The sequence below is a fragment of the Ochotona curzoniae genome, unplaced genomic scaffold, assembly GCF_017591425.1.
Source record: "Ochotona curzoniae isolate NIBS_2020 unplaced genomic scaffold, NIBS_Ocur_1.0 contig_1274, whole genome shotgun sequence".
Taxonomy (NCBI): Eukaryota; Metazoa; Chordata; class Mammalia; order Lagomorpha; family Ochotonidae; genus Ochotona; species Ochotona curzoniae.
The window spans coordinates 30,724,873-30,835,242 of NW_024465023.1; the positions used below are offsets into that span (position 1 = coordinate 30,724,873).

The following is a 110,370-nucleotide window of genomic DNA, read 5'->3' on the forward strand; positions in this document are numbered from 1 at the left end:
GACTGGTGTTGCATTAAGAGACCAAGGTTGTGAAAGCTATTGTGTGGATCCTGGGACATACTAAATAGTTTGTGCCAAGCAAATTTATAGCTGATACTTGATCTTATCGCTCCCTCTCTTTTGATGTAATATGGTTACATGGGCTCAGGAGATGTGGGCTACGCAGTGGGTACCCGTGCCAGCTCCAGTGGTTCTGCCTCCTGCTTCCTACACCGTGAAGCAGCTATGGTTCCAGGCCCAGGATGGCGGGAAAACAAGATGGAGGAAAATATTTCTCTGAAGACCACAGGGGAGACTCTTAGCTCTGAGGAAAGCCTGGTAGTGAATCACACAGTAATTAAGAAGTCATTGTCTTGTCCTATAAAATCAGAACTTTATTTTTACAGTATAGCCAGACTAGCACTCTGTCATAACTGAGGGAGTCCTGGGTGCAGGATCAGGAAACCATGGAATGGGTGCTTGGTTTATCTTGCGGCAGCCCCCAGATAAGAAGGAAACAAACCATCTTTCCTCTTAGCTAAGCTTCCAAGTCTCAACTTCGACTCTGGTGGGAGCACCAAAGTTCAGGGTACAGGAGAGCAATGGCTTTCATCCTGACACCTGATGGTTGACTGCAGTGAGTCCAAGTACTCCCCAGACTGCTTAAAATAAGCAGGGGTGATAGATCAGCTTCCTCTGTTAACTAGACCTCCCCAATCCTCCTCTGTCCCTTTGATTCTGTTCCCCATACTTTCCCTGGGCACTTGGGAAGGGGCTGTAGTTGCCCTGCCTCGATTCATTGGGTAGTGTCTGGCTTGGTTGGGCTCCTCTCCCATCGTTAAACTCCTCTCATTTCCCTAAATTCTTCTTCCCCTATGGTTCTACTTGGGTTCCCCTAAGACTTTGGGAATTTGCTAACAGGGACCTCGACTGCAGTTAAATGATTGTCAGCTCCTGGGTTTCAGGGAAGCCATATTCAACTTTGTGTTGGTCAAACAGCTTGTGCAGAGCACTGATGTAGAGCTTGTGGTACTTGTCTACCGTCTCCTTGTTGGGTCTGTTAATCCTGGGGATAGGCAGGGGTTCACCAACTATGGAAAAAGACAAGAGGCAAACATCAAGTTTCAGTATATGACTTTAACCAATTCCAACTATCCATTCCCCCTGGAGGCCACATACTGACACTCAGTGTTCTGGGTTTCCTCCCCCTTCTTTATTGTTTTTAAACACCTTCTTGTTTTAGTCCCACTCTGGCTTGCATTCTTGGATCCTATACATGCTCAAAAGAGTGCCCACAAGCTTAGGGCAGCTCTTGCGGCAGCTATAAAAATTTTTCCCATCGATGAATGGCCACAGCTATTTATTTAGTTTCCTACCACATCCTGATGTCAGCCACACTAAGATTCCCATGACCCATCCCAGCTGTGACCTGGTTGTCTGATGCCTTGGGTTGGGGAGACACTAAGATCATGAACAGATATGGTCTGGGGATACTGGAAAGCTCACCAACAGTGGTAACGGGCCGGTTGAAAGGCAGGAAGCCCCAGGATCCACGGGTGAGGCCTCGGCCATGGAAAGTACAGAAATTTATTCCCAGGATTCTTTTGCCTATGTTCTGGAAGTGTTTTTGAAAGAACCTTATCCACGTGCCCTCAGGGAAGGTCGTCTGATTGTGAAGTTCATTCTCACCGAAGGTATAGGAAGGGACAAGATAGGCCCTGCAGAGAAAGGGGCAGGAGAGGCTGTGAGCTCTCCAGGAAAGTAGATCCATCTACAGCGCACTGCCCGTGCCACCCCAATCCCGCCCAACCACCACCATCATAGGTCTCAAACTCCAGCATCCAAACATCTGCAGCCTAATGACCCATCTATATGCCCCATCCTCCCAACTGAACTTTCTGAGGGCACCTGCTGTGCTTTGTCCTGAGATGGGAATAAAGGAATTTCAGGAGCGCTAACCACCTTTACTACATGCAACCATGGAGTGACCCACTCTGCTAAGCCTCCTAGCTGGCCACATCATTCCTGACTTGGAAACGCTTCCCAAGCTCCTCATTTTACACCACATGGCTGAGCAGGGCTTTTATATACTACCCCTTCCTACTGGGCCTGCTTCCTCTCCCCTCACTCTTCTCTCCCTGACTGTTTAGCCATTTGGAGTATGTCAAGTTTCTCTTTGTGTCTTCACACCCTCCGCTCACTGTACCTGAGGTGCCTTCCTTCTGTCTTTAAGTAGCCAATTCAGTTGTGTCTTTGAACACACTGATGTTAAAGTTTTGGTGTCATCCCCTTGAACAAACTGCATTTGATTCCCTCTGGTGTCCCCACTGTGGACTAGGTGCCCCTCATTCAGGGCCCATCTTTGTCCCTTGTGAACACTACCCCAGCCCTGTGTGACAGCATTCCCTCCCTTGATTCCCTCAGTGCACAGCTTGGATTCATCATTGAATCTCTAGGGCCTGGCATAGCACCTGCCATGTTGTAGGTCTTCATTGGATGCCTGGCCTCTTTCTCCCTTTTGGTCTGGCAGGCAACACCTCCTAATACTTCAAATCATAACTCAGATGCACCCACCTAAGAAACTTGTGCTCTAGGTCAGTGTCTTTACAGAAATTAGTGCTTCAGTAGTACTTTGTACATATATCTGTACAACACTTTATTCATTCAACAAGTATCTATTAAGTTCTAAGTATCTGGGCCCGGTGGTGTGGCCTAGCTGCTAAAGTCCTCACCTTGAACGCCCCAGGATCCCATATGGGCGCCGGTTCTAATCCCGGCAGTTCCACTTCCCATCCAGCTCCCTGCTTGTGGCCTGGGAAAGCAGTCGAGGATGGCCCAAAACTTTGGGATCCTGCACCCATGTGGGATATCCGGAAGAAGTTCCTGGATCCTGGCTTTGGATTGGCATAGCACTGGCTGTTGCGCTCAATTGGGGAGTGAATCATTGGACGGAAGATCTTCCTCTCTGTCTCTCCTCCTCTCTGTATATCTGACTTTCCAATAAATAAATAAATCTTAAAAAAAAAAAAGCTCTAAGTATCTGCATTATTTCAGGTCCAGGAAACATAATGTTTTAAATGAACAAAATTGTCCTCAAATCTGGCATTGTGATACATCAGGCTAAGCAGCCATCTGTGACATCTATGGCATCCCATATTGAAGCCAGGTCTAGATCAGGCCAAAATCAGCAACCAGAAACTTCATCCAAGTCTCCTATATGGGTGGCAGGGCACCAAACACCTGAAGCATCCTTTGCTGCCTTCCCAGGTGCATCACTAGGGAGCTGGATCAGAAGTACTTGAACCAGTGCTCTGATATGCGTTGCTGATACCGTAAGTGTTATTTTAACCTGCTGAGCCACAATGCCAGCTCCTATATTTTGTAAGTGTATATGCAATATATGTATTCTACATGGGACCTAAAATCCACAAGGACCAGATCTTATTTATGTTCATATCTTCAATGCCTAGCTCTGTGCCTGAGACACAACAGGGATTCAATAAACTCTGAGTAAATGCACTCTGTTATCAAATCAAGGTGTATGGTCCTTGCAGTTCTCAGGGCATCCAGACCAGTGCCTTCCTCTCTGGGCAGATTCTCAGCAGGTTGATACTGAGGGAAATCCCACTGTCTCAGCCTATTAGGCTAATGGGCAGAACATAAAAGGTCTTTTGCTGTCCTTCTTCAATTTCAAATGAGAAAAGTATCCATGGCAGTAAGTGTGCAGGCTCAGACACGGCAAGGCACAGTGTGGAGGGATAGAGAGAAGCCATCAGAGTGAAGGGGGGACCCCTCAACCTATGACACACAGACAACAGAGCTCCAGAACCTAGGGACACTCACCCAGTCTTCAGTGCCAACTTCACAAAACCTTTCCGCTCTTTGAGGAAGATGATGGGGGTTCTGGGTTGGCTCAAGAGGGCTTCTGTAGCTCCACCCACCACAATAATCACGGCATTACCTGAACCTTTTTGGGTCAACAGGTAATTCAAGGCTGACTTGCTTACTGGGCACAAACCTGTAAAACAAAAAAGTTAAGTGGCAGCAGATACTTGGCCCCTGAGCATGAGATGAAGGGTCCCCCCAGCTCTTTCTATTTGAGAAAACTTTTGTTTCTTGACTTTTGCTGTTTCTATCTTCTCTTCGTCTTCCATGTACTGGATTAACCCCTGCCTAGCTGCTTGCACTGGGGATTTAGGAATTTCATTTACTCCAAGGAGATGGAGATGATGCTGTACTGCAGCTTCTCTGCTTGCATCCACACCCACCATACTAACTTCTAGATCAATAGCATTGAAGGCCACACCTTCCCTCTCTACAATTAACCGGTTGTCTTTTACCCAGCCAAGGCTGACAGCATTGGATGCTCTCCAGAATCTTCCCTCCAGGACTCATCAGGGCTAACTGATCAGCCCACTTCCTCCTCAGAACAAGCTGCCAAGCAGGAGCCATTGGTTGGAATTTCTTCTGAGAAAGCCAACAAAGGAATCTACCCAAGCCGAATTGAAATGTAGATGAATGATCGCATATAGATGACAACTTGATGTTCAACAGTAGTCACAGTGTTTTTCATCACCCCTCTCTCTCATCTTTGCCCTGTACTCACTTTCTCTTTTCTATAGGGGTGGCAGAAATTGCTTCCAGGCTCTAGCCATTGAAAGAGACCTGTGCTCCAGAGAGGTTAACATAAACATCCTGTGGTACTCCAGTGGTCCCACTTGCCCTTGACCCCAGACAAATGTATCTTACATTTGTGTTGAGCTTCAGATGGTTTTTTGTTCTGCAGAAGAATGAATACATATCTAAATGGGAGGACATTTGTCACAATACCATAATTGAGAACTTGGCAGGGGAAAGTTATCTTGGATTCTGATGTATGCATATCTTTTATCCCTTGGTATCCAATGTAAGAATGCAAGTTTTTCTTAAGGAGTGGAGAACATGGGCTAGGAATGTACTAGCTAGTATGAGAGATGTTAATATGTCTTTGATGGGCTTAGTGCAATGGTTCAATTGGTTAATCCTCTCCTGTAAGCACCAGGGTCCCATATGGGCATCAGTTCATGTCCTGGCTGTTCTACTTCTCATCCAGTTCCATGTTTGTAGCCTGTCTACTTGTTCACCCTTCCCAAGCACCCTCAATGGCCAGAGCTGAACGAATCTGAAGCCAGGAGCTTCTCCTGGGCCTCCCATGTGGGTACAGGATCCTAAGCCTTTGGGCCATCCTTCACTGCTTTCTCAGGCTTCAGGCAGGGAGCTGAAAGGGAATTGGAGCAGCAAGGACAAGAACTGGCACCCATATGGGATCCAGGTGCATGCAAGGTGAGGATTCAGCCACTGAGTAATTGCACCGAACCCTAAAAATAAATAAGCCTTAAAAAAAACAATAAAATGTCTTTGACACCCTAGGATGAAAGTTGCTGTACAAATAACTTGCCAAAAGAATCCAACTGGTACTCCAGCAAGGATTCTGGTGAAGTTCATCTGAGCTGCCCCATTCATGATTGATTCTCCCTGCATTTGTGTTTAATACTTGTTCTTCATCCTCTGTGGATCCTGAACTCCAGCCTTCTGGTTCGCCCTCGGAAAGGAATTCTGGCAAGTCATGCATTTTGCATACTCCCAGCCAAGGAACTTGGACAGAATCTGATGCTTGGCCACCCTACTTGTTATTGGTGGAGTGTATTCCAGACTCATTTTCTGCCAAATCCTCTTCCAGCATAGGCCAGGCACTGTCAGAGCTTTTTAGGGTTGGAGCCCTGAGGTAGGCTAGGAAAGTGGAATGATTCTGTATACTCACCCATTGACATCACATAATCTCGCACAATAGGAATCCAGAAAATCCCTTCCAATGTTGCTAGAGAGGGATTGATGGATGGGAACATCTTAGCAAAGCCAGTGGCCTCAGTGGCAAAGTTGATGAAGGCACCATAAGAGACAATCCCATGGGGGTGGTTGGCAATGATGTAGTTGTGTCTGGGAGAAAGGTCATGAGTCTTCACAAGCTGTTAGAGGGAGATTGAGTGAGAATATTGACTAACAAGAAGGAAGAGAAGTCATGGAGACTGAGTATCCTATTGGCAGCCCCAAATCCCAGTTTAGTTGGATTTCATCACTACCATCAGATTGGCAAAGAAGTCATGCTAATAGGGAGGTTGACATACGTTTGCTACTGCAGGAATGGCCGCTATTCACCTGCCTCCCCTCCTGCCCATCCTGCTGTGTATTATTCCTCAGGATGTTGACCTTTATTGCTGCCCACCAAAGTCTTTGAAAACAAGGAGCTGAGAAAGGAGTGAGAGTCTGGATAACAGCGTCTGAGGGCACCCAGAGAAGGGCAGTCACCTTTACAGGGAAGTAATTTCGGAAGTACTTCCAGAGGGTCCAGTTCCGTACCCAAGCTGAACGTCTACCACCTGTGGGTGGAGAAAGGAAGGAAAGAGCAGGTGGGGTATTTAGCTCCTCTGGGTCTCCCAGAGATGGAGAGTGTTACCTGCCATTCTCACATCACTGGAGGGGCCTCTCACACCTATAAGCAGTAGGGACTTTCATCAGGTCCAGCCTCAAAATGCTACCTCCTTGGGAGCCAACGAGTGCTAGGGTGCTAGGGAAATAAACCTGAAGCCGAGAGCACTTAGCTGAAACCTCACCCTCTTAATTGTTCCTGCGCAGCGTGGCAAAGACCTGTGTTCCTGTTATTTGCTCTTTCCTCTCCGTTCCACCCCTCCCCTCTTGGCTCCTCCTCCTTTCCCTCTTTCTCTCCTTTTTTCTCTCTCTCCACCTCTTTCTTCCTATGAGACTATCCTCAGCTGACCATGCTGCTCCATCTCTTACCTTGACTGTGGGTGTTCCAATCATAGATGAGCCAGGCCAATGAGAACACAGCCACGGACCAGAACTTAGAGAACATCAGAAAGTAGGGGATGAACAGAATGGGAATAGCCCCTGAGGAGACACAAAGGGATGATGCCTTCAGTTCCTTCTGTGCTTTAGCACAGCTCCCATCACCCCTCCCTCAGGCCTAAACTTGCCCTCTTACTCTCACTCTGACCTAGCTCTGCTGGATTCCAGGCTGACCTCTGGGTCCTTGGATGTGGGTTCCCTGAGAGAGTGAGATCTTAACGGAGGGAACAGCACAACCCTGAGGCTTTCAGAGCAGATCCTCAGCCAAGGTCAAAGGATGGCCAAAGGTTGGAAAATTGTTTCTAAAAGCTTGACTCTCTGTTATCAAGCTGTTAAATCTGTGCGTTCCCACAGAGAGTGGCTCCCTGCAGTGTGCAGGCTGTTTGATGATGGGAAGAAAACACAGGTTAGAAAGCTGCTTTCCTGTGTTCTCCTTTGTTCCATTCCAAATGTCACAGTATTTCGCCTTTTTTCAGAAGGCAGCAGAGAGAGACATATCAAGCTGTGAAATGCAAACGTGGTAGATCTTAACAGCAGTGGGAATTGAATTTCATTAAAAAAAAATCTGTATTCATGTGAATGATGGGCTGAATACACATATTGTGAAGAAGGGAGAATCTAGCCAAGGGCAGGACTTCTTTGACCAGGTGTCACATCATAGTAGCTGAACGTTACAGAGAAAGGGAAGAAACTCAAAAGTTTACCTGTTAGCAGGTTTGTTTGGAGATATGAAAACAGCAGAAGAGAAGAATGAATGGGCACTGCCAGTGCAGACTCTGGAAGGCAGCATATGATGGCTCAAGTGTTTGGGTCCCTGCCACCAAGGCAGGAAGCCTGGGTTGAGTTTCTGATTCTCAGCCTTGCTTAGCTCATTTCTAGCCAATGTGGGCATTTCAGGAGTGAATCAATTAGCTGAAGCGCACTCTCTCTTTCTCCTCTCTCTTCCACCGCCCCCCTCAAAAAAATAATTTTAAGTATCTCCATGTTAGGAAGCAGAAGAAACCTTTGGCTGACTTTCTGGCCAAAAAACTGGCCTGGGTTGGGGAGGTGCAGTGGGGGTTAGCACAATGGCTCAACTGGCAAATCCTCTGCCTGCAATACCAGCATCCCATATGGGTGCCAGTTCGTATCCTAGCTGCTCTACTTCCCAAATAACTCCAATGAATGACCGTAACAGCCCGAGCTGAGACGACCAGAAGCTAGGAGCCTGAAGCTTCTTCAGGGTCTCCCACATGGTCTGTAGGGTCCCTCAGCTGTTTCTCCAGGCCACAAGTAAGGAGTTGGATGGGAAGTGGGGCAGCCAGGACACAATTCCATGACATATGGGATGCCAGTGCTTGCAAATGAAGGATTAGCAGACCGAGCCATTCTGAGTCTCCCACAGAGGTACAATGTCCCAAGGCTTTGGGCCATCCTCTACCACTTTCCCAGACCACAGGCAGGGAGCTGGATGAGAAGTGGAGCAACCTGGACATAAACTGGTGCCCATGTGGGATCCTGGCGCATGTAAGGCAAGGACTTTAACCACTAGGCTTCTGTGCCAGCCCCTTGTTAGTATTATTTTAAGCTAGTTTTTGAATATGATGTGAAGTTTTGTTACATATGGATATCTAGTTGTTCTAATAATGTTATTGAAAATAATTGTCTTCCTTCACTGAATTGATTTCGTGTATTTGTCAAAAATCAATGGCCTTATTTGTGTGAGTCTGTTTCTTTATTTTGTTCCAGGATTCTGTGTCTACTCCTTTATCAATATAACACTCTTTTGATTATAGCAGTCTTTATTAAGTACTAAAATCAGATATTGTGATCTTACCAACTTTATTTTTTGTCAAAATTATTTCAGTTACTGTGGAGCTTTTGTTTTTCTATATATTTTTAATTGGTTTGTCTAAGCCATCAGGAGTTTTTGAAATTAAACTTTTTTTTTGTTTTGAAAAAGAGCAGAAAGTTTGCAGGAATATTTTAATAGAATCCCATATAACCTTCACCTAGACCTATTAATTGTTCACATTTTCCATTTGATTGTCTCTAAATATAAAAATATAAGTATATACATACGTGGTTGTACTTTGGAGTACATTGCAGTGAGTGTAATCATTTAGTGCTAAACACCTTAGTGTGTAGTTTCCATAAATAAAAATATTCTCTTGCTTTAAAACAACTACAGGGCTACTATCAAATTTAAGAATTTTTAAAAGTTTTATTTTATTGGAAAGATAGATTTACAGACACAAATTTCTTCCTTTTGTTGCTTCACTCCTCAAGTCCACAACAGCCAGAGATGAACCAATCAGAAGTAGGGAGCCAGGAGCTTCTTCTGGATCTCCCACATGAGTGCAGGGTCCCAAGGCTTTGGGCATCCTTTCCTGCTCTCCCAGGCCACAAGCAGAGAGTTGGATGGGAAGTGGAGCAGCCAGGATATGAACTGGAGCCGATATGAAATCCTGGCATGTGCAAGGCCAGGATTTAGCCACTGCAGCACTGCACCACTGCACCACCGCACTGGGCCCATCAAATTTAAAAAATGTAATACTGATGCATAACTCTTATCTAAAATGCCCTGCTGGGAGTTTTATTTGAATTGAATTACATTTATGGTTCTATTTGGGGAGAACTGACATCTTTACTATATTGGATTTTCTAATCTGTGAATACAATATATCTAATTATTTAGATAGTTTATTTCATTCATTAGTGCTTTGTTTGTCCTTCAGTATCTTTGGTGAATTGGTTCCAGGACTTCCTGTAGACACACAAATCTGTTCCTTGTGTAAAATGAAGTAGTATTCGTATGTAGTATTTGTAGTATTTGACCAATGCACATCTTCCTGTGTCTCTTAAATAATCTCTAGACAACGTATAATATCTGATACAATGAAAATGCTTCATAAATAGTTGTTGTATTGTACTGTTGAGGGCACAGTGACAAGAAGGAAAACATCTGTGTGTTTAAAATAGCTACAGATGTGTGTTGTGACCATTGGAAAGTGAACCAGTGGGCGCGAGATTCCCTTTCCTCCTCTCTCTGTAACTTTGCCTTTCAAATAAATAAATAAGCAAATAAAGTAAACTGACATTCATTAAAGTTCTTATCAAAGAGCTTTTGCAAGTAGCAGGCAGAAGAAAAAGTGTTTCAGTGCTTACAGTGCTTAAAATGTTAGTTCTTCCCATTTTGCATTGTGCTCAGCCACCCCTCTCAACCCACAATTTTGTTCTCAATACTTAGTGTCCTCCAAATATTAAATATCTAATGTCACAGAATTCAGAGATAGAAAACATCTTTTAAGGCATGCTTATTCCTAACACATTTTAAACCACTGAGAATCATTCAGTTTTTCTTAAATCAGGAATATGGTTGGGGAAAAAAGCACTTTATATTTTTAAATCCTAAAGTAACTAAGAAAACATCTATTGGTTAGTGTTTTTTTAAGTGTGTAAATCATGTAAACATAGCTAAGTTTAAGGATCTAGGTGAGTAAATGGCACAAACAGGGATTTAAAGCTAATTGTTCAGACAGAAACCATCTTTGAAAAAAAATTGCACATGTGCTACACTGAGATCATGTGTTATAATGAAAATGAGAAAACAAACTGCTTTCTCCGGAGAATGTAGTGAGATGATTGGGTAGTGGGAGGAAGAAGACAAAGAATTCCCAACATAGCTGTTCCATAGGGAAAGTACAAATCTCCATAGAAACTCTTTTAAAGAGCTACAGTTCTACAGAATGTTGTTTAGTGAAGCAGCAAAGCCACCTAAACAGAGCATGAGATGCAGCTGAGATGTGGTTGAACTCGGGGAATGTTTTGGATATTCAAGTTGGTCAAATCTGTGATGGCATTGCCTCTGTAAAATGGCTGGGTTGTGGTGAATCAGGTTAAGCTGCTACTTGCAATGTGACATCCGTTTTTGGAGGTCTGGTTCAATTTCTGGTTGCTCTGCCTCAGATCCAAATCCCTTGCTAATGCGCTTAGGAAAGCAATGGAAGATGACCGAAGCAATTGGGGCCCTGCCAGCATGTGGAAGACCCAGATGGAGGTTCAGAGTCTTGGCCTTGGCCTGGCCCAACCCTGGCCATTGTGGCCATTTGTAGAGTGAACCTGCAAATATAAGATCTCTCTTTCTCTGTGTCACTCTGCCTTTCAAATAAGTAAAATCAATCTTTAGCAACAAGAAAAACAACAAAAGAATCTATGGAAATGGAGGACCCTCTGCATATTTTATTTTTGTTTATATTGATCTTTCAAAAGTCTTTTTTTTTTTTTGCATTTAAAAATATTTTTTGGTTTTACGGTATGGTTCTATAGGCTCTAGGGTTGCCCGTGCCCTTCCCCTGGTCCCTCCCTTCGTCCCCCTTAATTTCTCCTCTAGTTTTACAATGGATGTCCTTCATGAACACTCACAAGTCCATTATGCTGTTATTGAAGTGTTTCCCGACAACGTAGGCATGGACATTGTCAGAGAGTCCATCATCTTACTGTTAGGATGTTTTTAATTCTTTCATTGGGAGTCCATCTTTGATCCATATGCATAAAAACATACAGCACTTTGTCTGCGTATCTGAACATATCAGTCCTGCTACACTTTCATTATATGTTCCCTAACTTACAAAACCAGTGAGCACAGTTCACAACAGGGTGAAAATAATAAATTTTCATCAACATGAAGTTAACAAACATGCTACAAAAATTAAAATGCATCACAAGAGTGGTGAAAACAGGAGTTAAAAACCTTCTTGTAGAAATACATGCTAGTGCATGACCCTTGTGGCGCTGAAGGAATTACAGTTAAAAACTAGACCTTCATTACTCAGGAGATGTAACAGAACAGTGTTGAACTGGACGATTACAATCTCAGGTGTTTACAAGCAATCTATCTCTTACGGATGATCAATTAACGAATCACAAGAACTTTTTGGGAATGATAAAAATAACTAGGAAGTGCCAAAAAATAAGATTTATAGCAAAAACAATTAGATTTGACACTACAAAACTGCAAATTGAAATAAGAAAGAGCCATTCCGTAAGAAGATGAGCAAAATAGCTCCTAGTCATATTAACATTGAGATTTTTTATGGAAGTTATATTAGTGCAAATGTGGTGTCTGATGTTTTGGGATTGGCTCATTTCCCTTGGTATAATTATCTCCAATTTGGCCCACTTGGTTGCAAATGATTGTATTTGATTCTTTTTAATAGTTGAGTAGTATGCCATAGAATAGATGAATCACCGTTTCTTTATCCAGTCCTCTGTCAGTGGGCTTCTAGATTGTTTCCAAGTTTTTGCAATTGTTGATTGTGCTGCAATGAATACAGGGGTGCACATTGCTTTCTCATATCCTTTGGATATATTCCCAGGAGTGCAATTGCTGGGTCATATGGTAGATGAATTTCCAGTTGCCTGAGTAGCATTGTCCTTTAAAATACTCTTTTTTTTTTTTTTTTATTGTTGCTTACATTGTATTATGTAGTACAGTTTTATAGGCGCTGGGGATTCCCCCCACCCCTCCCATACCCCTCTCCCCAAGGTGGATTCCTCCACCTTGTTGCATAACCATAGTTCAAGTTCAGTTGAGATTCATTGCTTGCAAACACATGCCTAGCATAAAGTTCAGCGTCTTGTTGTCCAGATAAGTTCAGTGGCCTCTTGGGGAGACCTTCTATGGTCTGAAGATAGGTCTAACAGAGTAAAGATCCGGTCAGTTAAAAGCCCCAACAAGGCCTCAGTATCATTTTTGAACCTGTCATTGATACTGTCTCAACCCAGATGTTTCGAAGAATGGAACTTGCATTATTTTTAACATATTGTTTACCCAATACTATGTCAATTAAAATACTCTTTTTAATTGTTTTCTGCTAGTGTATACAAACATGATGAGGGGTTCTTGTTTGTCTCTTTTTTTAATGTGTGATCTGTATCCTGTAACTTGGGTAATCTCATTCGTTAGTTCTTGGAAAGTTTGGGTTTTTAAAAAATGCATTCATTGGAATTTTCCACTTTAACTCTTGTGTAATTGTCAAGCAAAGCCAATTTTCACTCTCATTTTCTTATCTACATGCCTTTGTCTTTTTTCTGTCTTGTTTTGTTTTTGCCTTATTGCACTTGCTAGGACTTTTAGCACCATTGGATATGATGTGTGAATGTAGACATCGTTGCTGTGTCTATAAAGGTTTGGATCATAGTTTGGGTATCACCTGTATTCGTCTGTTAATGAATTAAGGGTGAAAGTTAATGTAATTATGATGCCAGCCCTGAAAAATGATTGGATTGAACTCTGGCTGTTTGGGGGGAGCTCCTCGATTGAATCGTGATGATATTTATAAGGAAAGCCCACTTAAGGGTGGAAGACAACTGTGCTCACTGGCGTGCCGTGTGATCCTGTCTCTGCATGTGTTCTATCATCCACTGTCCTCATCAAATGCCAGACAAATGGGGTCACCTGATCTTGGACACTGAACCTCCAAAACCATGAGTCAAAATAAGCCTTCCTTCTCGCTAAGTAACTTGCAGATATTTTCATTATAGCAACAAAAAGCTAACAAATACAGTTCTCAATGTTTGAGAGAAAGCATTTGTTTTTTCACCATTATTGTGGCATTAGCTTAGGTATTTTTGTAGATGTTCTTAATAAAGCTGAGTAAGTACCCTTTATCCCTAGTCGGATAGAAGCTTCCTTTTTTGGAACTGATTGCATATTGAAGTTTGTCAAATGCTTTTTTCTACATCAATTCATATAATCATGTGCTTTTTTTTTCCCCTCAGTTGGTTGATATGGTAGTCTGCTTTCACTGATTTTTCAAATGTTTGCACTTGCTTTCCTGGGTGAATTTCACTTGATACATAATCCTTTGTAAGATTTGCAGGTACTGGGCCCACGCAATGGCGCAGTAGTTAAGGGCCTCTCCTTGCACGCACGGGATCCCATATGGGTGCCGGTTCTAATCCCAGTGGCCCTGCTTCCCATCCAGCTCCCTGCCTGTGGCCCAGGAAAGCAGCAGAGGACGGCCCAAGGCTTTGGGATCCTGCACCTGCATGGGAGACCCGGAAGAGGCTCCTGGCTTCGGATTGGCATAGCATTGGCCGTTGCGCTCACTTGGGGAGTGAATCATTGGACGGAAGATTTTCCTCTCTGTCTCTCCTCTCTGTATATCCGCCTTTTCCAATAAAAATAAAATAAATCTTTAAAAAAAAAAAAAGATTCGCAGGTACATCCAAAAGTTCACGGAGAAATTGAATTAACATATAAACTTACTTTGTTGGGAAAATTTTCAGAATCCATGCGTATAGCTGGTCTTCAAAAAGTTCATGCAAATGTGTATTATGAAAAAACACTGCAAGGATTTCAAAATTTTTGCACCAAAATAAATGTATCTTTTGTACTTTTTCCTGTCAACTTTTTGAAGTTTGCTCGTATTGCCAATTCAATTGAGGACCTCTGCATTTACATTCACGGGGGATATTGTGGTTTTCTTCTTTTGTATTTTCTCTGTCTTACCTGACCTTTGTATTAGAATCTGGCCTCTCATTGAATTGGGAGAGGTCCTTTCCTCTTCAGCTTTCTGGAAGAGATTGTGTAAAATTGGTGCTATTTCTTTTGAAACCATTTGGATCTGTAGATGGCATTTTAAAAATTAGGGTTTATATCCATTTCATCTTGGATGAGTTTTATTTACTTATGGTTTAGGGGTAAATTCTCCAAATATGATCATTCGCCTAACTTAAAGATGGTACCAATATGAATGATTCTCTCTTTAAACCATCTGTGATTCCACTTACTCTATCACTTTTCCCACATAGTAATAGCCAAATGTATTGTACACTCATCATATAAACTGCTTCATGTGGGATATTTTATTTATTGCTCATACTGACCCCATAAACACAATAATCATTCTCATCTTGTGAATGAAGAACAGATTAGGGGCAGTTATACAAGTCCAAGTTCACACGGCTAGCTGGTTGAGAAGGGTGGATTTACAAACCCAGATTGTCTTACTCCAGTATCTTTAGCCACTAAGCTCTAATCAGCGTTTCCCTTTAGCCAGTAACCATTTCCTATCAATACTCCCAAGCTATGCTATTCCCCACTTCCAAATTACCACTGGGTCCTAGCTCCAGTATCTTCTAAAGAGGCTTCCTGCTTCCTCTTGAGCCATGGCACAGCCTGTGAACTAACTGTAAGCTTACCTCCCACTCTATAGCATATAACCGAGAATGTGGATTAATTTGCCAAAGACACAGATCTGTGGCTTTTTTTTTAAATCTAAATAGGCTGTGAGAGTAATTATAATTCCTATGATTTCCCATAACCTTTAGGGTCAAGTTCATACTCCTACTCCTGGTTTAGAATGCACGGGTGACTTCAGCTCCTGGCCACCAACCTTGGGCTCTGTGGTTCATGCTACTGCTCCTTTTTCAGGTCCTTTAGTTAATTCTCTCTGGCTTCAGGACTCCCTCACACACTGTACCCTTCAAGACTCCTACTTTATCCCTTTGCTTGGCTAGCTCCTATTCATCTTTCAGGATCCAGGGTGTCAAAAGTTCAGCGTTTAAGGCCATTTTTGACTTCTGTTTCTTTGTAAAACAAAACAAAAACAAACAAACAAAACCAAGAAAAACTATCCCTCCATTTGGACCCCTACCCCAATTGTTACTGCTGTCTCCCAGGCCTTCTGCCCTCTGGCCTGGACTGCAGCCAATTGCTTGCTCTTCAATTGTTGGTCTCTTCCCCTTCAGGCTGTTTCCTATACCAGACAGTAGCCAGAACATCTTTGGAGAAAGTAGTAAAGATTTCTACTGTCAAAACAAAAGATTGTAATCAAAGACATGAATAGATTAATTGCCATGATTATTTCAGATTGCAAGTTCTCTCTAATGGGAAGATCAGCTCTGTATGTAAACAAGAGAGTTCTCAGAACAACAACAACAACAAAAATCAGGAAACTGCACAGTGTTCAAGACACTAACTGAATGAATATACACACATACAGGAGAAAAACAGAGGTGATTTCTGCATCCCTTTCTAAGGTACATGTTACATAATGGTGAACATGCTTTTGTGTAGAAAAAAAAATTGAATTCCTTCATCCCTCCCCCAAATATTTAAAGCTCCTAGCCATACATCTTTTTAAAGCACAATCATGTAACATTGTTTGCCTCCTCTGGAACCTTCAATATTTTTTCATGGCTGACAGAATAAAAGTTTGGAAAACAGTCTGATATTCAAAGTATCCCCTGAACTAGAGTCAAATATCTTTATAACCTCATCATTGTCACCCCTCATGCCATTGCTACTTCAGTGTGGTTCATTTATTGTTGCAGGGACAGAGATGATCTGAGGAGGAGTGTGTATGCAACTATTGCAGTCTTCAGTGAATAACATGAAGTCTTGATTATGAGAGAAAATTTCTTGTTAAAAGGTATCCCTTTGGAGTGGTGCTGTGGCACAGTAAGCCAGCACCCCATGGAGCTTCTGCTAATGTGCCTGGAAAGCAGCAGTTGTCCTAAGTGCTTGGGCCCCTGTCACCCACCTGGGAGAACCAACAAAATTCTTGACTCCTGGCTTTGGCTTGATACAGTCCCAGCCATTGCATCCACTTGGGGAATGAAGCAGTAGTTAGAATTACAACAAGCGGGGCAGACACACACACACACACACACACACACACACACACACACACACACACACAGAAAGAGAGAGAGAGAGAGATCTTTCATCTGATGATTCACTCCCCACATGGCCCAGTGGCCAGCCCCAGGCCAGGCTGGAGCCAGGGGCTAGGAGAGCTTCATTTGGGTCTCACACATTGCAGGGACCCAGGGACTTGGGCCATCCTCTATTGCTTTTCCCAGATGCATTAACAGGGAGCTGAATGGGTAGTGGAGCAGCTGGGACATGAACCGGCATCCGTATGGGATGTTAGCATCACAAGTGGTGGATTTACTTTCTATGCTGCAACATCAGCTCCAATAAATAAATCTTTTTAAAAACTCCTTTCAATTTTAATGGGTTCAGCTCAAAGGATACCTCACTGATAGTATCTTTGCGGGTTCCCTCACCATCACATCCCTTCCAACACATTCCCCATGCTTCTATGACCAGCCTTTCACACAGTGGCAAGCATGGGAAGATGGCTCTTGGTAGATATTTGTTTAGACTGAGCGCAGGAAGATGCCCGATCTCCAAATTCACCAAGTGGCAGGTGAAAGTTGGTAAGTAGAGAATCCACCAATGCCTCAGTTCCGGATAGAGGCCTTGGGTTACAGGATGTTCATGCGCGTGTGGTGATGGGTAAGCAGCCATTTCCAGTGGTGAGGTGAAAGACCTGTCACTTCTAATACACGGAAGCATTATGTTTCAAGGCATTGACTGAGGTCTGAGTGCAAGCAACACCTGCCAAACCTAGCCAGCTGGCCCAGTGCCCCTTCAGAAGTCCCTGAGCATGGTTCATCTAGCAAAGAGGAATTTTGTATTGGATCTAAATGAACTATATGCAAAAGAAATTTGTAGGAGTGAGAAAGAAAGAATTCAACAAACATTGACTGATGCAGCCTGATATGAAGCCATAGGGGTAGATTTGGAGCCTGGAAGGAAGAAGATGAAAAATGGTACAAATGGAAATGTAGAAATCACTGTAAGGATAGGTCTCCACGCTATGTATCGAGTATTCAGTACAAAACAGCCCTGTATTGGGCACTTCATGTGTTTTATCTCAATTAGTCATCTAATAGCAGGATTGACTCTGACATGGAAATTCTTCTATCATAGCCAATTCGCAGATGAAGAAACTGAGACTCAGAGAGGACACTCCCCTTCAAGGTCTTTTTTTTTTTTTTTTCCAGGGGGAAAACGTGGGTAGAGTTTGCTGAGACTATTTTATATGCCAAGAGTTATTTGAAGGACTTTGTGTGTGCTAACTTGTACTAATACACATACTGAATGAAGTATCTGTCTGCTAGGAACACTTGGTTTCTTGCGGAAGTTAGGACTGCAGGCTGAATTTTGAAAGAATGGTAGGCTCTTGCCAGATGGTAGGGCGGAGGAAGGGCCATCCACGCACAAAGAAGAATTTGAACAAAGACCTGGTGATAGCAGAGTCCAAGGTCTGGCTGTATCACCATACCCTCAAAAGCCACACAGAAAAAAGATAAAGCTAGGAAGGGAGCTGGGGAGATTGGGCCAGGTGCTGGGGGAAATGAGGAGCCGGTATGCTCTATTAAGCAGATGTGTAGTGGGATCAGATCTGTGTGTCAGGAAGATAATTTGGTATAACTGTGGGAGCAGGAAGGACTGTAGGCAGAAAGATCAACGAAGAGTTTCAGTAATTCAGCCAAGAGGCACTAGGAACCTGAAATAGGCTACTGTTTCTCAAGCAGATTTAAAATACATGGCATGGAGGTAAAAGTTTCAAGCTATTGCAGCCAACTGGGTGTAGGGCCATGGGGCTGTTGTGGTGAGAAACACTTTGATGGACCCTTTACTTTGTCACCTAGAATCTGATTATCGTTTATTCCCTTGGGAGGTGCCATGAACTTGGCATCTAGGGGGCCTGTCTCTGAAGTGGTGGTCGCTTATCTATTGACCAAGTAGCCAGGTTGATTGTGTCATGGTACTACAGTCTGAGGGCATCCACTAAGGGCATTGTGTTTGCAATTTAATGTCTAATTCATTGGTGTTGACAGGTGGGACCTGATGAGGTTAGAAGGGCTTCTGATAAAAATGACTTCAGCTCTTGCTTGCCCTTCTGTTTGGTTGTGTTCTGTTGTCCTTCTTTCCCCCACCAGGGGATGGCATGGCTAGGAAACCTTTCCCAGAGGCTTGTATCTTGACAGTGGACTTTTCAAGCATCAGATCTGGGAAGCCAACAACCTTGCATTGCTTCCACATTCCCACCTCCATGGTATTATGTTAGAGCAAGAAAAAATGGACTAAGATAAGTGGGAGTGGGTGGACTCCCAGTAATGCAATTTCTATAATAGAAAGAAAGAAAATGAACATCTGTTGAGGGTTTTTATTTTTTTTTAATCATCTCATTCATCTTTAGAACATTGCCAAGAGGGAGGTTAGGCTCTGTTTCTGCTATGGTAGAGGCAGGTGTCTTACTTGCTCAAGGTCACATAGAAAAATAATACTTGTACAGGATCTCAAAACAAGTAGTTGGCAGAAGATAGCTAACCCGTCCCCCAAGACTGTGTCCTGTGTTTTTGTAGTATCAGAAGTTAGAAAAAGAGGGCAGGCCCCCCACACAAAGTAGAGGTAGCTAAGAGAAAGAGAAAAAGAGAGAGAGAGAGAGATAACAAAGGGTAACCTTGAAGGTTTCTGAGGAAGCAAAAATCTGAAATCTGCAAAGATCATCAGTGCAGTGACAGGCCTGGGCAAGTGAGAAGTATAATCATGTGCAACACAGCAACACAGACATTATTGGGGAGTTTATTGGGTAGAACAGGCAGAAGATGGAAGTGTCGCTGCCCAGCCTTCCCACACGGAGCACTCTAGACTTTCACAGGTAGGTAGGTGGTCTCACGTTGGCTGGAAAGCATTGCAGAGTAGCTCTGGCTTGAGTAATATCTCAAACAAGGGGTTGCCCGTAGGTAGCCCAGAGCTCTCCTGGCATCTTCCCACTGGAGGGAATGATCAGAGCAGAGGTGAGGGTGTGGGAATGATAGGGCACCTGTTTCTTTTGTGATTAGATAGCCTGAAACACAACCTTCCTGGAGGGGATGAGCTGGTGAGGGATTGGAGCCAGCGAGTGGAGGAGGGACTTGAACACTCAAGCAAACACATTTGTACAGCCCCAACTAGGCCATGGGAAACCACTGACTATACCGGGCAGGAGAGAGATGTAATCAAAGACACTTTTGAAAGACACCCCTGGAAGCGGAGAGCGGACCAGAAAAGAGGACATTGCAACAGTTTGGGGAGATAGTGGCACAGTGCAGAAGAGATAGGTGCAGAGCCAGCCTTGGAAGGCAGGCTCGCCCACAGAAGGGCTTTTTAGTGCCACTGCCAGATGGGGAGGTTCAGGGATAACAGGCTGTTGCAGAACATTTGCAGTAAATGGAATGAAGTTGATTTGGGTACAAAAATATTTTGGAATTTGTGAAACTGAGTGTCTTCAAAAAGTTCATGGAAATGCACATTGCAAAGAAACTGTGTGTGGATTTAAAGTTTATTTAACCGAAGTAAATATCTTTTTTAGATTTATGTGTTCATATGAAGGAGCTATGGGCAGGGGCAGGGAAAGACAGAGAACTTTCCTCTGCAGATTCAGTTACCTGATGGCCACAATGGCTGGGATTGGCCCAAGCTGAAGCCAGGAGCTTCATCTGGATTTTCCACATGGGAGTCAAGAGCCCAAGTACCTGTGCCATGTTCTGCTACTTTTCCTGGAAGCTGTAGCAGAAGTGCAGCAGCTGGGACACAAATCAGCACCCATACAGCCTTTACATCATATATTATACCATACAGTGGCTTTACCATAGCAGTGGCTTTACATCACATCAGCCCCAATAAACACATCTTTGAAAAAAAGAATTTAAAAGGCACAGCAACAGTCGGGGGATGGGTCGTAGGGATATATCTTCCATCCTTTGGTCTACTCAAATATTCACAACAGCCAAAGCTGGGCCAGGCTGAAGCCAGAAGCCTGGAACTTCATCTGGGCCTTCCACGTGGGTGACAGGTGCCCAAGCACGTGGCCCTTCCTCTGCTGTCTTCTCAGGCATATTAGCAAGGAGTTGGATTGAATATGGAGTGGCTGGGGCTCAAACTGGCACACTGATATGGGAGTGGTGGTAAAATCAGAAGCCCATCACACTGTTTTGGGGGAATGTAAAATGGTGTAGCCACTGTGGACAGCAGCATGGCACTTCAGAACATCAAGAAACACAATGACCTTGTGATGTGCCAAGTCCACAGCTGGGCATACCAAAGTTCTCACAAAAGTCTGTGGAGAAAAGCTTATTTGGGTGCCAAAGTTTTTTGAAATCCATAATCTACGGAGGAAGGTCTTTGAAAGTGCCTGGAAAGTGTGTAACATGAATAACAATCTCTTGGGCATCAAAGTAAATTGATCTTTTCATCCATTTCCCATGAGCTTTCTGAAATAATGTTCGGTTTCCAAGAGTTGAAATCAGGGTTGCGGAGAGGTCTGTGTGCCCACCCGTGCACATAGCAGCATCATTCACCGTGCCAAGAGGTAGAAACCCATCAACAGACAAATGGATTAGCAATACAGAGTGTGTCCCCTAAGGTCATGTAAAGGAAAAATGCAGGTCTAGGCTACCACAAGGATGAAGCCCAAGAACATGCTGAGTCAAATAAGCCAGTCAAGAAGACATAAATGATGCATGGCTCTGTTAGGGAAGGCACCTAGAACTGGCAAGTCCACAGAGACAGAGGTTCACCTGGTGACTGCCAGGGGCTAGAAGAAAAGTGAATTAGAGAGCTGCAAAGTTTTAATATGGGAAAACGAGAGATTCTGGAGATGGATGGCAGTGATGGTCTCATAGAAGAAAGAATGTGCCCTTGAAGTGCACATTAACGGGGAAAAGGATGAATTTCATGTTGTTTCTTTTGCCACAATAAGACTTTTTCTTTTCAATGAAAACAAAAGAAAGTATTCACATTTGTTATTTGTGTTGACCCTGCAGACACATTAGTGCAGGGGCCTCTTGCAATCCAGCCTTTCAGCTCTTCCAGGAAGACTTATGCTGGTGAGGTTAAACGGCAGGAGGCACTCCTGGGAGGTGACCACCTTTCCTTCTAGAGCCCTTACACATCCGGCTCTTAGATACACCATCTGCCCTGTTGCCGTCTTTGAGAGAGCAAAAGGGACAGAGAAAAAAATAAACAATGATTTTGGGAGGGGGGGGGGAGAAAAATGAGGACAATTTGAAGCAAAAAGCAGTCCCAGAAGAGCCAGAATGGTTTGGGCATTAGTGTTCCAATACCGTACCAAGACCTTCTGGGCTGGAGGGCACCGCTAGAGGGCCACACTGACTCCCACACACTTGCTCTCTGTGCATGCTCCCTCTGGGACCCAGACTAGAAGTAGTTGGCTGCCTCCAAAATGCCAAGTCTCCCAGAACATCCCTGTCCCTCCCTCTCCAACTACCCTAGCTGAACCTTCTCAAAGGAGCTTTTTCCAGGAAGTAAAATTAGGTACCAAGGCAGACAAAAAAAAAAAAACTAATAAACAGAATAAATAAATTTACTCCTTTTTCCCCCACCATCACTTTTTCCCCACAAAATATTGCATTCTCTCAACTTTTTTGCTTACAAAAATTCAACAGATACATGACAATTGTGTCTATTTACAGGGTACTATGTGATGGGTTTTATATGTATGCACTGTGTAATGAACAATTAGGGTAAACATATATTCTTTCAAGCATTTAGCATTTCTTTATAGTGAAGGTATCCCAAATCCTATCTTCTAGGTGTTTTTAATACAAAAATACATAAGATATTAACACTGTCTATAGTCTCCCAGCTGGACAATAGAACTCTCTAGCTATAACTTAGCAGCCATCAGTCAGTCTTTCTCCAGTCTTCCCTTCACATCCTTTCCTTGACACAGCTGAAGTCCAGTCGCTGATGGGCTTAGCATGATTCGGTGTTCAAAGGCTCAGGCATCCTTTGGCAGTCTCTCGAAGCCTGCGAACTCTTTCTCATTTCCCTTTCTGAATAACATTTCTACATGCAAAACATAAAATGCCCAAACTTCCAAAGGAAACCCATTATGTTAAAAATATAGTCATCCGACTATTGCCTAAAATATGATAGCTATTCCTGACAGAGTTATAGGAGTTGCTACTGCTTCCGTGGTTTATAGCACACACTCATCATTGAATGGACTGCCACATTTCAGCTGGATATTAGCACAAAATAAGGAGGTCATTTTTCTATTCGAGTCCAAAATTCCTTGCCCTCCCCACTCCTCCTCTTTTCCAGCTCTCTCCTGGAATTCTGGACCTAGAAGGGCCCTAGTTAACCTCTGTTCTGCTGGGTCCTACCTGGCTCATCCGTCAGAATGACTTGAGTTCCCCTCATCCAGTTTCCAAGCTTGCCCGTGTGGCCGACCACCCAGAAAGTCCTGGTTCCCCAGGGGAATACCTTGGAGTCGTCAGTGCATTTGCCCAGTGCTGACAGCTGCCCTGCCCTGTGCCCACTGAACAACACTGGCCCTTTGATTATAACTCTAATGAGTCATGCAGGCAGCTCCCAGATTTTCCAGAATTCTCTGAGCCTGATCTTAAAGTTGAAAATCCCCTTTATGCCTGCTTAGCAACACCAACACTGCTCTGACCCCAAAAAAGACTCTATCAGCTAGCTCTTAGGGGACAGCCCCTGAACAGGCAGAGACAGTCTTTAAATCACAACAGTCACAGCCTCACTCTGGGCCCGTTCTTCCCAGGGAGTGGGGGCCAACCAGATGACCTCACCGGAACCTCCTTGCTGGTGGATGTTTGGTCTCTGGTAATATTCCCATGTGTATTCCAACCCTCAGCATTCACTCACCTAAAATGATGTAACCAGGGATCCACTGCAAAACAGAGAGGGTCTGGAGGCACTCCTGGAGATCTAGTCGGGAGAAGAAGGTCATGATCATGGTGCTGGTTTTTTTGTGTGTGATCAGAAGCCCAACCAGAAGCTGAAAGCCACTTAAGCTGAGTAGATTGGAAATGCTTTGCTATAATCTCTTATCCTTGATTCTGTCGAGCTGCTAGGGTTTTGTCAGGTTTCACCAAACCTTTCTTCCACTTTCCCCTGCTCACTGCCCCGCCCCAACTTCCTACACACACATCACCTTGCACATCAGATGAGCTGATCTCCCCATTTAGTATTATTTCTCCATGTGTCCCCAGTTGCAATGAAGCAGAAATAGTTTGAGGTTTACTCTAGTTGTTTTCCTACATGAATACTTAGACTTTTTTTTTTTTTAAGATTTATTGGATGGGCCCTGCACAAGGGCTCACTGGCTAAATCCATGCCTGGCAAGTGCCAATATCCCATATGGGTGTTGGTTTGTGTCCCGGCTGTTCCACTTTACATCCAACTCCCTGATTATGGCCTGAGAAAGCAGTTGAGGACAGCCCAAAGCCTTGCGACTCTGCACCATGTGGGAGACCCAAAGAAGTTTTTGGCTCCTGGATCCAGATCAGCTCAGTTGTGGCTGCTGTGGTCATTTGGGGAGTGAGTAAAGATCTTTCTCTCTGTCTCTCCTTATCTCTGTAGATCTGCCTTTCTAATGAAAATAAGTTGTTTAAAAAGTTATTTATTTTCATTGGAAAGGCAAATCAAATTTACAAAGAGGAGAAATAGAAAGATCCCTCCGTCTGCTGGTTCATTCCCCAAGTGGCTGCAATGGCTGAAGCTGAGTTGATTCAAAACCAGGAGCCAGGAGCCTCCTCTGGGTCTCCAACATGGGTGCAGGGTCCCAGGGCTTTGGGCCATCCTCCACTGCTCCCCCGGGCCACAAGCTGGGAGCTGAATGGAAAGTGGAGCAGCCAGAACATGAGCTGGCATTCATATGGGATCCTGTTGCATGCAAGGCAAATAAATCTTTTTCTAAAAGATTGATTTATCTTAAAGGCAGAGTTACAGAGAGGGAGAAACACACACACACACACACACACACACACACACACACACACACACACACACTTTCCATCTTCTGGTTCATTTTCCAGATGGTCGCAAAGGGTAGGGCTGGTTCAGGCCTAAGAAAGGAGCCAAGAACTTCATCAGGTCTCCCACGAAAGTTCAGGGATCCAAGAACGTGGGTCATCTTCTACTGCTTTCCCAGACACATTAACAGGGAGCTGAATCAGAAGTGAAGCAGTTGGACTTGAATGACTCCAATATGGCATGCTGGCGTCGCAGGCAGAGGCTTTGCTGTTGCACCACAGGGCCAGTGTCTCAGATCCTTCTTTATGCCTCCCTTCCAGTGGGTCTGTAGCCGGTCACAGAGCAGAAGAGGCACAGGCACAGAGCACAGAGCTGGCTTTCAACCTTCACTCTTTCTGGAGGAATTGCCTTTGGCAATGGCTCTGTATGCCTGCAGCTCAGTTGGAGCATTTATGGTTGGAAAACGGTGTAGGATTAGGGAGTTGGAGCCAGTAGGTTTGAGTTCCATTTCCAGCTCTGTCATTTACAAGTCGTTGAGTCTTCAGGCCTCAGTTTTCTTATCTATAAAATGGAGACAATGCTAATACTTCATAGATTGGTTCTGAGGATTAAATGAGTGGATGAACATAAAGTGCTTGGCACCAGAGCTGGCACACAGTAGGTGCTAAATAAGTGTTTCTGGTCATCATGGTTCATTTAGTTTAGTTCATGTCTGTTGAGCAGCTACTAGTTTCAGACTAAGCAATTGCCTTCTGCACACCATCCTTTACAAAATCAAAGGTAGTCAGTGGGCTATGAAGTTTTCAATTTGTTTGTTTTGTATTGCTGTATTTTGAGTGGCTACAATTCAGTAGGTGTTGTTGCTACCTGCAGAGGATTTGGTGCGGGAGAAGACAGACATTATTCTTGCTTTCATTGAGCTTGTACTCTAAGGAAGGAAAAAGATGGTAAAACAAGGAAATTGGGGCTGGTGTTGTGGCATAGTAGATGAAACCATCTTCTGTGGTTCCTATAAAAGTCTTGTTCCAACTGCTCTACTTTCTATCCAGCTCCCTGCTATTGGACACGGGAAATCAGTGGAGGATGGCCCCAGTGTGTGAACTCCTGTACCCACATAGGAAACCTGGTAGAAGCTACTGACCCCTGGGTTCCTGCTTTGGCCAGCTCTGGCCATTGCAACCATTTGGGCAGTGAAACATTGGGTAGAAGATCTCTCTTTCTCTCTAGCTCTGCATTTCAAATGCATAAACAAATCTTAAAATAAATACATAATAAAAAATAAATACAGATAAAAAGGTCTATCCACTTAGACATTTCCTAGAGAAAAGGCTAATCATTGTAGCTTCAGGCTTTAACTACACAGGGTACTCAACTGTTGAATGGAAGTGAAAGGACTGTTGGGAAAATCAAATGCTCAAATGAGGTTCTACAAGTGTAAGGGAACATTGAACCCATCATTGCTTTCCAGGTAGAACTCTGCCTTCCTCCTACTTTCCACTCCAGTTTGACCTTCCTGCTTGGCCTGAGGAACACGACTTTGGAGATGAGCTCAGTGCTCATCAATTTTGCTTGGTTGTCTGCTTTCATTCTTCTCTGATCTTGGATGACCCCTTAGCATGGTATCTCCTTGTCCTCTTCTTGCTTTCTTCTGTCCTGGGGCTATCTGGAGTTCCCAGACTGCAGATGGCATAAGACACACTGGAGGACAGCTGCACAGAATTTGCAGAGGAGCAAGAAAGGAGGCAGCTGAAGCACTGCAGACTTGCAAAGCAGATAACTCCAAGGGCCATTAGAGAGCAAGTTCCCACTCCCCTCCACTCGCATTTGGGTCAATGGGCAAGCACTCAAGACTTATAGAACTGAAGAGAGAGGCTGAGTTTACCGGTGCTTTGAGCAAGATGAATGGGTAAGGCTGAGCCAAGACTCTGGTGGGTGCCAATGTGCTGCCCAATTGGACAAGTGTAACATAAACATCAGGAAACATAGAAAGAACAAGAAGGCGAGTAGGCTAGCACAGAGATGAAGTCACAGTTCAACCAACCAGCAAACAACACCTTGGCTGCCTCAGAGCCAGCAATAATGAGGGAAAGGTGAGCAGGCAGCACTAAGGGTCTGCCCCTGGATCAGTGGACATTTAAGGGTGGAACGATTCTCCAGTTTAAGAAAGAGAGGGAGAGAGAGAGAGAGACAGAGAGAGAGAGAGAGAGAGAGAGAGAGAGAGAAGCACAGGGTAGTGCAATGTGCACAGAAGAGAGAAGTACTCAGAAGCCCTGGGAACTGAGGATGCATGGAAGGATTTCCAGATAAGAGGATGCTGCCATGAGATGAGAGAATCCTCTAGATAAGAGGACTGGATGAGGTGGAAAAAGGCCTGGAAGGGTGGTCCAAGAAACACTGCAGTGAATTCGCAAGAGCAGAAAGAATGGGGATCTGTGATAAGCTCGGCCACTGTGAGACTTTGAAAGAGCAACAGAAAAACCCAGAAAAAAGAAAAGCAGATGGAGAGGAGGACTAATGGGACCAGAGAGTTCAGAAAGACTGGGGAAAGCAAGAGAAACTCTCAGAAAGAATTGGGTTCTCTGCTTTCTGGATTTAAATCTTCACTGTTTCATCTCCAGGATGACTCATTTCTAGGAAGCTTTGGATATTTGAGGTTTTACCATGATTTGTTGTCTTCTACTCTTTTCCTTCTGCTGTACCTTTATTCAATTAGGTTTTTGGGATTTCAGTTCAATTAAAAAAATGGACAACTTAATACCAGGGATGAGGCTAAGTACTATATCTAAGGGGACCCTACAGAGTTTGTGGAAAATGAAATTAAAAGATAAGTTTGGGGTCAGGTATTTGGGGCAGTGGTAAACCACATGCAGGGGCCTGATTTGAGTCCTGGCTACTCCACTTTCCATCCAGCTTCTTGCTAATAATGCATATTCTTGGAAGTCAACAGGTGAGGGGTCAAATACTTGGGTCCCTGTTATCCACTTGAAAGAGTTCTGGGCTCCCAGTTTGAGGCAGGCATTTGGGGAGTGAACCGACCCATGGAAGATCTCTCCTGTCTCTGTCCTCTATCTTTCTACCTTTCAATTAAAAGGAAATTAAGTACACACCAAACTAAGTTTGGGTTGGGTCTCTAGCCTAGTGGTTAAGATGTCATTTAGGATGCCTGCCTTCCTTATGGGAGTGCCTGGGTTAGAGTCCTGGTTCTGGTCCCTATTCCAGCTTCCTGTGGATGCATGCATCGGGAGGCAGCAGATGATGGTGCAAGTACTTGGAGCACTGCCTCTAACATGGGAGGCCTGGATGGAGTTCCAGTTTTTTGGGGGTAGCTTGGTTTATCCTCAGCTGTTGCAGGCATTTGGGAAGTGAATCAATGGACACAATGGCCAGGTTTGGGCCAGATAAAGACCAAGAATCAGGAGCTTCATCCTGGTCTCTCATTTGGGTGGTAGTGGATTAAGCATTAAGACTGTCTTACATAACTTTCCCAGGCACATTAGCGGAGACCTGAATGCTAGTGTTCAGTTGCTATCTACTCCATTACTTTGGACTTCCTCCTGTGGTTAGAGAGATGGATGGCTGGAGGAAGCATCTCTCAGCATCTCTGCACCCAAGGTTTCATTGCCTTGGATTCAAGTTCAAACTCTGGAGTCTGTCTCCAGAGCTCTTGCTATACTGGTTTCTGTGCTGCTTAAAAGAAGTCTCATTTTTCATCATTCTCAACCCACAACACAGCCAACCTCATTCTCCAAATAGCACATGTCCATTCCTATTATAGACCTTTCCCTGTGGGGACTTCTTATCAGCTGGACTGACTCCTACCTTGCTCCAGTTTTAGTGAAGACTTCATTGTCTGACATGCTCTCCTGCTACCCCTCCTGGGTTCCCAAGGTACACTGTACAAGGGATTTTGGAAAAAATGCACACATTTGCAAAACTTCTGCACCCAAAAATTATCTTCCAATTCCATTTTCATGAACTTTTAAAAGTCCCCTTATTATACATTTCAGAACGCACGTATCAGGGAGTTAGACTGGGAGTACAGACAACACCTCTTCTAGCACAGTGCTTGGTGTACAATAAGCTTTCAGTATATTGGTTTTGAAGAGCTAGTATAGTGATGCAATTCAGAATTGAAAGGGCAACTTAGAGCAGTCAGTGCAACTCTTCTCAAAACTGTCACCAAGTGAAGAGGCAGCTGACAAATTGGTAGAAAATATTTGCAAAATTATGCAACCCAGAGAGGACTAATACTCAGTACACATAAAGAACTTAAGTCACCCAATAATAACAAAACAAACAGTTCAGTTAAGAAACGGGCAAAGGACATGAACAGGCATTTCCCAAAGGCTGAAATGGAATCAGTCAACACACACATGAAAAAATATTCAGGTTCACTCGCCATCAGGGAAATGCAAATATACCCAAAGTGAGGTTTCACTGCACCCCAGTTATAATGTCTGCCATGCAAAAGTCAAAAAAGTAATAAATGTGACCCTAATCCACGGTTGGTAGGACTATAAACTAGTGCAACCATTATGGAAGACATAATGGGAGTTCCTCAGAGATGTGAAAAGAGATCTGTCATATGACCCAGCCGTCTTACTCCTGGAATTTACCCCCAAAAATGAAACCAGCATATGAGAGCTATTGGTACATCTATGTTTATTGCAGCTCAATTCACAATATTTAATATATGAAATTAACCCATGCCTATCAATTGATGAATAGATAAAAATGTGGTAAATACATAATGTGGGATAATATTTGACCATATAAGAATAAAATCCTGCCATTTGCAACAAAACTGATGCAACTAAATGGATGTGAAATAATCCTATCTCAAAGACAAAGATGGGGCCCAGCGCAGTAGCCTAACAGCTAAAGTCCTCACCTTGCAAGCATGGGGATCCCATATGGGCACCGGTTCTAATCCCAGTGGCCCCGCTTCCCATCCAGCTCCCTACTTGTGGCCTGGGAAAGCAGTCAAGGATAGCCCAAAGCTTTGGGGCCCTGTATCTGCTTGGGAGACCCAGAAGAGGCTCTGGGCTCCTGATTTCGGATCGGCTCAGCTCTGGGGAATGAATCAGCGGATGGAAGATCCCTGTCTCTCCTCCTCTGTATATATCTGACTTTCCAATAAAAATAAAATAGAAAGACAAATATGTTTTCTATGGCATGTAATAGCCAATATAGAACATACCAAAAAGTATAGGAATGAAATGATCACTTTGAGATATTACTGTCATTTTTAGCTTATGTTTATATTCCAGTGGGAATGTGGCGCTGTGATCTTTTTATTTGTTGAATATTATGATTAGTGGCAATCAAGTCTAAGAATGCAGAATGGATTAAAATTATGTTTGCGCAAATATTGCTGCTGAGAGGGCAGGGAGGGAGGAGTACGGAGGGGTAGCAGGGAAGCAAGGGACGTGTGATAGTTTTCTTCAGTTGTACCTAGGGATGCATAGTCTGCTTTCTTTATATTAATAATAAAGGATAATAAAAAATAAAGTTATAAACCAAATGTCAAAGAAAATCTAGACCGCAAATGACACAGTACTTCTCCCAGGAACGTTTTCGTGTATACAAGCAAATAAAGTCATTTACTTTGCCCAGCGAATAAAAGAAAGAGCAGTACGTTTCCCAAGAACAATCCTGATGCTCCAACTCTAGGGCTAAGTAAGTGATTACATAGCAACACTCTTGACTAATCTGCAGCCATTAGAGGTCATTCAAATGGTGGCAGCAGTCCCTAGCATGATACACTGAGTATTAAAAAAAGAACACAAAGCAGACCTCCACGGGGAATGTCTGCTCTCTCTAGTTACAGGGTGGAATGATCCATTAGTCTGAGAGCAAATTGGTTGGTGCTTTTTAAGGTGAATACATTCTTAGTGTTCTGTTATGCAGAGTTGTTCGGATGTGAAGAGAAAGAGGTTGGATTATTGTGAATCTGCCTGATTAAGTAGTGTGATTCATGATGGGACTCATTCATCCCGCAATGCATTCTGGCAAACATGTGAATGCTTGCTTTGTCACGAGGAAGCCAGAAATAATGGCAGGCTTCTCAGGATGCTTCTCAGGACAAATGCTGAGGAGGTGATGGGGACATCCAAAGCTCTGGTGGAGCAAGAAGGCTGGGGAGTGGGATGAGTTTATTTTTAGACAATTGAATCTGAGCCTCTTAAGTTTGTTAGGAGGGGCTGGGCCTCAGATGATAGAATCTGGGTTTGGGAACTGAGCTGAAAGGTCAGGGCTGCTGAGAGCCATCAGTGGATGTGTGGCAGGTGGGGTGGAATTGGCCTACGGAAAAGATAGACAAGAGGAAGACGAGTGAAACAAGGCTGGCAAACAATCCTGTCTCCAGGCCTTTGAGCCAGCGCCAAGGGCAGCACTGTTGAAAGGCATTGGAGTTCAGGTCAGAACGCATCCCCAGGCCTGACCCCTACAAGCTCCAGGCACTCCTGCTCTGAATCTGATCTTAGTTGTCCTAGGAGGCCTGGTGGATAATGGTGGGTGGTGGGGGCAGGGAGACGGATGGGAAGCCCCAGGTGGGATGTTGGGGTAAGCTAAAGAAGGGTCTGTGGGCTTGGCATTGGGGACAGCAATGTTCCCCTGGAGGCTGAGAGATATGAGACCCCAGGAGGGTTAGGCTTTGGAGTGGGGGCTTCATCCTAAGTGAGCATCTTGGCTGTGTTCCTATAGGCCTCAGCAGGCAAAGATGGGAGAGTTGTTGCTCAAAACAATGCCAGAGAAAGGGGAGGGGTTGCCCCCAGAGCAGGTACTCCAAGGGTGTCTGCTCTGTCTCACACTCAGCTCTTCCCTGTGGTTTGCATTTTTTAGAGACACAGTGCCACCAGCTGAAAAGGGCTTTTGGGGTCAGATCACCCTGGAATCCAGGCCCAGTTCAACAACCCATTTAGAGCTGAGCAATCTTTGAAAAACCACTTCTCTTTCTTTTTTAATTTATGCTATTTGAAAGGCAGAATAATAGACAAACAGAAGCAGAGACAGGTCTTCCATCCATTGGCTCATTCCCCAAATGGCTGTGATGGCCAGGGCTGGGCCAGGCTGAAGCAGGAACTTCTTCTGGGTTTCCCATAGGCTTCAAGGGCCCAATGCCTTGAAGGGGTCTCCCTCTGATGTGTTCTGTGGCACACTGGAGCTGTACCAGAGGTGGAGCAGCTGGAACTCAAACTAGTGTCCATATCAGATGCTGGTATTGCAGGCATCTGCTTAACCCATTGTAACATAATGCCTGACCTAAAAAAATCATTTCTCAAAGTCTGTACTTCCTTCAGTACAAATTGGAGCTGTATGCAAATCTTCCTGGGGGTGTTGGAAGCATTAGGAATATTGTATAGTAAGATGCTAGTATATAGTAGGATCTGTTATTGTACTTCCATGACCACATTGGACTAACCTTGCCTAAGACACTGCTTAGTTATAATCTGGGAGATTTGTTGGCCAATTAGGACAAGAAAGTGAAATCTAAGACTTTGGTCATCATCCTTTCACATCCTTTTGTTCAAGACAGCCTGGCAGAGAGGCAACACGTTCTCAACTTCCTCTGTACAGCATTCTCTCCTTTGTGGGTCATTTCAGTACACTAAGAATATTTTGCCACAAACCCTTTGGTTGCTGTTGATGTGTAGAAGGTAGATTGAGAAAGCACTGGAATCATGAAATACTGGTCTTTTTTTTTTTTTTTTTAAGCATTCCCTCCTCTTTCCTCTTAGCTTCCCAATGGCCTCTTCTTCCTCACTCTTTCTTTAAAGATGTATTTGAAAGGAGTAAGAGTGAGAGAAATATCCATCTGCTAGGACACTCCCCAAAGAGACCACAGCTGCTGGGGTTGAGTTAGGCTGAAGTCAGGAGCCAAGAGCTTCTTCTGGGTTTCCCACATGGAGACAAAGGCCCAAGAACTTGGGCCAACCTTCAGTACTTTGCCAGGAACATCAGCAGGGAGCTGGATCGAAAGTAGAGCAGAGGGGACTTGAACTTGTGCACATATGAAATGCTGACATCACAGTCAGCAGCTTTACGCATTACACCACAGCACCAGCTCATCTTCCTCACTCTTACTTGTGTTTAGTAGCTGTCTGAAGAGCTTTCATATATTGGATTTCTTTGGCTCCTCATTCTGGTCCATGAACCACCTCGGGTGGTGTGGCACCGTGGCTGAGAGGGATGAAAGGAATCTGTGGGAAAATGCTGTGGCAGGCCTTGGGGAGAGTTGCTACACCAAGAGACAGTAGCAACAATATGTGATTGCTGCAGGGTGTCCCACAGGCGGGTGGCAATGCTCCTGAGCAACGCTGTGTTCCTGAGCAACCTGCGGCCCAGAGAAAGGGGAAGAGGATTGGCTGGAGATCAGAGGCCACAGAGAGGAGAGAGGAGGCTTTAGTGTCCAAAGGTCCTCCTTTGCTAAGTTGCTTTCAGTGACAGATGGAAGTGCTTGCCTAGGGCCATCTAAATTGGAAGCAGCAGAGCCTCCAAATTCATACACTTTAAGCTAAGATTTATTTATTTATTTATTTATTTTTAAAAGGTAAGGTGACAGAGATTGGGGAAGAGGGACAGGAAGAGAGAGACCATCCATCTGCTGGTTCACTCCTCAAAGGAATACAACAGACAGGTCTGGGGCAGGCTGAAGCCAGGAGCCTGGAGCACTTCTGCATCTCCCAAGTGGTTGCAGGTGCCTAGGCCTTCTAAGGCAGATTAGCAGGGAACTGGATTGGAAGCAGAACAGCTGGGACACAAACTGGGACACATAGGTTGCTGATAATGCAGTAGCTGGGCTCATCTACTGTTCCACAATGCTGGCTCCAAGATTTTAAGTAAGATTTCCAGCTCTAGCTTCTGGTATTTGAAAACAGCTCTCTGCCCTGGCTTTCTCACAACATGTTGGGAGGGATGGGAATGGAAAGGTCTTATCAATGTGTAATGCTATATAAGGAAAGAGTGTTGAATGTTCACCTTCCCCAAATCTAATTGACTTTTCTGTGAGTGACCAAGGGCAAGCACTTTGGCTTAAGAGATGTGTTTACATACTTGACTTTAGGCAAAAGGCCTGGGTCACTCACCCCATCTCAGAGCATTTCCACCATCATAGCATTAAGTTATTATTTCTTGTTTGATAGGTTGTGAGAAGTCAAGCAGCAGTGTATATATAAGCATAAATGATTTTGCACATAGTTCACTGTGGATAAGAAGCAGTACAGGGGCTGCCATGGTGGCACAGTGAGATAAATTGCCACCTGTGGTGCCAGCATCCCATATGAGTGATGGTTGGAGACCTGGCTGCTTCGTTTCCCATCCAATTCCATGCTAGTGTGCCTGAGAAAACAGTGGAGGAAGATGGCTGAAACATTTGGGCCCTGTACCCACATGTGAGAGCTGGATGCCAATCCAGGCTTTGGCCTAGAATAGCCATGACTTACTGTGGCTGTTTGGGGTGTGACCCGACAGATGGAAGACACCGCTCTCCATCTCTCTTTAACATTACCTTTCAAATATATCTTTTTTTTTTTTTTTAAAGAAGCAGTACAGAAAGTGTTTTGCACACTACAGACAGTGTTATCACGTGCTGAAAACTTTAAGGCATCTTGGCTACTGGGAGTCAACCAAACACAGCTCCCTCTAGGACCCTGAGACGCCTGGCTCTGGTAGGAGTACAAGTGGCAGTGAGTTTTGGTTCTGTGGGCGGGGCAGGGCCAGCGGGCAGAAGGGGCGGAAAATGGAGGAAGGTGGGCTTGCTCTTACATCAGCAGAGGGAGCAGTGACAAAGAGAACTGGCCTAGCTGTTTGATGAGTCAGCTGAGAAAGGACTTTCTGGAGCTCCAGTGGGGTGGAAGTGGTGTGTTTAGATTTGTTTTTTTTTAAGAGGTTCGTTCCTCTTTTTTTTTTTTTTTTTTTTTTTTTTTACTCTAGAGAAAATGACAGGGGGCGGAGCATGCTGCAAACGGAAAAAGCCTCCCGGTTTCCTGGGACAGGCGTTCGTCTGTAACCTGGGACAACCCCTGCTTCTTTGGCAAGGTCATTGTTGAGTCTTGAGAGTGTGGCCAGGTGCCTGGCACATAGTGGACACCTGTCTTTTCCTTCCGCTTCGGCGGTCCCGAGCAGACAGCTCACAACAGCACAAAGCGTGTCGTTTTTAGCTGCTGGCATTTATACTAATGGTTGCCTTCCCGTTGCTCATCCAATTCTCACCATGCCCGGAAACGGCTCATCTCTGCATACAGAGGGAAAAGGCAGCTCTCAGAACTTTTTTTTTTTTTTTTTTTTGCCTGAGGTCTCCCCTGCTTCTGGTTTTTAAAACCAGGATTCAAAACCAAGGTGGATGGTTTCTTCCATAAGAAAGCCAAATGAGGGGCTTGCACAATAGCTCCGTCGGCTATTCCTCCGCCTTGCAGCACTGGCATGCCATATGGGTGGTGGTGCGTGTGCCAGCTGTTCCACTTTCCCATCCAGCTCCCTGCTTGTGGCCTGGGAAAGCTGTGAAGGAAGGCCCAAAGCCTTGGGACCCTGCACCCATGTGGGAGACCAGGAAGAAGCTCCTGGCTTTGGATCAGCTCAGCTGTAGTTGTTGTAGCCATTTAGGGAGCAAACCAGCAAATGGAAGATCTTTGCCTCTGCTTCTCTCTGCCTCCTAATATAAAATCAACCAAATCAATCAAACTTAAGAAAAAAAAAAAACGAAGAGTCAAACACATGCAGGTGCTTCACTAAGCTGGAGCCAGTGGCAGGCCCTGTTTCATACGCCCCAGGATCCAGGGAGGAACCCTAGGGTGGTCAGTTCGGGGAATGAACTCTCAGGGTATGTGGTTTCAAGGATGGAAATAGTCTGGCACTAACGGGAGCAGAACTGTTGGCTTCCCAGGCCCTTCGGGCATCAGTGCCCCATTCGTCCCAACAGCCGCTGTTGGGAGGGCGAGGCGGAGCCTGTGTTCAACAGTATACAAATAGATCGTGGGCTCCTTGCTGTCCTTGCCCCCCAAGAACTCCCTCTTTCTCATCACCTGAAAGGTCCCCCTTCCATCCTCTGCACTCAGAGTCTCCTTCATCTTTCCCCAGCTCCAAATGGGAGGGCCGAGTCATCTTCCTCTTAGTAGAAAACCACGGTACATCGAGGCCACAGAAGCAAAGTTTGCCCATGCAGACCGTTCGTTTTCATACTTGCCAAAAACACTGCCTTCTGTCTGCTCCAGAAAGTAGGTACTTCTCAGTGTCACCTGGGCCGTCCCCGTCTCCACACCCTATTGCTGGCATGCCAGCAGGTGCCTCAATCGAGAGCTGAACCACTAGCTTGGCACACGGATCCTGGCCACCGGTTCAGATCATGCTAGTATGTCACAGCATAGGCTAGGAGGGCCATGCTGGACTGTGGCTGTCAGCTGAGGAGCTAGGCTGCAACTAAAGCTGCTCCTCACTTCTAAGGTTATGACAAATCTCTCCCAGAGAGTGAGGGCCTTCTTGCAGCATCTCCTCTGGATCGCCCGTGTCTCCCAGCCAAGGTGAGGAAGACAGACTGGATCTGAAAAGACTCTGATACTCTCGGGTCCTTCAGCCACAGTTTCTGTTCTGGAGAACAGCGCCCTTAAGTGTCACGTGGTGGTGGTGGTGGGGAAGCCTAGGTGCTTTTCCGTGTGTGCACCTTTGTTCCCAGGTGTCACGTCATGTGTCCAGTAGGAAGAAGGAAGTGTGGGCAGCTTTGATGCTGGCCAATTCCCTGGCCAGATCCAAGGGTGATGACCAAGATCCCTGCAAACCCCAACACCCCCAAACAGCCAAGCCCTCTGTCTCCCCTCCTCCACAAAGCAATGGAAACACATAATTAGAGAGTACGATGCTTCTTTTTACTGTTACGTTCAGAGAAATCACATAGATTATACAGAGCCATTTCTCAATGCTCATTTCCTTCTACTTAGGAAATGTAACACATCATGATAATGCTAAAGACAAAATTGCTGGTTTGTCATCTAAGGTACAACTATACACGTAGCCATCATTCAACACTTTATTAAGCGCAAAGCAAGATCTACCATCTTTGCTTTCATTGTACACACACAGCTAAAGCAGGAACCTAGGGGAGGGGAAGGTTTGTGTGATTTTTTCTTATGGGGAAGGTGTGTGTTCTGCAGGCCGATCCGGTCTGGAGAGGTCTAGCCCATGTTCTGTCGGTTGCCATAGCCCCTCGGATGAGTGTCCTTCCAGTCATCCCACTCCCTTGCTCTGCGAAGTGTGTTCTCGTCGTCCTCCTCCTCCTCCTTTTGTTCTTTGTCTTCTTGTTGTTGGGCTGCTCTTTTGAAGTCAGCTAAAGTGGAAAAATGCAAACGGGGAGAAAGGGGAGGAAAGAGAGAGCTTGTTAATCAGTAATGTCAGGGGTCCCAGATCCACTGTGACTACCGCTGGGTACAGTGAGGACCGCGGCACCACTGGCTGCCTGTCTGGGCCCAGCAGAGTGAGGAGTACTCCTACCACCTCCCGTGTGTGCGACGCGCTAGAGAACACTAAGAACAGGATATTCTTGGTAGTTTCCACAGGAATCTTACACCATAAAAGGTGCCGCTCAGAATGAATTCTGTTCTGTGGGAAGATGTTTTGTTAAAATGGCCAACATTCATTGCCCCCCAAACAGAAACACCACTCTGCCCCAAACCCCAGCAATCTAAGAAAGGTAAAGTTAAAAAAAAAAAGTTTATGATGCTATGATTTGCAAATTGACAGGGAGATAAGATTACAAGTGACCCTTCCTTCTCTAACCATTTCTTTCATCATACTCAAACTGTGCGTGCGTGCGCGCGTGTGTGTGTGTGTGTGTGTGTGTGTGTGTGTGTGTAACTACAGGCAATAAAATACCTGTGTTGATTTTGCATGTGCTTGGAACAGTTTCTGAGACCCAAATGGCAGTCATCATACAGTGTATACTCAAAATAAACGAAATTAATATCTCTATATCTCTCTTTGGCATGAACTATTTTGTTCTTTTTTTTTTTTTAAAGATTTATTTTTATTATTTTTTTATTGGAAAGGCGGATATACAGAGAGGAGAGACAGAGAGGAAGATCTTCCGTCCAATGATTCACTCCCCAAGTGAGCGCAACGGGCCGATACTATGCCGATCCGAAGCCAGGAGCCTCTTCCGGGTCTCCCACACGGGTGCAGGGTCCCAAAGCCTTGGGCCGTCCTCGACTGCTTTCCCGGGCCACAGGCAGGGAGCTGGAAGGGAAGCGGGGCTGCCGGGATTAGAACCGGTGCCCATATGGGATCCCGGGCGTGCAAGGCGAGGACTTAACCACTTGCGCCACCGCGCCGGGCCCTATTTTGTTCTTTTAAAATAAGACGCTGAACTTTATGCTAGGCATGTGTTTGCAAGGAATGAATCTCAACTGAACTTGAACTATGGTTATGCAACAAGGTGGAGGAATCCACCATGGGGGGAGGGGTATGGGAGGGGTGGGGGGAATCCCCAGTGCCTATAAAACTGTATCACATAATACAATGTTAACAACAATAAAATTAATAAAAAAAAAGAAAAAAGAAAAAAAAAAGTCTAGAATGCTAGACTCAAAAGTGTTAAAAAAAATACTATTATTACTTGTTTTTTAAATGAAAGATTTATTTGGAAGGCAGAGTAACACACACACACACACACACACACACACACAAAGAGAGAGAGAGCGAGCAAGCAAGAGAGAGAGCAAGAAAGTGAGATCTTCCATCTGCCGGTTCACTTCCTATATGGCCTCAGTGGCTGGACTAGGCCACAGCCAGAAGCTGCGAATTCCATCCAAGTCTCCCATTTGAATGGCAGAGGTCCAAGTACTTAAAAGACACCTTTCCCTGCTTCCCCAGGAGCAATAACAAGGAACTGGATTGGAAGCACAGCAGCTGGGATGCTGGGACCTGAACTGGCACTTAGCTCACTATGCCACAATGCCAGTCCCTCAAACACTCAAATTATTCTATTAAATAATCAAATACATGAGGATCTGATCTTTTCCAACAGCCTAGGAATCTGGTGTTCTTTTCTTATTTCATTTTCTCAATACTTACGGAAATTTTTAATAGTTTAGATTCTTTTTCACAAAAAAACTTCCACTTTTTGCAGTTGTTTTTGGCATATACTTTAGAGCACAAATATTATCTCAGTTATAAAATCTGCCACATATCTAACACCTACATATGGGTTTTGGTTGACTGTGATGGTATGAAACTCATAGCATAGTTCTTTTTTTTTTAATTTTTAGATTTTAATTTTTAATTGGTTTTTAAGAGATTCAATGTGATTTGAAGATACAATTCTAAGAATATAACGATATTCCTTCCCTCACTACCACCCCCTCTTTTCTTATTTTAAAATCCTTTTACTAATAAAAGAGTGAAAACTACATAGAGTTAGGTAAATATGCATGTATAAGACACGTTTTTATAAGTAGACATTACAGCTTCCACATGGGTCAAAAAGCAGATCTTCTGGACCCATCCCCAAAGCCTCTCCATGGGTATCATACAAATCACAATACTTTAAAAAAATTATTTGTTTTTATTACAAAGTCAGATATACAGAGAGGAGGAGAAACAGAGAGGAAGATCTTCAGTTTGATGATTCACTCCCCAAGTGACCGCAATGGCCAGAGCTTAGCGAATCCAAAGCTAGGAGCCAGGAGCCTTTTCCAGGTCTCTCATGTGAGTGCAGGGTCCCAAGACTTTGGGCTGTCTTTGACTGCTTTCCCAGGCCACAAACAGGGAGCTGGGTGGGAAGTGGAGCAGCCAGGATTAAAACTGGTGCCCATATGGGATCCCAGTGTGTTCAAGGTGAGGACTTTAGCTGCTAGGCCACTACACTGGGCCTAATCGCAATACTTTTTATAGTAACTTCCTAGAGTTTGCCACCCAAGAGTCTGTATCCCTAAACACCATAGATGCCTACCTGTATATTCATTTACATGTTATTTAAGAGGTACTTGCATGTGCCCCCCGACACACACACACACACACAGATTGCTTGATCTGCTATCCATTGGTTCATATCCTAAATGGCTACATTCCTAGTTGGGCCAGGCTGGGATCCAGGAACTCAATCCAAGTGGCAGGAACTTAGCTACTTGAGCCATCATCTGCCACCATTCAGGGTGCAAATTAACAGGAAGCTGCAATTGGGAGTGGAGTTGGGTCTTGAACTCTAGTACTCTTTGAGATGGGATTTGGGAATCTTAACTACTTGACCAAATGCTCATCCCATATAGTCATTTAAAAAAATCAACAAATTTAATTCAGAATTGTGCAACCATCCCCACTTACAGCTAAAAACTTCTATTACTCCCTAAAGACTCCCACTGCATATTTATGATTGATTCTCATTCCTTTCCTTCCCACAGCCCCTGGAAGCATTAATGTACTGTTCACAGATTTGACTGTTCTGAACACTTCATACAAATGGCATGTAATCTTTTGTAGATGACTTCTTTTACTTAGCATAATGTATTTTGTATGTTTTAAAAAAGATTTATTTTTATTTGAAAGGCATAATTACAGAATGAGAAAGAGACATTCTTTTTGCCATGACTGTCATATGTATTACATCCAGAACATTATAAACTTCATAAGACAATACTACAACTTTTGCTTTAAGAAGCCATATCAACTTTTTAAATTACATGAGGGGATGAGATAGTCTTTAATAGTTATCCATATAATCACAATTTTCTGCTGCACTTAATGCCTAAGTTCTATGTTAGCGTGTGGGTGTCTGTCTTGGCTACTCTGCTTCCAGTCCAGCTTTCTACTAATACACCTGGGAAGGCAGTGGATGATGTGGCCCAAGCGCTTGGGTCTCTGCCACCCATTTGAGAAACCTAGATGGAGTTTGAGCTCCTGACTTCAATCTTGACCCAGCTCTGGCAAGTTGTGGTCACTGGGCAAGTGAATCAGTAGATGGGAGCTCTCTATCTTTCTGGTACTCAATTAAGTACTCCGAAAAAATAAGTACAGTGATGGATTGACAGCCTTTTTTTGCCCTTTAAAGAAGTCCCACTGTCTCAGGCTCCCAGCATCCTTAAGTGGAAGTGAGAAATAATTCATGTCATTGTTCTACTAGATATAATGTGTGCTTTACCTCTGTCTGCTTTCCAAACTTTTCCTTTTTGTTTTACAAAAGTTTGACTGTGATGTTCTCCTGTGTGGTTTTCTTTGTCCTTAACAAGCAAATCTGTATGCACGTGTTTCACAAATCTGAGGAAAATCTCAGCCATCATTTATTTATTTCAATGTTATTTTTTTTTTCCTGCACATCCTCTCTTTCTCATCTCCTGGTAGTTCATCTGTATACAAATTAGACTTCTTGACATTGTCCCACAAGTCAGTGAAGACTTGTTTACAAAGTAAAGATTTGTTACAAAGTAATTCTCTTTACTGATTTCCAACATACTTTGTTTTTTTTTCTAATTGAGTAATTTATCTTCAATAAATATTTGAAAAATGTTTTTCAGTAAATATGAGAAAATTGAAATATTTATCTTTACTATAGCTACTTTGTTCTGTCATTGACATCTTATTAAAAGCTCAGTGATTTGAACCTTTCAGATGTTGTATTTTTACTTCCAGTTTTTAAAAAGATTTATTTATTTGTCTTGGAAAGTCAGATAAACAGAGAGAAGGAGAGACAGAAAGATCTTCCATCCGCTGGCTCGCTCCCCAAATGGCAGCCACAGCTGGAGCTGAGCTGATCCAAAGCTAGGAGCCAGGAACTTTATCTTGGTTTCCCATATGGGTACAGGATCCCAAGGATTTGGGACATCCTCCAGTGTATTCCCAGGCCACAAGTAGGGAACTAGATGGGAACTGGAGCAGCTGGAACATGAACCAGCGCTTATATAGGATGTCAGCGTTTGCAGCAGAGGATTAGTCAATTGAGCTGGCCTCAGTTCCAGAATTTTTGTTTTTCTACTTCCCTGAGATTTTGTATCTATTCATTCATTACTAGCTTGTTTTTTTCTCTAGTTTTCAGCACAGAAAACAACAGATGTTATAAAGTCCTTCTCTGATAAACCTAACATTTTGAGTTATTGTGGGATTAATCTTTACTAATTTCCTTTCCTCTTGAGTGTCACATATACCTATTTGTTTTCCTTCGTGTCTAGTGCCTTAGGATTGAATCATAGGCATTCTGAATGGCATATACATGCTTCCTAATTTACAATAGTTTGACTTTATGCTGATATGAAAATGGGATGTATTCAGTACAATCTGGAGTTTGTGGAGTTTTGGAGTTTAACTTTTTCCAAGTTAGCAATAAGTGGTGCAATAATACTCTCTCAGAATGCTGAACAGTGAAAGTGAGCCAGCTCCCAATCAGCTATGCGATCACAAGGGGAACCAACCAGCACCCCTACAGTGTTGCTAAGCTGGGAAGTTCAGTAGGCTGTGTGTATTGAATGCATTCCTTGACTTACGATATTTTCAATTTATAATGCTTATAATGGGTTTATCAGGATGTAACCTCTGTAAGTTGAGGAGCATCTGTATTATGGGTTCAGAATTTTGTTTCATTCCATTAAGAGCACAGTCAGCTCTCCATATCCATGGACTCTACATCATGGCTTCAATCAACCACAGATGGAAAACAGTAGAAAAAGTGGGTCTGTATTAAATATGCACAGACGTGTCCCTATGCAAAAATACATTCTACTAGAAAAACTACTTATGTAGCACTTATATTGTATTAAGTAGCAGAAGTAACTTAGAGTTGATTTACAGCCTATGGGAGGATACGCATAGGTTATATGCAAATATGATACCATTTTATATAAAGGGCTTGAGCACTGGCAGATTTGGGCGTGTGTAGCAGGGGATGGATGTCCTGCAAGCACCCCCCACCATGGATACTCAGGAGTGACTATACTGATTTTTCATTTCAGAAGGCAAATAACAGTCTCAATTCCAAATTCTATCTTCCTTACATTGGGTAACAGCTGAATTGCCCATGTAGTTGTTTTAGATGCTAGTAGGGTTTATATACAGAATCAGGGGTCTTGCTTTCAGTGTCTCTCCTTGGGCGAGACCTTACTTTTCAGTTGCTATGGTCACTCTGAATTTCTCATTCCTGCACCACTTACACTACAAGCTTCCAATCAGGTTATAAAAGCCCCATATCATAAGCAACTGCAGCCTACCCACATGTTATAAAACAAACAAAAATCATAAAAAACCAGGAAATCCAAATCCATGCCAATCACCACTCTTCTTTCTTGTAAGTCAGTGTCTCTGTTCCCAAGGAACTTTAAGTACCATTTTCTCCTTCTAAGCGTTGCCTGCCCTCCAGTTTATGCCTGCTTCTGATCATTCTCCAGTGCTGTCAGGAAGTTGGTTTCTAAAATATTCTGTTCAGTTTCAAATGCAGATTTTTAGGAGGGGTCAGCCTGATCTGATCTGCTTAGCTTATACCAGAAACAAAACATACCCACAGAGCTTTGGTTTTGCTATCTGGCTGCCATTTTTGACATGATATTTGAAAAGACTAAAAAATATTTTATAATTATGGTCCCTATTCTAGAATCACCCACTGTATCTGTTTTCAATAGAAAAAGCATACTATTGCCTAGAATCTTCTGTAAGATCTTTGTGCAGACTATTTCTCCTCCTAAGGACAATACTTGCTGAGACTTTAACTGCCAGGGAGAGTAAGGGGCCTGTAGCACAGCCATCTTACTCCCAGCCCTTCATACCTGGGGTCTTCGCTATTCCTTGATCTGGTAATTCTCCATGTTTCTGATGCTGTTCGTACCAGTCATTCACGGTCATGGTTGCCAGACTTGGGTAACCAGCTCCAAACACCCTGCAAAGAGCACACTGCATTTAGAACATCAAACAAAAATAGCACTATCTAAGAAGCCTCTTCTCTTTAATGGCAAAGCCCAGGTCTATTTCTGCCTCATTCCCTACCCAGCTTTTTGCTGAGAAGCTGTTGCAAAATCCTGTGAGGATACATAAAAAGAGGCACCCAGAAACGAACACTCAAAATAACTAGCCCAGGATCATCTGCCGAACCAGGCATCACCGGGGTCAGTGTCCTACAGGGCAACGATAATGCTGTACATGTGAGAGGTCCACGGTTGACGGCTCTGCAGGGTAACAAAATAAGGGGACTCTCCTGGTACCCTAGGGAAAAGCATCTCAGCAACCCAGAATGACAGGCTGGCTTTATGGAATGCCAGCTTAAGCCATTGCCTCCAATCCTTTGTGGGAGCCAGTTCCAAAAGAGGCTATTCTACTTCTTTTTTTGTTTAAAATTTGTTTATTTTTATTGGAATGGCAGATATACAGAGAGGAGGAGAGACAGAGGAAGATCTGTCCATTGATTCACTCCTCAAGTGGCTGCAATGGCCAGAGCTTAGCCGATCCAAAGCTGGGAGCCAGGAGCGTCCTCTGGGTCTCTTGTGTGGATACAGGGTCCCAAGGTTTTGGGCCATTCTCTATTGCTTTCCCAGGCCACAAGCAGGGAGCTGGATGGGAAGCAGGGCTGCCGGGATTAGGACTAGCGCCCATATGGGATCCTGGCACATGCAAGGCAAGGACTTTAGCTACTAGGCTATTGTGCTGGGCCCACTACACTTCTGCTCCAGCTCTCTGCAAATGTGCCTGGGAAAGCAGTATAATATGGTACCAACTACTTGGACTCCTGCCACCTACATAAGAGACCCAGAAGGAATTACAGGGTCTTGCCTTCAACCCAGCCCGACCTGGCTGTTTTGGCCATTTGGGGGAATGAACCAGTAAGGGAAGATCTCTGTCCCCACTTCTCAGTAATTTTACATTACATTTCTATTCAAAATATAACTCAAAATTAACTCAAAGACAAATATGTCCTGTGCGAATCGCAATAGTGGGAAAAAGAGTAGCAATAGAGGGGAAAAATGTTAAAGTATACACTTTGTTGTCGATGTTGTTGGTGTTGTTGTTGATGTGGTTGTTATGAATTGATGTCAATCTGAAACAGTAATATTATTTCAACCCCAAACAACCTGTATCTCATGCAATAAGATATTGTAAAGTAATCAAGGAATCAATAATCGATATGAGTAGACTGCTTCTGATCTACATCAAAGAATTGTAAAATTGTAAGGCTCTAAACGGGATGGAAGAATCCACCATGGGGGGGGGGAGCGGGTTTTGGGGAGGGGAGGGGGGAATCCCAGTGCCTGTAGGACTGTGTCTCATGATGCAATGTAATAAAATAATAATAATAATAAAAAAAAGAAAAAAAAGAAAAAAAAATAAAATAAAATAATATCTCTAATATAAAAAAAAGTATACACTTCTCTACTATTTTTTGTTTGTTTGTTTAATTACCTGCTTATGTCTCTTTTTGAGCTCGTTTTTGAGCTTGAGTTGGGGATGGACATGTCAGGAGAGAGAATATATCCCTTTGATAAAGACAAAGCTCCATGCATGAAGCCATGATTTTCTAATGCCACCCATTCTGCATTACTGGTACATTGTATTAAAACACAAAAGTAGGGACGCTGCAGGGCACACCACTTTCTGCTACCACTTACTTGGCTTGGGTTACATTCCGAGTGAGAACGAAGGGTTTCATTGGAGGTCTCTCCCGAAGAGATGCATTAGATGTCGATGCCTAAAAAGGAACACATCGGAGGTGCAATGGTCATTTTGCCCACCCTCCTGTGTGGGCCAGTAACACCTTCAGGTACTTGAACAGCTCTGTGGATCCAAGATTCGCTCATTTTCTATGTATCCGTCTCTAAGCTCTCACAGCATCACACTAACAGTTGCATTGTTTAGTCCTTCTGAGGGGCGGGGCTGGGGGAGAGCACCATCCAAAACAGGGAAAACGTTCTCCTAGGAATCTTCTTAATCACAAGTGAAAAACTACTTGGTTCTAAGACACCCCTTCCAAAAGGAGGAAACTCCTAAACCCTCTTCTACGTCCCCTCTGAATCTCTTGATGAGAATTGGAAGCCCCTGTCCTCAGTCTGGCGTTTGGTAAAATTAAAAGCATCTTCCTATTGTGGGTAAAGTGTTGTCCAACAGCACCACGCATCACATGTTACAGAGAAATCTTTCAGGAAAGAAGAGTCGATTCATGTGGCAGACATTATGTTGTCCCATTTTAAGAAGTCACACAGATGGGAGTTCCAGACTCCTGCAGTTGGCCTGGTTCAGCAGCCCTGCCTATGTGGCCATCAGGAGAACGAACCAATGGATGGGAAGAAAGCTCGACTGATCTCTCTCCCTGTCTTACTTTGCCTTTTGAATAAATAAATCTTTAAAAAAAAAAAAAAAAAAAGAATCACCATAGCCACTCCTACCTTCAGCACCCACCATTTTGATCAGTCTGCTGCCCCTGGCACTGAGGCCAGACCTTCCACAATCAAAGAGAAGAAAACTCAAGGCACTGTTGTCATTTTTAAAAACAATCACATACATTTTTTTTAAACCTTCTGAAACTCTGTCCAATGTAAGCATGCTGTTAATGATCCAGAATCTCTAGGCTGTTTCAGAGGATGATGCTCCAAAATGAGAGGAGGCATAGACAAGTTTTAAGGAAGTCGGGCCCAAGAAAAAGCGCTCACTTTGTTCTAGCTCTGCTACTTGTGGAGCTAATAACTATACCACAGGAAAGAGTATTAAAAAAAAAATAGTAACAAATAACAAACCAATGAAACAGGGCAGGACTCAGAAGAGTCCAGCCTCAGAATGCTTGCAAGTCATTCCTCTCAACTTGCTCAAGGGGACTTATGGCCTTAGAATGCTAATTACTCATTCCCAGATCCTTGCACATGAAGCAGTAGGCTGATGCAAGCTGGAGGGAACAGCTCCTGGACTCATTAGTACAAATCAAATGAAGAAGTTTGAGCACTTCAGGAAATGCCTGTGACTGATAAATTCAACTCGATTCATGTTTTATCTGGAACCCCAGAACAAGTGGCAGTGCAGCCAATTTTGAAGGTACAGCAGTTCTGTTAACAGGGATTATGATTTTCAAAGGAAGCCAGAGATGTGGTACACTGGGACGTTTTTTAACAGTTCAGTAGGCATTCTGGGCATGGAGATGTTTTTGCTGTATCTTCCTTGAGTGATGCACAAGGTATGAGACTGCAGCATCTTATAGGGTTATTATTCCGCCCCCCCCAGCCAAAATGTATATCCTGATCTTTGCTTTTATCTTCTTCTACCTGCACTCTTCCAGTCTCTTCCAGTTCCATCCCCCCTCCCAATTATTCTTCTTGTTTTTTGTTTTGTTTTGTTTTTGTTTATTATGGCCAAATAATAAACGGCTCTCCTTCAGTAGCTCTGAGTTCTCAGAGCTGGGAGACAAAACCAATTTACATTCCTCTTTCCCCCATGCTCTGTCACAAAGTTAAAAATAATTAGAAGCATGCTGCAGATTAGCAAGCAGAAAGCTACCGTCGTGAAGCTTCAGCCTTTTCCACATTCATCTCAAGGGCAGTGATCTCGTGGAGACTTGAAAGGAGTTTAATTTGCTTCCTCTCGTGGGGAATGTGCAACTCTCTTGCCAGCAGCTTCCTGAGCTGGTGCGGGGCAGCAACCACTTACCTGTTTTGAAGAGTCTTTTTCGCTCAGGATTTTTATCTCCTGGTCAATGCTCTCAATTTCTTCCAAGCTGATACCGATCCACCTCCGAAGGGCAAGGAGATAATATTCACGAACACAAACTTCATCTGCTTGACCACTTTCCACAGCAGATTTCAGGGCCGACAACCTATTCTCCATCTCCTTCTTCTGCCTGTATCTGTTCCACAGAAAAGCATTACCCGTAAACTTAAAAATTAAAAAAAAAAAAGTAGTTCCTCCAAAGAGGGTCACAGTTAAGATTTCACCTTTTGCAAAGAACTATGCAATAGGTATATTGGTAATCACCTTGGCAGGAACAAGTATTCTATAAGTATAATGCCCCAGAGCTGAGCCCCCAGGCAGGAAGGGCCCACTAGGGGTTGAGAAAATAACATTTTGAACACCCCAGAAGGTCTTGTCCTCTCAGCCATTTGCATCAACTCTTACTAGGCTGAATGCTCACTATCACCCAGGGCTCCGGACAATGCTTCCCTTTCAAAGTTACACCTTCAAAGCATCATACCATCTCCGGGGCCACTGATCTGCCATTGATCCAATGATTCTTCGTGCAATAGCCTAAAAATGGTCATTGCTTTTCTTTGGTGGTAAAACATTGCCAGCCTTTCTGACTCCTCCTTATCTACTTTAAAGACTCATAATCACCTTGGCTACCTATTTCAGGGTACATTCTACTAATGTTACCCATCACCCATCTGACCAGCATCTACTGAGTACTGATTGTGTGAGCACCCACTGCCTCAGTGACTGAGACACAGCAGTACATAAAAGTCCTTGCTCTCAAGCAACTTTCATTCTAGAGGGATACACACAAACAAACAGATGATGAGTTCTTAAGTGTTATCAAGCAGAAAACCAAAGATAAATACACCGTAGGGGTATAAAAGTATTTGATGTTATCACACACAAGATGGTCAGGAGACACTTCTCTGAAGAGCTGTCCTTTGAGCAAAGACTTTAAGGAAATAGGGAAGCAATGCATGCTGATATCTGGAAGTATGTTCTAAAAGACAAAAGCAAACAACAGCCCCTGGCAAGCACCTGAGCTTTTCAACAGGTTGGAGATAACTGTAGCTACAATGGAGTGAAGAAGAGTGATATGAAATGAGGTCAGATAGGGCCCTAATGCACAGAATCCTGCAAACCGCAATACCAAAAACATCAAAATCCACGGTATTTTGAGATGGGAAAGCCACTGGAGGCTTTTGAATAGAATGCATGTGATGAATGGAATTATATATATTACTTTTTTTTAACATATGAAGCACTCTGGGTGTTATACAGGAGTGTGGGTTGTTAGGGTTGGGAGGCAAACATAGAAGCAGGGAAAGCAATTAAGACACTGCTGTTACAATTCAGGTGAGAGAGGCCCAGCATAGTAGCCTAGAGGCTTAAGTCCTCGCCTTGCATGCACCAGGATCCTATATAGGCCCCAGTTTGAGTCCCAGCAGCCCCACTTCCTATCCAGCTCCCTGCTTTGTGGCTTGGGAAAGCAGCTGAGGACGGCCCAAAGCCTTGGGACCCTGCATCCACACAAGAGACCCAGAGGAAGCTCCTGGCTCCTGGCTTCAGATCAGCCCAGCTTTGGCCGTTGTGGCCATTTGGGGAGTAAATCACGAGAGGGAACATCTTCCTGTCTCTCCTCCTCTCTGTAGATCTGCTTTTCCAGTAAAAATAAAATAAACCTTAAAAAAATCTATTTAACCTTAAAAAAAAAACTGATTTATTTATTTTTATTGGAAAGTCAGATCTGCAGAGAAGAGGAGAGACAGAGAGGAAGATCTTCCATCTGATGGTTCACTCCCCAAGCAGCCACAATGGCTGGAGCTATGCCGATCTGAAGCCAGGAGCCAGGAGCTCTTCTGGGTCTCCCACTCAGGTGCAGGGTCCCAAGGCATGGGGCCATCCTCAGCTGCTTCCCCAGGCCACAAGCAGGGAGCTGGATGGGAAGTGGGGCTGCCAGGATTAGAACTGTTGCCCATATGGGAGCCTGGTGCCTGCAAGGCGAGGACTTAAGCCACTATGCTATCACATTGGGCCCAAAAATAAATAAATCTTTAAAAAAGAAACAATTCAGGTGAGAGATGGTAATCTGAAACAGAGAGGTGGTGACGGAGGTGTCAAGTTGTGAATGTATTTAAAATACAAGCCTGTCAGAGTGGCTCATTCATTGGGTGTGAGGGTTTGAGGATAAGAGAAGGGTCAAGGAAATAACCTTGAAATTTTTGCCAGAAATCACCCCCCCGCCCCCCTGCATTTAGACTTCCAGAATCAGGTGTTCTTTTGCAGGTGTTCACTCAAAACAGAAGTTCTTAACCTGCAGTCTTTGGTGTGAAGTCCAGCATAACAAGGGTGGCTCTTGAACTCAGAAATTTTATAGAGAACTCACAGAGGTTTTATAGATTTTACCAAATTACCAAGGGAGTCTGTGACCCAGAAAAAGTCAAGCACCACTCCTCTGGTAGCATTCTTTATTATAAAAAAAACTGAGGTTTATCTGTTTCCCCAACAAGTGGGCATTTTCTATAATGTCACGAACAACTGTGACATCAGCATCATAGATCGCATTGAGAATAAAACATCACAAAGGTCAATTTCTAAATCATGATGCTGTTAGGAGTTAATACTGGGGAATGCTTAACCTGGATCTAAGACACAGGAGAAAACAATAAGAAATCCAAACAAACAAGAAAAAAATAACTCAAGCAAATAAAAAAAAATGCCTGGGGGCTTTAGAAAGCACGTAATCCAGGGTAAATTCTGGGTTAGTGTCATGGTTCTCTGAAAAAAGTTCTTTTGCTTTTTTCCCCATTCTCTGCACACATTTGACCCATACTCTGCTTTCCTCTTTTTCCTTCTTTTCGACTTTGCTTCTATGACATCGTTCTTAAGCATCTTTTTAGACTTTTAGCTCCTCCACCTGTTTAGGTCAGTGTTTTTCAAAACTAGTTTGTCTTAGAATCTCTTCTTCTAATGAAAGCTTCTGTGGACTCCAGTAAGTCATAAACACATAAAGTATGCTTTGGTGAAATCAAGGGAGGGTTCACAATGTCCTTCCTACCCAGGAAGTGCAGCGAAAGGCCTCTCAGGGCTCCAAGGAAGAGATGGAAACTCATTGTTCTGGACCTCCACGGCTCTTCCACATTCCTGAAGGCAGGTCAGTAAATGGAAATCCTCCCCATCACCCCAGGATTCCACATTTCTGTGACCCCTCTAAGTCTGGGAAATGTACACTATCTCCATCTCTGTTTCCAAGCTGCTGAACTTAAAACAGCAACAACAACAACCAAAACCGACCAAACAAACAAACTTAAAAACCTGTACTATGACAATTGGAGCAGTCACTCTGGCTCTGTTATCCTTTGATGCAAACGCCATTCTACCATCATGTTCATCTTGCTTCGCCTTAAAAATCTGTGCACTTCTGCTTTCCTCCCTTTTGCTTGTCTTTAAGAGACTAACACTATCTTTCCGGAGGAATTTTCAGGGCAGTACTTTTGCCATTCCTCTTATCTTCTGCCAGATCCCTATCCGTAAGTCCCCAGGCATTGTAGACTCTATTACTCTCCCTACCATACTCTGCTGGTGCCTTTCTCCAGTCTTAGAAGCACCTTCACTTTAACTAATTTTGTACCATTTCCAATGACCATTCTTCTCTATGCTGTACTGGGAACCAAGCAAGAATGTTGACTTGAGTTTAAATCCTAGCTTGGCCTCTTCCTAGCCTTGTAACTTTGTGGGAATCAATTTTCAGAATCTGCTTCGTTTTCTCTAAAATGGGCTTAAGAGGGGGAGTGTTTGATGTAGTGTTTTGGATGCAGCTTGGGCTGCCCACACCACATATCAGAGTGCCCATGCTGGAACCCAGGGCCCACTTCTAATTCCAGCTTCCCTCAATGTGCACCTCAGAAGGCAGCTGCTGATGGCTCATGTCCTTGGGTCTCTGCCACCCATATGGGAGATTTGTGTCCCAGGCTTCAGCTCGGCCTAGTCCTGCATGTTGTGGGTATCTGGGCAGTAAACAGTAGAGAGAAGAGCTCTCTTTCAAGTACATACATACATACAAGCATAAAATGGGGAATGAGTATTCATTATCAAATGAATAAATATTCATGAAAGTGCCTTCTTTGTAAGTAGTAAGACAAATATTATTAGCTGAGGAGGCTACAGCGGGCTAGGAACGCACCATTTAGCCTTAAAAGCAATTGGACTGGTCACCCCAGGTCTGTCTGACTCTTAAATTCAAGACCTCTTCTGTGCCATTGGCTTCCTTTCATATTTCTAATGACCACTCTGTCCTGCCCAGAGATACTCCCAAGCACTTACTAAGATCTAGCTACTGAAAAGAGCAGCACAGGATACAATGATACAACTAGGAAACTCAGATACAATGCAGTCTCTGATCTTGCGGAGTTCAGCAGTTCTGCTGCGCCTTATGAGACCTCTAGATACTATGATGAGACTAGGAACAGGAACCAAGTGCTAGTTTCCTTCAAAAGACTAAACATTTTTTCTTCCTCCCTCTCCCCGCTTCTTTTGCCACTGATTGTTTTCTTCTTCTTCCTTCATCCTAAACGTTCCCAAAGTTCTGTCTATGTTTGTCTCTAACATGCTTTTCCTTGACAAACTCACCCGTACCCATCTAAGCACAGAGGGGCTCCTAAATTTTTTCCCACCACCCACAAAATTATCTCCTAAGTTTTAGTTGCATCTGTCTATGAAAATGGCTATTTGTCACTTTAGGACCTTAATTCAATATAGTAAAAATTAGACTCATTATTTATCCATTTTCCACTTCTCTGTTAAAAGAACGGACTGTTAATCAGACTCACTCCTCAAAGATGGGAATTCGAGAATACGCATGAAGGAACAGGCTTTGAGAGAGAGAGAGAGGGAGAGAGAGAAAAGACATACTGCTTATTTAGAATGATGTCAGTACCTAAAGTCAAGGGTGAGAGACCTACAGAACTAAAGGACCTAAACAACTTGTTTTCTAATCATATATCTATTTGTACAGTATCTATTTGTGCAGTATCTCTGAGAGCTGTAGCATAATTTTCAGCACTTCACCCTAGTTGAAATACTAACAACTTGCATTTTCACTTCTCTCTTCCATTCCAATGGCTTCGTGCATATCATGGGCCATTGGACCATATTACCCTTAGCTTCTGCCAAACTACAATAATCTAGTCCCTGTACCTTCTTCCATCTACCCTGCCTCTGGGCTACCACTGACAATGTCTTTTCTGTTTGCTAACAGCATGTACTGTCTGAGCACCTTCGATATACTACAGCTTGTGCCAGGCGTAACCACAGGGGACACAAGAAATGGCCTTCATGCAGCATACATTCTGTGGGGGAGCCAGACAAAGTCCAGCAGACAGATACATGAAATATCTGCATGCTGAAATAGGTGTCATGAATAAGAAAGAAAGAAAAAAGAAACTGACAGAATGACAGATGTTTCAGACGGGTCTGGAAAGATCTCTCGAACAATGAAATTTCAACTGAGATCTACTGGATGAAGAATTAGCCATACAAAGAGTATTCCATGCAAACAGAACAGTACATACAGAGATTCTTTAGAGGGAAATAGCTGGGTCTGTTCACAGAACTTAAAAAAAAAAAGAAAGAAAGAAAAAAGAAAGGAAGACCTCCCGTCCTCGGCTGTGTCTCATGATCAAGGGGAGACTGCGGCGTGTGCCACATTATGCAGGGCCTCTAAGGTAGCAGCTTTGCTATCTGAAGTGACTGAGAGAGGCTGCTGGCCTAGACTGAGGCATGGTAGTGGAGGTGCAGCAAAACAAAAGGACAGGAGATTTTTTTTTTTTTTTTTGTAGCCAGAATTGACAGGCATTACTGATGCAGCGGATGTTGAGATTCTGAAAAAAAAAATAAATAAATAAAACAACAGCAGTAACAGCAAAAATTCCACAAAAACAAGAAAAAAAAAAAAAACCAAAGCCAAACAAAACAAAACAAAAAAACAGTTGTTAAAGCCGGCTCCTTTTTTTTTTTTTTTTTTTTCTGGTTTAAATTTCTGGATGAATGGCAGGGTTGAGATGGTGAAGACTTGGGGGAAGCACACGTGAAGGATAAAAAAAAAAAAGCAAGAGTTCAATTTCTGGCCCATTAAGTTTGTGATATCTTGTTGCTCACCCATAAGGTGTTTGAAGTATGGATCCTAAGGTCAGGAGCTGGGCTGGTGATACCCCTGTGTGAGCCACGGGCATGATGATAATGTTGATGTCTGTTAGAAATCAAAAAAAAAAATGCAGCAAGCTAGCAGGCCAAAGAAAAATGAAACTCAGAACAAGGAGAGACTATTTTTGCGATGCCCAACTGTATTTTCTAAGGGTTCATAGGAGGAGGAGCGCACTGTGATACACTCTGCAACTTTGTTAACTGCTGAAGGCAATGTTGTTACCGTTTATCAAGAGCATGGAAACCTTCAAATCTGTTGACCCGGTTACTTCTAGAAGTCTATCCTAAGGGAAACAGTGACAGATGCAAGTTAAAGATATTTGTTCAGAGCTTGACTCGGAACAGCCAAAACCACGGTCTCAATTTTTGACAATAACACATGAGTATAAATAAGTATGGTACAACTACAGGATGGAATAGTACATAACCATCAGACAGCATGGTTTCAAGAGACATGAGGATACGCTCACAATACAGTATTGGATTAAGAAAAAAGATAAAAAGTTAAATTCACAGCATTAATTGTAATTAGCTAAAATAACTATATTCAAAATAAAATACAGCAGACATGTAACAATAATCATCTATGAGTTTAGTATTTAGGCTTCACTTTAATTCAAATAGTCTTTTCTTGGTAAACTTTCTACAATGAACTTTCAGGAAAATAGGTCATTTTTCTTTTGAACCCTCCGCTGAGAATCACCTCGAATGTCATTTCATTCTGAAACCTTTTCCTCAAACCCTCCAATTAGATGTGCTCACTCCCTCCGTAGACTAGCTCCACAACTTGTACAGCACATGCTTTAATATGCATCATTTGTATACTGAACTCTTTGTTTAAACCCCATTAAATGCCAATGGGCTGCCCTCAGCTTCTTTCAAAGGGCAGGATGTGGAGTTTCACTTGAATTAAGTCTATCCTATACCTTCAAAACCTACTGTGACTCAATACCCCTCCCCTCCCCTGATGCTTCATAGCCCTTACTGGGGGGAACTTCCATGACTCCTTCCTAGCTGTCTGTCTGCCTTCTCCACCAGCACTGAAACTTCACAGCAGCGCTTTGGTCCTCTAACACCCAAACTGTTCCTGGCACATAGGAAGAGTGCATTAGGCGCTTATTGGATCATTGTTCAGCTTTCTAAATCAAGCCTCCCCTCTGAGCTTCACGTTACCAGCTACCTCTGTTTGGATGTCTCCTAGGCACTTTAAACTCAGCCCCATACACGCTGAGTTAACAATGTACATTGGAACATGCTTCTCTTCGAAAACTCTTCAGTTGATCCCACTCACTAACCAAAGCGAGCTCTTTGAGCAAGGCCTCCCTAACAGCAGCGATTTACAGAATACTTCCTATGTGCAAGATATTGAGCTATTGTATGTACCCCATGAACACACCCTAACCATATGAGACCAGTACAATGTTTAGATTTCACATATAAGGAAAGCATGTGGGTTAAATAAATTACCCAAAGTCCAATGGCTTGTAAGCAAAGCTGCGACTCAAATCCAGGTCTGATTCTGCAATCCATCCTCTTAGGCACATAAACATAATAAGCTGAACAGCTTAGACTTGTGCTTTAAATCCTCCTAATCTCTTTCTCAGGGAGGAACTATTATTATCTGATTTTTGCAGCTGGGGAAATTAAGGTACCAAGAGGTTAAATAAGTCGTCCCAAATCAGAGTGACTAAATGCTGGAGTCTGGATTCAAACACCTTCCTAAGTCCTTTGCAACAAAGCCTTGCTCCTTCACTTTCCTCACCTCTCAAGTTCTCCTGGGTCTTGACCCTATGGCACTGTTAGAAGTATTTCTTCCTCGTCTGGATCACCTTTTTATGTTCTAGCTTGACTTCCTTGCTTGTGGTCACTGTTCTCCTACCATACATTCACACCCCAACATGGTTCTTTTAATGCCCTTCCAACTTTAGATGGGTAACTTCCTAGTTGCCCATCAACAACTCAGTACACGAGTGCCTTCTTCAAAGCAGCTTTTTCCTTTCACCTCCACCCTCTTTGGTCAGGTGCCTATCCTTTTTGTTCTCATAGGACCTCACGCATCTTCCTAAGACATCATTTTATGTTGCTGTTCTGTCTGTGCCCCGTTTCCTCTCTAGACTGAATGCTCTTCCAAGGCAGGTACCACCCACACACAAACATCCATACTCACACATACACCTGTTAGGTTTGGCTTGTCTCCTCAGTGCCTAATGCTGACACTTTCTTAACAACAACAACAAAAAGAATGAGAATAAGCACCTTTCTCAAGTTTGCATGCAGAAGCTGTTTGCAGGGCTACAATGAGTTCAGAATGCTATGCATCTGACCCAGTACTGTTGGTCACACAGCTTCTCAACTGGGAAACCACAGATGAACTCTAGTTGTGATGCTGAGCCCTGCAGACCTTTACTCCACCATGCCATACTGGAATATTGCCGCAGCATGGGAAAGGTTGGCAGCCACTCTATTAAACCATATTGCTGCTCCTTCCTTGCAACCAGAAGGTGGGCAGGTCTGGCAGCTTCTGCAAAGGAAGCAGCTTCTTGAAAAATGAACAGTTTGCCCTCATCAGGGCCTCTATTTGTTAAGAACTAAGAAAAGTGACACATACCATCATTCTTCCCCCATCTCCACCAAAACCAAACAACAAAAGCAAATTCAAACATGCACCCCACCCCCCAATAGTACTGCCAACTAGGCAGCTGCGAAATGATAGCTATGGACCCACCTCTCTATTTTAGCCTGTCTTTGAGATGCCATAGCAACGAGGTTAGGGTAGGCCATGGAGGAATTAGCAGTATTATTTTCAGCTGAGTTGTCCCTGATTTTGGGCAGCTGAAACTCTGACACATGATAGTTCTGGCACTGAGTTAAGTAGTTCATAAAATGCTGCCGGGCCCGTTGTAAATGTTCTAGACGCTTGCTGGGGTTCACTTGTTTCATCGTGAGGGCTCCTTGTAATGCTGGCACCATCAGGTACTTCAGATCGGTGGAAGCAATCTCTTCCAAATCTTCATTTTGGCTGAAAAGAGCAAAGAGGAGGCTATGAAGCCAGCTTGAGCATTGCAAACTGTGGGTGTTCATTTCTTGGGCCTGATGCCAAGGGAGGAGGCTGGGGGGAGGGGGGGAGGGCGGCCACAATGTGATTCAAGGAAAGTGGCTGGGGGGGCTCACACCTCCCAATACCTCTGCAGTAAGGGTAGAGTAAGGAGCAGAGTCCCGGGAGGCTAGCACCTTCTCGGCAGAGAGGTGAACAACACAAACAATATCTATGAATGAGAAACAGAAATAAAAGGTTCTTTATCTTAAAGGGCTCCTTTACCCACGCGCAAGGGCTCCATGCTCGAAAACTATTATCACCTTCCTTCTCTGTCGCTATTACTCTGTCTATCCTCCATACCTGAACAAGTCGAGCTGCGTTAACATTTCGGTAACTTTCCCAAGGAGATCTAATCCCTTGAACACTTTGTCCTGGACCGTCCGGGAACCGCTGGGTTCAGTTGCTGTTTCCACTTGGTCCAGGAGCTGCTGGCTGGTTTCAAACAGCTCGGGCAGCCGCGGCAGCTCTAACTCTTCTTCTGATGCTGCCATCTTAGGGGAGGGAGGCTGGGACCTTGCGAGCTCACTTCCGGGGTCAAAGGCAACTTAGCAAACAATTGCGCGAATCCATACAAGACCGGAAAAGACGCCACATTGGTTCTGTAACTACATTGTTACGAGCGCGCGGTCCAGCGACTTCCGGGAGCGGCGGTTTGCCGGTCCAGGCTGCCGTCCCGTACTGTTTGCCAAGCGGCGTTATGACCAAACAAAAACCAGGCATCAGTGCACCAGCGCCACCCCCGAGGCCCTGGCTGTCGCTCTGTTCCCCGAAACCGCCACTGGGGTCCTGGGGGAAACTCAGTCAGTTCCGAGGAGCGACGGTGGCGGTACAAAACTCGGAGCGCCTACGGGTGCGCTCGGGGAGCCGCTCAGGGGATCTCCTCCTCGCTCTCTCCGCAGTCTCCCCAGGACCCAGGGCCGGGGCGGGTGAGCAGCAGGGGGCTCCGCCTCCGCCGCCGCCCAGCCGCTTCCGCGGGTCTCGGACTTGGTGAGGCTGCGGGGAAGGGCACGTAGCGCCCTCCTGCGGCTTCCGTCGCCCGCCAGCTGGAGCTGCGGGTTTCTGCTGTGCAGTCCTCGCTGCAAGTCCCCTCCAACGCCCCCCCACCCCGAACACTCCTATACCCTTGGAGCCCCTCTGCTTACTCCAGATAACTTGGTAACCTGCACCTAACCCACCCCAGGGTGCAAGCAAGCACTTCCAAATTTCGTGCTACTTAGTTCCCAGCTCAACGGTGCCACATTCTTTGTATTACATTCTCTCTGCAACATTCCTAAATCCTTTCCCCCTACCCCCCGCCCAGATCCCTCCCTCTTTCAAGGTTTCCTCCCGGCGTCTCTACCACAGCACCTACAACTCTTGTACTGGTGCTTAACCGATCTGTCTCCCTTACCCACTAACCACGTGTGGCTTTTTGAAATTGAGATATGCAGGGTGAAATACACATCCGACTTTGAAGACATGCTAATATAGACGTGAAACATCTTAGAACTTTTTTTTTTTTTACACTGATTTCATGTTTAAATGGTAATGCTGGGAGTATAATGGAGTTAAATAAAGCCTTACGTTTAATTTTGACTTGTTCACTTTTTCGGTGTGTCTAGTAGAAAAGCTACACTACACATGTGGCTCATGTCCTGCCCAGCACTAGTGTAAAGTATAAGCCCAGGAATTTCAACGAGGAGATACGTGATTAGTTTCAGACGCGTTCTGAGTTGCCCTAGATGATTGAATTTAACTAGAAGGAACACTGACCTAGAAAATAAACACATTTCAGAGGACAGAAATTCATAGAGAAACAACTAGAGGGCAATATAGGATAATAGATGATTACGTGATACATTGTATTACACGGGCTGGTGGAAAACCAACAGATGACAAGTCATTCATTCCATGCTAAGGGTAGTTCAGAAGCTTTCCTAGACATGACATGCAGTCATGGAATTTCACACCCTAGGAGGAAACCTCAAAGCTCTGAGGAGAAATTTGGAGACCAGAAAGGTCAAATCCCTTGTCCAATCAGGAGATGACAAACCTAGCATCTTTTGGGGCCAATTGTTTCTACTCCATCAGCCTACAACCGGGTAGGAGTTACACAGATGGAGAAGACCTGGTATGTGGCACAGAAAGAAGCCTCAAGCCAGAACAGTGTTTCCCAGCAGTGGAGGTTGAAACTTCCCTAGCGATGCTAATAAATCATCCCTCACACCTCTGCTTTACTAAACGGAGAGGAGGAAGGCACCACCATGGAATGATGCACTCAATGCTCCCTGGTACCTGAAACAACTTGAGTAAAATCAAAAATCGGTGTTTTTTTTAAAATGATTTGTTTATTTTTATTGGAAAATCAGATATACAGACAGGAGGAGAGACAGAGAGGAAGATTTTCCATCAGCTGATTCATTCTTCAAGTAGCCGCAATGACTGGAGCTGAGCTGATCCGAAGCCAGGAGCCAGGAGCTTCTTCTGGGTCTCCCACACGGGTGCAGGGTCCCAAGGCCTTGGGCCGTCCTCAACTGCTTTCCCAGGCCACAAGCAGGGAGCTGGATGGGAAGTGGAGCTGCTGGGATTAGAACTGGCACCAATATGGGATCCTGGTACATGCAAGGCAAGCAGTTTAACCACTAGGCTACCAGGCCGGGACCAAAATGTGAACTTTCAACATCAGCCTATGTCAGCAGTAAATGAAGAAAAATAGTACTTGGGGAGACTTGAAAACTCAGTAATTCTGACACTAAACAGAACCTGTTTCTTTGTATGTCTTTACTGTTACTTAAGAAGGAAAAAATGCAAAATTTGAATTTGGGGCTAAACTTTGTAAGCCATTTCCTAAGGTTTTCAAAGATCAGTTTTTTTTAAATTAAGTATTTATTTATTTGAAAGAGACACAAAGAAAGGCAGACACAGAGAGATCTATCCACTAGCTCACTCCCCAGATGACTGTAACAGCTGGGGCTGGGTCAGGTCGAAGCCAGGAATCAGGAGCTTCTTCCAGGGCTCTAATGTGGGTAGCAGGGACCCAAGAATTAGGCCATCTTCTGCTGGTTTCTTAGGCCATTAGCAGTGAAATGGATCGAAAGTGGAGCAGATCTGACTTAAACCAGGGATGCCGGTGCTACAGGTGACCACTTTACCTACTGTGCCACGCAGATGACAGTCTTTATGTGAGTTGTCAATTACTTTCAGAGTGTTTGTTATATGTCATGATCATTTATTTTAAGCATTGCAATTCATCTTATTTTGAGGAATACCAAGATTAAAGGATGGTTAGGTTAAAAAAAAGCATAAAAAACTGTTGTATCTCTATGCATAAACATTTCGATATTATGTTTCTGTTGTGTATGGGGGGTTAGCAAAAAGCCTAGTTTAGGGGAACTCGAAAGAAGATACATTGATACTTCAACTTTTGTCATGGTGAGATTCCATTTTCTCAATGACACTTTAGAGAAGGCTGTAATTTCTAAAAGGACTGGTGTGTTTGAAACAGACACACAGGAGCCTGGAGCCTGCCAACTCAGCCTCTGTCCCATCTTTCCCCCCACCTGCTTGGTGGCCCCCTGGGGACATCTAAGGGATTTGTGCTCAGCTAGCACAGGCCCTCCCTGAAAAGCTGGGTGACTTGCTCAAGGTCACATAGCCAGGCCACCATGCGCAGTTTTGACTTGAACGGGGTGAAACTAGAAGCCAAAGGAACAACATCTATGGATACACTGGTTATGAGATGACCTTTCATTTTTTTTCCCAGTGTGACTGCAGGCAGACAGGATGGATATCCACTTGTCATGTTTCTATATTTTTTTAAGGCTTGCTTGTTTATTTGAAGGGCAGAGTTACACAGAGAGTGGGAGAGACCAAGAGAAATTATCTATCTATCTATCTATCTATCTATCTATTCATCTATTATCTATCTATCTATCTATCTATCATCTATTTATCTATATCTTTCAGCCTGTGGTTCATGTCCCCATTTGGCTGCAACAGCCAGGGTTGAGCCAGACAGAAGCCAGGAGCTAGGAGCCAGGAGCCAGGAGCTTCCTTGAGCTTCCACATGTGGGTGGCAGAGGCCGAAAAAAGTCAGTCATCCTTTGCTGCCTTCCCTAGGCCCTTAGCAAGGAACTGGATCACAAGTGGAGCAGCTAGGACTTGAACTGATACCTATATGGGATGCTAGCAACTTAATCACCAGACTACAATGCCTGTCCCACATTTCCATCCTAACAACCCGGATAACCAGTTGTCTGATTCATGAGAGAAATGCTACAAAATAGAGTTTTCCTATCTGTCTGAATTGATACACTAGGCAGTTTAGAGCTTTGGCTTACCTTAGAGCTACTTTGACTTAAATAGGTAAAATTCCAATATTTGTAGCTGTAACGCCATTAATAGCACCAATTGATATCAAATTGGGTATAGTAAAAGCCAACATCGGGCTGAGACTAGCCAGAAACATATTTATTGCTTAACCCTTAATGTTCTATCTCACTTAACAACACATTTTTTGGAGAATTGAATATCCCTAAGTGGCAAGAAATTAATGAAAGATAAAACTCCAGTACATTGAAGGTTGCATTAAATGAAATAGTTAATTGTCTACGTGCGCAACAGTACCTCAAAATATTACAGAAAATGAAAGTAAGCAGTGTTCATTGTGGTGCAAAAGTTTAAAAAGTTATGCAGTTATTTCAAAATACCCATTTCTTTTTCATGAACTTTTTGGAGACCTTCTGTATATCCAACTCTGAGGAATGTATGAAATATTCTAAAGACTGGGATTTGAGTACTGTCTTTGCTATGGAGTAACCACTTTCCTTCCACCTTTCTATGGTTGTTACATGTTACCTGAATGCTAGGCACTTTCAAAGGACCACACACCATTGGAGATGGTGTAGATGCTTTTTAAAAAGATGCTTCTTTTTAAAAAGGTGTATTTGTTTTTGTTGGAAAGGCAGAATTCACAGAGAATGAGAGAAGAGAGAGAAGAGAGACAAGGTCTTTCATCCACTGGTTTGCTCCCCAAATATCCGCAACAGCCTGAACTTAGCTGAGCAGATCTGAAGCCAGGAGCTTCTTCTAGATCTCCCACGTGGATTCAGGGTCATGAGCTCTCGTGCTATCCTCTTCTGCTGCTTTCTGAGGCTGTAAGCAGGGAGGTGAATCAGAAGTGGAGCAGCCAGGACTCAAACTGGTTTCCATATGGGATGCTGGCACAGCAGGTGGAAGATTAGCCTATTATGCCACCTCACCAGCCCCTTGTCTATACTTCTAATCCAACTTTGTATTAATGCTCCTAGAAAACAACGATAGTCCAAGTATTTGGGTTCCTCAGTCTGTGTCTTAGTTCCAGACTAAGTTCCAGGTTCCTGGCTTCAGCCTAGCCTAGTCCTGGCTAATGCCAGCATTTCCGACTTGAACCAGAAGACGAAAGATTTTTACCTCTCTGTCACTCTGTCTTTCAAATAAAACACTTTTTGAAAAGTTAATACTTTGTAAGCATTATAATGAAGGTATGTGTAACATGTTAGAAAATTACAAAGAATGATTTTAGCCACAAGAGCATTCTGCTAAAGGTGAAATTCCAGACAATGATGTGCAAAATCCTTCTATTTTAAAAAAGTGCTTTATTTAAAAAATCTTATCTCTTTTCTGTTTCTATTTGACAGAGAGAGAGAAATTCTAGGTCAGGAGCCAGGGAACTCCCTGACTGGACCTTCCACATGTGTAGCAGGAACCCAAGTACTTGAACCATCACCTGCTGCTTACCAGGGTACTCAATAAGAAACTGGATTGCAGCTGAAGTCAGCACTGCCATGAGGCTGTCTTGTACAGCATCTGAGTGCCCCAAGTGGCGATGTAACCACTGCACCAAACTCATGCTCCACAAGATTCTTTTCTGCCCATTGATGTTTTTCTCATTTTGTTCCATCATGGATCCTCAGTTGTATCTGTAGAAAGCTCTCCTAGCTCTCCAAGCCTGTCATGTTCTCTTAGGCCTACATGGGTTGTGCCTTCTGCCTTGGGGTGTCCTTCTCTGCCCCTGTCTTCCTGGCACTCATCTGTTCACTATTCGTGGCCTGGCTCCAAGATGGCTTCCTCTGGGTAGCGTTTCCTAAGCTTTCTTCTGCAGGGAAGGCTGCCTCCTCTTGCATCTCTCAATGAGAGTACATGTTGTGGTTATCTGTATCAACGTCTTTCTCACTAAGAGCACCTTGAGGCCAGGCAGGACCTTTCGGTTTAATCCAGTGCAGCACCAGGTATTTGCAAGAAATTCACAGAATAACTTTGCGTGACAATACTTAAAGTCTGAAACGCTCCCTTCCAGTCATGTGACTAAGCTAACTATTCCACATGTGGTTCCTTAATGAAATAGGAAATAGGTGCTATTATAGCCCCATTTTTCAAATGAGTAAACTGTGGCCCAGAGAGGTTGAAGAACTGGCCCAACAGTGATCCCTTCTATTGGAATTTTAAACGCAATTCTGTTGTACCCAGATCTGCATTCAGAGCCCATGCTCTTCACCACCTCTGCTGCACCAAAGAAGATGTGCGTGTGTGTGTGTGGTGGGGAATCACAGATGTAGGAAAGGACAAAAGAGGAAGTAAACATGTGCTACATATGTGGCTAGAAAGAAAAGGAAGAGTCTGTAGGCTGGCCCACGGCCTGGAGGCTTTACAGTCAGCCATGGGAGTGCAGAGCTGATGTGTATAAGCAATAGGGAGGCATTTAATTGGCTCACTTAAGTAGCCACAGGGATTGTTCCTTAGGTTTTAACAGATGAGGGAGAGACACACAGCGGTAAATGCTGCTTTAGGGATACCTGGAGGATCGGATGGAGACATCTAGGAGAATAGTCTGACAATGGTTTATAGAAGGCCTCTTGTAGAATATGGTGCTAAATTGAGTTGCAAATGGTGACAGCTTCAGCAGGGAACTTGAAGCATTTGATATTATTAGAACTTATAGTTGGATGCTGCAAAAAGTGATGACTTCACTCAACATACATTATTGGATGCCTGCTATGTGCAAGGCACTGTTTTTTTTTGTGTGTGTGTATGTGTGTGATTTATTTTTGTTGTAAGGCCGATTTACAGAGGGAAGGAGACACAGAGAGGAAAATCTTCCATCTGTTGGTTCATTCCTCAAGTGGCAATGATGACTGGAGCTGAGCCAATCCAAAGCCAGAAGCCTAGAGCTTCCTCTGGATCTCACATGTGGGTACAGGATCCCAAGGTTTTGGGTCATCCTTCACTGCTTTCCCAGGCCACAGCAGAGAGCTGGATGGGAAGTGGTACAGCTGGGATACAAACTGGCACCCATATGAGATGCTGGTGTTCGCAGGTGGAAGATTAACCAATTGAGTTATCACACCAGCCCCAAGATATTGTTCTAGGCACAGAATGAATGGGACAGGCAAAATCCCTGCTCTCTTGGGTCTTTAAGGCTGGTCCTGGCTGAAACTAGGAACCTGTAGTTTCATCCTGCTCTCTTGCACGTGGGTGCAGGGTACAAGCTCTTGGTCCATCTTCCAATGCCTTCCTAAGCAGAATAACAGGGAGCTGGATTAGAAGTAGAGCAGCTGGACTTGAACTATCAGCTATAAAAGATGCTGCTGATGCAGGTGGCGGCTTTATCCTGTTCAGACACAATACCAGACTTCTTCATGAGACTTAAAAGACAGCTGGGCTACTGCATGTCCCTCATTTGTAGAGCATTTTACTTTCAAAGAATTTGGATAAATTATCTTTCACCTGCGCTAGCAACAGTTCTAAGAGTGACTAAAGTAGACGCAATCCTATCTTAAGGGTAGAGGCGTATTAGCAATAGGAGAGATGAATGTATGTGAGGTGTAAAGGGACACACAAAACATTAAATACACTTCCGTGAACCCTCAGCAGCCTTTCAGCAGCAAGGACAGAAAGCCTTTGTGGCAATTGTTCTCTGGACAACTCCACCCCTCCTCTATCTGTCACCAAGGAGATGAGTGGTTTCATCTCTTCCAATTACCTTACTTACCTTTAAGTGACCTTCAAAGAACCCCCTCTCTGGCTCGGCAGGAAGGACTACATGATCCTGACCCTCCTTTCCAAGTCTTCACAGTTCTCAGACTGATACCATAGAAACGGAATGTCCCTCTTCTCAGTCATCTCTGTGGGGACTTTGCGTCCGATCCCCAGGAAATAGTAGAATCGATCACTACTGGAGGGGTGGCACTCGGGGAGAGCAGGAAAGAGGCCAACTCTCGGCAGTGACTGTTGTCTTTGTCTCTCTAGCTTTGAAGGCATAGTGACCTGATTATGTGGCAGGCACTGGGCTAAGGTATTTCTTTACTGAAACTCTAGCTGGCCATTTTACAGAGTTTAAGGAAGAGAGCTCACAGAGACAAAGGCACTTGACCTCGTTTTCCTCCTGGAGGCTTCCTTAACACCCTCACTGCAACCGGGCAACGAGAGGATTTTATTTTTATCGCTTTCCTTGGCTGTGTGACTTTGGAGAGTTAGCAGCCTGTCTCTGAGCCTTGTCTAGTTAAGTGTCATCCTAATATTTGCTTTATTCCCTTTTTAAAATCTCTTGTGATTTCTTCTAGCTTAAAAAAAAAAACTTTTTGGTTTTAATTTTCTGTCTTGAAACAGTGATAACATCTTCTAAAACTATTGTATAATATCAAAAATAATTGATAGTCATCGATGTAATTCACAACACTCATCCAGATTCCACTATTTTTAGATAATACGTGCATGTTAATACTTCTTTATTTAATTTAGTTATTTGTATAAAGTACATAAATTCCATGTGTTTCATGAGTGTGTGTTTATGTCTATGCAATTTTATCGTATTTGGAAACTCATGCATCCCCAACCCCTGCCATGATGCTTTACTTCAATTATCATAAGGATTCCTCAGATTGCCCTTGTATAACTGCACCCACATACCTCCTGCTCCTCATCTCTAGTCCTGGTCAACCAAAAATCCGTTCTCTGTCTCTGCAAATAGAATGCTATACAGGGCCAGTGTTGTGGTACAGCAGGCTAGGTTGGCATTGCAACACCAGCACCTCAAATCAGAGTACTGGTTCAAGGTTCAAATCCCAGCTGCCCAATTCTGATGAAGCTTGCTGTTAATGAACCTGGAGTAGCAGAGAATGGTGGCACAAGTATTTGGGATCCAGACATCCCAAATACTTTGAAAAACCAAAATGGTGTTCTGGGCTCCTGGCTTTGGCCTGGTCCAGCCCTGACAGTTACAGCCATCTGGGATAGTGAACCAGTAGATGGAAGCTCTGTCTCTGCTTCTATCACTGCGCCTCTAAAATACATAACATGAATTTTTTTTTAAACAAAGAGAGTATTGTAAAGTGGATTTTGTAACATGTAAGCTTTTGGGAGCAACTTGTTTTTTTCATTCCCTATAGTCATTCAAGTTCTGAGTGTGTCAACAATTTGTTCCATGTAGTTGCCACATACTATCCCATGGTATTGATGTACCACCACAGTGTAACTAGTGAAGAACACATGGGTTATCTTCATATTTTGACTATTAGGAATACAGCTTCTATGAACATTCATGGTTTTGTGTGAACAAAACATGTCTTTTTAAAAATTTTTAATTTTATTTTTGCAAGTATGCAGGGCCATGAGGACCTTCAAACAGAGTGGGGAGGGTATGGGAGACGGTGGGTGGGACAAATGCTTCCAATTTTCCTCTTCTTCCCTTTTGGTGTGGAAGGAGGGAGTGAAGGAGGGAGAAGGGGCCATTCCCAGCTGCCAAACTACATCAGCACTTTGGGATGAGGATGTCCACATGATGTCATCTTAGAAACCCTGATGTGGAGAAGAATATCCTGACGCTATTACTTGAGTAGTTTTGATAGTTCTGAGATGCTATTGGTTTTGCTGCTCCAAGGTTGAGAAACTCCTTCCAAGGTCCATTGGCTGACAGACTCCACCTAGTTGTACCTACTCATTCAGACACTAGCTGCCCAATCTTGTCAGAGAGTTGTTCAACCTATTCTGCTTTCCATCTTCTTTTATCTTATTTCAAAATAGATTTATTTAACTTTTGATGATATTTACGTAGTTGAAAAGGATGCATGCTCATGTGGAGCACTGATTAGGGTGGGAAGGGCCAAGGAATGGAAGAAAGTGGATGAGACAACTGCCTCCAATCTTCCTTTCTGTTCTTGTATCTGAGGAAAAGGCCGATCCCAGTAGCCTAACTGCACCAGTATCCGGGCATGTGAGGCAGCCACTCGATGTCATCCTAGGGTCTCTGATGTGGACCATGTTTCACAGGTGCTGTTTAAATAGTTTTGATAGTTCTGAGATGTTGTTGATTTCATTGCCTCAAGGTTAAGGAAATCCCTCCAAGGTGCATTGATTGCTGACATAATCCACCTCAGAGTCTTCACTTGACAAATGCCTACTGTTGAAACTCGGCCAGGAGAGTTGTCGAATTTATTCTGCCCTCCATGGTATTAGACATCCTCTGTAGGCCTCAATGAACTGGTTGTCATGTCCCCGATGTGCATGTGGGCATGCTGTCCACTGCACAGACATCAACAACCAGAAGGTCCAGTTCTGACACATGCACTCTATAGTCAAACCAGAGATTCTATAATTTTCCCTGTGGATTGAGTTTTGACACCAGTGGTCCGGAGGAGGGATTGTGGGGGTGATCTCCAAGGATACTTCACTTGAGGTGACTTCCAGATCTTACTCCTGTGTGCGCAAGCCAGTGCGGGGTCCAGCTTAGTTCGTCACACACATCAGCCCCCCTCTCCCCCCACATACATCCTGACAGCCTACCTCCTGGCTTAGCAGGACCAACGGCTTTGCCTGACCAACCCACACCTATTCTGGCTCTTGCTGTTGAGTGCTACAGCCCAGCTCTGCCTGACCTATCCTTAGACCTGGCTCTCATATGGCTCAGTGGGTGCTGAGACCTAGCCTAGCCTGTCCTATCCCCACCCTGGCTGTCAGGAACATCAGGGAGTGTTGGAACCCAGCCCAGTCTGGCACATTCCAGATCTTGTCCACACCCTTGCTGAGGGTTACTGCAGTTATGTCCAGCCAAGGTCACTGCCCCCATTCTGGCTTTCACACTCACCAGTGGGAACTGCAGCCCAGCCAGGATATCTGCTGACGAGGCCTGCTCCCAGCCATAGGTTTGGTGTATGCCAGTGATTGCCCTGACCCAGCCTATTATAGCCCATTCCCCAGCTTGGCCTTTGCCATTGGATGCTGTGGCTTGGCCTGGCTCGCTCCCAGTCCCAACTCTCACTGGTAGGTGCTGCAGCCTAGTCTGCCCCCACCCCTGGCTCTTGTGCAAACTGGTAGGTGTGCTAGCCTAGTTTGGCATGACCTGCACCCCATTGTGGCTCCCACACATGCCAGTGTACTAATGTTTGACCTGGCTCAGCCTAGTCCTCTATCTTGCTTGGCCTGGCCCATACCCAGCCCTGACCTGTGTGCTCAGCAACTGGAACTACAGCCCACCAGTGGAGTTTCCCAAGTTCCCCTACCAGGCTCACTCCCAGACCTGGATCTCAGGCAGGCCAGCAGGTACTAGGCACTTACCTGGCTTAGTCTGCCTTCTCGTCTCTCTCCTTGCGTGAGCTGGTGGATGTGGCCCGCTCTACACCTAGTTCTTGAGTGTGCCTGTGGGTGCTGCATCGTGGACCAGCCTGGCCTATTCCCAACCCCGGTACCCATGATGTCAGCAAGTTTCTTGGTCATGCCTAGCTCAGCCTGTCACCACTCCTAACCTTCAAACAAACCAGCTTGTATGGCAGTACCACACATGTGAGCCCACAAAATCCAACAGAATCTGCTCCCAAGACCCTGTTCTTTTGTGTGGAAGTTAGTGTCATGGCTCAACCTAATGTGTCCCATCCTGTATTCCTACATTCACTGGTGGGTACTGTGGTATAACCCTGCCAGCAGGCCCCCCCAGTCCTAGCTGTTGTGTGTACTGCTAGGTGGCAGTATAGTCCAACAAACACAGCTCAGATCTTCTACATGGGCAGGTGCATTGATATAATCCGGAAAGATCCTTTGGTTTCCCTCCTGTAAACCACCAGATTCCAGCCCCCTGGTTACTTGCAAGTATAGTTGCCTTGGTGGAAGTTCCCCAGAAGTCATTCCACACCTGCAACCTACTCTCTCAGCAATCCCCCCTTCCACACATCCTCATATTCCGCCCCCCGCACCCCGCCCCCAGCAATCCATAGCCCTATGCCTGCAAAATCGCAGGTCTCTGAGCTGGGTCTTCCGTTGGTGCATTGTACAGTCTGGGGCCCTGCCCGCCTGATGGGGCCTGCGCTTTTTCATGTGGGTCCCCAGACCCTGTCTGTAGGCATGCCAAATCTAGGGCTCTGACAACCTGTCCCCGGGTCCATTCACACTCATGTGTGGCTTCACAGATCTCCTGTACTGGCATCTGCTCATGTGCCGGCATTTAAAACATATCTTTATAGAGTGCATATATTTTAAAATTTAAGTTTATTTATGTTTAAATGTTTGTTGCATAGGTGAAGGCATTGCAGACCCATACAGCTCTCTCATTGGGATGGAAAGGGTTGGGAGAAGAAGGTGGATGAGGGAAAAGACCCCTCCTTCATTCCTGTGACCCTGGAGGTGAGGTGGGATGTTGTGCCACTCTTTGCTGCCAGATCACATCAGCACTAGGGGAAAGAGATGGTCCCCCAATTTAGTACCAAGGACTTTGACTGAGGAAAGAATGTCCTGAGGGTGGTGCTTGAGTAGTCTTGATAGTTCTGAGATTATATTGTCTTCGTTGTCCCAGGGTGAGATACCACTTCTCATACTTACCAGCTGTCTATGTCTGTTTTGGTATGTCCATAGCCTTAGAAGTTTGCTGGAAAATTTGGCCTGTAGTGTTGTTCAACTTGCTATTCTTTCCATGTTTTGGTGAACTCAGGATCATCTGTTTGATCAGAGACGCTAGCCATCCTGTCTTTCATGTGCATCTCACCTGGTATTGTCTTTCCTAACACCATGTCAGCAACAGGGGTGCCAGACCAGACATCCATGCGGTGTTCCTTGAGGTTGAGGATCTGCTGGAGTGCCACTGGGCTGACTGCTAAGAATCCCTACTAAGTTGGATTCCAGATTTGTCTCTTGTGTGCTCCTATAGGAGCAGCAGCTGAGCCCAGTGCAGCCCACTCCTAGAGCCAGCTTCACATGTATCAGTGCGTGCTGTGGCCTGGCCTAACCCATCCCCAGACCCAGCTCTCATGTACACTGGCAGGTGCTGCAGCTTAGTTGGGGCAACCCCAGAAAACCACTACCAGACCAGTCCTCAAACACAGCACTTGTGAGTGCTGGCATGTGCTATGACTTAGCCTGGCCCAAACTACCATTAGTCCTGGCTCCTGTTGTGTGAGTGGGTGCGTTGGCCTCACCCAAGGAGGCCCTCTGGTTTCCCCCTTCTGATCCACCCTGTCTCAACTCCCTCAATTACCTGCGGGTTCAGTGATCTGAAACCCCCCAAAATAATTTTAAATATGTCAAACGGACCCTCTATGGTCCCCATTCCAATCTGTCCCTTGTGCCCATCCCCTAGCAATGCATGGTCACTTCCCACCCCGCTCCATCACGAACACTCATAGCAGTGGAGATCATGGTAGGGTGGCCTTGGCTGATATGCGCCCATGGTGGGCACAGCTGGTGCTTTGGTGCTCTGCTCCTTCTCCTTCTCCCAGACCTTTTTTTTTTTTTTTAATTATAGGCAACTATGCTGGCACACTGGAACAGTTAATCCAGAGTTGGCATTAACCAGGCTCAGAATGCCTGGCAGCTATTTGGCTGCTTTTCTCCCATCAATGTAACACTTGCCTAGGTACAAGGCAATCTAGGCTGTTGCCTACAGCTGGGGAGTTCTTGATTTTAATGGACTATATATATTTACCAGTTTTGGTGCTTTTGGCGTCAAGTCTAAAAATGTTCTGTTTTGCCCTAGGTCTCAAGGAATGTTTCCAATTTCTTTCTGAAAGTTTTATAGTGATCCATGTTAAGTACATTTCTGTATAAAGGATGAGGTTAGGTGAAGTTTTTCTAACCTCATATTTCTAAAGAACTATGCATTTACGAGAGAGGGAGAGAGAGAGCGAGAGAGAGAGAGAGAAATCTCTCATCTATTGGTTGTTAACTCCCCAAATGGTCACAATGGCCACAACAGCTAGGCCAGGCTGAAGCCAGGAACCTGGAACTGCATCTGGGACTCCCATGTGGGTTCAGGTCCCCCAAGCATTTGGGCTATCTTGCACTGTTTTCTTAGGTGCTGTAGCAGGGAGCTCTGCAAAAGCAGAGCCACCAGGAGCTCTGGAGCTCTGATATGGAGTGCTGATGTCTCAAACAGTAGCCTAATAATGCACAACATGGCCCCAAGTTTTTAAATTATTGCTGTCCCATTATTTTAGCTTCTGTAGTCTGTAGGCTACCCTTCCTCCATTGAGTTACTTTTGTAACTGTGTCAAAAATCAGTTGGTCAAGGGTGACTGTTCAGCCTAGTGGTCGGTCACATCTGGGTGATGATGCCTGTGACCCACAATAGAAGGCCTGAGCTTGATTTCTGAATCAGGATTCCAGCTTCCTGATAATGCAGATCCTAGAAAACAGAGGTGATGGTTCATGTAATAGGGTTCCTGCCACCCACATGGGAGACCTGGATGACATTCCCAGCTGCTGGTTTCAGCTCGGGAAGTTTCAGCTGTTATAGTAATTTGGGGAGTGCAACAGCAAATGGGACCATGTTCACTTGATCTTAAATAAGGCAATAATTTTTGAAAAAAAATACAGGCCAAAAAATCAGCAGGGCAGATTTGTGTAGATCTGTTTTGGGGTCCTCTTTTCTGCACTTGATCTTAGCGAGAAGGCTGAGAAGCAATTGGGGTCCTCTTTTCTGTTCCACTGGTCTACATGTGTATCCGGATTAGCATCACACAGCACAGGTTTTTGAGACAGAATGTGCAGTTTCATTCACTAGACTGGGGGATGATCACAAGTTATCTTTCCATCTCACTCAGCACAGAAAATACTGTTCCTGTCTCATTCACCTAGTATATAGAAAATAGTTCTCTGGAGCTCCATGTGACCTAACCTCTGCTTATCTCTCTGTAGCCATCTACTGTTACTCTTCCCCTGCTCATTCTGCTCAGTCATGAAGACATACTGATAACTCTGCACTTGCATTGTGCATGATCCTGCGTGCTAGTCTTTGCCAGGCTGTATGCTTATTTCAGAACCTACTTCCCGCAGATATCTTATTGGTGGCCTTCCTTACCTTCTTCTTTTTTTTTAAAAAAAGCAAAGTTGTATCTATTTATGTGAAAGTCAGAATTACAGAGAGTAGGAAGGAGAGAGAGAGAGAGAGGAGAGAATCATCCATCCACTGATTCACTTTTCAAATGGCTGCAATGGCCATGACCAGGGCTGGGTCAGGCAGAATCCAGGAGCTCAGGAGCTGCATTCAGTCTCCCACAAAGGTGCCAGGGGTCCAAGCATTTGGGGCTGTCTCCCACTTCTTTTTCTAGGCTGTTAGCAGGGAGCTGACTTGGATGTGGAACAGCTGGAACCTGTGCCCATATGGGATGCCGGTGTCATAGACATTAAGTTTTCCTTCTACGTAACACCAGTAAGATTTGTGCCCCTCTACTTTTCCTATTTTTCCTCCATAGCATTTACTACCATTTAACACACATTGCTATCTACTTATTTTGCTGTTGTTCTGTCTCCCACTACAATATGAGCTCAATGAATGCAGGAATTTTCCTTGTACTTTTGTTTTCTCAATGTATAGACAATATCTGCACATTTTACTCTTTCTTAATGAAGAAATGAGTGAGTAACTGGATAGATAAATGAGTGAATGAATGAATGAGCAAGCACCTTGAGCCCTATAGGCTTCAAGCTTTACCCACTTGCACCTTTAAGGCTGACCACCGGGTGGCAGTTGGAGCCTGAATTTTTGCTTTATTTTCACCCTCTTCACCTCTTGTTTTTTTCCAGGCTCCATTTGGTCTTGCCCAGGGCTTTATACCTTCTCTAAGCGTGGATTCCGTGTGTTAGACCTTTTTTTTTTTTAAGATTTATTTTTAATTGCAAAGTCAGATATACAGAGAGGAGGAGAGACAGAGAGGAAGATCTTCTGTCTGATGATTCACTCCCCAAGAGAGCGCAACGGCTGATGCTATGCTGATCCAAAGCCAGGATCCAGGAGCTTCTTCCAGGTCTCCCACGTGGGTGCAGGGTCCCAAAGCTTTGGGCTGTCCTTGACTGCTTTCCCAGGCCACAAGCAGGGAGCTGGATGGGAAGTGGAGCTGCCGGGATTAGAACCGGCATCCATATGGGATCCCGGGGTGTTCAAGGCGAGGACTTTTAGCCGCTAGGCCAATCCGCTGGGCCCCCGTGTGTTAGATCTTAAAAGCAGGCAGTGTCAGTATCTGAAGCTTTGCTCCTTTTCCTCATTAGAAAGGTCTTTCTTGCTCCACCGTGCTTTCTTTCTCAAATGGAGGAAGCCACAGACACTGGCCATTGGATCGTTGAAAGATAACTACAACTTTCAGCACATTAAGACTTATGACCTTAGAGAGATTTCATCACCACTTGCATGCAGCTTCATCAAGTCTTTCCCAGAGTCCTCATGTCCCTCCACCGAGTAAAGACTAGGTGCTTTAGCTCTTTGGCAAACCTGCGTTTGCAACTCCACTATTGCATCTGTTAACCTTGCGACAACTCACCTTCAAGCCTTTGTTTCTCAGCTGTAAAGTGGATATAATATAAACTCACAAGACGGGTGTAAAGATTCAATGGGATAGCATATGTACGACATTATCAAAGTGCTGGGTATAGAAGGTTCAACTAAAAACAAACCTTAAAATGAAAATAAATAAAAAATAAAAATAAACACATACATGAATGAATAAATAAATAAATAGATAAGTAAGGGCCAGAGAATGTAGTAGGGATAAATAACACCAGGCATGGTAGGAACCAACCAGGGAGTATCAGGATGATGCCAAAGAAAAGATGGGAGATCAAAGATTTCAGAAGAGATCATGTTGCAGTTGCAGTTTCTAGGACATCTCAAATCTTGTCAGATGATCAAGTTACAAAGATCATTCCAGAGAGGAAGAATGGGATGTGTAAATAAAGAGAGATGTGAAGCCGTAAGTATAAGTAGTTCACTAAGTACAGCTGTGGTACAAGTTTCCAGCTGGAGGAAGTTGCAAGAAGACAGTTAAGCAGAGACCAGATCACAAAGGACCTTCATGTGCCGAGTAGAGGCTGGACTTAATCTGGGGGCAGTGGAAGTCATCAAAGAGTTTTTCAGCAAGGAAGTCGATAATTATAAATGATGGCGTTGGAGGTCTAGCCATCTTGAAGGAAGGCAGAGACTGAAGGCAGGAGAGATATTGACTGAGTTTAGACTAGAGATGTTAGAGTGAGGCTGGAGATGAAACGGATGAAATCCATGGATCTTTTCTTTTACAATGGAGAAATCAATAATCAGGCTTTTCCAAGAGCTTGCCTGAAAGTGTTAGGGTAGTAGGTTTTGAGTTTGTGATATAAATAAGACTTGAGGCTCTTCTATCCCTGACAGGGCCCAGCACTAATTAACTGTATGCGTGAGAGGGATGTGCAGCACAATACTGGCAATGTGACAGGGCCCTACACTAATTTCAGCCTGGCCTCCTACTCCCTGACTTCCCTGTCATCCCATGCTGGAGTCCCATAACAGAGGGGCTAAGAGGCTGGCGTTTTTATTCCAAGCTTGGAAGAATTTCCCTGTAATGGCTCCCCAAAACTAACGGAAACTTGGAAGCCCAGTTGGGGAAGCCATCCCACTTTGCCCATTTCCTGGTACTCGTAGATGAGATGTGACTGCTCTTTAGAAAAAGTCCACCAAATTTCCTCCACTACTTTCCTTTTTATTGGCAAAGGCCTTTGCCCATCCCCCCCTCAAGTTCTCCTCTTTTTCCAGGGAGAGTGTTGGCTCATGCTTTCTTCATCCTACATTAGGTCTTCCTGCACCGGCACTGGCTTATTTCCAAGTACCCAAGGTTCCACTCACATGATTCAGAGGAAAACTGATGGAGCCCACCAACATGGTCTAACCGGCATGCAGACTGATCCTAGCCTTCCTGTCTCTGAAGTTCACAGACATCCATTTGTTTTCCTGAGTCAGTTTGGGTGAAGTGATGGGAGAGTTTGTGGTGGAGAAGAAAGGGACAAATGGTTATAGATACCTGCTTGGTGTTAAGTGCCTTGTGTATGTCGCTGCTCTGAACCTCCACAACATCGCTTTGTGGGAAGTATTCATATTACTGTCCCACAGAGGAACAGGAGGAAGGAAATTGTAGAATTTGTCCAAGGTTGCCAGGCTAGTTCATGGTGAACTTAAGAATTGAACCTGTAAGCTCAAAAAGATTTTAAAAAGATTTTTATTTTGCTTATTTGGACTAGGGAGAGGGAGAGAAAGAGGGCATCTTTTATCTGCTGATTTACTCTCCAAATAGCTACAATGGCTAGGGGCTGGACTAAGCCACAGCCAGGATCCCAGAACTCCATCCAGGTCTCCCATGTTCATAGCAAGGACCAAGTCTCTGGATCGTCTTCTGCTGCTTCCCCAGGGGTATTAGCAGGGAGTTAGATCAATAGAACAGCAGTCGGGACTCAGTTGCTCTGATAGGATGTATCTGCCTTTCAGGAGGTGGCTTAATTCATTGTGCCATGACAGTAGTGCCTAAAACAGAACAGAATAGAACAAAACAAAACCCTATTTGTGCCCAGTAACTTCTATTCCCTGGGGAGTGGGGATGAACTGGGAGGAGAATCTTTCTGGCGGAACCTTTTCTAAAAGGAAAGGGCTAGAAACCACTTCTCCCTGTCCTGGGTGGATACTCCATTTCCAGGAAGGAGTAATTGTGAGTGGGCAACATCTACCATAATGAAATGAGAAATGGATGCCCTGCGGTCTCTGCCCCAGCTTGGTGGATTCCTGGGGCAGAGGCTGAGCAGGCTGACTCAGGCTTGCTGTCCTCTTAGAGAAGCTTGTTCTTGTCTTTGAGCCTTTTGTTGTTCTGGCTATGAAATATGAGGGCTGTCAGATAGAAATGTTCTCTAAGGTCTCTTCCAGTGCTAGCATTCAAGGACTGTATTAATTGCATTGTATTATAGGATTGCCTGATTCATTCATGGCTAGAAACAAATTTCCTGTTGCCATAGGGAACAAGGGCTTTCTGAACTTGAAAAAGATACACTCAAGGAAGAAAGATAAATAGTATAAAGGGCATGGGCCTTGAGTCAGCCAAACTTGGGTTAAAATCCCATGTACCAGTCAGGTCACTCTGCCTCTGGGAGCCCTTTCATCATCTATAAAGCAGGAACAAACATCTTGACTTTGTGGAATGATGTAACACATTTTATTCTGCCTGGAGAGGGGCTCAAGAGTTTTCTTCTCCAGTGAATTGGGTCCAGCTCTTCTTCCCAAATCCACTTCACTTTGTTGAGTTCATGGGTCACTCTACGCTCTCTCCTATCCACATCACCAAGGCAAGTATTTTCTGTTAGAATCTTGGTTCCGCAACCTTCCAGGCAGGGCTCTTACGGAATGTGAAACAGCTCAACCTCTTTTACCAGCTTCTTAACATTTCCAGGGGTTATGGTGCGGCTGAGGCCAGAACCAGGACTTAGAATTCCAGTGGCAACTAGCTGGAAGTTCTGCTCTCAGAGGTTCTGGATCAGCTTTGTGGAGTTGGCCCCATCACTAATGATGGAGAACCTCATTTTTTTTGTTTGTGTGTTTGAAAGGTAGAGAAAGAGGTTTTCCATTCACCCATTCACTCTCCAGATGGCTGCAACAACCAGAGCTGGGCCAGCCTGAAGCCAGGAGTCAGGAACTCCATCCTGATCTCCCACTTGGTGGGCAGGGGTCCGAGCTCTTGGCTATCTTCCACTGCTTTTTACAGCAGCATTAGCAGGGATCTAGATTGGAAGTGGAGTAATCGGTGGTGTAACCCATTATGCCACAAGTGCTGCCTCCAGCCCCAGCACTCTAGTTCTTGTGTCACCTTCAGATACTGTATCTCTCACCCAACTGCCTTAACCAGTGACATGACTACTTACTAGGTGTCCGAACTTAGCTCCTTGGAGACGCTAAATCTCTCAAACAATAATAGGACTCACCTGGCCCGGGGTGCACTCTTGGGCTCTCCTTTGCTGTCAGGTAGCAATCTGAACAACTGTGTTCTGAAAGTTCAGCATCACTGCTGGCTTGCCCTTGCTACAGGAGCTCACTTTGGCCAGAAATTCTCTTTATTGTATCTCTACCTTTAGTCTCCCCAGGCTGTGGTAGTTCCACTTGAACTCCAATGTTCTGTACCCACTTGAAGCTGAGGAGCTGAGGGGTGGATATCAGTTCTAGCCATAAGACTTGAATCAACTGTTGTCTGAGCACCTGCCTATTTCTCCTCATGCAAAGCCATCTTGTGCAACTTAAACCTCCCTGATGACTGCCTAGACTCTCTAGAATTAAAGCTTCCATCTCCCTCTTACGGGATAGAGTAGGGGAGGTTGCCAGCTGGTACTAAGGGAGTGATTAGGTCAAATCAGATTGGGCATGGCCATTACACAGCAGCCAACCTGAGAGACATTACCTTATCATATTCTACTTCACCTACGTAGAAACCAGCTGGCAGCATTCCTGAAAGACTTCCTTGGCAGGCTTCCTGCCTTTTTTCACCTCAGCATGGATCTGTCTCCAGATGTGACAATCCTTTGCCCTGTGGCATCACCAGCTTCAAAGCCAATCCATACTTTCCCTCTTTCTTGCTCTTGACATTACTGGATCATAAGATTATGCGGGATTAGGAGGGGCAGCAAGTTATATCTTTTTAATATGTATGGCACATGTTGGAAGAGCCATTTTTTCACCACTCACCACTCCACACCCCTGTACCAGGCTTTCAAGGGCACCCTTCCCAGAGAAGCACCTGAGTCATGGAAGGAATGAAGCCAAGGTCTTGCGTTTAGCAGTCCCTGCTACCCTTTCGTCCCCTGGATCTTTCTGGCAAATCTTGAACTGATTTTAACTTTGGGGGCCTTTTGAGGTTCGTTGTTCTCCTTGAGGACGTTCTCTTTTCCCAGGTACTGGGATAAAGAACTCCCAGGCACAGATCTTCCTGCCTGTAGAAGCTTAATGCCTTGGACCTCTTGGACAAACTGAACATAATTTCCAAGGCCTTGACTACTTCCTCTTGACCAGTCTAATTCTTTGCTACTAAAAACTCTTTAGGGCCTTGCTTGGCTGCTTCACAAACTTAGCCATTTCTTTTTTTCAATGATTTATTATTATTTTTATTTCAAGGCAGAAAGAGATATAAAAGAGAGAGAGAAGAGAGAGAGAGAGAGAGAGGCAGAAAGAGACTTAGTTCTTTCATCTGCTAGTTGACTCCTCAGATGGCTGCAATGGCTGGGGCTGGCCAAGAGCTTTATCTGTGTCTCCCACATAAGTGCAGGGACCCAAGCACTTGAGCTAGCCTCCACTGTTTTCCCAGAAAGAACAGGGAGCTAGATGGGAAGTGGAGCAGGAGGGACTTGGACCAGCACCCATATAAGATGCTGGCACTATGAGCGGCAACTTAACCTATTGTGCCAAAGCACTGGCTGAAGAGTTGGCCATTGCTTCTTAAAAAATATTTATTTTATTTGTTTATTTTATTGGAAAGGTCGATCTACAGAGAGAAGACAGATGTAGAGAGAAAGATCTTCCATCTGCTGGTTTACTCCCCAGTGGCTGTAACAGTCAGAGCTAAGCTGATCTGAAACCTGAAGCCAGGAGCCAGGAGCTTCTTCTGGATCTTGTAGGTGGATATAGGGTCCCAAGGCTTTGGGCTGTCCTCGACTGCTTTCCCAGGCCACAAGTAGGGAGCTGGATGGCAAGTGGAGCAGCCAGGACACAAATCGGTGCCTATATGGGATCCTGGCGAGGATTTATACTCTGAGCCATCATGCTGAGTTCAAGCTTGGCCATTTGTAAACAGTCTTCTCCACTGCTGGATGTTTTGTTCAAAGCCACTTGAAGGTTGTCAGACTTGGAGGGAAGGTAGAGTATGTGTCTTAGTTGTTGGGAGGGCTCCTGGGCGTGATTAGCGAGTATCTACTGTCTATCTACCGTGAGATATGAGGGCCTTGGGGATACACAGGCCTTGCTTGTGGGGATCTGCTGTGGTCTGACCAACTGGCAGAGACAGAGCCATTGTTTAACTCTTGACCTTCTACAGCAATAAGATCAACCCCAGACCTGAGCAGCAAATAGGAATAAAAATTTGATGTGGACTGCTTTGCAAGGCAGGGTTCAAACCTCCTGGATGGGAAACAAGAGAAGAGAATTATGAAATATTCTCAGTGAGGTTGAGCTCACTGAGCAGGCTACAGAGGCTTGCTGTGAACAAAGGTGGGCGTATTTATCTTGAGCAACTGAGGTATGGATACCCCCAGAATTCAAAGTGGTCATGCTAGGCAGTTACAGCTGCTCTGTAGCCAGAGCCCTTTAAGAACATCGTCTTCCCTTCTTTCCCTGCAGAGTGGTTTGCTTAGACATGTCTGCCTCTCTTCATAGATAGCTGTTCTAGCCATAGACATTGCTAACTGCTAAGCCTGGCCTTTTTCTTTGCATTGAGACCTCCCATGCTTGGGCTCCAGCTCTGCCCCCGGGGTCCTGTTCAAATACATATCTGTTGGTGGGACTCTGACAGAAGTCTGAGGTCACCAGACCCCCGTTCCCTTGAATCTTCTCTTCTCCAGGCTAGACAGCCTCAGTTCTCTCAATTAATTCTGATACTAAAGTATCACTAAATGTGACCTTATCTGACTGTTTCCTTATCTGTGAAATGATGATTGGATCAGATAGCATGCACAAAGAACTTAACAGTGTGTGACATATTGTGATTCTCCAATGAGTGCTGTTATGAAATTCATCCCTGTATGTACTATCACTCAGTTAGGCACTTGAAATCCCAGGGCTGCTTTAATAATCTGCATGTTCAGAGCTTAGTCCAGCGACTGCTCATGTTGGCTTTATGGCAGTGACACAGCTTTGAGACCCTGCTGCATCCTACTCACTCTCCCCTGGAGATGCTCTGGTTTGCTCCTCTTTAGGCTCAGAACTGAATCCAGCCATATGCTACATAAGAACATTTCGATCAATGATGGATTGCGTAGACAATGGTGGTTCTGTAAGATCAGAGAGCCTAGTGACTTTATTGTTGTCTTAGTTCATGTAAGCACAGTCTGTGATGTTCTCACAACACCAAAAATTACCTAACGATGCATTTCTCAGAACATGTTCCCATGGTTAAGTGGCACATGATTATACTGTTAAGTATGTCACAAAACAGCAGAAGCTCCACCTAGTCTACCTTCACCCTCCAATTTCTCCACCTGATGAAAAAGGACCCATCAAGGTATCATCCAATTAATGAGCAATCTAGTGAGTCAAGTTCTTGGAGTATGGCAGTTCTTGTGGACTGGAGCCTAGAGACCTTAGCACATATCAGAGGGCAGAGTTTCATTCTCTTAATTTCTTTTTTTTTAAGATTTATTTTTATTGGAAAGGGGGATATGCAGAGAGGAGAGACAGAGAAGAAGATCTTCCGTTCGATAATTCACTCCCCAAGTGAGTGCAACGGCCAATGCTATGCCAATCCAAAGCCAGGAGCCTCTTCCAGGTCTCCCACGAGGGTGCAGGGTCCCAAGGCTTTGGGCCGTCCTCGACTGCTTTTCCCGGGCCACAGGCAGGGAGCTGGAAGGGAAGCGGGGCTGCCGGGATAGAACCGGCGCCCATATGGGATCCCGGGCGTGCAAGGAGAGGACCTTAACCACTTGCGCCACCGCGCCGGGACCCTCTTAATTTCTTTTTAAAAGATTTTATTTATTTTGCTTGGAAATCAGAATTACAGAGAGAGGGAGAGACAGATAAAGACAGAGAGATCTTTCATTCTCCAGTTCACTTCCCAAATGGTCTCCATGGCCAGAATTGAGGCAGTCTGAAGTAGGAAGCCAGTGGCTTCTTCCATGTCTCTCATGTGGGTACAGGGGCTCAACACTTGTACCATCTTCCCCTGCTTTCCCAGGCCATAAGCAGGGAGCTGGATCAGAAGTGAAACAGTTGGGACATGAACCAGAGCCCATATGGGGTAATGGTACCACAATGAAGGTTTAACTTACTATGCCATACATCAGCCCCAATTCTCTTAATTTCTGAGATTGTCTTTATAAGTTGGTGGGTTTGTGAAAATGAGACAAGTGGGTGCTTCTATATTTGGGTTTGTGGGGTGAACAGTGATGAGAGTGAAAGAGGGAGAGTGCGGAGATGCAGACATGGAGGAAAGTCACAGAGGCAAAGAGAGAGAAGTGGTGGTGGAAGTCATAAAAAGAGAGGAGAAAGAGAGAAAAGAAATAAAAGGTACCAATAAATAAAATAAAATAAAAAATTTTAAAAAAATTTAAAAAAAAGAAGAGAAGAGAAAGATTGAGACAAACATATACAGAAATACCAAGAGTCAGAAAAGTGGGAGAAGGGTGGAGAGAGATAAGAGACAGAAAGAGAAATAACAGCCAGAAAGAAGAAATGAGCCTGAGATTCAGGCTGACTGTGGAGTCCAGTCCTGTTTGCTTTACTGATGGCCCTAAAGCCTTTTTGAGAGCAACACCAAGAACAGCAGTCTGGGTTTCCCAGGAGGAAGAACAGCAGGTGCCAGTCACTCCCACAGCCTCATCTGGTCAGCTCTGGTCTCCTTTCTATCATTCCTCCTCCCCCGCCCCCACCCCTGCCCTTGCCATGGATTCCCTCAGGCCTCAGTGGGCTATGCCTCACAGGGAGTCCCCAGGCAGTCCTTGTAGGTATCTCTGGCGATGCTGGCCTGGGAGGGGTGTGCCAATCTCCCAGAGCAGAGCCACACTAAAGCATTTTGACATGTCACCTTGATAGAAAATGACTTATTCCTAAATTCTAGAGGAGTTTGAACTTGATGCACAGAATTTTCCCAGCAGCCACCTTGATTGGCCGTTGGCTCCCTGCACTTTGATTTACAAAGGACCCTTACAAAGCATCTGGGCAGAGGTGAGGCTGAGGCGAGCAGCACATGAAAGAAGGCCGTTTTTGGCTCACTGAATGGTACCAAAACGAAACAGCAAAAGACTGCTCAGGCCTCAAATGCATGTGATTAACGATGCAAACACGTTAGCAGGACAGAAACACACACTTGACAAACACATCTACCTAATGCACAAGAATAAGAATCAAGACATGCCTGACCACAAACACAGGACTGGGCAGTTGCAGAGGCAGCCAATCGGCCACATTTTGAACTAATCAGGAAAGGCTCTCTGGATAAGGTGGAATTTCAGATTGCTGAACATGTCTGCCCTCTCTGTAATGTGATTAAAATTGGTTTAGAAATTTGTGTTATATTTCAAGAGAGTGCTGTGCTTAAAATGTAATTGCATTTGGCCGCGTATTCGACATTCTTGAAATTAGAGCAGCTTGCATGCAATAAGGAAATTTGTCCAGAATGGAATTTGATTTGGAAGCCAACGCATAGAAGAACAGTTGCAATCTGAGCCTCTGACGAATGGTTCCTTCAGGACTGCCTCTCTTTGTACTTCCTCTTCATTCGGGAGTTCTTTTTGGGCACTGAACAAGAGGGACGCATCTTGAGCCCCTGATTCAGAGACCACATTTGTTGTGGCAGTCAGAAGTGGAGCCATCTCTATTCCCCAATCTTGGCCTCTACTATACATTTGCCAACTGCATAGAAGCAGACCGGGGCAGGGAAAGCCTTCGTTTGTATCAGCCGGGACTTGAGGCCTTGTTTGGGGATGGGAAGCCCCCAGAGCTGATGCTTTGCTTGTCCTGGCTTGCCTTTATTTTTCAGTATGCAAAGGAGCAGTGAAGAGAGCTGGCGAATACTTCCTCGCCACCGCAGTGGAAGTCAAATGGCTGCTCCTGACCTCCATTCGGATAGCACTGAGAGTGAAGGTGAAAAGGAAGAGGTCGCATTTCAGAGTGTCCCAGACTCCAGATGACAAGCCACAGCTTTGCTATTGGGGTGACAGAAAAACAGCTTCTCTGTTTGACCCTAGAATCCCAGGGCTGGAAAGGGGCTGTGCCAAGGCCAGTCAGTTAAAAAATATTTTGAGCACACACCATGTGTCAGGCACTATGCCAGGTGCTGTGTTTACAGAGCTGAACAAAGCAGGCACCATTCCTCTCTCCGGAGCTTCCTGTCTAAAGGGTGAAGGAGAGCCTTATACAGAACCGTGCATTCAGTTCATTACCAGTGGGCTTGTGCAGTACAGAGGCAGAGCCTAGGCTGGTCCCTATGCCTAGTTTGGTAGCCTGAAATCATATCTCAGGCACAGGTCTGGAGGAAGTGTGCAGGATAAAGACCAAAGAACAGACCTGTGAGGGCAGGAAGGGGCAGTGTTCGGAAGACTTCAAGGACTAATCAGCTTCACTCAGAAAAACAGTTCCTCTGGCCAGCTATCTTGCAAATGACTTCTTGGATCATGAAAAGACCAGACTGTGGATATGGTTGCACAGACACAGGTCGCCTTCAAATCTGCTCATGGATCTAAGGACCAGCTACGTGTCTGATGGCAGCTTACCTTCATACTGGCAGGCAGGCAGCCTGAGAAAAGCTTTATCTAACCTTCTGGCCACGGCATCTGGAGGCCTGCAATTTGGCATCAGCCCAAGGCAAAGGGCTGGCCCTCTCTCAACTTTTCCTAGCAAACCTATTTGCTCAATGAAAGGAAGGCGCGTATACAGAACACGTACTTTCATAAATGCATTTGGCCCTCTGTGTGCGTGGGATCCACACCGATGGCTTCAACCAACTGACATTGAAAATATTTACCAAAAAATCCCAGCTGAACGTATACAGACCTTTTCCTTGCTACTATGCTCGTAACCAATACACGATAGCAACTGCTTAACACTGCATTGGCGTTGAGTTACATGTTAGTAATGCATGCATTCAAGTTTACAGAGGGATGGGTATAGGTTACTTGAAAATATTATGCCACTTTTAATATTTAATTATTTATTATAATAAATTCATTTTATTTTTGATGATGTTTACATAGTTGAGAAGGATGCACGCCCATGTGGACCACTGGCTAGGGTGGGGAAAGTGGATGAGGCAACAGCTCTCAATCTTTTTTTTTTTTAATTCCTATATCTGGGGGAAGGAGGAGAGAAGGGGAGAGGGCAGCTCCCAACAGCCTAACTGCATCAGTATCCGGGCATGGGGGAAGGCCACTAGAAATCATCCTAGTGGATCTGCTGTGGAGTATGTTCTGAGGTTAACTGCTTACATGATTTTGATAGTTCTGAGATGTTTTTCATTTCGTTATTCCAAGGTCCATTAACTGGCATAGTCCATCTTAGAGTCTTTACTCACCCAGATACTAGTTTTATTTCGTTTTTTTAAAAGATTTATTTTATTTTTATTGCAAAGTCATATATACAGAGAGGAGGAGAGACAGAGAGGAAGATCTTCCATCTGATGATTCACTTCCCAAGTGAGCACAAAGGCCAGTGCTGTGCTGATCCGAAGCCAGGAGCTCTTCCAGGTCTCGTGCATGGGTACGGGGTCCCAAGGTTTTGGGCCGTCCTTGACTGCTTTCCCAGGCCACAAACAGGGAGCTGGATGGGAAGCAGCCAGGATTAGAACCAGCGTCCATATGGGATCCTGGTGTGTTCAAGGTGAGGACTTTAGCCACTAGGCCACTGCGCCGGGCTCCCAGATACTAGTTTTCAAAGCTTAGCCAGGAGAGTTGTCCAATTTGTTCTGCCCTCCATGGTACTAGATGTCCTCTGCAGGCCTCAATGATCTGTCATGTTTCCCATACGCATTTGGGCATGCTGTCCACTGCACAGGCTCCAGAAACTGAGGAGGCCAGGTTCTGACACATGCATTGCACAGTCAGGCCACAGATTCTGTGATTTCCCCCACGGTTGGAGTTTTGAGTTCAGCAGTCCAGTTGGGGGAGTGTGCCCAAAGAAACCTCGCCAGAGATGACCCCAACCTGACTCTTGTATGTGCCAGTCAGGGTAGAGCCTGACTCTGTCACACAAATCAGCCTACATACACATACTGGTAGTTGCAGTCGCCTCTTCAGTCCCATCCGTTAGGCAAACCATGGATGATGCGGCCCAGCCCACCTCACACCTCATACTCGGCCCTCATGTACATCAGTGAGAACTGTAGTCTAGTTGGAGAGACTTTCTATAACCCCTACCCAGCTCGCCTCCAGCCCTTGTTCCTGTGTGTGCCGGTATGCACAGCCAACTAGTCTTGTCTATCCCAAATCCCATTTGGTTTTTGTATACATCAATGGGTGCTGCAGCCAAGCTCACCTCCATTGACCCCACTGTCCAGCCCACAGTAACGTTGATGGGTGTCCCTACCTGTCCAGCCAGGCTCACCCTGAGCTCTGGATCTTTTGCTCATCAGTGGGAGCTGCTGCCCATCAGAGTAGATTTTGCACTTTTCAGGTGATCCTGCAGTCTAGCCTGACAGGACCTGTCCCAGTCCAGGTACTTGCCAACTAACACTGCAGGAAAGCCCAACCAGCTTGCAGCTACCCTGGCTCATGCATGCAACAGTGATAGTCACTTAGCCAAGGTTGGCTATTCCCCTAACCAAGCTCACATACAAGCCAGCGGGTTTTGTAGCCCTGCCCAGTCTGGTCTGCCCCCAGTCCCAAGTTCTCACGGTCACCAGTGGGAGCAGTGACCCAGCGGGGGAACGAGTCCCTGCAGCATCTTCCCACCACTGGGCTTGCCCCATCCCCCCAGGGTCTTGCATGTGCTGGTGGGTGCCACAGCCCAGTTTGGCATGGCCTGGCTCACCTTGGCATTTACCAGTGGGTACTGCAGCCCTGCCAGGCCTGGCTTGCCCCCATTTGCAGCTCATACTGGTGGGTACAGCAGCCTAGCCCAACCTGGACTGTCCTCATTCCTGGGCTTATTGTGAACTGGCTGGTGTTCCATCCTGGCCTTTCCTGTACCCCATCTTGGCTCTCATATCTGCTAGCGGGTGCTATGAACTGCCCCAATCTGGTCTGTCCCCAGACCTGACTCACATGTATGCCAGCAATTACTGTAAACTGGCCTGGTCTGGGCTGCTCCCAGGGTTGGTTCTTGGCTCACTAGCAGGTACTGTATCCTGACAGAGGAGTTCCCCAAGCTCTTGTATTAGGTTACCTCCCAGTTGCAGCTCTTGTGCACATAGGTGAGTTCTTGACCCACCCTGACTTGGCCCACCTCTTGTCCTGGCAGATACAGCATCCTTGTCTGACTGGCCCACACTCATTCTGGCTCTCTCTCATAATTGCTACAGCCCAGCTCTACCTGACCACCTCCAAACCCTGCTCTAGCATGGTTCAGCGGGTGCCAAGATCTATTCCAGCCTGTCCTATATCTATCCTGGTTCTTGTGAGCATCAGCAGATGCTGGAGCCTAGCCCAGTCTGGCACACTCCAGACCCAGTCCACACCCATGCCAAAGATTCCTGAAGCCATGTCCAGTCCAGTTTGCCATCCCCCCATTCCATCTCTCATGCTCATCAGTGGGAATTATAGCCTAGCCACGGCATTCCCTTGACTCCCTAACCACGCCTGCTGCTAACCACAGATCTTGTGCGTGCCAGTGGTTGCTCCAGTGCAGCCTGGCACAGCCCATCCATCATCTTGGCCTTTGCTATTATACGCTGCAACCTGGGCTATCCTAGCCCACCCCAGGACCAACTCTTGCTGGTGAGTGCTGCAGGCTAACCCTGACCAGCCTGCCCAGCCTGCCCCCATCCCCAGCATTCATGCAAATTGGTAAGTGTGGTAGCCTAACTTGACATGGCCCGCATCCATCGTGGCTCCAACATATTCCAGTGTAGCATGGTTTGACCTGGCCCTTCCCAGACCAACCCTCCCCTCTCCCTCTTGGCCAACCCACACACTTGTTGACAAGTGGAACAGGCTTCCCCAGCCTAACACCCAGATCTGACTTAGGTGCTCATCAGCAGGAGCTACAGCCCACCAGTGGAGTTCCCCAAATTCCTCCGCCAGACCCAGACCTCATGCATGTCAGCAGTTCCTAGGCTTGTACCTGGCATGGTCCACACCATCCCTACTCCAGTTTCTGCCCTTGTCTGTGCTGGTGGATACTATGGCCCAACCTGCCCTGTACCCAATTCTTGGGTGTGCCTGTGGGTGTTGCAGCCTGGCCTAGCTTGGCCTGCCCCGAATCCCAGTACCCATGCTTGTCAGAGATTTTCATGTCTATGCCTAATTTGGCTCATCACCACCCCTTGCCCCGGCTCTTGAGCAAACCAGTGAGTATTACAGTCCCACAGGAGCAAACCCATGTATTCTCCTTGTAATTTGCCCCCAGACCTGGTTCTCTTGTGTCATGTTTAGTGTCATTGTCCAGCCTAATGTGATCCCTACCCAGTTCCAATACTCACTGATGGGTATTGTTGCCTAATCCTTCCAGATAGGCCAGCTAGCCATAACTTTAGTGTGTGCTAGTGGGTGGTGGTCGGCGGTGGTCAATGCTAGCTAGTCCAACTCAGCTGTCCAATGTGGGTGGGTGTGTTGGTCTGACTCAGAAAGTTCTTCCAGGTTCTCTCCTTGAAACCGCTCTTTCTCAGCCTCATGGTTACCTGCAAGTATAGTCGCATTATCAGTGGAAGTCTTCCAGAAGTCATTCCTCACTTGCAATGTACTCCCTCAGTGCCCCGCCTCTTCTACACATCTCCATCCTCCCTTCCCTGAGCAATCCATAGCCCCCATGCCCATAATTGTATGGATTCCCCAGACTGATCTTTCTCTGGCAGGGTGACATGTGGTCTCCCACCCACCCAGGACTCAAGCACATGCTCAGGTCCCCAGACCCGGTCCTCTGGTGTGCATACTGGCCTGGGACCCTACTGCTCTGCCCATCCAGGACCCAAGCACATGTGTGAGTCCCCAAGCTGGATCAACTAGCAACGCTGTGGCAACATGCTAGCCTGGAGCCTTACTTCCTCCCTTACCTTGCTTGCCCACCCCAGATCCAAGCACGAGTGTGGCTCCCCAGGTTCACTCCGCTGGCCTCCAGGGTTAGTCTCCAGGCTCCAGAGCCTGCCATCAGCGGAAGTAGCAAGCCAGCCATTAATATTTATTTATTTTTATGGATTTGTTATTTGAAAGTCAGAGTTATACAGAGTGAGTTGGAGACAGAGAGGTAGAGAAAGAGAGAGAGCTCTTCCATTTATTAACTTACTCCCCAAATGGCCACAATGGCTGGGGTTGGACCAATTTGAAGTCAGGAGCCAGGAGGTCTCTCTAAGCCTACCACATCGGAGCATAGGCCCCCAAGCACTTGGGCCATCCTCTGCTGCTTTCCTAGCTACATTAGCAGGGAAATGTACCAAGAGTGGAACACCCAGGACTTGTACCAGTGCCCATATCGGATGCCAGTGTCACAAGCGGTGGCTTTACCCATTATGTCATAACACTGGCCTTATACCACTTTTTTTGCAATGGGCTTGAAGAGCCACAGATCTTGGTATCTCTGTGGGAGTCCTGGAATCATCCCCTCACAGATATCCGGATGGACAAGTGTCCTTCATTAAATCCTGATGATGTGGGAAAGTACCTCCTTGTCTTTGCAGATGAGGAGACGGGCACAGAGCAGTAGAGTAACTTGCTCAAGGTCTCAGTGCTAGGAAGTGGCAATGCTCGAATCTGAACTTGATCCATCTGATTCTCAAAACTCACCTTTCCCTATGGGCCAGTGCAGCCTCTCTGTGACAGCTGTGACATTTGTGTCAAGGTACTGTCTGGAAACAAGATGACACTGGGTTCTGTCATTTATCTTGGGGCCTACCTTCATGTCAGCTGGGATCGCCATTGCCATTCTCATCCCATTTATGAAGGGGCCAGCGGGCAGAGACCTTCACGTCTCTACATATTCTAATCAGCAAAAGGCTGAAGCCAGCACAGAGGTGCATGCTGAGGGGGAGGCTGCTGAAAGATTAGGCTTGAAGGGGTCTCATCTGGGCCACTTGCAGCAGCTGCAGGGTGAGGCCTGCTACCCTTGCACTTGTCTGCAGCACAGTGTGAGAGGGAGGATGGCCCCCAGCCTTAGCTCTGGCTTCTCTTTCCCCCGGGGAAGCTTCTGACAACCTTTGTCCTCCTTCAGCTCCTTGGTGCCTCCCATGCCTGGCTCATTTGGCTCTGTGCCCATGCTGAGCACAGTGATAGGATGCCACTCTCGAAAGTTAGCATCATTCTTTCTGCGGAGGTGTCTGTGCTTCCATGGTGAAAGAGGGTTAGAGGGTGTGAGAAAATCGAGTTCAATGTCCTGTCTCTTTCATAGAATGAGCTGGACTCTGCTCCTCAGTGCTAGTTCCCAAAGATGTAAGGTTTAAAGTGGGGTCTCCTTCTGAGTGACTATAAACCTGGGCCGAGTCTTCATCACCATTTCCCCTACTGGGTGGGCTTGTTGCGGAACACACAGTGCTTTCAGAGGTGAAGGGATCTGCCCTCCAACATGGGAATTGTCTGGCTTCAAATAACTTCAGGAAATCTTCTGTTTAGTATGTATTGGGGCAAAGGTTTCAGATATCCATTGCTAATGTTGTTAAATGGAAAAAAATGAACCCTTTGTTCGGAAGGGAGAGATTTGAAGAAAGTACCAAGACAGCCTTCACTTCTGGCAAGGAGGGTGGAGCTGGGGAATGAGTTCAAGGGCCCAGGGAGTGCAGAGACATCTGAAGAAGCCACTGCTTTTTCCTTTTGTTTCCTTTCTAGACACCCTCCTCCCCCCGTGAACTTTCCTCACCTATTTATGCTAATCCAGCTGGGCACTTGTTTGTAACCCTTTAGGACATCTCTGCCAAGATACAATGAATGGTAATCACAATGATAACTACAGCCACTGTAATAACCTTGCTATTTACATAACGATTTGGATCCTGGGAGGCCGGACCAGGAGTAGCATCAACTCCACTTGGAGCTTGTTACAAATCACAGGGTCCTAAATCAGAATCTGCATTGAAACAAGATCCCCAGGTGACACCATTCGCATGGAAGTCTGAGAAGGCAGACCAGCTATCACTGCTATGGGCATTTGGTCAGTTCTAGGGCTTTTTTGTTACCTCCAATCAGTGAATCTGTATCCCAATTCCCTAGGAGCCTGCAGGAAGAAAGTGGGCAAACTAAAAAAAGAATTTATCCAGCTTTTTAGGTAGTGTGGGAAGGGAGAGATGATGGTAGCTAGAAAGGACAGCTAGGCACGAACCTAATTGGGACCTATGGGAAATTCAGAGTGCTCCCCCTGTCTAGTTATATTTAGATGCAACCTGGCTACCAGATTGTTAAAGAGCCTGTTAAAGCACAGGTCTAAGAAATCCAAGGACTATGGAATGAAACATGGTTGCTGAGTACAGTGAACAAGTGTCCTAGCTATAAAGTTTAGCTGGGTACTTAAGCCTGCTTTGCTATAAACTTGTCATGCATCCTAAACCTGTACTCTTCCAGTGACAGGGAACTCATTACGTCATCAGGTAACCATTCTGACTCACAGTTGGTCAGCTCTATTAGAAAGCTAATTCCCTGAACTGAGATGAAATTCTCCTCCCTTCTCCCTCTCTGCTCACTCAGTGGGGTCTGGGTTCTACCCCTGTGCCACCCCCTCCATATCCATGTGGTCCTGTTGCTTTGTAACAGTCCTTCAGAGTTACAGAAACCACACTGTCTCAATTTCTCTCTTGTCCAAGCTAAACAGCCCTGGCTCCCTCAATTGTTTCTCCTGGTGTTCTAGGTGTTCTGCTGGTCGTGTTGAAGCAGTGGTAGGAGGAATCTGAGGTGCTAGTTGCTCGGATGCATGTCCAGAAACAGCACAGCTGCCATGTAACAGCTATTTGTGTTGTTGCTTTCTGTGTTACAGCCTCTTTTCTTGTCAGGTTATAGCTTCTACCTCCTGCATGGTTTGTTGAGCGTTGTGTTCTGCATCTGTCAAGGGGTGCTGCGCTCTTCCAGGATACAACTTCTCTTCTCTGCTGGGTTCTTTATCGCATGACCATGACAAATGAGACACAGGGACAAGGAAGTGAGCAAAGTGAAGGGGCTTTACTGAAGAAGCAAGAGAATGCCCTCCTGCCAGCTTGGAGAGCTGCCGGGAGGGTACTTTCTGGCAGGCCTGCCTGGCTCAGGAATATCTTTGTGCTTCTACAGGAAGTTCTTCATGATTAGTGGAGGTGTATGCTAATGAGGTATGCTGTGCAAACCGATTAGTAAACTGACATTGGAATAGCCTATTTTACACAGAAATGCGCAGAGTGCTCACTCGGTTCTCATTTACAGGCATATCAGCAACTGAAAATCGCATTGCCTATGTTTCTCCTTTCTCCTCCTCCCTCACTACTCCTGGAGGGTTATATTAGGTATATTTTTTTCCCCTTTCTTTCCAAGAGACCCCGAAATCCCTATCAGTGATACCTGAGTTCCAGGTGTCTTCATAGTCTGTCTGTATTCCCCTGAATTGGTACTCAGTGCAGCATTAAGTTGCAAAGGAGCAGACTGAGGCCTTTAGCTTGGCCTGATGACGGGAAATAGGGCTCCAAGTGCCTGTGCAGGAGATTCACCTTAGAATATAAGTAACCTTTAATCAGATGAATTATAAATGAGTTTGGGGCCAGGATTGTGGTACAGCAACTTAAACCATCAACTGATGCTTGCATCCTACATCAGAGTACTTACTGGTTTGAATCCCAGCTGCTCTGTTTCCAAACTGCTTTCCTGTTAATACGCTTGAGAAGGCAAGAGAAAATGGTTTTAGTGTTTGGGCCCCTGTCACCTATGTGGGAAACCTGAATAGAGTTCCTGGTTCCTGATCTTGGTTTGGCCTAGCCCAGGTGGTTGTGACCATTTGGGGAGTGAATCAACAGATGGAAGATCTCATTATTCATCTCCCACTTTCTCTGTGTTGCTCTTTCATATAAATGATGGGTCTTCAAAAAAAAATAATAAAGGAGTTTATGTGAGAATATTTTAGGAACTTGTACTTTCCACTTGAAGCAAAACAAGGCAGGTTATAAGCAGTTAACCCTCATTGCAGTACTATTTCTTAAGGTAATCTTTAATCAAGTATATATTGAAAACATTCACTTCTTTTATTTTTAAAAGTTTATTTCTTTGAAAGGCAAAGAGATAGAGATCTCCCCAAAGGCCAAAGCCAGGTGCTGGGGTCCGTGCAGTGGGTGTGGATGACACGAGGGTGTGAAGAGAACAGCTCCCCTGTGTGGCAAGGCCCGGGGAGCTTCCAGCTGTTTGGCAAGGCCCGGGCGGAAGTCTCTCTGACCACCTTGACACTGTTTCACCCCCTGGCTGCATGGACACTCAAGCACCCCACTAAGAATTCTGTATTCTATTGAGGCATTGTTGTTTGTCCCTGTAAGACAGTTTTTGTAGGTTTTTACAACTGATGTGAGCTTGAGAGTTAATGTCACTGATAATGTCTTGGTGAGTGGGCCTTTGACAATCTACACACAGGAGCACAATTAAGCCCATGCCATATTTGGACACCTTATTGTGTGCTAACTATTGCCTCAGAACCTGGCCCAGACATACAGCACACCCCCTTGGAAGGGGCTTGATATATATGTCTTAAATACTAATGCAAGTGATGGGAGTGAGAGCTGAAACTGTTATGGCAATAAATATAGTTATTGTAATCTCAAAGGCTAGCTTGTCTTTGCAATTTTTAGGAGTGTAGAAAATGTAATTGTTTTAGCCACTTTTATAATTTTTAGCTAGAGGAATTAAGGATGCTTTTATTAAAGAAAAATGCTTTTGATTATTGCTTTATTGTTTATGGGGTTGTAGGGGTCTATAGTTGTAGGGGGATTTAACATTTGAAGTTTCTGTTTTAGATTTTAGGTTTTTCCCTTGTAACCTATTTTCCCATTAAATAATGGGTGAATTGTAGAAATAGAAATGTGGTAGGAATGTACCACTGATTATCAGGTAATCACATGGGCCTTGGCCTTAAAGTCCTGGCTGTTGCTCCATGGCTACTGTTGAAGAATAAATAATAGCTTGCTTTGAAGAATATGAATACAGTATTTTGCAGAATTATCTTTAGGGGCACCTGCTTAGCCCCGAAGTGCAGACAGAATGACCAAATGTCATTAGTACATGCCCCCTTAGTCTTGAAGTAAAAATAGAATAATTAGTTGCTTGTGCAGAAGCTTGTGAGGTGTTTCAAGTAAATAAAAAGGACAGCTTTTTCTTGAGCTGTTGTGAGAACGCACCAAGTGTCTGTGTCTGTGTCTTTCTTTATCGCCGACTCCACGCACCCTTCCCGAGCTCCAAACTCAGCTGGAGCTGGACTCCAGCAACCAGGAGTCTGGAATTCCATTCAGGTCTCTCCTGGGGGAGGGACCCCAAGGGACAAGGGCAGAGTGCAAGCACTTGAGCCATTTTCTGCTGCATTCCATGGTGTGAATTAGCAGGTGGCTGGGTTGGAAGTGGAGTGGGGAATCTAATCCAGGCACTCTGATATGGGATGTAAGTGTCTCAGGATCTTAATGGCTATACCCCAATGCCAGTTCCAAAAATTAGGCAGATGTCTTATTTTTTAAAAAAAATCTTATTTATTTGAAAAATCAGAGTTTCAGAGACAGAGAGGGATCTTCCATGTGCTGATTCACTCCCCAAGTGGCTACAATGGCCAGAGCTGAACCAATCCAAAGTCAGGAGTCAGGAGCTTCTTCCGGGTCTCCCACACGGGTGCAGGTTCTCAAAGCTTTGGGCCGTCCTTGACTGTTTTCCCAGGCCACAAGCAGGGAGCTGGATGGGAAGTGGAGCAGCTGGGATTTGAATTGGCATACATATAGGATGCCAGTGCCACACACAGAGGTTTAACATGCTATACTACAATGCCTCTTTTCTTTTTATTTATTTTATAACTTTATTTTATTTTTGATGTTGTATACATGGTTAAGAAGAATGTGTAACCATGTGGACCAGTGATTAGGGTGGGGAGGATTGAGGTCTGGGAGAAAGTGGATGGAAGCATTTTCTTTCTTTCTTCCTTTCTTCCTTTCTTCCTTTCTTCCTTTCTACCTGTATCTGAGTGTAGGCAGAGAGAGAAGGGGGACAGCTGCTCCTAGCAGCCTAACCACATCAGTACCCAGGGATGGGGAACAGCCACTTGATGTCATCTAGGATCGCCGATGAGGAGCATGCTGTGATAGCTTTGAGGTGTTTTTGATTTTGTTGCTCTAAGATTGAGGAAATCCTTCCAAGGTCCATTGATTGACACAGTCCACCTTAGAGTCTTTGCTTGCCAGATACTTGTTGTCAAGGCAAGGCCAAGAGAGTTGTCTAATTTGTTCTGCTCTCCATCCTCTGCCATGTTACTAGAAATCCTCTGCAGGCCTCAGTGATCTATCGTGTTCCCCCTGTGCATTTGGGCATGCTGTCCACTATACAAACTTCAGCAACTGACACATGCACTCCACAAGTCAGACCACAGATCCCATAATTTCCCCCATGGTTGGAGTTCTGAGTCCAGCAGTCCATTTGGGGGGTGTCCTCAAAGAAACATCACCAGAGATGCCCCCCAGACCTGACTCCTGTGTATGCCATCCAGTGCGGAGTCCAGCTCAGTTTGTCTCCCAGATCAGTCTACACATACACTGGTAGTTGCACTCACCTGTTCAGTTCTGTCACCATTCCCATCTCATATGCAAACCAATGGATGCTGTGGCTCAGCTAAATCCTGGCTACCTCGCATTTGGCCCTCATGTATACCAGTAAGAACTGCAGCCTAGTTGGAGCACCCCTCAATAACTCCCACCCCCAGCCCTGGTTCCTGTGCATGCTGGTATGTGCAACAAACTGGTCTAGTCTGTCTCACATCCCATTTGGCTCTTGTAGACATCAGTGGGTGCTGCAGTCTAGCTCATCTGTCTAATCCCAATACATTCACGCTGGTGGATGCTACTTCCTATCCAACTTAGTCCATCTCCAGCCCTGGTTGTCATGCCCCCCCGCCCGGTAGGAGCTGTTGCTCATCATAGAGTTGTTCACACTTTCCCTACTAGGTCCATTCCTGCCCCTGGGGCTTGCACTTTCCAGGTGGTACTGAGATCTAGCCTGACAGGACTTACTCTCAATCCCAGCACTAACCAGCTAATTCCAGCCTCTTCATGATTAGTGTGTTCTCAACTTGAGAAGGACCTATCAGCAGTTTTCTGCCCAGTTCCACACCATGCCCACTTTGCCCTCTTTGGTTACCTTTGCCACAGTTACTTTGCCTGACAGTGAGCATTATTACTAACCATCAACCCAAACAGAACAAGCTATAACCCTCAGCTTTCTACCTTAGGTTTTAATCTCTTTTTTCGTCCTCCTGACCTCGCTACAAGACTCTTTGTTCCATTCTCTGGACATTTCCATGAATCTGCTCAACAATTTAGTTGCATAACTCACTGTGCTATTTTGTTGTTGTTCTTGTTTTTCAGAGTGACTGTACCTTTCCTTCATCCTCTGAGGACTGTGGAGCTCAGAGGCCCTTATGCTTCTCAAACGTAGGGGTGATTTGAAGCCCTAGAGTTTTTAAAAATGAGGCACTGGAAATCTAAAACAAACAAACAAACAAGCAGAGGGTGATATCCTGATAGGCTATGGCATTATCAGGTTAAGCCTTCACCTGTGATGCTGGCATCCCATATAGGCAGCAGTTCAAATCTCAACTGCTCCACTTCTGACCCAGCTCTCATTAATGTGCCTTGGAAGGCAGTGAACAATGGCCCAAATGCTTGGGCCCCTGTTCCCACATGGCAGACCCAGAGGAAGCTTCTGGTTCCCGGTTTCTGACTGGCACGACTCCAGCCATTGAGACTATTTTTGGAGTGAACCGGCCAATGAAAGATCTCTGTCTCTCCCTCCCTCCCGGTTGCTCTGCCTTTCAAATACATACAATAGCATACATCTAAAAAATGTAAGCACTGGGATTCTACTTCTAGAGAACCTTGTTCTGTAGAAAGAGGTAGAATCCAGGAATAAACAACTGTCATCACTTTAACTGATAAACCCTGAATAATCATCGCTGCAGTTTTTCTCCATTTGTCTATACCTACTCCTGGCCTCCTCATCAACTCAGTGAAAGACCTCAACCATCTGCTTGACCTGACGGGGTTCTCTCTGCTCTGTCCTGCACAGATCTCTTCAGCTCTTAGAGCAATGCCTTCTTCTTGGGCAAAACTGTATATGTAAGGGTTTGTGATCTACCGTTTCCTTCTATTCTCCTATAGGAGGAGCAAGCTTTCCCTCTGCTTTTCTCTCTCGTGACATCTTTCCTTAAGCCATAAATGCACTTATCTGTGCCTACAACAACAGAATAACGAAAAAGAAGACCTCCCTACTTTCTGTATGAAGTATTGTTCTCTCTTTTCCTTCACCACACACTTCTTCAAAGAGTAGTCTGGGGTTGGCATTGTGATATAGCAGGTAGAAGTGTTACCTGCAACACCAACATCCCACATGGGCGACAGTTTGAGTCCTAGCTGCTCAACTTCCAATCCAACTTCTTTTTTATGTCCTAGGAAAGTAGCAGAAGATGCTCAAAGTCTTGGGCCAGTACACCCACGTGGGAGACTTGGAAGAAGCTCCAGGCTTCTGGCTTCAGACCAGCACAGCTCCAGCCGGTGTGTCATTTGGGGAATGAATCAGAAATAGAAGATCTCTCTCTCTCTCTGTAACCCTGTCTCTCAAATAAATAGATAAATTACATAAATTGTTTTAAAAGAATAATCTGTAACCTCCCTGTGTAAATTACTTAGCCACTCTGTGCATTGTAATTGTAAAAAATGGAAATTAAAACAATATGTACTTCATTGGATTAAGGAGGATTATATATATATATATATATTGTTTAAAGCAATGCTTAGAATATTTCAAGTTCTTACTACAATGATTCATTGCATGCATGGTGGCTTTTAGTACTATTGTTATTCACAACATTCAATAACCTACGCTTGGTCACTGTTCTGAATTCTGACTTTTCTCTCTGTTTTTCTTTTTTTAAAAAAATTTATTTATTTATTTTTATTTAAGAGGCAGATTTGGGCCCAGAGCAATAGCTCAGTGGCTAAATCCTCACCTGCAACTACCAGGATCCCATATGGGTGCTGGTTCTAGTCCCCGCTACTCTACTTCCCATCTAGCTCCCTTTTTGTGGCCTGGGAAAGCATTAGAGAATGGCCTAAGCCTTGGGATGCTGCAGCTGCATGGGAGACCTGGAAGAAGCTCCTGGCTCCTGGCTCCTGGCTTTAGGTAGGCTCAGATTCACTTGGGGAGTGAACCAGAGAATGGAAAAACTTCCTCTGTCTTTCCTTCTCTCTGTAAAATCTGCCTTTCCAATAAAAATAAATAAATCTTTTTTTTTTAAATACAGAGATTTACAGAGAGAAAAGGAGAGACAGAGAAGAAAGATCTTCCATTTGATGATTCACTCCCCAAATGTCCTCAATGGTTGGAGCTGAGCTGATCTGAAGGCAAGAGGAAGGAGTGTATTCTGGGTTTCCCATGTGGGTGCAGGGCTCCAGAGACTTTGGGCATCCTCTGCTGATTTCCCAGGCAGTAAGTAGGGAACTGGATTTGAAGTGGAGCAACTGAGGCACAAATCAGAGCCCTTATGGGATGCTGGCACTGCAGGTGGCAGCTTTATCTGCTAAGCCTTTTTAATATTATTTTTTGAAATATAACACATTTACAGATAACTATCCATTTTCTAATGGTTCATCTCCGCAAGTTTCTCTAAATAAATACCCTGGTATTACTGATCATTAGATTAAGAAATAGAACATTTATGGATGCTCTCCCCACCTGCATGCTTGTGTCCCCTTAGTCATATATCCTTTCATAAAACTGTATTTTAATTTTTATAGTTTTTATATATAATACCTAACAATTCAGGATGATGACATTTTTAATTAACCATTTGTGGGGCCAGCGTTGTGGTGGAGTGGAGTAAAGTTGTAACATGTGATACCAGTATTCCCTGTGGGCACTGGTTCAACCCGAGGGTGCTCCATTTTTCCTCTTCCTTCTATTTTTCCTTCTCCCCTTGCTTCTCTTCCTCCTCCTCCTCCTCTTCCATTTTTTCTTCTTTCTCTTTCATCTACTTCTTCTTTCCTCCTCCTCCTGCTTTTAAAAGGTAAAAGGGTTGCAGACCCTGGTGGGCCTCTGATTCCAATTAGGATGGGAGGGTGGGCAGTGTGGGTATGTGAGTGAGATAAATGAGTCTGTGATTGGGGGTGGTGGTGAAAGTGCACTGCTCCTTGTTGTCACACTACATCAATGCCTGGGAACGGACACAGTCATTTGACATTGACTTTGAGGTCCCGATATGAGAAAGAATGAGTGGTCTTGCGTGCTCTTGATTGTTCTGAGAAGTTGTTGGCTTTTTTACAATGGAAGTGAGAAATTCTAAGATCTGTTGGTTGTCCATGTCTACCTCAGTGTGCCCACAGGCCTAAGTGCTTGTTGTACAGCGTGTTCTGGAGTGTTGTTCAACTTGCCTCTCTTTCCATCTTTTGATGAGGTAGCTGGTTGTCTATTCTTTTGTGCTCATGTGTGTATGCTCTCCATCCTTGAATGAGGGTCCCAACTGAGGTAGCCCTGTCTTGTAACATGTGCTCTGAAGTTGGACCAAATCTGATTTTCCCCGAGGTTGGGGATTAAGCACAGTGGTTCAGTGGGAGAAGCACACTAACAAACCTCACCTGGAAGATCTTTATTTTAGACCTTGCTCTCATATTTGTCCTCTGCACCAGCCAATAAACACATCAGTGGGTGTAGCTGCCTGGTTAGTCCTGCTCCGAGCCCTGTCTCTCATGTGAACCAATGGATACTGCAGCCTACCTCAGACCAGCCCACGCCCGGGCCTAGCTCTTGCATGCACCAGCAGGTGCTGCAGCTTGGTGGATGTAACTCTAAAAGAATCCTTACTAGATTTGCCCCCAACCTCAGCTTTCACATGTGCCAGAGGTCACTGTGGCTTAACCCAGTCTGTCCCACCCTCCTGACTCTGCTCTCACTCAGTGTATTGGCAGATCCTGCAGTCTAACCCTGCCAAGCCAACTCTCAGACCTGACTCTATGCATGCACTAGTGGGTTCTGCAGCCCCAGCCCTGGCTCTCGTGTGTGCTAGCAGGTGCTGTACCTCAGCCTAACCTGGCTCACCCCAGCCCTGGTTCTTCTGTGTATCAGTGGGTGCTGTGGCCTGCCAAGAGCCTCCCCAAAGATCATATACCAGGCCTGCTGCCAGCCCATGTTCTTGTATGTGCTTGTGGGTGCTTTGGTTCAGCCTGGTGTGACCTACCCCAGCCCCAGCTCAAAAACTTCTCCAGGTGACTCCAAAAACCCCTTCAGACCTACACCCAAGCAGTTCTCATACATGCTGGCAGCTACTGCAACCTAGCCTTGCTTGGTCCACTCTCAACCCAATCTATTGTGTGCATGCTCAGATGCTTTGACTTGACCCAGGAAGGCTCTCTGGATTCCCCTTCTGGTCCATTCCATCTCAGCTCCCTCATTTATTTGCAGGTGCAGTGGCTTGCTCTATGGAAACCCCAGAAATCATTGTATATATGTCAAACAAGCCCTCAGTGTGACCCATTCTGACACATCCTACTCCCTCAGCCACTAGCAATGCATACCACCATCCTGACACGTGCTCATGCCGGTGACCATGGCAGTGAGGTGACCCAGGCTGGTGGGTGCCCACTTTGGTACAACAGAAACTCCATTCACCTTCACCCCAGAGCTTTTTTTTCATGATACAGCTCCATAGGCACAAGGATTTCCATTCCCCATCCCATTTCCCTTACCCACTGCTTTTCCCCATATCATTACAACAGTATAGTCCTTCAACAACAATCACAAGTCCATCATTCCGCTATTTATGTGTATCATGACACTGTAGGTATAGAGAATGGTAGAAAAGTCTGTATCCTATTAAACAGTTTCATTGGGAGACCTCCTTTTATTTGAGAGTAGAAATGCATACTGCAATACATTTTCACTTGTTGGTATGCTAGTCTCCATTCTACAGTTCCTCTAGGTGAATATATGTATGTACATGTTTACTTACATATAAAAAATAGAATAGACAACTCTTTTTTTATTGTTATTAACATTGTATTATGTGATACAGTTTTATAGGCACTGGGGCTTCCCCCCACCCCTCCCATACCCCTCCCCCCTTAGTGGATTCCTCCACCTTGCTGTATAACCACAGTTCAAGTTCAGTTGAGATTCCTTCATTGCAAGCATATACCTAGCATAAAGTCCAGCGTCTTATTGTCCAGATAAGTTCAGTGGCCTCTTGGGGAGAATAGACAACTCTTCTGGCATACTGATATGGTAAACACAGAGTTGGCATTAACATAGAATGCCTGCCAGCTACTGGCAGCTTTTCCCCCAGCACTGTAACACTTGGTGATGTACACGGCAGCCTAGGCCACTGTCTACAGCTGTGGACAGGCTGTTCCATCTCAGATCCAACTCCTCACTGGTGCTCTAGGAAAAACAGAGGAGGATGGCCCAATTCTTTGGGCCCCTACAACCATGTGAGAGACATAAATTCTGGCTTCTGACGTTGGCATGGCCCAATCCTGACCATTGTAGGCATTTGAGGAGTGAACCAATGGATTTAAAATATCTTTTTGTCTCCACTCTCCCTGTCCTCTATGCCCCCCCCACCCGTGACTCTGAGTTTCAAGTATATAAATAAGTCTTTCTTTTTTATAAATAAGTCTTTAAAAAATGTACCCATTGTCTGTATGGCTTTGTTTTGCAGATTGCTTTGCAGATTTTAAACAAAATATTTATTATATTTGTTTGAAAGGCAGAGTGACAGTGAGGAAGGAAAAGGGAGAGGGACAGGGAAGAAGGAAGGGAGAGAGAAAAGAGAGAGAGAGAGAGAGAGAAAGTCTTCCATGTGGTGATTCACTCTCCACATGGCCACAACAGCCAGAGATGGGCCAGGTGGAAGCCAGGAGCAGGAACCCCACTCAGGTCTCCCACATAGTTCTCCCACTTCAGTTATCTTTGGCTGCTTTCCCAGGCTTACAAATGGGAAGTGGAATCCAAAGTAGAATAGCTGAGATTTGAACTGCTATTCTACACCAATGTTTTAAACAGTGGCTTAATGTGCTACACCACAATAAACAGCCCTGTTTGTTTAATACATCTTTTAAATATGAAGTTATTTTTGGAAAAACACAATGAATGTATTTTTGAGTAGTTTTTGCATTCTTGATCTTGTTAGCTATTGTTAAGTTAGCATACCACATGCCTGAAATGTCTAGTTATAACATTTACAGCAAGTCTGCTTAGGGTAATCTTTATCCATTGAAAAAAATCACAGCTGATGTTTTTCCATTAAAGAAGAGAAAGCATTTGGTTTTAGAATGATTTGCTGCTTACTTAACAAAATGAAATCATATGAAGAAAAAGTAGTCCAAAATTATTTAATGAGTCTTTTACGGTATCTAGGGATCTTATAACTGATTTACTTTTATTGAAACACAATGTAAATGAAAATCTAATATATGCTTACTGCCAATAATCTGGAGGAATTAGATTCATTTATTATTACATGGGGAAGAATCTGTTACTCTTTGATGTATATTCTCGTAGTGCTTATTCCATGCAAATGGGACTCTAAGATCCACTCTGTGCCTTGGCCTATTGGGACGTCCTTTCTATGTCCAAATATCAGGGAGGGGAATACAATACACTATTCCATTTCCTTTCAATGGTTTCTGAAAATATTAAATGAAAAATTCCATAATAAACAATTCAGAAGGCCTTTTTTTTTTTAAAGATGTGTTTGGTAAACAGAACCACAAAGAGAAGGAGACAGCGGGATGGGCCCTGCACGATGCTCAGTGGCTAAATCATCACCTTGCTCAAGCCAGGATCCCATGCGGGCGCCAATTTGTGTCCTGGCTACTCTACCTCCCATCCAGCTCCCTGACTGTGGCCTGGGAAAGCAGTCAAGGACAGCTCAAAGCCTTGGGACCCTGAACCCACGTGGGAGACCCATAAGAAGCTCATGGTTCCTGGCTCCTGATTTGGATCAGCTCGACTCTGGCTGTTGCAGCCACTTGGGGAGTGAACCAGCGACTCATTCAGGTTTCCCACATGGATGGCAGAGGGCAGGGGCTGCATCACCTGGGTATTATCTATTCCTTCCTACGCATATTAGTAGGGAGCTGGATTGAAATTGGAGCAGCCAAGACTCGAAGTGCACTGTTGAGATTCAGGATCCCAGCATAGCAAGAAGCGGTTCAACTGGCTATGCCACAATACTGGCTCCACAATTCACAAGTTTTAAATAAGGTTACTACAGCATATTGTTATAATGACTAATAATTACATTTAATTAATAGCAATCATGCTAAATTAAAGCTTCATAACAATTAAACTTTGTCATAGCTATTATGCAGGATCTTCAAAAAATTCATGGAAAATGTGTTTTATGAAAAAAATTATACTTGGATTAAAAAAAAATTTCACCAAATACATTCATCTTTTAATTTCACTTCTTTCATGAACATTTTGAAGTGCCCTCCAACATACAGGAAAAATAGTCAGTACAGGGCTGCCACCCGAGTCTTATGGTGTACCCCGCTTGGATATGGGCAGTCTAATGCCCGTGGAAGTGAAATGTCTGTCCTGACCCAAAGTAAAGAAACAAACTAAAAGAACAGAAAACTAAAATGGAAAGCTGAAAGTTTTTGCACTTAGGTTGCCATTTCTTCGTGTCTTTGGGGTCTAGAAAAAAATCACTGTGGTGGGCTTCAGGTCCGCACAGCAGTAGAATCAGAGGGAACAGAAACTCCCGTCTGTCATAGGGATAAATTCTGGAATGCATTCTCTTATTTTGAAAATGTGAATGTGGACTTTATGTCTGAGAAGCATTGTTTTCTGCTGGAGAATTGCAGAAAGTTACGCCCATGAAGACAGTGCCAATGCACGCCCTGCTCTCCCACCCCAGCCTCGTGCCTTGTCTTGCTGAAGTGCCTGTTTATTATTGTCAAGTGAATAATTGTTGAGTTTACTGGCTGTTGAGAGTGACTGCTGATGGTCTGTGGATGCACATTTGGCCTGCTACTGATTCTAATAATTTTAATTACATATATTTACTACACTTATCTTTGGAATAAACAGTGCATTTACATCTTGTCCTTTAGCTACTGAGTTTGTCTTCTTGTAAACATTTTCAAGCAGTTTGTTTCCTCTGTTTTGTCTCTCTCCAGATCTCTTTCTCTCTCACATACACACCCACCCACACACACCTTTTTTAGTTTATTTCAGAGATACAAAAAGCCATTAGTGTAGATGCATGAAAGCAGAATACAGGAAAGCAGGTACACTCTAACTGATGGGCAATCACAGGGATTTTTGAGGACATGTCCTGCTGAAGTATTCTTGGATTATTCCAGCCAGAAGTCAGGGAGTTTGTCCTCTAATCATCCCTTCACCTTCATTCTCTACATAAATATAAATGTTAATTCTTCCTCTACTGATTTTGTTGGGGGGGGCTTTCTCTTTTATTAAGAGTTATTTACTTATTTGAAAGGGGGAGAGAGGGAGAGAGGGAGAGAGAGAGCTAGAGAGAAAAAGCTTCCACCTGCTGTTTCACTCCCTGAATGGCTGCAATTGTGGCTGAAGCCAGGAAGCAATAGCTTCTTCTGGGCCTCCCACATGAGTGTAGGGGATCAAGCACTTGGATTATCTTCTACTGCTTTTCCCAGACCATTAGCAGGGACCTGAATTGGAAGTGGAACAGCTGGTACTCAAACTGGACATCCATATGGACGCCGGCAGCACCAGCCCCCCATAAATGTTAATTCTATTGCCAGAATTCATCACAGCAGTTCCCCCTTCTCTATCCTTGCTACTATTATCCAGGCCAGAACAGTATCATCTGCCATAGGTTCAATGAGAAACTCTTAATTCACACTCTCGCCTCTAATACTGACCTTACAATTCATTCTTTTCTCCTAACTGCCATTAGGCTAGTCCTCCCTTGAATCATAGCTCTGATGTGATATACATTCTGAAAACTAAGCTTAGTGGAGCCTATTATCAAGGAAAATATTCTAACTTCTTAATACAATACAGAAGATTCTTTTTTTTCCCTCAAAGGGTGAGCAAGTTGCAGAAATAACACCATCTTCTGTCTCAGATTGTGAGGTGGTCTCTGAGTCAGGGTCCTGCAGGAAAGGCAGCCCCGGGAGTCGCTATAGGGACTGGACTTTAGGAACAGAAACAGAATCCTTACTCCCTACACCCGCCAGTGATTCTCCTGAACTTGGAAATGGAAAAATCTAGTTCAATTCACATCAGACTGACCTGAGCACCAGAATTCCCACTTACTACCTTTTCCTTTTTTTTTTTTTTAAAGATTCACTTATTTTTATTGGAAAGGTAGATTCACAGAAAGAAGGAGATACACAGGGAAAGATCTTCTGTCTGCTGGTTCACCTCCCAAAGTGGCTGCAACAGTCAGAGCTGGGCCGATCAGAAACCAGGAGCCAGGAACAACTTCTGTGTTTCCCATGCAGGTGCAGGGTCACAAGGTCTTGGGCCATCCTCTTCTGCTTTCCCGCTTACTACTCCTTAGGGAGACCATGCCCTGGGATAGGATAACCCCTCAATATCTCCTTCTTGGTTCCACGGTAGCTGAGAAGCCTAGAGAAATTTGCTTTGTAGACATGCACCTGAGAAAATGCTATTATTGCAGCTCATTTCCTCTTCCTTTCTCTTTCCTTTCGAACAAAATTCTCATAGAGACTTTTGCAAGAAATCTCAACTCACCTTTCATTCCAGGAAGGCCTTACAACCTTTTTCTAGAAAGCTGACTGAATGGTGTGATTTCCTCAAGTGGCTCCCGGAGAGCCACTCTCAGTGATTGCAGCCTTGCTCCCTCTCTTTCTTCCTCTTCCTTTCACAGGCTACAAGACAGGCTCAGGTTCAAAACATGACCATGCAGTATGCTCACATAATGCTGGGTTTCACTTTGATTGGACAGGCCCAGGCCACATGCTCATCTTGAAGCAGTCACTGGAGTCAGGGAGAAGCAATGCTTTGTTTGGCAGACTGAAGGGTGCAGGCTCTGAGAGTGAGTCCTTGTCATCTGCAAAGGATGGCAGAGAAGCAACACTGCAGAAGGCAAGTGGAGCAGGTGTGGGAATAGAGGGAAATACCTCATGGGCATGTAAATGGCTTTAAAAAAAAGATTTATTTATTTTTGTTGGAAAGGCAGATTTACAGAGAAAAAGAAGAGACAGGGAAAGATCCTCTTTCTGCTGGTTCACTCCCCAAGTGGCCACAATGGCCAGAGCTGAGCCGATTCGAAACCAGGATCGGGGAGATTTTTCCAGGTCTCCCATGTGAGTTCAGGGTCCCAAGGCTTTGGCCCGTCCTCTATTGCTTTCCCAGACCACAAGCAGGGAGCTGGATGGGAAGTGAAGCAGCCAGGATAAGAACTGGCATCCATATGGGATCCTGGCACATGCAGGGCAAGGACTTTATCCACTAGGGTATAGTGCTGGGCCTATAAACAACTGTTTTGCACTCCTGTGCCATGCGCTATCACATTTGTGTGATTGCCTAATGGAATCTTGTCTGGAAGGTCCTGCCATTTGGCACTGCCTGCCTAAATTCGATGCTAGTTCCCTCTAGTCGCCCAAGTTATTCTCACTTAATTTTTTTCATATGCTTACAAAATCCATAGCAGCGATTGCTGGGGGCTTGAATTAGGGAGTTGGGGTCACTTGAGTTTGTATTTATCTCACATCTGAAGATTAATTCAGGAACAATAAACATGTAGGCCTGCAGGGATGGTGAACAAATAAGGTCCATGAAATCATTTGGCCTGGCTCTGCCAAACAACCACTAGTGGGAATCAAAATTTTACAAATCTATAGCTAATTAATCTTCAGGTTGATAATTGTGTATAGCCTTTGAATGCTGCTGTAAATATCCAAATGGTTCTTGGAAGAAAACGGTTCCCCACCCTGGATTTAGGGGGATGCAATTTTCCCATTCGCAGTGAAGATGGGATTTGATGGCTGGGTAAGTGCATGTTTGCAGAATTCCCCCAGGTAAGAGCCATTGAAATGAACAAAAACAAAACAAAAAGAGAAAAGATGACTATCTTCTATCTGAAACTAGCTACAGAGCACAACGGCATACCATAAACTCATTATCTCCATACACACTAATGTAAACCAATGTCAGAATAGAGACAGCAAGAGACAACCTACAGGCCTGGCAGTGCCGAAAAGGCCAGTCAACCATTTTCTGTGATTTTTATTTGTTGTTGTTGTTGCTGTAAGGCCTGGGTTTTTCTTTCTTTTTTATTAAAAAGAAAATCTCGTAAATGGAAAGATGGGGTTAGTTCCACTGATGGTTACTGTATGTTAAGCACCATGTGCAATTTCTACTTCTCAATATTTCTATTTCAAAAGTGAAACAATATCTGACGCCATGCATCCTCTGAAAGATAAAATCATCCCCTTTGCATTTTACTCCCTGATGTTTTTGTTCTCCAGTTTGTTTCTATTTATTTTAGATGAATTATGACTGCTTTAATCTTGTATAGCTCTTCTTTCAGCAGATATACCTGCACGTTTTACTTCATAAAGGGCCAGATGTAGCCTCACAAGTACGTGCATTATTTCATACTTTTAAGTAGCCAGTAGCTCCTATGTCATTTAAATCATTTGAGAGAGAGAGAGAAACCTCATTCTAACTTTTACAAGCTTTCTCCTCAAGCTTGCATTGTGATACAACAGGTTAAGCTGCTACTTGTGATGCTGGCTTCCCGTAGCAGAGTGTTGAGCTGAGTCCCAGCTACTCTACTTCCTGCTAATGTGCCTGAGAAGGCAGTGGAAGATGACCCAAGTTCTTGGGTCCCTGACACTCACATGGGAAACCCAGATGGAGCACCTGGCTCAGACTTAGCTGCTGTGGCTGTTTGCGGAGTGAACCAACAGATCAACGTTCTCTCTTTCTTGCTCCTCTCTGTCATTCTGGTTTGGAAATAAATAACTTTTATAAAAATGAAAACTGTTGAGCCCAGTGTGATATCTCAGTGGCTAAACCCTCACCTTGCACATGCCAGGATCACAAATGGGTGCCTGTTTGTATCCCAGATGCTCCACTTCCCACTCATCTCCCTACTTTTGGCCTGGGAAAGCAGAGGAAGATGACCCAAAGCCCTGGGACCCTGCATCCACATGGGAGACTTAAAAGAAGTTCTTGGCTCCTGGCTTCATGTCAGCTCAGCTCCACCCAATGAAGCCATTTGTGATAAGCAAAATATGATATTTATGAAGAATGAAATAAGATTCAACCTAAGAAAGGAAAGTGGGCACTGACCTAGTCGTAAAGATGCCAGTGTCCTATATTGGATTGCCTGGGTGTCACTCCCAATTCTGCTCCTGGTTCTGCCTTCTTGCTAAGTGTGCCCTGGCAGGCAGCAGGTGATGATGGCTAAAGCGGTTGAGTCCCTACCACACATACGGAAGAACTGAATTGAGTTGCTGGCTCTTGGTTTCAGCCTGCTCCAAACCTGGCTGTGTGGGCATTTGGGGAGGAAGGTAGTAGATCAAAGTTTTCTGTTTCTATTTGTCTTCCTCTCTGTGTGTCACCAACTCTGTCTCTGAAATAAATACAATACATACAAATTTTATAAAGGAGGAAAATCATTTTTACAACTTATTTTATCTATTTGAGTGATTACAGGGTTGACCAGGGTGGGAAGGAGCAAGGATCATGAGAAGTGGGTGACATTATTGTTTCCTAATTCTCCATTTCTTCTTGTCTCTAGGGCAAGGGGAGAGAAAAACAGGGAAGCCACACCAGCCTCCCAAATGTCCCAATACCCAAGGATGAGGAACTGCCACCAGATATCAACCCAGGGGCCCGCTATAATGCATGTTCTGAGGGTTCTGATAAAGTGGTTTGGGTGGTTCTGAAATGCTATCGATTTCACTGATCCAAGAGCAAGGCAACCCTCCCAATGCCTATTGGCTTCCATAGTCGACCTCAAGTCTCCATTTACCCAGATTTTTGCTGTCATCATTTGCTGGGTAGTTGTCCGATTTGCTTTGTTCTCCTTCCTCTATAATGGTACCAAATGGACTGCCATATTCTCCATGTGCATCAGGGCCTGTGTCCACTACTACGTCTTTTTCACTCATGGATAGGACCAAGGACCAGGGCCAGGCAACGGACACCTGACCAGATCCCCTGCGCCTGGGGCTCATAAACTGGACACCCACCTCTCATGTGGGCCTCAGGACCTGGGCTGGGCGACCAAATACCCGCTGGATTTCCCAACCTAGGGGCTCACGAACCCAGCACCCATCTCACAGGTGGGCCTAGGAACTATAGCCAGGCTACTAGAGCCCTGCCAGATCCCCCACCTGCAGGGCTCACGAACCTGAACCCCACCTTACAGACAGGCCACAGGACCAGAGCCGAGCGACCCAAGCCCAGTCAGATCCTCAACCCCAGGGTTCATGAACCTAAAACCCACCCCACAGATGGGCCAAGAGACTCAGGCCAGGCGACCTGAACCCCACCAGATCACCCATCTCAAGAGCTCATGAATCCGGCACCCACCTTATAGGCATGCCCCAGGACCCAGGCCAGGTGACCTGAGTCCCACTGGATCCTCTGCCCCTGGGGCTTACGAACCCAGCATCCACTGACCCCAGGCTGGAATGGCCCACTTCACCTCAGCACCTACTATTAAATTGCCCCAGTGTGAACTGGCTGATGTCATGGCCTTACCTGGGTTCTACTGCTCCCTGTCCCAGTTTAGATCTGCCAGTAGATGTTATGAATTGGCCCAGCCAGGTCTGGCCCCAGACCTGACCCACATGTATGCCAGTGGGTACTGTACTCTGGCATGATCAAGGCTGCTCCTTGTCTTGGTTCTTGTGCTCACCTGCATGGACTGTATCCTACCAAGGACATTCCCAAGTTCCTTTGTTGGGTCTTCTCCCAGTGGCAGATCTCATGCACACCAGTGGGCTCTTGGTCCAGGTTGGCTTTGTCTACCTCTTGTCCTGGCAGGAACAGTGGCCTTACTCAACCAGCCTACACTCATTCTGTTCTTACCACTGGATGTTACAGCCCAGTCACACCCAGTCCCTGCCCAGACCCAACTTTCATGTGATTCAGCGGGAGTTAAAACCTAGCCCAGCCTGTTCTGCACCCAGCCTGCCACTCACGAGTATCAGTGGGTGCTAGAATGTAGCCTCGTCTGTCACTCCTCAGACCCAGTCCATGGTTATAACATGGTTACAGCCATGTCTAGCCCAGCATGCTGCTCTTAATCCAGCTCTAGTGCTCACCAGTAGGAATTCCAACCCAGCTGGGGCATCCCCTTAGGTCCCCAGCCAGGCCTGTTCTCATTCACCAGTTTTGGGTGTGCCAGCAGAGATTGCAGTTTCATAAGACCACCCTAATTCTTAAGCTAACCAACAGGATTTGTATCCCAACAGGGTTGCGCCCACAAATCCCCCATAGGATCTACCCCAGGACCTGGTTTTCTTGTGTGCTGGTTAGTGTCATGGCCCTGCCTAAAATGACACCTGTTCTGACAGTCAGGTCCTGGGATCTAACCCTGCCAGACAGGACCCCAGCCCTAGCTTTCACGTGGACTGACGTGTGGTGGTCAGCAATGTTCCACACTAACAAGCCCAACTCGGGACTTCCTTGTGGGCTGGTGCATCGGTCCGACCCATGCAGATCTTCCGAGCTCTCTCCTCCCTGCCACCAGGTCTCAGTCCCGTCACTTACCTGCAAGTACAGTGGCCTTGTCATTAGTAGTCCCTCAAGAGAAATTTCTCACCTACATGTACTGTTGCCTTATCTGTGGATGTTCCTAGGTAGTAATTCATCATCCCCCAAACCCCAGATCTTGTAGCTTGGCCGCCAGTAAGCTTCACCTTGCGCTGTAGGCACACTGACCATCTGAGCCAAGATGGCACCAGCTGCTTTTCAGCAGCTGGCACTTTAAATTCCTGGCTCGGGAGCTAGGCTGCACCTCCTCCACCAGCTGAAAGTGGCCAGTGTGGTGTACTGACCGGGTGCCCAGCCTGAGCAAGAAGGAAATGTTGATATATTGTGGTAATGAAGAAAAACAAACCAGGCACAAAGGATACTGTATGATTGCACTTGTGTGAGGTATCCAGAATAGTCAAATTTACAGAAACAGAAAGCAGAATGCTGATTGCCAGTGTCAGAGGGGAAGGATAATAGAGGAGTGAATGTTTAAAGGCTACAGAGTTTTAGTTTGGGAATCGAAGAAAGTTCTGAGATGGATAGTGGTGATGGACCATAAACGTACTTAGCATTGAACTGAACATTTAAAAATAGAAAGGTCGGGCCCGGCGTGGCCTAGCGGCTAAAGTCCTCACCTCGAATGTGCCCGGGATCCCATATGGGTGCTGGTTCTAATCCCGGCAGCTCCATTTCCCATCCAGCTCCCTGCTTGTGGCCTGGGAAAGCAGTCGAGGACAGCCCAAAGCCTTGGGACTCTGCACCCGTTGTGGGAGACCTGGAGGAAGTTCCTGGCTTCTGGCTTCAGATCGGCATAGCACCAGCCATTGAGGTCAGTTGGGGAGTGAATCATCAGATGGAAGATCTTCTTCTCTGTCTCTCCTCTGTATATCTGACTTTGTAATAAAAATAAACAAATCTTTAAGAAATAGTCAAAAAGGTGATTTTTATGTTTCATATATTTTGCCATAATGAAACAATATAAATC

At 44.9% G+C, this 110,370-nt stretch overlaps 2 protein-coding genes across 5 annotated transcripts; both read right to left on the minus strand.

Annotated features, from left to right (window-relative positions):
• Positions 1 to 915: 915 nt before the first annotated feature.
• DGAT2L6 (diacylglycerol O-acyltransferase 2 like 6) lies at positions 916 to 23,495 on the minus strand. Its single transcript, XM_041002235.1, has 7 exons — positions 23,405 to 23,495; positions 6,814 to 6,924; positions 6,325 to 6,395; positions 5,780 to 5,984; positions 3,823 to 3,997; positions 1,486 to 1,697; positions 916 to 1,070 (listed from the first exon to the last, which is right to left on the minus strand). The coding sequence occupies exons 1-7, from the start codon at positions 23,493 to 23,495 to the stop codon at positions 916 to 918; spliced, it is 1,020 nt and encodes a 339-aa protein (XP_040858169.1).
• Positions 23,496 to 36,350: 12,855 nt separating this feature from the next.
• Positions 36,351 to 64,318, minus strand: IGBP1 (immunoglobulin binding protein 1). Of its 4 annotated transcripts, none has more exons than XM_041000820.1 (7): positions 64,314 to 64,318; positions 56,733 to 56,907; positions 56,061 to 56,354; positions 47,096 to 47,291; positions 45,073 to 45,152; positions 43,243 to 43,352; positions 36,351 to 36,830 (listed from the first exon to the last, which is right to left on the minus strand). In XM_041000820.1, the coding sequence occupies exons 2-7, from the start codon at positions 56,756 to 56,758 to the stop codon at positions 36,679 to 36,681; spliced, it is 858 nt and encodes a 285-aa protein (XP_040856754.1). In that variant the 5' UTR covers positions 56,759 to 56,907; positions 64,314 to 64,318; the 3' UTR covers positions 36,351 to 36,678. The 4 variants fall into 4 exon arrangements, with proteins under 4 accessions (XP_040856754.1, XP_040856745.1, XP_040856737.1 ...); XM_041000811.1 differs by lacking the exon at positions 64,314 to 64,318 and adding an exon at positions 36,950 to 36,955 and having other exon boundaries at positions 56,733 to 57,253; XM_041000803.1 differs by lacking the exon at positions 64,314 to 64,318 and having other exon boundaries at positions 56,733 to 57,199.
• Positions 64,319 to 110,370: the final 46,052 nt, after the last annotated feature.

Excerpts from the sequence above, each read along its gene's own strand:
- IGBP1 (XM_041000811.1), bottom strand. The coding sequence starts at position 56,923 with ATGGCAGCATCAGAAGAAGAGTTAGAGCTGCCGCGGCTGCCCGAGCTG. Across the intron at positions 56,355-56,732 it reads ACGCAGCTCGACTTGTTCAG|CCAAAATGAAGATTTGGAAG; the intron begins GTATGGAGGATA and ends TGCTCTTTTCAG. Across the intron at positions 43,353-45,072 it reads CGGAATGTAACCCAAGCCAA|GGTGTTTGGAGCTGGTTACC; the intron begins GTAAGTGGTAGC and ends TGCTCTTTGCAG.
- DGAT2L6 (XM_041002235.1), bottom strand. The coding sequence starts at position 23,495 with ATGATCATGACCTTCTTCTCCCGACTAGATCTCCAGGAGTGCCTCCAG. Across the intron at positions 5,985-6,324 it reads GAAATTACTTCCCTGTAAAG|CTTGTGAAGACTCATGACCT; the intron begins GTGACTGCCCTT and ends TCCCTCTAACAG. Across the intron at positions 1,071-1,485 it reads CCGGCCCGTTACCACTGTTG|TTGGTGAACCCCTGCCTATC; the intron begins GTGAGCTTTCCA and ends CTTTTTCCATAG.